At 38.9% G+C, this 144,179-nt stretch overlaps 3 protein-coding genes and 1 long non-coding RNA gene across 12 annotated transcripts in view; 1 reads left to right on the plus strand and 3 right to left on the minus strand.

Moving 5' to 3' along the window:
- LOC109411217 (uncharacterized) overlaps positions 1-8,350 on the minus strand; it is a 17,057-nt gene extending 8,707 nt beyond the window's left edge. Inside the window, exon 1 of the mRNA XM_019684715.3 lies at positions 7,892-8,350. Within this exon, the coding sequence (XP_019540260.3) occupies positions 7,892-7,937 (46 nt within the window). The 5' untranslated portion in view covers positions 7,938-8,350. The remainder of the gene's footprint in view (positions 1-7,891) is intronic.
- Positions 8,351-28,120: 19,770 nt separating this feature from the next.
- Positions 28,121-29,693, plus strand: LOC109411218 (protein Vhl). The gene is made up of 2 exons (XM_019684716.3): positions 28,121-28,368; positions 29,022-29,693. Exon 2 carries the CDS (start codon positions 29,082-29,084, stop codon positions 29,547-29,549), a length of 468 nt encoding a protein of 155 aa, XP_019540261.3. The 5' UTR covers positions 28,121-28,368; positions 29,022-29,081; the 3' UTR covers positions 29,550-29,693.
- LOC109411219 (gastrula zinc finger protein XlCGF26.1) lies at positions 29,681-111,302 on the minus strand. Of its 9 annotated transcripts, none has more exons than XM_062860701.1 (13): positions 111,150-111,302; positions 57,616-57,691; positions 56,778-56,863; positions 56,678-56,716; positions 56,577-56,618; positions 56,379-56,511; positions 56,242-56,319; positions 56,077-56,183; positions 55,764-56,011; positions 55,479-55,610; positions 54,859-55,300; positions 35,620-35,742; positions 29,681-35,129 (listed from the first exon to the last, which is right to left on the minus strand). In XM_062860701.1, exons 2-13 carry the CDS (start codon positions 57,662-57,664, stop codon positions 34,884-34,886), a joined length of 1,725 nt encoding a protein of 574 aa, XP_062716685.1. In that variant the 5' UTR covers positions 57,665-57,691; positions 111,150-111,302; the 3' UTR covers positions 29,681-34,883. The 9 variants fall into 9 exon arrangements, with proteins under 9 accessions (XP_062716685.1, XP_062716687.1, XP_062716683.1 ...); XM_062860703.1 differs by lacking the exon at positions 111,150-111,302 and adding an exon at positions 109,701-110,020 and having other exon boundaries at positions 55,965-56,011; XM_062860699.1 differs by lacking the exon at positions 111,150-111,302 and adding an exon at positions 109,701-110,014.
- Positions 38,900-42,667, minus strand: LOC134292041 (uncharacterized). Its single transcript, XR_009999421.1, has 2 exons — positions 39,162-42,667; positions 38,900-39,097 (listed from the first exon to the last, which is right to left on the minus strand). It is a non-coding gene; the product is annotated as an uncharacterized LOC134292041 (long non-coding RNA).
- Positions 111,303-144,179: the final 32,877 nt, after the last annotated feature.

Consider the following 144,179-nt stretch of genomic DNA (forward strand, 5'->3'; position numbering starts at 1 on the left):
ATATGGGATTCCCATATAACATGGGACAATTGGGCGTAGAACGGCAGTGTGGACATATACAACACAAAACACAGATTTTGCCCAGTTACCCTATTGGATAACAATTTCCGATGACAGGATGACGAGGTTTCATCAACGTTGATGGTCCATCAGTCTAATCCTATAATCGTATTTTATCTGGCAGGTTGCCTTTTGTTCGCAACATTAGTCGCTTTCATGGCTTGAGTTTGGTCTAGGAATTTCTAATCTTAAGGGGGCAACCCGATTCGGGTTTCATCACTAGAGTTCTAGAACTTGGAGTCTGTGCCAGGGAAAGGTTTACATCTCTAGTACTGAAATGGACTGAAATGGACTAAATGTTGGCAATCGAAATAGGATTGCGGGCCTCTATTCTGCCAGAGCCCTATAAATGTGCAATAATACTAGGGGAATATTTACAAGTTAAAATAGCACATTTAACACAAAAATAAAACCTGTAATAACACTAGTTTACAGCATTTTTGAACTCGGTAAGCTGATGAATTTTTTGAAGCACGGTTTCGAAATCAGCGCTAAATTATGCTTCAAAAATTTTGGTCGTTGACAGAAGTTCACGACTTTCGTTTTATTTTGTAAACTAGTGTAACCAGTGAACCGAATTGAATGTTTTTTTTAACGTTTAGCAACATTATATTAGTCCTTCAGACAACGTTACAAAATGTTGCATTTTCTAACTATGAATTAAGTTATACCAAGTTGAAATTTTTCCCAAGTAACACCGAAAACATAATTCGAAATAGCAAAATATGTATTTACTTTGTCCTACAGTAGTTGTTATGAAGTTTCTCGAAACATATTATGTCATGGATAAGTCGTTTTCATGATACCTAAAACATATACACAGTGATCTTCTATTTAGAAGTCTTATTAAAGAATATATTTTGTTTTCTCAAACAAACATTTCATGTTGTTTTCGATTATGTTGGGTATGTTCTATTTAAGTACACTTTGTTTGTTACCATACATGCTCAGTATGTTCTATATGTCATATTACAGTAACATTTGCAGTTTCTTGTTTAAGACTTGTTTCCAATCATATTTGGACAAAACATATTATGTTTCGTATGTTTATAATTAGTCGAATTTTGGTTTTCTGCAGTATGATAGAAAACATGTGTAACATAAACCTCATTCATTTTTTAACAGGGACATGCTACACTACCGATCATAGAAATGTAGAATCGATTTTTATTTCCTACGTAAAAAAATATACTCCTAACAGAATCTTAGCTATGAATACCTATAAAAAAATGACAGGAATATATGTTACCACAACATATATGATTATTTATAAGGGCCGATTTTACCGAGCATAATGCTCTTTGATCCGCTTCAATGTATAAACTGTGATAATTGAGGGGGTTAGAAGCAAAGGGGTGTAAGTGACAAAAACCTACTTTCGAGTAAATGAGGTTTAAAGTTTTTGATAAATTTTTCATCCCATACAAAATGTATGGAGTTTCAAAATCAACCCAATTTTCTCTGATTTATTGTAATTTTTCTAATAATCGTAGAACCAATCTTAAAAAAGTTCCTGAAAGCTTAAAAGCTGAAGAATTTTATGATGAGCTCAGCTCAAAATCGACAAAAGGGTCACTTCTTCTTCTTTTTCTTGGCGTAACGTCCTCACTGGAACAAAGCCTGCTTCTCAGTTATTAACTGAGAGCTTCCTCTGCCAATGACTATTTTGCATGTGTATATCGTGGGCAGGCACGAAGATACTCTATGCCCAAGGAAGTCAAGGAAATTTCCTTTACGAAAAGATCCTGGACCAACCGGGAATCGAACCCGTCACCCTCAGCATGGTCATGCTGAATACCCGTGCGTTTACCGCCTCGGCTATATGGGCCCTCATAAGGGTCACTTACACCCCTTTGATTCTGGACCCCTCAATTATTTGATACTTGATATTTGTTGTCTTTCAAAATCGTTACAGATATCAAACCGTTCAAATACCAAATCATGAGAACCAACAACAACCACAACAAAATTATCCACAAAAACAATATCAAGCCAATTTTGAATCATATCCCAAAACATGTATCATGTCATGTCACAGAGTGCCTTTTAATTTTATTTCTAAATTATTAAATATTTATCAAATATTCTATTATGTTTCAATAATTTGTTATATGTACGTATAAACTTGACAAATTCTTGAGAAAAATAAAACATGTTTGAGTTTTTGTGTTAAAATAATATGAATACTATATATTTATTTTGATGCAAATTCTTCAAAAATACTGATTTATAAGGCGCATAAATTTTATCGGGGTACAATAGTCGATTTCACCGTAAAAAATGATTGGCATTAAAATTTATGACCACAGTAAGGCAATTAGGCGTTAAAGTGGGTTGGTAGAATTATTGATGCATGTCGATTTTCGCAGTTGTCGATTTTTATCATTGACATTTTGAAACTTAATTATTTACAGTAATAAAACATCTTGATTGGCACTGTTTTCTAGAATTTGTTGAAAAGATATAATGGAAAACATACTAAGATACATAATCAAGTATATTCAGATTCATATAGAACATGAATATGACATCACAAAGATGTTGCGCAGGCTCCACCTTCTGCGCTTTTTCAGTCGTATAGCAGTCTGCAAATTGGTTTTATTGCTTCACACCAAAACTTCGTAACTGGTCATATTGGAGTCAAAATAATTTCTATAAGACATGTTGTGTTACAAGAACGAAACAAGTTCGAAACGAAACTTTTCAAGTTGTTGGAATATGTCCAACTGAACTTTATTTGAGCTCTAGAGGCACGCAAAAGTTCAACATAAGTTCGGTTAAATTTGAATTGAACTCTGCTCAAAAGTTCAAAGTAAGTTTTTTCTGGACCTCTTTTCTACTTTAATGTCGTTTTGAAGAGAAGTCAAAAGCTCGTACATGTACTTCCAAGTTCATAAACAATACATGAGTAACTTTTTGGAGAATTAAGTTCAACAAAAACGGAATTGAACCAAACTTGAACTTCTGAGTTCGTTCTTCAAGTGGAATCCGAACTTTTGGTTGCTTGGGCCGCTCTTCTGGGTCAAATAGACATCAATGTCCAACCTCGTGCTCTTCGCAACAACAGGCAACAACTATATGATGCGGCTGCCTTTAAACCAGGCGAACTACATCATGTTCGGGAGTGTCAATGAGCTGCAGCGTAATTTCAACAGAGTTTCGTCGGAGATTCAGTTCGTTTTCTTCAAAGCCTGCTTAGTGTTTATCCCGTATGCTGCTTATTGTTTTTATTCGTGATTTTTATTACAATCTATGTTGAATTAATTGACTATCCAATTTAGGGTGGCCCACTCTTATATGAAAAACAAAAATTTCCAAAAATGCCAAGTCTTACCTCCTCAATCAGTTGTTTTGGACTCCCAGAATCTACGTTCAAAATTTGATCAAAATCGATTAAGCCTAAGGGAGCGCTCAAAACGCTTGAAGTTTATATGGGCAAACTTGGCCATATGTATGCAGAAATTTTAAGTTTTGAATTTAACTTTTTTCACAGACGTTGGATCACTGTGCGGTCTTCATCAAAGTTGTTCGGCATAAAATCACCTATAATAATACCAATGCGTTTGATTATTGAACGCTTACAGCGCCAAATTTTTCCATACAATCTTCAAGTATTTTGAGCGCCCCCTTAGGCTTAATCGATTTTGCTCAAATTTTGAATGTAGATTCTGGGAGTCCAAAACAACTGACTTAGGAGGTAAGACTTGGCATTAGTTTTGGCTCCGTTTCTATATTTTTCCTGTAAAATATGAGAGCTATTCAATCTCTTGATATATCGACGACATTCGTCAATCTTCTTCTTATTTTTGTAGAAGTACACAGCAAAAAGAAAGTAAATTTCAATGACATGTAAATCATTTCCATTTTAAATTTACATAACTTGAAACAACAATTTTGTTTAATATTGAGTTAAAATCAATGCACAAACTTGGAGCATGAAAATACATTCAGTATTACACTAATAAACCCGTGATACTACTGTGAATTGTACATTTCATGCCTTTCACAAAAGTGAGTCGATATACGTTGAGTATTCAATTGAGAAACGTTTAAATTTCAATCGACATGTAGATTATTGACTACACACCAGCACCGATAGTAGTATGGCCGTCACGTTCAATTTGGAAGCGATGCACGCGACTTTTTGCGGAGAAATTTGCTGATTTTGTGCTGCTGAAAAGTTTTGTTTTTGCCTACAACATCAATACTAAAGCTGGTTTTTATCTGCAGGTAAGTGAGAGATAACTGTGAATTATGATCGAATGCTGTGATTGTGAACTCAACAATAAACTGTTTTCAGAAAGTGGGTGTATTTCCCTGCATCACCAGTCAGCACCGCGCACGGCAGCCGAAGTAGCTCGGAGACGGCACGCCGTAAATGCTTACCATAGACAAGAATATGGCTATATAATTATAATTTAACAATTATGGAAGTTATATATTGAATAAATCATGAAAAATCATTCCTGAGAGGTGCCGTTTTATTTCATTTTTCTACCTCCAGCTCGGAGAGCAAAGCAGCATCCATGGGAACAAAGTGGGAAATGGAACAAAACACCAGGCGAGCCACCAGCAGTATTTCGGATAAAATTCAACGACGTTTAAATTTCAACGCAACCTTTTCGTCTTTTAGGTCGTGTAATTTTAAATCGTTGTTTAAATTTGTATTTATTTTCATGCTCCAAATATGTGCATGTAAATAAACTCAAAATTACATTTCTTTTTTAACTGTGTAGTTTTCTTTAGGTAGTGCGATAACTGATACATGCACACATGATACATGATTCAGCAAGAATATCTCAAGAAATTCGGACCAAGATTCTTTTAAAACCAATCTGTCTGTTCAAGCAATAGGATACGATCGTTGTAGTACTCGATTTATAATAGTAAGCGGAATTTTTGTATGGTTAAAAGGTACATTCTCCGTTTCTGCGTGGAGATCGTGCAAAAATCGTGGGTATTATGATTTCTTGTTTAATTTGATGCTGAGCAAAACTTTGAAAAACTGTGTTGTTGTTTTCTCCATTTTTTGTCTTTTCAACAGTACATTTTTCCAAAGTTTTGCTCAAACAGCATCAAATTAGACAAATAATTGTAATACCCACGCTTTTTGTACCATTTCCTTGCAGAAACCGAGAATTCTCCTTCTCGCCATACAAAAATTCATTTCATTACTACAAATCTAGTTCTTCACCGACCATGCGCTATAGTTTTTCTTTGAAAGGCCCCAATAATTCCAAGGCTGAAAACAAGTCGTAAGTTTTCTATGTCAAACCAACAGAGCCGTAGCGTGGCATCATGGCGCCCTTGGCAAGCATCCAGGTTGGTACCCCGCGACATTGTTAATTTGCTAAGTTTGTAGTTATTCATTTTTTTTTAAGTTTCTTCGAAAGTAACATTTAGTATTTCTTAGGGCTTTCAGGAATCCCCAAATGATGTTTTTTATAAATTTTGAATGATAAGTTCAATAGTCTCCACCAAAATTTTCCAATAACTTCACCAAAGATGTGTTCTGAAGTTTTTTTCAAAGCATTTCTCAAAAGATCTGTAAAAAAAATGTTCAGTAATCATTGGACAAACCATAGACATAGTTGAATACCAGGAGGAATTTATAAAGGAATTTATACATCAGTTTTTGTTGAAATCTCTGGAAGAATTTCCACTGGAATCACAGGAATAAATTATGCTAGAATCTCTGGAGGAATTCCTACAACAATTTCCGGAGGAATACTTGATGAAAATTCGGAAGAAATTTTAGCAAGAATTTCAAAATTCTATAAATGAAGGAACCTTTGGTCGATTTTCTAAAAAAAATTCATAGAAGACTGGAAGAATTTTCAGAAAGAATTCTTATCCTAAATCCTTAAAGATATTTTTGCAGGAATCACTAAACGAATTCCAAAGAAAATTTTGAAACTCTGAAGAAATCATGGAAGATTATTCAATAAAATCCTTGGAAACATATCGGGAAGAATCCTTTGATTAATTTGTGAATAAACTTCTAGATAACTTCCTGAAAGCCTCCCTGGAGGAATTTCTGAAGGAATTTAGAAATTTCTTCAAGATATTTCAAGAAAAATCTTCAGAAGACTTTATGATTTGAAATATGTTTTAAAGAATTCCTGATGGAGTTTCTTAAAGAATTTCTAGATAAATTTCTGATATATTTTTTGAAAGATTTTCTGAAGAAAAAAAATCCAAACAAATACCTGGTGGAATTTATGAGGGTATTCCTAGAATATTAAATTTGTTTTGGGGAAATGAAAACTAAAAAAAATACTCACTGGTAGATTTTTGGGTAAAAAAGCTTGAAAATATTCTGCTAGATTTGCTAGTTTAAAAGTTTAAGCCCAAAAAAACATTTGCTGGAAATAAAAATAGGATGAACTTAAAGAGCATTAGAAATTTTTAGAAAGAAACATCCACTAGACTTTTGAAAGCTTATTGATTTTGTTTTGCTCATTAAAAAACTAAAATAGCTTCTCAAAACAAAAAAGCACATTCTTAAAATCGTCTAAAGAAATCAAAATTTTGGAGAATACGGAAGGACGTAAAACACATGATCAATCATAGATATTGTAAATGATAATTTTCAAGAAAACAACAGCATCATCCTGTTTCCTTCTAGCCTTAGGCCTTTTCGGCGCCCCTCTGAAGATGACGCCCTTGGCGGGGGCCAACCGCGCACTACGCCTCTGCAAACCAATTTCTCTAAATTATAAAATAGCTATTTTGCTCGGAAATTTATCCAATTCTTTCACAGATATTTTGGATATTTTGCTCAAAATATTTTCGAAAGGAACAAAATTGTGTAGCATACACTTGACGACTCTTCCTTCTCCAAAGTTTTGGATTCCGTAGTGAACAATTTAGAAAAAAAAAAAAAGAAAGTAAAGGTTTTGCATTTTTGTTTGAAAGTTGATAAGATCCTCGTGGATAATTTCAGTCTTTTCATTGAAACCCCAAACATTTCACACACATCGTGCTAGTTGACTGTTGTGTATTTCAATTTCCTATGCTAAAAATTAAACCACTTGTTGTTTCTAGCACTTTTTTTTTCTTTGTATCACATTTTTATTTATGAAGTGCAATTGAAAGAGCAAGAAATTGAATTGGATCATATAAATTTTCTGCATCAGCATTAGGGGCTGTTCATAAACCACGTAGACGAAAATTTAACCGTCTCAGACCCACCCTCCACCCTCGTAGACTTTCGTCCATGCAAAAAAAAAAAATTTTTGTATGGAGGGTAGACTTTGGCCAGACCCCCTTCCCTCCCTCGAAAAAGTCTACGTGGTTTATGAACGGCCCCTTAGATTAATATGTTATGCCATTCAGTATAATAATTCTTAAAATAGGAATTCATCTCGTATCATAATAGCCAACTTTTCCAAACTGGTTCATTATGAAACCAAAATGAGTTGTACAATGAAAAATAGTTGCATAATGTTCATTATGCAACTCATTTCAGTTGCATTTTGAAATATATGCAACTCAAATGAGTTATTTTTTTGTATTAAGTTATTGTTATTTTTTTTGTATTAAATGTATTAACGAGATTTTTAGCCCTGAGCTAGTTCATCTCGAACAAATGATTTGTACAAATAATGAAAAAATCATTGCATAAACTGTATATAACTCGTTGCAAAACTCGATTTTCCAGCACTCTTCGTATTTATCCACTTGTGCTAAAAAATCAGCTTTTTGCAACTCGTTACATAAATAATTGTTACTGTATCAAGAGATGATATTGCAGAAAATCTTATCATCCCGCGCGTCGTTTCGATTAAATCCCTGTTATCCGACCACCACTGTAACTTTCAATACCTACCACTCAAAAGTTCCATCCATTCAACGAGATTCGCCTTGATATCCATTTCCCCCGGAATGCCCGGTTAACTCTTTCGGCAACGAAACTCCAAACTCCGCACCGGCTGGCTGACGATCCTCCAAAATTCAATCCAATCGCCGCGGTAGGTTGTCCATTGAAGCACGGCACAGCACAGGAAAAATAAATATCCTTCCGATTGGACTAATCAATTCCTCTCGGAATTGCTCCCCTCCGAATCTGTCGGTAGGTTGAATCGCGATTGTCCCGATAAAATAAAAAACGACGACAAAATAATTACGGGAAAACACGTCTTGACCCGGCACTGGCACACGTTGGAGTACCGATCGTCCGACCGACCGACACCCAAGTCCAGAGACCGTCACCTTCGAGGCAAATGGGGAAAAATTAATTCAAGATAAAAATCACCCGCTGAGTGGGTTTTCCGAGAGTCTAATTTTGTTCCGTTCCATTTTTAAATAAACCATCTTTCGCCATTGTCGTCGCCGGCTGGTTGGCTGGCTGCTTCTGGTCGGCAGCAGTAGAGGTGCCTTGCGGAGTTGTCGTCGTCGTCGTTGTCGGTCGTTTTGTTGTATTATAGGAACCGTATGTGCTAGTTCGCTTGGGAGGTGTCGAGTCGAGCATTGAACGAGGCACGACTCAACCAGGTTCTTTCTTATGCGAAGCGGAAGAGGTGAAAAATGTATGGAGGAAAATGTATGCTTCGATGGGTGTGAGTGAATGAGTGAGTGAACGAAACGAGATTTGATGCAGCGCCTATACCAGGCTGACGGTGTAGTATAGGCGAGAACGACGACTCTGGAGATTCAAGTGTCGTATATTGTGTGAATAGTGGGGGCAGGCACAATCTGTCGTGTTAACCGCACAGGTAACTCGTCCCAGTTGAAAATATTCAAACTGTGGAAACACCGTTTTTCTTTAATTTTTGCACTTACATGATGTCCTCTTCTTTAGTTCGTGAATAAAATGAAAATTAGGGTTAGAAAATATTTTAATTCCATCTCTTTTTAATTCTTTAACCTTCATCCCAGCCATTGACATACGTTTCCATCTTCGAAATGGCACAAAATGCGTGTAACTCTTTTGTTTTTCAATGAATTTTGATAAAATTTTCACAACTTTACGAAACACTCTCCTAGTTTAAGGTTCCGGAGGGCACGTGTACCTGATCCACACATGGTCCCGGATTTATTCAGGATTGTCTTTGGGTATCGAAACTAGTCACATACGTTGTACAATGGATACCATTAGATCTCGACTGATTAGGAAAATGGTGTCCTCGGCAAAGTTATACAGCAGTATGAGAACTTGCTGGTAACGGAGCCTTAGTTCGCAATTCAACCTCAAGGTTTCGCTAGTATCAATAATGTTCAAGCTCTTGTATCTCCAAAACCTGAATAGCTAGAAGCATTTCGTCTTCGGTAAAGTTGTTCAGTGGATCAAGAACTAACTGGTTAGAAAAGGGTTCTGTCACATTCGCACATTCACCCAAAAATACCATTCGCCCAAAAAGACTATTCGCCCGAAAACTATAATAATCTTGAAAACACTTTTCTGAAATCAATTAGGCGTCGTCCATGCGTATGGCTGAACGACATTATCAACAAGAACTAACTGCAATCATTTTCGCCAGAGGTTTTTGCTTTCTTCGGCCACAATTTGATTTAAGACTTATACTGTTACAAACATTTTCGGCAATATAGCTGTGGAAGAATTTATTTGAATTGTCCCTCCCAGCATTGTTAATAGGCTTTTCTTTCTAGTTTCACCATCAAGGAAATTAAATTCAATATGATGTCGTTTTTTACCAGAAATTTGCCTTCTTTCAATCATGGGCTGTTCTTTGGTCTTTAATGGGAAACCTTGACGTTTTATATTTTTACAACTTCTGAATTCCAAACATAGTTTCAGAAGAACAGTTTGTTCCAACAAGCTGAATTCTCGCGGTTTTTGTGTTTTTTCTGCATCCGTTAGCTCACATGTTTTAATTTTTATCAATTATTATTACTTTTAAACGAAACGTAGTTATTCTGAGTATATCAGTCGTGAACACTATTAACTTACAAGTGTTCACTACTCTGTGCTAAAATTTTATCTTTATGCCTTCGATCAACAATGCAATACCAATTAATGACCTATCATGTAATATTTTCACAAGCAATTGACCCTTCTTCAAAACATAGGCCGTTCTTTCATACTAAGCTAATATGATTATTATTAGTGCTAGTCCAGCTGTTCTTGCGATTGATCGGATACACTTAGTTCACCATTAGACATGTTCACATTTCAGAAAATGTCTCAAATCCAACCGGTCAAGTAAGTATCATAATTCTCATGCCAAAATGAACTTCTGGTCAAATTTTCAGCATGATTGATAAAAATTTCGATGTGCTTCAAGTCGATTTGGTAATTTCGGGCTTTTCTACACTTTAAAAAATCATAACTATTGAACGAAAAGACATACAATATAATGATTATAGCTCGAAATCAAAGCTTATCATATTTCACAAAAATCGTCCATACATACTTGTAAAATTCTTGCAAGTTTTGTCGGTATAAAATTGAGTAATGTTCTAAGTGGTACCGAAAAATCTGTTATCTTGGAATCAAAATGGCCTGGGAAGCATGGATTAATGAAATTCTCTGAGATGATATATTGTGGAGATAGTCATGTCATACATCTCACGACGATCCCCGTTCGAGGTTCCCCTAAAGCTTTTTATAATAAATTATTAAAAATGCTGGAAGCCATGCCACCGAGAGGGGCAAAAAAGCACCACAAAGCGCCTATCGAATGGAAAAAATAAGCACGTCAGCATTGGTTTTTCATTGCTGATGACGATGACTGTTTTCAAATCGTTCTGATTCATCAGTGAAATGTTACCAAAACAATTATCGTTTGGCAGGAAAAATCAAGGCTGCTCATTTTTTGTAAATTTTGATGCCACTTGAAGCTTTTTTGTCCCCCACGATGGATGATGTAGCGTGGTTCAAAAAATCGTTTTTGCTCCACACCGCTTATTCGATTCCTAACCAGGTTATATGCCTTCTCCCAAAATTCGAGCTCATTTGGTTGAAAATTGAGACTGCACAAGCGCTTCAAAGTTTGTATGGGAATTACTATGGGAAAACGATGTTTTTTATTCAATCCACCGTAGCATTTCCCCAAGTGCCCTAGTGGGTTAGTCGACCCGTTCTAATCCTAGGCAACTCTATTAGCTACAACTTTTCCGAAGACCGCATTCAAATCGAACGCCTCATTAATTAGTTATCGATTTGTATCCAACTGGGCAAACTTTAACGGTGATCCTCCAGCTTCCCAGCAGGCAACATTGCTGCATATGGCGCCAAAGATAGCACACTGAAATCATGGCTACTACAGGGGATACTCAAAATAACTGGGATAGGTAAAATTTTCACTTTTCAAAAAATGTTCAACTCGCCGTAACTATTCGAAAAGGGCATCAAATATTCTCAAATTTTTACTGTAAGTTCATCAACTAGCTGTGTATCAGTGGTTCAAATTTGGAAAAGATCGGTCCATTCTACACGAAGTTATAATGATTCTAGAAAAAGGTATAATTATTCGATAGCCAACTTTGAGGTGTTATATCTCCGGATTCAATAAGCCGAATGCAATGAAATTTTAATCATTTATGACTTATATAATGAACTTAGAAAAACAGTTGACTTAATTTGAAATTATTAATAAGAAAAAAGTTATGACGATTTCATTTATTCAATGTTTTTTCGGTAAATTTGTCTATTTTTCATATGCGTCCCATTACTTTTTCAATTTAATGCCAGCTATTTGGTTGCTTTCCTTTGAAACATAAACATATTCAATTCAATAAGAGGGAATTTGAATGAACTATAATTACTATCTCGAATTTTGAAACGATGATGGAGTTTTGGATAAATTGATGTTATATTAGAAAAATAAACTAATCGAAATAATTTTCTTTCGTGTGAAGCATTTTAAGTTAAGTCAAATGTTTTAAATAGCTCATCATATAAGTAATAAATGATCAAAATTTCATTGGATTCGGATAATTGAATCCGGAGATATAACAGCTCAAAGTTCGCTATCGGATAATTATACCTTTTTCTAGAACTTTTATTACTTCGTGTAGAATGGACCGATCTTTTCCAAAATTGAACCACTGAAACACAACTAGTTGATGAACTTACAGTAAAAATTTGAGAATATTTGATGCCCTTTTCGAAAAGTTACAGCGAGTTGAACATTTTTTGAAAAGTGAAAATTTTACCTGTCCCAGTTATTTTGAGTATCCCCTGTATGTTACACTGCATAATGCAGTGATGCCCACCGAGTAGTTTAACCATCATGAGTGATGATTTCGATTCTGGATAAAAATCGGTAACTAATTAATGAGGCGTCCGATTTGAATGCGGTCTTCGGCAAAGTTGTAGCTAATAGAGTTGCCTAGGATTAGAAAGGGTCGACTAACCCACTAGGGCACTTGGGGAAATGCTACGGTGGATTGAATGAAAAACATCGTTTTTCCATAGTATGTAATTCCCATACAAACTTTGAAGCGCTTGTGCAGTCTCAATTTTCAACCAAATGAACTAAAATTTTGGGAGAAGTCATATAATCTGGTTAGGAATCGAATAAGCGGTGTGGAGCAAAAACGATTTTTTGAACCACGCTAATGATGGTGTGTGGCATGGCTTCCAACATTTTTAATAATTAATTCCAAAAATCTGTTGAATTATCTCGAACGGGGTTCGTCTTGAGAGATATGACATGACTATCTCCTGGGTATTTCAACTCCTAGAATTTCATCAATCCATGCTTCCCAGGCCATTTTGGCTACAAAATAACAGATTTTTCGGTATCACTTAGAACAAAACTCAATTTATTACTGACAAAACTTGCAATAATTGTACAAGTATGTATGGACGACTTTTGTGGAATATAATAAGCTTTGATTTCGAGCTATAATCCTTACTGTATGTCCTTTCGTTCAATAGTTATGATTTTTTAAAGTGCACAAAAGCCTGAAATTACCAAATCGACTTGAAGTACATCGAAATCTTTATCAATCAAGCTGAAAATTTGACCAGAAGTTCATTTTGGCATGAGAATTATGATTCTTACTTGACCAGTGGTATTCGACACATTTTCTAAAATGTGAACATATCTATTCACCATGCGTCTGTCCTTAACCCTCGAGCGATCGCGCTGTTGTATTTTGTACAACACGTTGAAAAAATCTCGCTTCTTGTACTCAGCATTAGCGCCCAAGTAACAAAATTAATTTTATAATGCTTTTTAAGAATTCTTCAACGCCTATTCTTTAAAACCAAGCATAAACCAAATCACCCTGCATAACTACGTCAAAACAATCATGAACCCGACATAAGACGAAGGCGAAAGTATTGGAGAACTGATTTTAAGATTCTCTTAACACCTGTTGAACTTCACAAGTTGTCCTCTAGATCAGGGGTTTTCAGACATTTCGGCTCGCGGTGCACTTTTTGGAAATAAATCACTCCGCGGTGCACATGTTCAATATTGTTAAAAAAAAACAATTCCAAGTTCGTCGTATTTTTCATAGCAATTGGGTTTTTAAATTAAGAAAAATGTTATGATTTTTTGATTTTATACGAAAGAGCACATTTTTCTGAACCACCATGATTTTTTTCAGATTTTTAGAACTTCATTTTGGTACCTAAAATCGCTTTCGAAGAGATTTTTCGAAATCACCTTTTAACAGCTGGCCAACTGCTTGACAGCTCCGCCCAGTACAAAATGCGACGAGGGGTGATTCGACAAATCGCTCCCATACAAACTTCAAACTGATTTTCAAATTGGTTCCCGGGCACCAAAATTCATGAAAATTTGGATTTCGGCTCAGTTTTGCATGCAGATTCTGAATATGGAATTATCTCAACACCGCTAAAGAAGCCAATTCCAAGGTGCATACACTCGTCATTAGTTTTTTTTTTCGCTAATTATTACACTGTCTTGCGTTTTTTCATCACTTATAGGAGCATGATGAAGTGACACTTAGAATATTTCTTGCTCAGAATGTTTCTGGAAACTTTCAGACAAGATCTTTATAAATGTTGAATGAAATCTTGAGCCGACTTAGTAGTGTTTTGTTTTTAAGAACCTCGGTGAAGTTCTTCCAAGACTACTGAATTATTTCTAGCAGTAGCATCTCGTAACCTTACTTTTTACGACTCAAAAACTGGAATTTGCGGAGAATTCAGGTTAGAATCACATTGAAAATGCACGGAAACGACAATTCCCGTGATTTTCTACAAATTACGACCTAATTTGATGACAAAGTTCAGGAATTAACGTTCGTTCGACAGGTAGGTTTGAGGTTAGGGAATCGCCACTAGAATTTTTTTTTGATAGACCAAGTGCACCGCGATGCACGATCTGATAACCGCTGCTCTAGGTGAATTGGTATCTTCTTGTAGAACTCTTCGAGTGTACCATAAAACGATAATGAAATTGACTGCTGCTGGCAGCTTCTGTTTCTACTGCAGCTTTTATGTTGTAGCAAAAACAAATTGGAAAAAAAACTTCATGAAAATCAATGACACAACATTATAATTGGGATAGTTTCCGACACAAAATGGGAATGGGAATATATATCTCCGTAATGTAACAAGATTGTAAACTGCCAAGCAAAATTTACCGTATATATGTTGCAAGATACTTCCAAAAATTGCAACGTGCTTCGATAATAATGCAATAAGAGAATCTTCGAAACTATAATTTCAAGTCACGAGATGAGTTTTCTCAACATGGGTTCTGACGAAATCCACGAAGACGTCATTATTTTTTGCTGGTTTTAATCAACATCAACTCAAACTTTATAACGTTCTCCATCAAAAACACCAAAAAACTTTTTTAAATTTATTTCAGCTTAACCAAGTGTAAGAAGTGTTACAAAGAGTACTTCGATTTATGACGTTCTTGATGCGGATTTATGCAAACTCCGCTGTGAACGTCATAAGCTTTGTAGAAAATTGTAAACAAACTAAATAACTCTATCGCACCGCGATGGCTTATATGAGCGGACAATGAAAACGTGGTTTACCCATCATCGGATGCATTACATCAGCAGCCCAGTACCGCTGCCAACCGGGAGCACATGTCCCGGGAACTAGTCATAACGCGGTGCAGTGCCAAGTTCCTCCGGTCAGCATTTCCAACAGGTAAGTAATTGTTGATTTTCAAAATGTTGTGTCTGCAGTCCGATGAATTAACCGATTGCACGAGAATCGACGTCCCACGACCAAATCTACTTCCTTTTGGATGCTAAAACCGAAGGAATTTGGCAATGCGCCGCCTCAGGGTCGGGTTTCGGGACGGATGCAATAGTGGATCGACGACAATCGGAATCTGATGCTGTTTTTCTTTTTTACCAAACTGTTCTCACTTGAGAACAGTTATTCTTGCTCAAGAAAGAATTAAAATTGAAGATAACTACAAGGGTTCCTTTAAACTGACGGTCAAGTCAATAGTTCTTATCGTGTCTGTGGATTTATGCAATGATTTTTAAGTATTCTTGGAGATAGTTTCAAAACACAGATTGATGAAGAACAGTTGTGCTCAGCAGAAACAATGATAAAATTAATTAGCATACGCAATGCTGTGATAAAACTATCATAAAAGCAAATAAAACCAAATAGAATCAAGATTGTTACTTGGCCGTGGTGCTGACGATGGTGGCCATCCGCGCGAGTTACAGAAGGTTAAACTTTCATCATGGCAAACCAGAAAAAAATACTTGTTCTAAGTAATTGCATGGAATCGGCGGATGACTTTCGGGCGAATGGTTTATTCGCGCAATTGGAATTCGGGCGTGTGTCATTCGGGCGAATGGTTTTCGGGCGAATGTGACAGAATCTTAGAAAAACCTTGGAATTTATCTGCGACGTAGCGTTTAGTTGAAAAAAATCATGCTTATAGGGTGCATGTACCAATTAAGGCACTACCTAAGGAAAACTATTTGTACAAAAATAACAAGAAGACCAACGAATGTCATCAATATTATCAATATGTTAGTTATCAATAGCTTAGTTTCTATACTTTACAGGAAAAATATAGAAATGTGTGTGTGTGTGTGTGTGTGTGTGTGTGTGTGTGTGTGTGTGTGTGTGTGTGTGTGTGTGTGTGTGTGTGTGTGTGTGTGTGTGTGTGTGTGTGTGTGTGTGTGTGTGTGTGTGTGTGTGTGTGTGTGTGTGTGTGTGTGTGTGTGTGTGTGTGTGTGTGTGTGTGTGTGTGTGTGTGTGTGTGTGTGTGTGTGTGTGTGTGTGTGTGTGTGTGTGTGTACAATCCATCGCCCACTGACCGGCAGTGCTTTTATGGAAGAAAAACGTCTGCGTCTTTTGTTGATATAGACGCAAATATTTTTAGTCCTGGAGATGGAAGGTGATAGCTCTACTGCACATCTAACGACCCATTTCGAGGTATGCCTTGACTCGCACGTGCATCCTGAGGTCGTTTTCTGCAACAGTAAGCCCCGCATTAATGGATCCAGGTATCAAATGGATATCTGCAATTCATTAACACTTCCTGAATCAAAAATTTGAATTTTTGTTTCTGGCACGCATTTAGTGTAGTAAATTTTATATATGAAAAAAGTGGCGCAAGGAAAGGTCTCACCGAATTTTGCATAGTCTGCCAGTACTCTCAATTTTCCAGCAACGATGGATCCAGCAATACAAAGGCTTGATCAGCGGCATCGAGACTCATAGGCACATCCGGAATATACAAACGGTATTGATTTCACTACACAAGAAACGACGTGGCGGGAACAATCGGGCTGGCTTTACAGTAACACGCGCATAAAAACTACTTTTTCGCACGCGGAACAGATCGGGTGGCGTAGACCCGGCCATTGTAGCGGAATTGTCGAATCAAATTCACCGGATGGCATAGCACCACATAATTCGACCAAAACCCCAATTAAACCCAACGCACAAAACTGGTTTAACTAAACTTCAAAAATTCAAAAGCAGCGGCACATTTTTCACTAAAATCACTTCACTTCAAATGTTTTTCAAGATGTTTTCAGCAATGCAAAACCTCACCGGCCATTTTAACTTTTCTTCGGCCGAATTGAATTCAATTTCACGAATAAGCGAAAAAAAAACGTGACACAAAGCAACGATGCAGCGACCCGCGCGCACGACCTGCTGCGATCCAACAGGGAAAATATAGAAATGGAGCCAAAACTACTTTTAGTATTCATTAGAGCGTGTGCCAATGATAGTAACCCTGTACCAGTTATGGCTACATTTTTTAACTTCGGTTCCTTTTCGCACTATTTGCATGCATTCCTTATGGGGTTAGCCATAACTGGTACACTATGGCGAAAAAGGGTGCAAGGAAGCCGAAATTTTAAAGAAAATGATTTATTTCTACCATAATTGAGCAACATGTGGAGTTTAAATGAGTGCAACCATCTTTTGTGAACGTGATCAGTTGTTCACATTTTTTTATTGTTGATTTATATCGTTAAAGGGTGAAAATCAACTATGACGAATAATTAGTACTATAGCCATATGTAATTGCTACACTTACCATATATCGGAACAAGAGTAGAGAATTGTTGGACAAAAGAGTGCGGGTTCAGCATCGTAGAGCTGCAGGAGGTGATATGCAGAGGCACGTGATCGGTTGGTGGCTGATCGACGAAAGAATGTGCAGGTTGAAGATCAAGGGCCGATTCTTCAACTTCAGCATAATAAACGTGCACAGTCCACACTCTGGAAGCACTGATGATGACAAGGACGCTTTTACGCGCAGCTCGAACACGAGTACGACTGCCCAAGCCACAACGTCATATGAGATTTATACGCTAAGTTAGGCCAGGATGAGGATTCAGACCGACGATTGGAAAGTTCAGAGTCCACCAGCAGACGAACGAAAACGGCCTACGACTCATTGACTTCGCCGCCTCCAAAAATATGGCCATACATAGCACCTTTTTCCAACACAGCCTCCCTTATCGTTACACCTGGAGATCACCACAGCAGACGGAATCTCCAATCGACCACGTTCTGATTGACGGACGGCACTTCTCCGACATTATCGACGTCAGCACCTATCGTGGCGCCAACATCGACTCCGACCACTATCTGGTGATGGTCAAACTGCGCCCAAAACTCTTCGTCATCAACAATGTACGGTACCGGCGACCGCCACGTTACAACCTAGAACGTAGAACCTAGAACGCGAAGAATCTCGAGGCCGCGTTGCCGTACGAGGGCGAGCTCGATGAGGCGTGCCGCGAGCCGAAATATGCAGGGATAAGGACGGAGGCCTCTTGACGGACGGACGTGAGGTGATCGAAAGGTGGAAGCAGCACTTCGATCAGCACCTAAACGGCGTGGAGAACGTGGGCACGGCAACGGAGGAAACGACAACGCCAGTGCAGCAGAGGACGGAAATGAACCAACTCCCACGCTGAGGGAAGTTAAGGATGCCATTCAACAGCTCAAAACCAACAAAGAAGCTGGTAAGGATGGTATCGCACCTGAACTCATCAAGATGGGCCCAGAAAAGTTGGCCACCTGTCTGCATCGGCTGATAGTCAGGATCTGGGAATCCGAACAGCTACCGGAGGAGTGGAAAGAAGGGGTAATCTGCCCCATTCACAAGAAAGGCGACCATTTGGAATGTGAGAACTTCAGGGCGATCACTATTTTGAATGCTGCCTACAAAGTGCTGCCCCAGATCATCTTCCGTCGTCTGTCACCTAAAACGAATGAGTTCTTCAAATGACACGATCATGAAACGATCATGTTTCAATAACGAACATTTTACATTTCTATTTGGAAAATAAGGGACTGCCTATTGTAGATGCTAAAGTGTGCCAGATACGTATCTGACAAATCCCTAGAAAGTGCCTGTCTCAATTTCCCTCCCACAAGTAACAAACGCCAGCTGAAAATATAATGCTCCTTCAGGATTCAGGATGTCTGTCTCGGGATGAATGGGTACGATGGATGGGTTATGCGAACTGAATGAACAAAAAAAACCAGAACAATTCAGCTAGCTAGGGACTGGTGCCTGAATTGCTATGTGTGACACATTTGCGGTGACAAACGGCTGCGGAGGAAGTTTATTTTCTCCTCAACATTTAGCATTTATTTATTGCCCTGGCATTGTTTGATTATCGCTGTGCTTCCTATTTCCCCCCCATGCCGGGCGATTTTCATTATCGCGTAGGTATAATTGTAACGTTAAATGCCACAACCGCGAAATGGGCTCGCGATTGGCAATTGGCGAACGGGCGGGATAACTGATTCGTTCGGTGGCAATCAGAGTCGAGGCGCAACCCGGCATCTCGGTGTCGCGCGTGGGAGACGCCCGTACCGAAATGGACTTTTGGCGGAAATGGGAAATCGTTATGTGGTTTCTCTTCGGAATCGGTGGAAAATTTTGATATCATTGTCGATTTTCAACAAGTAGGTAGGGAGGTGGATGTATAACACCCCCGCAGGAATCGATTGATTGTTTGTTGGAATAATATAAGTGATCTGTGCAATGCGGGAAAGTTTAATGTAAGTGATTTCAACCGCTCAGGGAAATTATTTCGGTACTACCGAAAATCGAGGAGGAGGCCACAATAATGAGCTGTATAATTATACTGATGATATATTTTTAGCAGTCAGAGAAATATTATTATTTTAAGGAGATATGTTCCAACATGTTTTTGTGTTTTTGTTAATTGCAAGGCTACAAGAGTGAAATTATGCTTTTCATTCTGAATCATGGCAATTGTTTCAGAGATCGCGGTAGGCGGCGCTCGCAGACGGTTGAGTTTTTGGTTTGCTGTAACGTTTTTATACTTCCGCGGATTTTAGAATCGGCCGAGAACTTGGTAACTTTTTTGTTAAAAAAATGTTGTGTGTGAATTTGTATTTGGATGGTGTTAACTTGGGTTGAAGGTGCAAGTAACATCCGGCGAAGTGGAAGAAGAGTTTTCGGGAAAATTGGCAATTCTCCGAAGAAATCAGTGATTGAACGGCTTGAAACACACCGAGAAGTGGCCACCGTTGGCAAGGGACTTTTTTTACGCGCAACAATGTTTCCGTCGGAATCGGTCGTCGTTTCGTTACTTTTCTCTTCGCCGCATCCCGTAGTGTTAAACTTTTCTCTGGCAGATGTGGAGCTAGTACTCGTAGGTCGTGCGTTTAGCCGTGAAGCTACTTTGGTCAGTTTAAGATTTACGGAATTGTAGCAAACGAAGAAAATCATCGGAAATTCAGTGAAAATGTGTGGAAAACTTGGTTTATGTGCCAAATAAATTATCTTATTCTGAACCGTTTGTGTGTGTAGGTCGGTGTATGGGGTTGTAAAATATAAATTCAATTCGTGTATACGTGTTGAAAAATTGGCTCTTAAGGAAATTGGCTGGTGGTGACAATCAGTCGCCAGTTCGTTTCCATTTTGTTCCCTAGGACGAAAAAAGTGTTTGAGGTGCCACTAGCAACAGAGCAATGGAGGGATGAACATCGAGATTGGTGAGTTCGTTTCATGCTGTTATTCTATTGTGAAAGCTTAGAAATGATAAATGTAATTTTGATGCGGTCGTCTTGGAGCTAGAATAGTTTTTGATCAATTTATGCGCTGTTTTTTTAATCTTTCCTTTTTATATTTGATGCTATGCTATTTTTTTCTAATAAAACAAACATTTTACTAAACGTAAATGGAGCTGTATTGGTTTCTGTTTTTATTATTTCATTATATCAGACAGGTAATAGTTTCGATTTACTTATATGTATACCTATCTTTGTATTATTCTTCCATCCATGTACAATTGTCACCATGAGTGTCGTCCTGAAGCATAACTTGCTGTAATCACCAGATTCAACTTAGGCTAAAGATTTTAGTAAATCATGACATGACTTTGCCTATCATTTCATGCTACTGTGATAGGCTAACATATTGAAGAGAAACACGTTTTACAATAGTGGTAGGGATACGGAAATCTTCCATCTCCTCGCTTCAGCTGCAGTTTGGGTTCTGCTGGAGTCTTGGCAGGATTGCAGTTTTCCATGCCAAAACGAGCAATAATCTTGTCGATACGTCCCGACTGGGACAGCTTCGTCACTCCTCGATCCAGATCCCGAGTGATCTTAATTCCCAGGAAATGGTGCAGCTCCTTCATGTCCGTCATTTCAAACTTCCGCATCAGCACATTCTTCACTCGCTCGATTTCGACTTCGTTCCTGGCAGAAATCAGAAGGTCATCCACGTATACTACGATGTACACCGTGTTGTCGCCACTAATCCGAACATACAGGCAATAGTCGTACCTCGATCGCGTAAATCCCAATATTGTCAGGAACTTGTTCAGATGGCTGTTGCAGCACCTCGGCGACTGTTTCAGACCATAAAGCGCTTGATGTAGTAGGCTGACTTCTCCAGGACGTAGGACCACCCCCTCTGGACACTGCATGTACACCTTCTCGTTGAGCCTCCCATTCAGAAAGGCAGTCTTGACATCTAGCTGGTGAATCTTCAGTCCATTCGTCGTTGCTACTGCCAGTAGAGATCGGATGGTAGCCAGCCACGCCACTGGTGCAAACGTCTCCTCGTAGTCGATGTGCTGCTTCTGTGCGTAGCCCTTAGCTACCAGCCGCGCCTTGTAGCGCATACCCACTTGCACGGTACGGGCTGTACCTCGGTGGGACATCGAACCACGGTCCATGTGCGGTTTTTCTGCAACGCTGCCAGCTCTTCATCGATCGCTTGCCTCCACTCAGGCTCGTGCGGATGACCATCGACATCGGAATAACGTTCGGGAACCTGTATGGAATTTACACCAGCAGAAAGCGCTCTATACGGAATAAAATCAGAAAACCAACCTTGTCTCCTGCACTCCCGACCACTGGACCTCGGAACATCATCACGTGGTGCGTTCCTTTCTGATTGCGGCGGGAGCGCGGTTGCGCCTTCCTCGTTGCCGTCCTCCTCTCCAGCAGTGGAATAACCACCGGAGACATGGTCATCATCCTGAGCATTGTCGTCTGGTCCAGCATCTTCATTTTCCCCCTCCTGCTCGGGGGCCGGTGATATTTCCTCCGGAATAACCAGTCGACGATCGATGTCTTCACTTCGTGACTTGAATGGAAATGCTGCCTCATTGCAGCGGACATCACGGGCCACGAACATGTTCCGGGAATCTTGATCCCAGAGGCGGTACCCAGCCGGTGCGTACCCGACAAATACACATTTCCGTCCGGTTGGATCCAGTTTACCTCTCTTCTGTTTCAGTATCCAGGAAAACGCTTGGCATCCGAACACTCTCAGCTTGGTGACATCTTCTCTCCGTGCCATCGTTCCGCAGGGTTTCCCTTGATTTCTTCAATCGGACTTCTGTTGGTAACGTAGACAGCATTCAGGATCGCTTCTCCCCAAAGGTACATCGGTGCACCCGACTCCGTCAGCATTGCTCGCATTTTCTCCACTATGGCGTTCCGCCACATCATTATGCTGCGGGGTGTACCCGACCGTTGACTCCACTTGGATCCCTTTTTCCTCGTAGTAGGCTAGTTGCTGTTTTGAAAAATACTCACGTCCAAGATCACAACGGAAGCTTGCTATTTTTGTCCCGAATTTAGCCGTCGCCATCGCCTCGTAGACCTTGAAACAATCGAACACCTGATCCTTCTTTTCAACAAGTAAACGATTCCGAAGTGCGTGTAATCGTCCACGAACGATAGGAAATAGCGGTAACCATATGCCGTCGTCGGTGTGGTTTGTCCACACACGTCCGTGTGCACACGCTCCAATGGCCTTCGAGTCTGCGGTCTGGTTCCGTTGAATGGCAGCCTCACCTTTCGCTCTCGCCACACCGATAGTATCGCCGTCCTTTGTCAGAACGGCACAATCCGGCTTGAATTCGACGTGCACACCCACTTTCAGTAGCCGCGCCAAAGACAGCAGGTTATACTTCAGCTGCTTGACAAGCAACACGTGGCTGAATGACAACGTGTATCGGTGCTCTCCAACGAGTGACTTGCCTTTCACGGATGCTACCAGAACCTCACCATCCTTCCGCGCTGTCGATGTGAAGTGGTTCCCATAGCACATGGATCTCTTGGAAATATCCTTCGTCGATGACCATGTGGCAACTTGTACCCGAGTCCAGCACCCACTCGATTTCGTCCTGATCGAGCGATACCGTCGCTCCGGAAACAAGGCCTCGCTACCTGCGCCCGATTCGATTCATGTTTCACCTTCGGACAGGCAAACTTCTTATGCCCCACTTCTCCGCAATGGTAACATTTTCCTGGGAATTTCGTTGCCTTCCCACGCCGATTTCCGGATTTGGCCGCCAACACCACTCCATTTGAACCGCTCGCTGCACTCGTACCAGAACGCTTTTGCTCCTCCGCTAGAAGGCGTTCTTTGACAGTCCCGAGGTTTAATTGTTGATCGTCCAAATATTCCATCGCCGTGGTTACCACGTCGTAACTAGGTGGCAACGAAATAAACAGCTGGCTCACCATGTCGAGCTCCGTCACCGTGGCACCGGCATCTCTCAGCTGTCGTCCCAGCTCATCGTACCGACGGAAATGGTCCGCCAGTGGTGTTCCTTCCTCCTTTCGTAACAACGCCATCGACCGCCGGATGTACGTCTGGGCAGCAAAACCTTTTTTCGCGAAGGTGTTCACCAACGACATCCGCATCGCTTTCGCGGTTTGCTTGTCGCGAATATACTCCAGGTGGCTGTCCGCAATGTACGCCACCAGCAGCGCTTTCGCCTTCTCGTCCTTCTCCAGAAACGCCACCTTCGCTGCGCCTTCCTCCGGGGGCTCGTTCGTGATGGCTTCCTTTACTCCGCGCGCCGAGAGTTGAGTCTCCACTCGAAACTTCCACGTGTCGTAGCCTTCACTGGCAAACTGCACGATTCCTGCCTTCTTCGCACTGGACATCCTGGGTTCTGGAACGGGCTTGAGAATTTTCACACTTTTGCTCTTAGGTTGGCGTGACTGGGCCAACCTGAAGAGAAACACGTTTTACAATAGCACTATAACTGGTGGTTTATTGAGTTGAAAAAGAAAACTGAATTGCTCCCAGGGACCAGAGCGATATTTATACCCCATATACAGTTGTTATTTCTTATGTACATAGCAACCGACATTGACCTTATATACTATGATAGAATTCAAATGCATCATACGACTGCTATGATTTCCAACACATATTTAACTAATTCTTTATTTTGGTTGTACTTATTTTTTGAGATTATTTTTCTGTATATTCGTTTTCTTATATTCGTTGATTGTTGCTACATTTTGACGTCTTGGATTTTGGTATGGATTTGCTGTAACTTACCTCATGGAGAAAAAATATTAGCAAACACAAATGAATTTCAGTTTGCTTCAATTGAAATTTCGGGTTGAATTTGGCACAAACCAAATATTGGTTTGAATTTACTTACCGCGATAGTTGAAACTAACCAACACGGGTCGTTGTAGTTCTGGTTAATTTGTCGTTAATATTAACAAACTTTTGTTAATTCCACGATTTCCAATGAGAGCGAAATTGTGACACTGCGTTCACATTTGTGGGCATTTTCTGCACAAAAAATACGAATTGAAAATTTGCAAAAGTTCGTGTTGTATTTTAATTATTAGCTATTAACCCTCTAATACCCAAATTTTTGATTTTGATCTAAATACCATTTCTCGTCATCTAAAATCGATTTAAACATGTTTTGGAAGATGATTCTTTTCAATTCTCGATTTCGTGAATTTCAGTTTTTGATTTTTCTAATTTTTATTTTTGAACATCCCCACGTTTTAAAATTTTTCCTGGAAGCCAATTTGGGGAATGATTCTCTTTCGACTGGACAAATGGGTTGAATCGAATGGCATGTTGTCAGATACACAATTTGGTTTCCGCAGAGGCAAAGGAACGAACGACTGTCTTGCGATGCTTTCTTCAGAAATTCAACTTGCCTTTGCGCAAAAGCAGCAAATGGGCTCAGTGTTTTTGGATATCAAGGGGGCTTTTGATTCAGTTTGTGTCGATGTTCTTTCCGACAAACTGCACGAAAGAGGCTTTTCACCAATTATGAACAACTTTTTGTACAATTTGCTGTTTGAGAAGGAGATGAGCTTTGCTCATGGCGACTTGACAGTTTCACGAATTAGCTGACCCATGTGACCTCCCCCAGGGTTCATGTTTAAGCCCCCTTCTTTACAATTTTTATGTCAGAGACATTGATGATTGTCTCATGGAAAATTGCACGTTAAGACAGCTTGCGGATGACTGTGTTGTTTCTGTGACGGGATCAATAGCAGTCGATCTGCAAGGACCACTACAGGATACTTTGGACAGTTTGTCTACTTGGGCTCTGAAGCTGGGTATCGAATTCTCTCCGGAGAATCTCAGTTTTCTTTTCTAAAAAACACAAACCGGCTAAGTTTCCGCTCCATCTGATGGGTAAGACAATCACTCATAGCATGTCTTCACAATACCTCGGCATCTGGTTTGACTCCAAATGCACCTGGGGGAAGCACATTGTGTATCTGATACAGAAATGCCAAAAACGAATCAACTTTATGCGAACTATTACCGGAACATGGTGGGGAGCACACCCGGAAGATCTGATCAGGCTGTACCAAACAACCATTCTATCGGTTTTAGAATACGGTAGCTTCTGTTTTCAATCCGCGGCGAAAACACACTTGCTGAAGCTTCAACGGGTTCAGTACCGTTGCCTTCGGATCGCGTTAGGTTGCATGAACTCGACTCACACAATGAGTTTAGAGATACTTGCTGGTGTACAGCCTCTGACAGACCGCTTTGCGGAGTTGTCGTTCCGGTTCCTCATCCGATGCGAGGTTGTGAATCCGTTAGTCATAGAAAACTTCGAAAAGCTGCTCGAACAGAATCCCCAAACTCGTTTTATGAGTGTGTACTACTGGTACATGACGCTGGAGGTAAGCCCATCTCCGGTTAACACCAATCGTGACAACTTCTCAGACTTCAACAGCTCCTCTGTGGATTTTGATCTCTCTATGAAGGATGAGATCACCAGTATACCGGAATCTTATCGTTCCATAGGTATTCCACAAATTTTTGCAAGTAAGTTCGGGCATGTTAGCGGGGCCAGACAGTTCTTCACAGATGGTTCCAAAACCGATGATTCGACTGGATTCGGTGTCTACAACGAATTTCATAGCGCCACCTTCATGCTTCAAAAGCCATGTTCGGTATACATTGCTGAGCTAGCGGCTATATACTACACCTTAGAGTACATTCGCACTCTTCCACCTGAGCACTACTTCATTTTTACCGACAGTCTAAGCTCTCTGGAGGCTGTTCGGTCAATGAAACCGATGAAGCACTCAGCGTACTTCCTGAATGGAATACGCCAAGTCTTGAGTGCTTTGTCCAAACGCTCATACATCATCACCATAGCTTGGGTCCCTTCACATTGCTCAATCCCGGGCAATGAGAAAGCGGACTCTCTGGCTAAGGTGGGCGCTAGCGAAGGCGATATTTACGAGCGTCAAATCGCCTTCGACGATTTTTTTGCATTGGCCCGTCAGGAGACCTTGATCAGCTGGCAACACAAATGGAGAGATGGAGAGATGGGTAGATGGTTGCACTCCATCATTCCACAGGTGTCGAAGAAGCCATGGTTCAAAGGGTTGGATTTAGGCCGCGATTTCATTCGTGTGATGTGTCGGTTGATGTCCAACCACTATTTGTTGAACGCACATACCTTTCGTATTGGACTCTCAGAAAGCAATCTCTGTGTCTGTGGCGTGGCTTACCAGGATATCGAACATGTCGTGTGGGGATGCAATGAGTATCGTGAGGTCAGATCTGAGCTGCATGAAATTCTCCGGGTCCGAGGAAAACAACAGAAACCCGTTAGAGAAGTGTTGGCAGGACTTGATTTGGAATACATGAACCTGATTTACCAGTTTTTGAAACGTGTTGATGTCAGAGTTTGATGTAGTACGTTCCTTGTTTTCGTTGTCCGCCTTTTGGTTTTGTTGTTCGCCCCTGTCTGTCGTCACCCCCCTTCCGTTTGTCCTCTTCTTGTCGTTTTCTACCGATAAAGTCCTTTTTTTTGGTTCCGTTACAGATATGGACAATTTGACCCATCAATGTTTTAGTATAAGTTAGCAAATAATTTAGTTTTAAACCCTTAAATCCCTCCTTCCCAATTTAATTTAATTTTATTTTATTTTCTCAATCCTTAACCTCGAAACAGCCGCGAGTACTTCGGCTTCCCAAACTAACATAGTTTTAAGGCAGTAATAAATTGTAAAATGTAAAATCATTGTAAAAACAAAAGATTTCGGCTCAGTTATGCCCATGTGGCGCCCGAGCCTCCCAAATAAACGAACAAGTAAAAAAAAAAAAAAATTTGGGGAACGGATTTTTTGGGATGAAAACATTTTGAGATTTTATTATTATTGTTGACATATTATTATTTTAATTTTTTTCCACAGAAAAGTTTTATTTTCCGTGTGATTTTAGGGAAAATAATTTTAGAGTGTATTCGATTTCCTTAAACTATTAAACAAGGATAGAATGATTTGGGATAAAATTAAAATATGTTAATTGTAGCGATTTAATGCAAAATAAACAATGACTTCTAAAAGGTGACTAAAACATCGATTTTTCAATGATTTTTAAAAAATGTAAATATGCTTCAAAATACACCAAAAACCATTTTGAGATATGCAGAACAGTCCTAAATATTAGCCAAAAACATAAAAAGTTTGATTTTCCTCGAAACAAAAATTACAAAAATGCTCAAACTATACCCCGTCTAAAGGCGGGATTGGGTATTAGAGGGTTAAGGTTAATTAGCTGTAACGTTTTATTAAATGCAGAAATTTTGACCGTGTACGAATCTTAAGGTAGAAGAAGAAGCCATTCATACATATGGGGTCATTATTGAAAGAAGCAGTTTTCTCGTTCAAAACTGAAATGCTTGCATTGAAATCATATTCACTGTACTCTACTCTTCCCCTGCAACACAGTGAACAATTTTCAAACGAATCCCCAATACCTCTTGAAACATTTCAATCCTCTTTGACGCGCAACAAGCACGCGCGTCATAAAAACGTTGCACATTGACTACGTGATTTTCTCCCCGAACGAACGATGCATGCATACATACCTCGAGATACACTACTCACGTATATCGCACTAATCACCACCATCACCACACATCGCCACTTTGTTGACATTTTCACGCCGCTTGACATTGCTGTATTGTATAGTTTCTGCATTTGTTTTGACCATAAAACTTCGTATATTTGCTTTATCTGGAAGTGATTGTATTTGCCTGCTGTTTGGAGCTATAGGTAGTAAGAATGTGACGAAGTTTGATAAATCAGTGCTTTTATCAGTTTTGAACGAGTAGTACAGATAGAATTGTTGGGATCTAGCGGGCCACCAGTTATGTGCGAGGGTATGTATCATTTGACACGTATTATGGCTTTCCAGTTTGATATATAGTGATTGTTTTGCGGCAATAGTTGATAAATGGATATATCTTCCGCGAATGGTTCATTCGTTCAGTAACTCTTTTCGATTTAGAGAAGATTCCTCGATTTGAAAATCTCAAAAGGTTTCAGATCCATGTTTTAATTCGAGATCAGCAATGTTAAATTTCTAACTATTCTAACAAGTAATTTTAAAATTTCTTTTATTGGTGTTTCCAGCTGTAAATAAACGAATCGGATACACGACTACTTTCAATCGATTCACAAGTGCAAACGTAAATATTAAAAAATCAGATGCTTTTGTCGTGGAATAATGACCAGCTAAATATGTAGTCAAGAACATTGAACCACTAGCATTTGTGGCAAACAGCGATAGAATTGAACAGACGAGGAAACAACCATATTGAAAACGGAATATGGCAATCTCAATTTAACTTTAGTCTTAATACTAAAACTGTTTGATACTAAAGTAAAAAATACGTTGATTATTTTTTATTATGAAAACCTAGTGAAGAAAATCTTCATAACTAAAGAAACAAGAACTCTAAAGCTCATCAACTAGATCCCAAAAATGTTCCACGAGAGAAAAAATATTAAAACTAGTCTTTAACAATTGCAGATCGTTCAGCATGGAAGTGTTAACAATCTAACGTAGCCCTGGTCAAATCATCACCTCACCATGGAAGGTGATCCCAACCTGAAATCCGAGCATGCAGAGATACGTTCTTTTGTTCTCTTCAAAAACCACACCGAGCGGACGGTGGACATCTACTGGGTGAACTATTCGTCAAAGTTCATTCACTACTCGGCCCTAGCTCCGGCTGCTCAGGTGCCGGTCAATACCTACGTGACCCATCCGTGGGTATTCATCGACAAGATGACCGGCGAACGGATGCTGGTCAGCAGTAAGCCTGTCTACTACCCGGAACCATGGTACACGAACATTGACAGCAACGGAAAGCTGAACCGAATCGAAGTTCGAATACATTACCCTCTGCGAAGCTTGAAGGACATCTGCACGTGGAAAGTTTTCTCTTCACTGCAGCAGAAGCACAACTTTCTCGAACTGGAAATTCCAAGGACTCTGGTCGTCGATCTGAGGTCTTGCTATAATCTCTACCTAATGAGTAATAAGCTAGCTAAGTAAGGGACAAGTGATTTTGATTAAGATTTAGAATTAAGTAGGCCAACTTGGTGGGACAATTTTCCAGAATTTTTTATTCACTGGACAAGCAAATAAAGGACAATGTTCTTGAAGTAAAATAAAAGTCGTAAAAAAACTCAGACTAGACATTTTTTGTTTTATTTCTCATCTCAGATTCACAATATTTGCCTTAATAGAATAACATAATTTATAAATACAAAAATAGTCTTCGAGAGATTTCATCCGAAACAGTTGACTGGCAAAGTTGCCGTAACTTGCCAGTAATACCTTCTTTTTCTGCTCATTGTTTTACTTTTATTACGTTTCGAGTTTCCCATCGAGTAAATATATGGTAAATACCTAAAAACATTCATGAATTTACGTTTCGCTTTCCATCAAACGCGTGAATCACTTTCTTTAATTTCCAATAATAGACGATTTCGCTAAAAACACAGCTACTGAAGACGTTATAATAGATTTCGTTTCTCATCTAGTTTAAAAACGCACTCGATGTGTTCACGTGTGTGTGTGTTTGCTTTTGGAGGGTTCCCAAAGGTATGCTTTCCTCAGAGGGGCGTGCGCGATTTATTGCCACCTTGGGGAGGCATAGCTTTGGGAATAAAATTTTTTGTACTATTTTTTCTCTTTATTTTTTACATGTAAGGATCGCAACATTTTCGGAAATTGGTGTTTTCTTCCAGTGCGATTTTCTGTGGGGCATCCGAAGTTGACACAGTTCACACAAACAGTATTCTTGTACGCGTTTATAACGGATAATCACGGATATCTAGAAATGATATTCTACGGAATAGTCTAGAACAATAAGAAATACAACGATGCTTTTAGGGGTTCCTTCTGAAGTTCCCTCTGAGGTCCTGGCAGGAGTTTCTTCTGAGTTACTATACAGGTTCCATCTCAGTAACTCCTTTCAGGATTCCTTCTGACATTCCTTCTGGGACTCCAAAGGATTTCTTCTGGGATTCCTCATGGAGCTACGGAAATCCTCTAGGAATTCCATTCGAGATTCTCATAATAGCCTCCAAAGGAATTCCAGAAGGATCTTCAGGAATTCTAAACGGAACTCTTGGAGGAAACCAGAAAAGAGCACCTTGATGACTTTTGAAAACAGTTCCTGAAGAAATTACGGAAGCAGTTTCGGACTGAATTCTAGAAGAACTTCCCGAAATAAGTTCCAAGAGAAATCCCAGAAAGAGTTCCAAAAGGAACTCCGGAAGAAGTTTCCGAAGAAATCCACGATGGAGGTTCCTAAAGATATTCCAGAAGCAATTCCTGAAAGAAGTTAAGAAAAAAATCCGAAAGAATGGTCCCTGAAGAAGCTCCCGAATGAATTCCGGAAGAGGTTTTTGGAAGAATTCCGGAAGAAGTTCCTACACAGATCGAAAAAAGAGCGTAAAGTTCTGTGACATATGATGCACATGTTTGGAGCGTGGGATATCACAGAAATTTACATGACATGTCATATAAAAGTCATAAAATATCATGTAAACTTCCATTATATGTCATGTAATTCAGCATGACTCTGTGTGTTTACATGGGCAAAAGCTTATTGTAACAATAACAAATTGCAAATGCTCCATAGAAAATCAAAAAACGCTCCATAAAGAATGAACATATGTTCCATGAAAATGTGCAATGTTACCCGTAAATAATTGAAAACGTTCCATACTTTATAAAAAATGTACCGGTAAAACATAAAATTTTCTCATTAAAAGTGAAATTTTGCACCAATAAATAATACTGAAATGCTCCTTAATAAAATACAAATGCTCCATAGAAAAATGCAAACGTTCCATAAAAAATTAAAATTGTACCCATAGAAAATTGAATATTGCTCCATAGAAAAATTAAATTGCACCATAAAAAATTGAAATTGCACCATAGAAAATAGACAAATGCTCCATAAGTCTTATCAAACTGCACCACATAAAATACAATTTGCTCCATAAAAAATTGAAAATTCTCCATAACTTTAAACATTTGCACCACTAGAGCAGTGCAATGTAAAGCAATTCAGTTCTGTCGAATTAAATTACGAGAATATGCTATCTATGGAAGATTTTCAATTTTTCATGGAGCATTTCATGTTTTCTATGGTGCAGTTTGATAATACTTATGGAGAATTATTTTATTTTCTATGGTGCAATTTCAATTTTTATGGTGCAATTTAATGTTTCTATGGAGCAATATTCAAATTTCTATGGTTACAATTTTAAATATTTATGGAACATTTGCATTTTTCTATGGAGCATTTGTATTTTATTATGGAGCATTTCAGTTTTATTTACTGGTGCAAAATTTCACTTTTAATGAGAAAATTTTATGTTTTACCGGTACATTTTTTATAAAGTATGGAACGTTTCTAATAATTTATGGGTAATATTGCACATTTTCATGGAACATATGTTCATTCTTTATGGAGTGCTTTTTGATTTTCTATGGAGCGTTTCTATTTATTTATGGGTGCAATAAACAGGCTGCCGTTTACATGACATATAACACAAATTTACATGATATATCATGTAAACCATCATAACACTAAGTTTACATGACTAAACTGAAGTTTACATGACGTGTAAATATCATTATTTGTATCTGTGTAGTGTAACTACCGTAGGAATCCCGGAAGGAATTTTTGAAGCAATCTCAAAAGTTGTTCCTGAGAGAATTCCAAAAGGAGCTCCAGGAAAAATCTCGAAGAAGGTTTTGGAGGAATACTAAAAAAAGTTCTTGTAGAATTCCTGAAAGGATCTCCTAAAGAATTCCTGAAGAAATCCCAGCAGGTACTCCGGGAGGAATCTCGCATAGAATTCCTGGAAGGAATCCCTGTCAGAATTTTGGGAGGAGTTTCTGAAGGAATCTCGGAACGAATTCCTGAAGCAATCAAAGTGAGAACTCTTAGAGGAATCCCGAAAGAAATCCCGGGTAAACTGGCTGAAAGTCCCAGGAATACCTTCTGGAAGTCAAAAAAATAAACTTCTGAAAGCATACCGAGAGAAACTTTTAGGAGAATCAAGGATGGAATTCCTGGACGATGAAGGAATCTAGGAAATCCTGTAGTAATCTCAGAGGGTATTCCTTAAGAAATCTCAGAAAAAAAAACTCTGGAAGTATATCGGAAGTTCTTCCTGAAAGAATCCTGGCAAGAGCTCTTGAAAGAATCACAGACAGAATCTCATAAGAAATTCCTGGAAGAACCCCAGAGAATTATCAAAAACTCCCTGGGATTCCCATATTGAACTCCTGGAGAAGTCCTGGAACAAATTGGTGGGGAAACCACGATGGATTTCTTGGAGGAATCCCGGAGGGAATTCCTGTGGAGGGATCCCAGAAGGACCTCCAGGAGGAGTACCACAGTGCAGGCATCAAGTCGTGCCCAAATAGTCTACGAACTGCGATAGATTATAGTACATCCATTGAATAATAAGGAATTTCATACCGACGAGCGACAACTCATGGCACTATATTTCAGCATTACTGTCATGTACAGTCAGAGAGGAATGAGAATTCTAGATTTGTATCACTCTCTATCTGAAAATTTCGTTAAATCCCATCCATCGACATCAAGCTTTTCCTTGTATGACATACATAGTTCAATCAAACGTTCAAACCTGATTCTCATTCTTGAAATAAACTTTGCAAAATATCTTGAAAATCTGAATAAACTTCGAATATTCTTTCTAGCAATATGCGCATGTTGCAGATTTCACATTGCAGAATCGCATATTATCCAAAACTGAAAAAGCACTTCTAGATTGAGTTTAAATAAGGGCGAAAGTAACATAAGAAAGTTCTCTTCATCGACTCTCTCTTCTTCAAATTGAAGTGATAAGACGCAAATTCAATCGAACTTTTTTACACTTAGACACTAGATTGCATCGCAGCCTAGCGATTTATGACCAAAAAGTGCAACCATACTTGCATCTTGTCACTTTAATTTGCAGAAGAGAGAGTCGATGTAGAGAACTCGCTCATGTTACTTTCGCCCATATTGAAACTCAATTTAGACTTTTCTCCAGAATGACGAAGAGCGAACAAAATCAGCGTGTCCGATTGTCATGATACAATCGGAAATTTCTATTTTCTGATTTTGGGAAAAAGTACTTTTTTAGTTTTGGAATATTTGCCATTCTCGCTTTTAAACAAGCTTTTAAGTACAAATAAATATATAAGTCTAGATTGAGTTTAAATAAGGGCGAAAGTAACATGATCTTTTCCTCTCCATAGACTCCTCTTCTTCTGTTTTGAGGCGAACCAACCAAGGGTTGAAAACCTCATTAATAAAGACAATAATAATAATAATCCTCTTCTTCTTGTTTGGCTCTACGTCTCCACTGAGACTTGGCCTGCCTCTCTTCAACTTAGTGTTCTTTGAGCACTTCCACAGTTATTAATTGAAGGGCTTCCTTTGCCTGGCATTGCATGAATTTGTATATTGTGAGGCAAGGACAATGATACACTATGCCCAGGGAGTCGAGAAAATTTTCCCGACCGGAACGGGAATCGAACCCGCCGTCTCCGGATTGGCGACCCATAGCCTCAACCACTAGGCTAACTGGAGACCCCTCTCGACTCATCGACTCTCTCTTCTGCAAATTAAAGTGACAAGATGCAAATTCAATCAAACTTTTTTACACTTAGATGCTAGATTGCATCGCAACCTAGCGATTTAAGACCAGAAAGTGCAACCATACTTGCATCTTGTCACTTTAATTTGCAGAAGAGAGAGAGTCGATGAAGAGAACTCGCTCATGTTACTTTCGCCCTTATTTAAACTCAATCTATAAGTGAAGTTTATTCTCTTCTCATCTGCTGTCACTCTAAGCACAGCCTACTACCCTTCGTTGCCGTATGGATAGTGTTGATACCCTTGGTATGTACTATGAAACGCTGAAAAAAATCAAGTTTTACAACAAGCTCCATACAACATTTTATGCAATGATTTTTTTTATTTTTTCATTATACAACTCATTTGAGTTGCATAATGTTCATAATGCAACTTAAATTAGTTGCATAACGGACATTTATGATGCTGAATTGCATAAAAAGTAATATAAAACCGTTGAAAAGCTTAAGAGTAGAAGTCTGTGTTCCAATTATATGCCGCTTGACATCACTCACTGCTTACATTAAAACCTTCAAGCATTCAACCGAGTTCAATAATTGCATTGTTCGTGTAAACATGTCACCTTCGACGAAATGTCTTGCGACGATCTTTGTATTGCGACAAACACGTTTTCCCAAAAATGTTGCGATCCACTCCGAACGCCAAAAAAAAAAGAACGTCACAAGCCTACCGCGTGAAACCTGTCACGCAAATTAGCTGTGAAACTTTTCAATGTGCCTCGATAACGTCTGCGGCGTCTTGTAGACGTTGTAGCAAAAGCTGCAAACCAGCTTTATTGGGGCCACCACCGGATGCTGATTCTGGTGTTGCTGATTCTGTTGCTGCTGCTGATGATGATGATGCTGATGGAACGAATTGATGCCCATCGGGTTCGTCAGGCCAAAGAGATTTTGAATCTGTAGCTCGGTCTTGATGCGATTCAGATTGTTCACGCGGTCCTGAAAAAACGCAGAAAATTAGATCACGTTTTTTTGCCAACGAGAGGCAAATGGAATTGTGTTAGAAACAAACAGATAAAAAGCCGAAAATTATTACTTTAATGAAGCATATTTATTATTGACTTTATTCTTAATCAATCGAAAACAGTAAATAAAACTTCTATCCTCAATAAAACCATAATACTAAACGGAAGCAGTCCTTTCAAGTAATCGGTAAAATTGCATGCCACGAATATAAAGAGATTAATTAGTAAAGTTCTATCGACAGTTGAACCAATGATATGAATAGCGAGTGATGATATTAAGTTGCGATTAATGTTTAGCAGCGCAAATGTGGATGAGCAAAGAAATCACGAACGAAATATTTCATAAATGTGAAGTAAAAAACAACAAAGCAATCGAAACTCGAAATTTTCACACATTCTCATTCTATTACATCATACATAATAAGAGTATAACATCAGAAAATCTATTCGGGGTCTGGTTTTACTTCAATGTGCTGCTCGACATCGATCCGTTTCCCATTGTGGTGGCCGCGCTGCTGTTGTTGGTGTTGTTGAATCTGTTGGTGCTGTTGTTGCATCTCTTCGCTTATGCTCAGAAGGTCGGAAACCTGTAAAATGAGATAAACAAATGATGAATTATTTATTATGGCAAATGTTGATGATTAACAAAAATGTTTATTATAATTAACCATGATTAAGGTTTTAATTTCATTAATTAATGACTATAGCCATTTTCCTTGAGATTGCTTGATTACACTGGCTGTTTAAGTGCTGACCGCATACTGAATGTGGCTGTGTTGTGTGTTTCGCTGCACATTGAGCAAGTATTTCGTGGGTTGGAGAAATGGGCATCGGAATTTGGTTATGAAGAATTGATTATTGTGTTAGGGTAAATCGGGGTAGTTTGGCCACCCTAAGCAAAAGTCGTTTTAACATGCAGAAAACAACGACAAATCTCTCGTTTATCGTATAATCATAATGATTCTGATAATATTGCGCAAGATACATGAAAGTATCAAAGACAATTCGTGTTTATATGCCAAAAAAAGATTTTTGAAAAAAGTTTGATTTTTGCGTCGATTTTAAACCGTCGGGGTAATTTGAGCACTCTATTTTCAATGAAGATTTTTTTCGCCTAATGTAACACAAACTTAATATGCACCGATATACATTGAATTGTAGTGTGTCAACTTGATGTATACAGAAAACCCAAGTAACACAACTTGTTATAATAATGTATATATTACATGTTCCATACAAACGTCAAAGTTTTGTTCCGAATAAGAAAAACTTATTTTCATACACTTATAACACCGAAAAAGCGCAAAAATGGCGGCTTATAAAACATCTTTGATGTTTCTAAAGATGTTTTTACATACATTCTTATAACATAAATTAAAGTATTGAATACGTTCTCAGCAACATCGTAAAGACTTGTTGCTAGTAGCAAAATCCTAATTTATCAAACGCACGCTATGCAGATAAATGTGCTTCCTATTATGTGATATTTAGTGACGGCTTAAAAGATAGATGCCTCACATTTTGTTTGCAATCTATCCTCGATGTTTGGTCACCATGACTAAATATCATGTGCCATTCAAAATTTATGGTGAAACAAGCATGTTCACTCTTCATGAATTCATTCGCTTTCCATCGGATTGGAAATACGAAGAAAAGTTTTTGGCATATCTCTGGTTTGTGTAGGTTTTTCAAACAAATTTTCAGACATGCAACATGGTGGCTACTTGATACAGTGCCGGTATGAAGTTTTGGTAAGCTATTTTTTATTATGAAATCTGATGTGCTTATGACTGCATAATTTTTAATCGTTATGGACCAGAAAATTTTATAATTTTATCATATGTTCAAACTATCTCAGATAAATATTTATCGGGACAAAAACATAAAGAGTAGCAAACGACTATTAATAAAAACGTTGGTGTGACACTTTTTGGCAGGCACTGTAATTTATCTGGACTGGTAGGGAAAAATTAAAAACATTCATCATACGTTTAAATTACTTCAATTGTACATCTCAATAACATATTTGTTGAAAACCATTTGAATCGTTTCAAATACGTAAATAAAACATCATAGTAACGTATTCTGAACAAAAAGCAAACAACGGTGTAATTTTTGTTTTCAGATACTAGTTTTGAACATAGTTATAACAATAACAAAGCTAGAGTGCAGTTCATAGAACCAATAATAGAAAATAATTTCCTAACATTTGTCGGTGCCAATCTAGTGGTTTTAAGTGTGATTTAGCCTCTAGGTAAGTATCTAAAGTGATTATTAGGTGATTAGTAGCCTGGCGTATAAGTGAAATGCAAGGGTGGCTTGCTTCTTCCCAGCCACTCAGTCCTACAGTGACTTGTACAGCCACCAACTTTTTTTTAGATAATATTCATATAACATAACTGATTCGTTGATAACTATATATTGATAACTGATTCGTTCGGTGGCAATCAGAGTCGAGGCGCAACCCGGAATCTCGGTGTCGCGCGTGGGAGACACACGAGCCGAAATGGACTTTGGGCGGAAATGGGAAATCGTTATGTGGTTTCTCTTCGGAATCGGTGGAAAATTTTGATATCATTGTCGATTTTCAACAAGTAGGTAGGTAGGTGGATGTACAACACCTCCGCAGGAATCGATTGATTGTTTGTTGGAATAATATAAGTGATCTGTGCAATGCGGGAAAGTTTAATGTAAGTGATTTCAACCGCTCAGGGAAATTATTTCGGTACTACGGAAAATCGAGGAGGAGGCCACAATAATGAGCTGTATAATTATACTGATGATTTATTTTTAGCAGTCAGAGAAATATTATTATTTTGAGGAGATATGTTCCAACATGTTTTTGTGTTTTTGTTAATTGCAAGGCTACAAGAGTGAAATTATGCTTTTTATTCTGAATCATGGCAATTGTTTCAGGGATCGCGGTAGGCGGCGCTCGCGGACGGTTGAGTTTTTGGTTTGCTGTCACGTTTTTATACTTCCGTGGATTTTAGAATCGGCCGAGAACTTGCGTAACATTTTTGTTCAAAAAATGTTGTGTATGAATTTGTATTTGGATGGTGTTAACTTGGGTTGAAGGTGCAAGTAACATCCGGCGAAGTGGAAGGAGAGTTTTCGGGAAAATTGGCAATTCTCCGAAGAAATCAGTGATTGAACAGCTTGAAACACACCGACAAGTGGCCACCGTTGGCAAGTGATTTTTTTTACGCGTAACCTAGGGGCGGGACAGCTCTAATATTGATTAGCGGTATTAGCGGTATTAGGAAACATTAATCCTAAAGCCATACCATTTTTTAACCAAGTAAGCCACGCCAATTGAACTTGATTGATGACAACAACAAGAAATGACAAAAATAGTCGTTTTGCTTTAGAATATGAAAACGACTAGAACTAATTAGATCAAAACGGTTAGATATTGTTTTCACACCGGAAGCACAAACTACGGAACGTACTTTAGGACACACAGTTCATTGGCTGTCCAATATTCAATTTGATAGACGCAACAGTGCTTGTGCTGGTTGGTATTGGCATCCAAACGCAAAATGGAATTGTACTGAAGCACATCAACGACCTTTCTTGTGTTAATGACAATTTAGATACGAATTCCCTCCCAATCCAGATCTATTTTTGATTCAATCAGCTCGCGCTATCGCCTATGATATATAGTTTTCGAAAGAAAGGAGGATTGAGAAAATGGGAAAAGTAAGTTATGTGATGAAGGGAAGTTTATAGTACATAATATGGTTGAGTTTTCAAATTCATTTTATTTCACTGAACTTTGAAGTTAGCATACACCAGAAATAAATGTTTTTCCAGGAACATTGTGATAAGAACATGTACAGAAGCTTGTTTATCACATCCTATAAAGTCTTCTGTATCGATTCCTCAAAGCACAGCGCCATTAGTATCCGACAGCCACATCCGCGATTATGAAAGTTGAAGCTAAAATAATCAACAAATATTTAAGTTTCCAATTGAACAAGCTGAAGAAACACTACAGACAAACCTTATTTCCACCTCTCGTCTTTGTGACAGTTACTTGATGTATGAAAATTCATGACATACTACAAATAAAATGCTACGGTGGACGGTGAAGATTAGGAAACTAATATTTATTAGGCAGTATTAACGCCGATATTAGGAGCTGTCCCGCCCCTAGCGCGTAACAATGTTTCCGTCGGAATCGGTCGTCGTTTCGTTACTTTTCTCTTCGTCGCATCCCGTAGTGTTAAACTTTTCTCTGGCAGATCTGGAGCTAGTACTCGTCTGTCGTGCGTTTAGCTGTGAAACTACTTTGGTCAGCTTAAGATTTACGGAATTGAGCAAACGAAGAAAATCATCGGAAATTCAGTAAGAATGTCTGGAAAACTTGGTTTATGTACCAAATAAATTATCTTATTCTGAACCGTTCGTGTGTGTAGGTCGGTGAATGAGGTGGTAAAATATTAATTCATTTCGTGTAAGTAAAAAGAAAATCGTGTTAAGCACTGTTCCTTTGAATTCCACTAAGAATTTGCATCCTTTGACAGATACGTATTTCGACCTTAACTGTAAGGTCGTCTTCAGTGTCTTGTACCGTCAAGGCACCATTCACCGTGGATTTAAGAGGATTCCGGGCAAATAAGGGCTGTCATTTGAAGGGTGGCTTGCTTCTTCCCAGCCACTCAGTCCTACAGTGACTTGTACAGCCACCAACTTTTTTTTAGATAATATTCATATAACAATGTGTTTAGCTAGTTCATAGCGGCAACATCAAGAGCGAAAACTTTAAAAATAAAAGTATTGGATGCTGTCATAGTTGCTATCGTAATTGAATCACCTAATATTTTAAGGCAAAAGATTTTTCATAAATAATTTTCAAGTGCGAACTGGCAGAACAGCGAACTGATAAACTTGTACATTAACGTGTTTGATACGTAAAAATAACGTATTTGTAACATATGCGAGTTCAATTGTTATAACTATGTGCTGCTGATTTTCTACATAACATCTTCAATTGAAAGATGATGAGGATACAATATTTTTGTGTAATCAACGTTAAATTTACGTTACTCTAACTTGTTCTGAGGTTGATAACAATTTGCAGTGGATTGTAATTGCCAAACATAGATAAAACATGATTTCAACACAAGATGTGTATAAGTACGATTATAGTACTGCATTACAACATCTTTTTCAAATTTTATTTTCAAAGATGTTTTCTGTGTTACTTGGGAATGAACTAATTTTAAAGCTACCGTCGATGGGGGTGACAATGGGTCTGGGGGGTGAGATTGGGTCAAAACGGAGAAACATAAAATTTGAAATAGCTCATCAACTATCGCTAATTTATGTTGAAAACTTAATATTATTTCAAAAAGGAGATGTTTTTACACGTCATGATGCAGAATAAGATGTTTAGCAATAATGGTTTTTTGTTAAATTTTTGGCTAAACTTATATGATGAAACTACTAGTGAATCACTCTGAAAAAATTTCTCCATCGTAATGTTTCACACAAGTATCTAACCATAAATTTTCTTAGAAGTGATTAGCTGTAGGTATTACCTGGTTGATGCAATGAAAAACGCGGGCTGTCATTGCTCTTTTTATTTAAAAATTCAATATTTTTGACCCAATGTCTAAATAATAAGAATGGGGATGAGATTGGGTCAAGCAAATTATCGAGTGCACATAACCTTAACTGAAAATTCAAATTGTTATCCAGTCCCCATTTGACGTCAGAGTGGTGCCATGTTTACCGTATCTTCATAAAAGCATAGTTTTCTTTGAAAATGTGTCGCAGAAGTGGCAAGCGGGAGTGTTCATACGTTTAGTCCCTAAAATCATTTATAACAATAAACCCATGCGTTTGGACAGAAGAATAAGTCTACTAGAACTCATACAAAATTTATTAAAAAATCCTTTTTAATGTTGTTGCGCGAGGGGTTCTAATAATGTGAAATGGTGTGTAACATTATAATATATAGTCGACCCTCTATCCTGAGATGGAGTGATTTGCTTTGGCAGTATAGAGGCAAATGATCATAAGAGTTTATAGCGGGTTTGGTTAAACATGTCTTATGCAGTATACTAAAAATATCATTTTTTTTTCAATCAATCTTTCAATGCGCTCCTCCCTCGTTGTAATCGTCCCCCTCCTCTCATGGAGGTTGAAACATTAAATGAGGATGGTGGCTAAAAATGGCGATACAACATACAAACGTAATTTTATCAAATTTCAACCATTTTTTCGGTCGTATTAGCCCTTTTAAATGGATTAATCATTTTTTAAAATTACCTGAGTTTTTATTCGTCATGGTAACATTGTATTTTACGAAAGTTTGCTAGATATGATCAATAAAATTAACTTATATTCTTAGATAGGCGATTTCGAATACTTTGACCCATTCTCACCCCCTCTAAGGGGTGAGATTGGGTCAATTTTCAATCATTTGTAGTTTAGTAAGCAATTCATATAATGTGTTGCTTTTTTGCTAAACTGTCATTACCACATAGAAGAGTATACATGTCGAATAAAAAGTTATTCAGGCTTCGATTGTAATTGTTGTTTAACAAACTTTCATTGAGTATCCGTTTTTGACCCATTCTCACCCCCAACGACGATATCTAATGTATTTGAACAACAGGGGTCTTATGTGGTGGTTTTATTCAGCCCTCTTCGGGGTAATTTGGCCAACATTTTTTCAATTTTATTTTTCTAATTTACTGTGGGCTTAAACTTATTCGTTCTAACGTTTCAATGGCATCCATATCAGACCAGTAGTAGAGCTGTAAGGTCGGTTTGTTAAAAATATTAAATTTTAGGTGATTTTTATGAAGTGCTCAGATTGCCCCATTGGCCAAATTACCCCGACTACCCCTATTAGGTATGTGATCATGTGGGATTGTGATCGTAGCAGGCTGTGCGCGAGAGCGGCTGTGTTTTCTAAACATCCATGCGTTTTCTCGCTCCACGATTATGGCCGGCCAAAATGAAAAAGGGCTGGTAGTGCTATGCCTTCCGCAATTGTTGCCTCAGAAAGGGCTTACAAATTGAACTTCTGATAATTCGCGACTTTTGTGAGAGTTTGCCTTATCTCCATCGGGGTGCCGGAATTCGTCTTCATTTTCGCGTGATTCCCGTATAACTTATACCATCAAAAGCTGCTGGATGTCCGGGAGACTCTAATGGAAGTCAACAATTTCGTCTTGAAGTCCTGAAAAGAATGAATGGAGGAGTCCCAGGAAAAAAAATTCTCGATTAATTTCAGAAGGAAGTTCTCGAGGAATCTCAGAAGAATCCAGGAAGATATTCCTGAAGGATCCGAAAAAGAAATCCTGGAGGAACTTCAGAAGCAACTTCTGGAGGGGAACGAATGCCGGAAAGAATGCCTGCAAAGATCTCGGAACGCGAATATCTGAGTGAATTCCTGAAGAAAACCAAGAAGGAACTCCTGGAGGAATCCCGAAAGGAAATTCTTTGGGAAACCCAGAAAGAAGTTCTGATGAAATCTCAAAATAAATTCCTTTAGAAACCCCTGAAGAGATGTCCGAAGAAACTGCTGGTGGAAGAGAGGTGAAGAAAACCTTGAAAAAACTCCCGAAGGGAACCATGGATTAACTTTTAGAAGAACCTAAGGGGCCGTACACAAATTACGTCACGAGGGGGGGGGGGGGGGGCAGTTTGCAGAGCGTGACGACCCTTACAAAAAATATTGAGGTCCTATACAAAAAGTGTGACATAGGGGGCACGGTGCTCCCCAGACCGTTATTATAAAATAAAAATCTCCATCCAATCGGTGCCCACCATTCGTTTTCTATGGCTATCCTGCATGTCTGGACAAAATTTGAAAAAAATCGTAGGGCCCATTTTTGAGTTACGCCCTTTTAAAGGGCGTAAAGCCCAATATTCAAAGAAAAAATCAAAATATTTACTACCCAACCATTTTTTAACGATTTTGATAAAATATTTTCTTTAAGAATTGTATTGTATTGAGTATTAGATTTGTTTAGCATAGTTTTTGTTGAAATAATTGAAGAAAATATGACGTTTTTGTGAGTTGACATAAATAAAAGTGTATTTATATGAAAGTATTTCAATAATATTTGTAACTTCTCAGGTTCAAATACGGTAAGAAAAACGTGAATGTATGTAAACAAAAAAATAAAGTAAATGAAAGGAAAGCTTTTAAAAGAGAAATTTAGCATAACATGTGAAAAAGGGCCTAAGTGCTTTTTGTAAACAAACACGTTTCGATTGCTGTAGGGCCCAACTGTACCCACGAATATCTGAACCTTTACCGATAGCCCGAAGATTTCACTTTCTGAAACATGTTTGTTTACAAAAAGCATTTAGCCCTTTTAACATGTTATGCTAGAAACGACATTTTGTGTGTTTGAATAATTGGAAGAAGAGTTGTTGTTTTAAGCCCTTTACATACTAGTTTTATTCGCACAAGACAAAAAAAAACGAAAAAAATAATAATTTAATGATAATTACATCTAATCTTTATATTTTGTATAAGAATGTAGTGTTATATAAATAATACTACCTACACTGAATGCCGCTTTACGGTGATAAAGACCACAAACATGTGTTTAAATTTACTATTGGAAAACATGATTATCACACAACAATTGATTGATTGATTTGTCTTTATTAGAGAGACTTTCAGCCCTTGGCTGGTTCGTCTCTTATCACACAACAAACGCCTCCTGGCAGCGTGTTGTCTTATCTTTTAAAAACTATGTGGACATGAGATGTAATTGAAGAGACTTAGAAAAACGAGAATGCCGAAGCAAGTCTGTTTATATCTCATTTTTTTAAAGAAATATCTATATGTTTACGCTTTCAACTTAGGGGCTGTCCATAATCTACGTAAGGTATCAGTTCCCTTACTATGTATAAATGCTCCATTTTTCATACTACTTATAACCAACCTTGCTATTTTGTGAAAACATAGGCGAGTAGCCTTGAGTCGTTTTCAACAGTGAGCGAATAGTCTCTCTCCACCGCAGCACCTGTGCATTGTGCAACCGCCCGTACGAATAGCGCGGCACCGATAGCAAATTTAAACACATTTTTGTGGTCTTTATCACCGTAAAACGGCATTCAGTGTAGGTATTATTATTTATAATACACTACATTCTTAATCAAAATATTACGATTAGATGCAATTATCATAAAAAATTTATGAATCATCACATATTGGTGTTCATGATTTCATACAAAATTGATTCGTTTTTTTGTTTTGTGCGAATAAAACTAATTTGTTAAGGGCTTAAGGAGAAACTTCAGAGAACACAAACATGGCTGCCACAATGGCCGACTTGGTCCCCTACTCATGTTTTCAACAGTACCAATTTTGAAAATTCGTAAACAAATGCTCTCGATTTGGAAAAGCTGTCTCTTTTTGCAAGTGAGCAAAGCCAGAATAAACAAGTGCAGTTTGGTTCGTTGCTTCGTTCGTCAGATGTGTGCCTCTAAAGTTTGTATGGGAAAATTGCAATGGGATTTCTTGTTGTTTCACCTTAAAACAACAGCTCTTCTTCCATTTATTCAAACACACAAAATATCGTTTCTTGCATAACATGTGAAAAGGGCCTTAGTGCTTTTTGTAAACAAACATGTTTCAGAAAGTGAAATCTTCGGGCTATCGGTAAAGGGTGCAGATATTCGTGGGTACAGTTGGGCCCTACAGCAATCGAAACGTGTTTGTTTACAAAAAGCACTTAGGCCCTATTCACATGTTATGCTAAATTTCTCTTTTAAAAGCTTTCCTTTCATTTACTTTATTTTTTTGTTTACATACATTCACGTTTTTCTTACCGTATTTGAACCTGAGAAGTTACAAATATTATTGAAATACTTTCATATAAATACACTTTTATTTATGTCAACTCACAAAAACGTCATATTTTCTTCAATTATTTCAACAAATGCTATCAACTATGCTAAACAAATCTAATACTCAATGCAATACAATTCTTCAAGAAAATATTTCATCAAAATCGTTAAAAAATGGTTGAGTAGTAAATATTTTGATTTTTTCTTTGAATATTGGGCTTTACGCCCTTTAAAAGGGCGTAACTCAAAAATGGGCCCTACGATTTTTTTCAAATTTTGTCCAGACATGCAGGATAGCCATAGAAAACGAATGGTGGGCACCGATTGGATGGAGATTTTTATTTTATAATAACGGTCTGGGGAGCACCGTGGGGGGTTTGAAAATGGTCGATTTTTGCGTGACATAATTTGTGTATCACCCCTAAGAATAAAAAAACTCTTGGAAATATCTCAGAAGTAACTTTTGGAGGAATTCTTGGAGGGATCTCTGAAGGAATCCTTGAAAGAATACAAGAAGGAGGGATTCTCAAATGGAATCTTCTTCTTCTTCTTCTGCTTCTTCTTCTTCTTCTTCTTCTTCTTCTTCTTCTTCTTCTTCTTCTTCTTCTTCTTCTTCTTCTTCTTCTTCTTCTTCCTCTTCTTCTTCTTCTTCTTCTTCTTCTTCTTCTTCTTCTTCTTCTCTTCAACTTAGTGTTCTTTGAGCATTTCAAAAGCTCAAGAAAGAAGTGCTGTAGGATTAAAAAAACGAGGATTTCTCAAAAAATGGGAATCACAAACCGAACTCTTCGAGAAATTCCAGAACAAACTGCTGAAAGAGTCCTTCAAATGTCGTGATGAATTTTATTTAAATGAAACCAATTTGGTATCTTAACAGATTTACTGGTGAGCAAACTAATATCTTCGAAAAAGCTCCTAGATTAAAACTATATTGGAAACATCAACTTTCTGTTTTTGGCATCAAGCAAAACGATGGGTGGTTTATTGAGTCATTAGCTTTGGTGATAATCTCCACTGGGAGCACCTATGATCATGATGTCAGCGATCTGAACATGGCAGTCGGCAATATTTTCTTAGCTTTTGTTTTTGTTTCATAATATTCGTTAAACATACAAGTTAAAATTGAAATCAGGCTTTTTGGCATGAAAATTTTGTTGATGGGGAGGGTGGAGTTGTTTAAAAGGCTACAGGCTACGTCATTTATAGGGAGGGGTATCAGAATTTATGACGAATTGCTATGAGGGTGGATGGTGAGAGTATTCAAAATCGCTAAAAAGCTACGTCATTTATGGGCACTACCCAAATATGTCAGATTTTCATTTTTAAGTATCTTGTGAAGTTCAGTATGATTCCAGAGCTTTCGATGGGGGTTTAAGATATGCATCAGAGGCGTAACAAAGCTTTTTAGGGAATCTTAGGAGGATTCCGAAGAGATTTGCTTGGGAAGGGACGCGCCCGAGACTCCTGTAGATAGGGATTTTCATTGGACAATGATGCAAGAAACAGCAGCTTAAAACATTCATGGAACGCCCTTAAAACCTTCCGGAAACCACCTGAAACACCCTGTAATGCTTCTGAAATCTACTGGAATCCTCTGGAATCCTCCAAATCCCTGAAACCAAATGGAACATCCCTGGAACTCATCTGAAAGTGCTTGACAACCTTTGAAACGTCCTTGACCCGTCTGAATCTCTTTGAGTGCCCCTGGAACATTCTTGAAACGTCTTGAAACCACCGGAACACCCCTGTTGCAAATATGCATCTCATTCATTTGAATGGTAACCAAAAAATCATTTTAAACATTGTAGCTTTTGTTAAAAATTATTTCATTCAACCAGAGCACTCTTCAAATGAGAAGCGGCTCCTTGTCATTTGAACGAATTGTCACTCAGTTGTTCGTGCCATCACACGAAAAACCATGGAAAATTCCTGAAAAATTGTCGGTTGTTGGGTCATATTTGAAACATCTATGGCTTTATCGAAGATCAAGGGAGTAGAATGTGTAAAGTAGGCAATAAAATGAAAGATTTGATAGTAATCGCCAGGGTGCGAACAAGTGTGAAGCTTCTATTTAGAAGGCAAAAAATTAGACATGAAGACCATAATAGTTATTTATGCAACGAGTTGCAAAATGATGAATTTTACAGCACGAGTGGTATATTTATCCAACGAGGCTTGCCGAGTTTGATAAATACGAAGAGTGCTGTAAAAATCGAATTTTGCAACGAGTTGCATACAACATTTTTTGCGATGAACAAAAGAATTCACTAGAATGTAATCATTCCAGTCAGCACCATCATGTTTCGCGCAAGGGGCCAGACACGTATAATTCTTGGCTTAGTATATTAGGATGAAGGGGTAACCCCGTCACCTTAAGCATTGGGATTATTCAAAATTAATGTAAGAGGTAAGGGGCTGTCCATAAACCACGTGGTCATGGGGGGGGGGGGTTCAGCCAATGACCATTTTGTATGGACAAATAAAATTTTTTGTATGAACAAATGACCACGCGGGGGGGGGGGGGGGGTTTGAAAAGTCCCAAAAAATGACCACGTGGTTTATGGACAGCCCCTAATTTGATATTTTGACTACGCAGAATGTTTGATTCATTAGTATTTTATAAGATTTGTGCATTAAAATTTTCAAAATATGCTTATTCCATATGAACATAACACAAACATATTGAATATTGATATTATTAATACAGTGCGGGTAAGTCCGTCATACCTTTTTTCAAGATACTTTTGAAGATTTTAATTTGAAAATGCTTCCAATATATTGTTGATGATTTGTGGTGGTTTACCAATTTTTCTAATCAACCATTTGGTCAAAAGGGTCATTTTGCGGTTTGGCCGAATGCCAAATAAGGAAAAATCTACTTAAGCGATCATGCCGTTGTTCTCCATGTATATCAGTATAACTGGAAAAAACAACCTATGATTTAACCTTCCGCACCGTAGTAAAAAAGTCCATACTACCAAAACACCTCGCTCGTTCTCTTCTTCTTTTTCTTCTTGGCATTACGTTCCAACTGGAAAAAGCCTGTTGTTATGCTTGTTCTATGAGCCCTTCCACAGTTATTAACTGAGAGCTGCCTCTGCCAATGTCCATTTTGAATGTGTATATCGTGTGGCATGCACGAAGGTATTTTATAGTGTATGCCCAAGAAAGTCAAGGAAATTTTCTTTACGAAAAGATCCTGGACCGACTGGAAATCGAACCCATCACACACACGGTCATACCTCGATATATCGTAACTTTTAGCTTGATATAACGTTCGGCTCTGTAAAGCGTTGAACGTGATTGCGCCTCTATTAACTGAACTAGATAAAAATAATTATGATTCTATTTTGCCAGCCATCAGGTGATTCATTGAAGGAATACCCGGAAATCCCAAAAAGAGTTCCTGAACTAATCCTCGCCGATGAGTGACGGGCTTACCGAAAAGCCAACTTTTCCTAAATTGCACCGTAATTTCTGAAAAATTGTTGAAACTGACCGTTCGGTGAATCTTGGCACTAAAGAATAGTACAGATGAGAATACATGATTGATTAGAATATATTTCTGTACTTGTTTTGTAATCCAGAGGCTCAATTCTACCGACGAAAAATTACATCCACCGTTGGTGCAACAACGTGTGCGTTTGTTTTGTTTATTTTCTTTGCGTTTGACAGGTCAATGTTGGTATCAAGTGTTTCAAAAGAGTAAACATGGTAAAAACAAGTAAGGTGTGTAGCCAAAAAGCTTCTAAATAACTATTTTCTGGTAGAATCATTGGGGTGACGGGCTTACCCACCCTGACGGTGTTACCCGCTTTTCCCTTATAGTCACGCAGAAAAAAGCATGGTAAAATCAAAAATATTTCAGGTAAACTCAAATAAATTGTCAATTTGTTCTGGCAACAAAAATAAAACTGTTTGGAGCAAATCGAACGTCACATTTGAAGTAAATTCAATCCATTTTTGAAACAAACATGCATCTTCTGACAGGTTATGATAGAAACAAATGTAAAAATGTTTGTTTTTTTTTGTTGCATGTAGGCCCTACGGAAATATTTGTTTTCCAATTAATTTTACAAAGTCATTTCCTTCTCTAGGAAAACCCACCAGCCGCGTGGCACTTTCAATGCCAACATCATGTAGATAGCATACGCTCCCGAAATCAATGGGATTTCGTGGAAACTTTTGGTGAAACTTGACTTTTTTTGCAGGAGGAAATCTTGTTTGGTGCTGCAGCTAGAACTTGAGAGTTTTGTTTATGTTCTCGACGGCGGATTGGGGGGCTCTTCAATGGGTATTGCAGAAATCAATAGGTAATTGAGTTAGTTTTAAAAATTAATATTTTAGTTTTAAATATTTATCAGTTTACCGAATAAACATGAATATTTTTGTTTCAAACGAACGAAATTTGTCTCCGTGGTATACTGAAATAGATTAGTGCATCGTAGCAAACTGGCCGATTTTTTCGACAAACAATGTTTGTTTTTTTTTTTTGATTCATCTGTCACAGCCTTCATTTCAGTCAGTACGATTACTTTGATGGTCAAACATTAATATACATTAATACATTAACACAGACAAACAGACGTAACACTATTCAAAACAGCTTGGCACATGCATTTAACGATCAATTCAAATTTCATTTGATTTGCGCGATCGTTCCACCAGAGGCGCTAGTGTTCGATCGCTTTGCCGTTTGCCAGTGTACACGTTGCTGAATGATGCAAACGAAAATTACAGGCAATTTGTGTAGTAGTGTGCGTAGCAAAACGTCAAATCGAAATCCATCATGGCCGACAGAGTCGCGCGCGGTTCTACCAACAGGAGGCAGTGTGCTCATGAAAATGACACAGGGCAAAAGTTTTTGATGAATTTCCTCTAAGAGTTACGTCTGCTTGTCTGTGACATTAATATACCGCAAATATACTAATATACTTCTAATACACTGATTATGCTGATACGTGTCTAGCCCCTTGGTTTCGAGGTAGTTCAATGGGAACGACCACGTGCTTTACAATATTAGACCCAAAGTTTGGATCAAGCAAGCTGTGCTATAACCGTCACAGTTTTCCCATAATGGTCCACTGCACGAATTCATGCTGGCCTGCTTACTCTCACACGAAATTTGACGTTTGAGCGGTGTCGGCACCGCTCAAACGTCAAATTTCATGTGAGAGTAAGCAGGCCAGAATAAATTTGTGCAGTTGACCATGGGTAGTATGCAGATGGCAAGAAATTTCTTGGCCTATCTCGATGCGTGAAAAATTCAGGCAAGGATTCGCTCAAGAAATAATAAAGCGTCGCTTTATTCTGGATCCTAGTACGGAGCTGAAACGAAACGTCAAATCAAATGGGGCAAGCTGTGTTAAATTTCTTGACCATTCCGATCACGGAAAAATAATGCACTGAACGAAAATTACTTAAGCGATTCCGTTTGAGGTGCATACCTCGCATTACAGTGGAAACCGTGGCAAGTGGTGGCAATCAAGGTGAAAACTCAGATTGTTGATCAAACAATTGCATTATGGTTCATAATGCAACCGAAATGAGTTGCATTCTGAACCTTAATGCAACTGTTTGATATAGTGAGACAAACTATGCCCTTTCGGTGCCAAAACGGCAAGTGTAAAATAAGAATTTATAGTGCCGAGTTGCAAAAAGTTTTAAATATAAACCTCTTAGTCGATAAACTAGATAAATTGTTGGATCAAATTTTATCGGATGTGTATCAACTTTTGGACCCATATTGGGTCTATGTTGGGTTTGGTGGCCTTGATAGTGTTGATAGGGTTATATCGGTTATACGTCATCAAAGACGAACAAAGCTTAATGCCTCCAACACCACGATGTATACTTGATAATTGGGGCTCAATTGAAGAGTCAAGCCTTAACTGATGCTGGAATTGGTGTCAATTGGATTATCAGAAGCCAGTCAATTGATATCCCGATGGTAAATAGAAAAATGAGTGGTTACCTATCTCAATTTCTGCTTGAAATGTCGGGTAATATTGAAGCTTCACCACACTGCCTGGAACACTTCTGTAACCTCTTGAAAATCTCAAGAACAGTCCTGAAATCCACAGCAACACCACCTGAATCCCCATGGGAAAGCCTTAAAATCCCTTGAAATCCCTTGAGACCCCTTTAAATCCTCTGGAACGCCACTGAAACCCCTGTAACCCTATAACACCCCTGAAACCCCTGAAACGTCCCTGAAATCCCCGAGAACAACCGTCTAACGACCCTCCGCAACCCCCTGAAACTCCTTGTAATACCCTTGAAGCCCTCTTAAAATCCCAGGAACACTTCTGATATTTCTTGAAATATCCCTGGAACGTTCATTAAACTACCTGAAACTCCCTGGGAAGCCTCTGAAATGTTCTGGAACACACTTAGAGCACTCCTGAAAACCCTTGAAGCGCCCTGAGACCATCTGGAATGCCTTTGGAATTCCATGAAATGAATCAATGCAATATTGTGGCACTCATGTATAAATTTCTATATACCGTTTGAATTAAGCGAGCAATACCTAAGTTCAAATTTACAAACCGATTTTCAGAAACTGTTCAACATTTGGGCAGTGAGCTGTCTCAAGAGTAGCTTGAACAATACACCCAGGATTTTTCAACACGATTACATATACAGGGGGTGGCCAAAATGTTTGGGATAGGCAACATTTTTTTATCTCATAAAAAAGATCAACATGCAATAACTTTTCATACAGTACATCAATAAATCTCAAATTTTGACTGTTTGTCAACCTATTATATGTTCATCATTGGTACAAATTTGGGCTCGATTGATTAATGTTTCGCAAAGTTAGAACCGTTCGGGTAAAACACAATTTTTTAGACAACTCATTTTTGAGCTGTCATATCTCGGAAACCAGTGAACCGAATTGAATAAAATTTTTAACGTACACTAACAATATGTAAATGCTTCACAGCATATTATAACATAGGTTCTTTTTAAACGTTGAAAAAAGTTATCATGGATTGACACTTTTTGGATTTTTCTCGAAAAAATATAAATTTTTTACATCAATGTCAATAAATTTTAGTGTTGATATCCAAAGATTTTCCACTTCTGCTTTCAAGCTATCACTAATTAGATATATTAGAGCCTATTTAGATTGTAGGAAGAACCCTTTTAGTAATTTTTGTGTGGTATTGTAAATTTGACTTATTTTCCTCTATATGGGTAAAAATTTCAACCCGGTATAACTTAATTCGCCGTGAAAAAAATATTACATTTTATAACGTCGTATTAAGTATCAATATATTGTTGATGAACGTTAAAAAATTTATTAAATTCGGTTCACTGGTTTCCGAGATATGACAGTTCAAAAATTAGATGTCTAAAAAATAGTGTTTTACCTGAACTGTTCTAACTTCGTGAAAAATTAATCAATCGGGTCCAACTTTGTACCAATGATGCACATATAGTAGGTTGACAAACAGTCAAAATTTGAGATTTTTTGATGCACTATATGAAAAGTTACAGCATGTTGAATTTTTTTGTGGGAGAAAAAAAGTTGCCTATCCCAAACATTTTGGCCATCCCCTGTACATACACCCAGGAAATTTAAACACAGTTTTTACATTTTTTTTAAAGAAATATTGATGCAGAGACCAACATGTGAAAAGGGCGGAACAACCATTGCACGTTTAAACTTCTTCCGTCCCTCCTAGGCGTATTTCGAATTATTTATGCAAACTTATCCCGTTATCAGATTGAGGGGAGTCTGCTCTATCTGTTACCGATCAGAGATTACATGTATAATATGGAACATACGCCCAGGAGGAACGAGAGAAGCAGAAATTCGAAATGGCTGTTACGCCCTTATTAAATGTTATTCTTGCAGTTTCGGAATATCCTCCAAGGGGTCATTTGTATATGGCGGTCATCATTTAGAACGGGATCCGATTTTATTGAAACTGATACTGAAACTTCATCACGGATGACGATAAATGACGGATAAAACGATAAAATCATACAACGACAATTCCATCTCAGCTTAGTGTTCTATGAACACTTCCACAATTATCAACTCATAGTTTCCTCTGCCATTTTGCATGTGTATTTTGGAAACACTTATTAGGAACATTCAAAAGAAGCCAGATTAACAAACAATTTAAAAAACTAGATTTTTAAATCTAATTTCTCGCCGAAACTCTGGTTTTTAAATCTTCCAAACAAAATTCCAGCATTATTTCACGGAAGATTTTCTGGCAAAATTTAAGTAAACATTTCTATAAAAACAGTTTGATAAAAAAAATATGGAAAGTTTTTTGTAAAATTTCTCACAATTAAGTACTTGTTTCAATCTTCGAAGAAATTTTGCAGAATTACAAAAAACTCCAACCATATTTCCTTGAAAATTTTTGAACGAACTACTTTCAATTTTAAACAGGAATGCTATCGAAATGCCAGTATGTATTCTGATACGAGTAGATGGCGAGAACACATTTTTTTTCCGACTATATAGAGTTTTCGTCATAGGGGCTTTCTCTTGTTTTGATAAAACATTTTAGATCAGTTTTACCATTAGGTCTATGGTTTTACGACTGGAAACTTGATGGAAAGAGGGATGGTTTCGAAATAACCCAAAAACGATAGACGGTAGACACCACGACCCTTGAAAAAGGCCAAATCCCCAGGCTGAAACGTCGGAAATGTAGATAAAAATCGTTCTTGATTCGAAGGCTGAAAAAGCCATCTCCATTTCCTATCAGGAATGAGGTATGAGTCATTAGTATACACAGGATGGACCCAATGTGCCCATTCTCCTTTGAGTGCTTTTAAACTCAAATTAGGGTTCTCTTTCATTTCCCTTTTCATGCGATTTTTCAATTGCTGTCAGGAAGTGAAGAGCGAAGCAGTTGAATGGAACTTAATTTTGAGATCTTCTATTCCTCCGGCTAGGGGGTCTTGAGGATGGATGCAGAATTCCATGGGGTTTGATAGCGTTATAGAAGAGTTTTAGGGGTTTTCATGAAACTTAGAATGGTGTTCCATGAGGTTTCAGGGGGCTCAGGGTATTCCAAATGGGCTTTGAAAAAGTTCCAGGGGAATTTCAAGGATATTCCAGAGGCTTCAGAGGTTTCATTTCTATTTTTCAAGAAATTTCAAGGCATTTTAAAGGGTATCAGAGGGTTTAGGGGACGTTTGATTAAAATAAGAAGGTTTCTGAAGGACAAGGGTATTCCAGGAATGTTTCAGAGGGTTTCAGGGAATTTGCAGGGTCATTTGAAAACATTTCATAGGCATTCAGGGTTTTCTCAGGGGTATTTTAAAAGGTTGCAGGGGGTTTCAGGGTGTCTCAGAATGTTTCTGGGGGTTTCAAGGGATTCCAGGGAGTTTCAAATTACCTTAGGGACATTTCAGAGGGCCTCAGGGGGTTTTAGGGGTAATTCAGGGGGTCACAAGCAAACTTCAGGAGGTTTCAGGGGGACTCAACTCAGGCTGTCTCAGGGGAGTTTCAGTGAATCTCATGGATTTCAGGGGTTCCAGCGGGTTCCTGGAGAGCTTTAGAGATCCTCAAACGAAGTCAGGGAGGCACAAATCACCCCCCCCCCCTCCTCACCCCTATGTCACACTTTTTGTATGGGACCTCACCATTTTTTTGGTGGATTCAATGAAGCTAAGAAGTTTCAGGAGGTCTCAGGGGCGTTTCAGTGGATTTCAAGAGGATTTAGGCGAGTTTCAAGAGTGTTTCATGAGCAAGCTCATGAGGCCTCAAGGGGTTTTCAAGGGCTCTGCTCTTAGCTAAGCTTAATTAGCTGCTTTTTTAACTGAATCTTGAACCGGACCCATGATGATCCAATACAATTAGTATTTTTTATGAGTTTGAATATAACTGTAAAAAACCCACTCACCGTATAAGTCTTCTGCTTCTCCACAGCGGCAGCATGTTGCTGCGCTTCAATAATTTGCTGTTGATAGGACTGAAAGCTCGCTCCCAGCAGATGAGGCGGTGGATGTAGCGGAGAAGATATCTGCCCTTCTGAACCTGCTCCAGCGGCGGCAGCAGCTGCCACGTTGTTCACAATCTGCTGTTGCAGTTGTTTCTTATCGTCCTGCGATGGGATCGGTAAGCCGTGCGCAGACCTGAGATGATCACTCAACTCATCGGAAGTGTCGAACGACTCGCTACAGTTGAAATAATGGCAGCAATGTTTGGGAGATCGTGTCACCGCTCCCGCAGTGATGGGTCCCTTTTTGAGATCAATTGCCGGATGACGCATCTGCATGTGCTTGGTGAGGTGGTTTTTCATAGTGAACCCCTCATTGCATCCGAGCACCGGGCAGGTAAGGTACCTGTAACGTTTAATGGTATTATAATCAAAGTAGCCTTTACATATTTGCAAAGAAGATTACTGCGATCAGGAAAAAATAATGAAACGATTCTCCAGCCAGCTCGAACAGCGTTTCAAGAAATCAAACAAGAAAGTAAAATGGCAATTGATAACAAAGCAGACGGGTGGGATGTCCTTACCTTCCATCCAGATGCCTTTGGACATGTTTTTTCAGCAAAACTTCATCGTTGAATGTCATCGAGCACATGCTACACGCGTAATCACCGTGCTGGTGAGTCATGTGCAGTATTAGATGAGGTTCTTGAATAAACCTGGAATCATATGTATCGTTTGGTGTTAGATTTCGGTTACAGTTAAGTGTGTTAGTACAGTGAACGAAAATTAAAGAAATCCGAAATCAAAGAACGCAATTCAGAGAGAAATCAACTCTATAACGCAACGGTTGTAGTAGGCGGTGGCGTTACCTTTCGTCGCACTTCGGACACGGAAAGCCAAAGTTCGAGCCGTGTATTTTCAAATGGTGCTGAAAGAGGGACTGGGACTTGAAACGCTTATCGGGACACTGGGGACAGAAAAAGGTCTTCGCAGTGCTGTGCTCCGAGATTAGGTGGAGGTTCAACTGAGTGGCTTGGTAGAATCGTCTCGGACACTGGTTGCATACGTACTGTTGGGTCTTGTGGTGCGTTTTCATGTGGTTGTTCAAGTTGGTCACCTGGAATGGAAGGGACATTTGTAGATCTAGTCATCCGGTGGAAAGACGAAGAACAGTCGACTTACTTGAGCGAATGAGCGTCCGCAGTTTGCTTCGATGCAAACGTAAGGTCGTTCACCGGTGTGCAATCGTCTATGATTATTTAAGTTTGTGATTTGTGTAAATGCTTTACCTATAAACAAATTCAATAGTTTTTATTGGAATATTAATGAAAAAAATACCAAATTTACCGCAGTCAATGCAAACATAGGGACGCTCATTTGTGTGAATACGGACATGGTTACGCAGATTGGCTTGCTGCGAGAAACCTATAGAACGAGAAAGTTATTATTATAACAATCTAGTAAACCAATAAATTCTGACCTACCTTTTTGACAATATTCGCAAATATACTTCTTCTCAGCGGTATGATTGCGTATGTGATTGAGAAGAGATGTCTTACGGCTAAAAGTTTTATTGCAAATGGGACAGCTTCCCTCTTCTCCTTCCAGTACCTCGTTCTGAAAAATTTAAAAAAAAACATGAATTGTGGTCCATTTATATCTAGTTTTTTCTTGTAACTTACATCAACGGCTTGCAGCGTTGCTTCCAAGTCGAAAGGGATTTGCTGAAATAGATGTGTTTCATTAGTGCATAATCGTGTGATATAAAAATTCAATCACTTACAATTTGATGCTTTTTTGGAATTTGCTCCCCACCATTTGTCTGAAAATATGATATTTCATTATTAAACTTTTCAAACAATGTAATTCGCAGTATCACTTACAGAGGTTCCCATAATTGCAGAATTTGGGGGTACCATGGTGGGGCGCGAACTGTCGTAGAAATTCGGCATCATCCCTTTCGTTATACCTTTCAGAACATTGACGATAGAACGTTAGATACTACTGAAGTACCGATTTATCTATTTTGTTTTTACTGGAATGATAGAAGAAGGCAAACACGTACAATTAGATGTCACATCTCACCAGTCAGTCATTGAGGACTAAAAATAACATCCCGATCGTACTAAGGTCTTTTATTTCCTTTTTCTTTTTTTTCGTATGAATTGCATTGGTAGAGAAAAGAAAACAAAACCCAGCCTCACGCGTTGTTTTCTTTCTATCAACAAATGTTAATGTTCTGAATGAAAAGAAAACAACTGGAAAAAAGCCAAGAAGACGAAAAATGAACTCTAAACTGCATATGAGATTTGATTGAGTATTGAGTTTCGTTCACTTGAATCACAAAGTTTTAGTAAATTTTATAAAAATCGGTTCACTAAACTTACACGGAATCACCGAGATAATGAAACAGTTTTTGTTCCTTTTCAATTATAAATACAAACAAATTTATCCCGCAGTGAGAAAAAATTCTTCGATTCTAACATCCTCATCTGACAAACAAAGTAGGCCGCGGTTACTTCTCTGTGCGGCGGTGGCGCTGAGAGCAGCTAAACGATGCAACCGGCAAGAAAGCTGATACGTTCTTGCATGGAACATGCTTTCGATAGGGTTGGCGATACCTGGCAGATCGTTTTTTCGGTTTGTTTTTCAAGCATTGTCCTCAGAAGAAAAAAAAACAGGTGAAATCCGTTTGTCTAACGGTGGTGATACGTACCTTACCTTGTTTCAGCAGAAGCAAGAGTTGAAAGTATATTGCGTCAATGTCCATATAGGCACATTGATTTAGTCCGGCTTCCTGTAATGGTAGAAATAGAAAACGATTAATCATTGGATAAGGTGCGAACCGAATAAAAACTTAAGAATGTGTTTTCTCAATATGAGGGGATTGATTAATCGTCGAAAACGTGGTAACTTGCAACACTTTTGTAATTTAAAGCTTTACAAATGAAAACCGAAATATTCGATATAACAAGAGTAGAATATTGTTTATAAAAAAAATATTACGTCTTGATGAGGAGATACGGAATACATGCTCGTTGCAACTAATTCCGCTTAATAACTTATGATAATGTTGTGAAAGAGGAACACGAAATGCCGTAACCACGGTAACCAAAAATTCGCCGAAAACATTAACATGCAGTAAAATTTGAACATAAACAATCACTTGCGAGCGTTGTGTGAGTTCATTCAATGCTACTTTTGATTTTTTTAAATATATTTTGCTACTTCATTCAATGCTGCATTGGTACAAAAAATCTTACTGACGAAATTTTAGGAAAAGAGATCAGCATAACGCTGCCGTTCAACGTATAGTTGTCACAGTTACCTGTTTCAATCCAATAAAAGTAAAAGTCGCTTCCACGTTAAATATGACTGCAATGCACGTTGGACACATAACCCAATATTCATTTAACTTCTAACTAATGTTTTAGTTAGGAGGCTTTTGTTTTAGTCGTGAAGCATGACGAAGCCGATGCAATTTTCGTGCAAAATTGCGCTATCGGATGCGAAAAATCTCAGAGTATCAGCGAGTTGGTAAGAGTGTTAGTTAGGGAGTTGGTGAGTGTGTGTTTTACTTTTTTTTTATTTTTGTTGTGTGATTGGAATGCTTGATTGAGTTAGTAAGTCGGTAAGTGAGTGGCTTGATAATAACCTGCCTAATTTTCGACATATCAAAGAAGCCATTTGCAGCTTTCAGATACGACAAAATTTTAAATGAACACTTCCTCGCATAGAACATCTGGAACAGGTTCCGCGGGGGCCTTTCAAACACAATAACACACGAAATAATCACTTTTAAACAATTTTAGCAACCTCATGACCACAGCACAATCCGGAATATCCTTGGAATGGTTCCGGATATTGTATGACCACTTCATCATAATAAACTAGCACCAATTTATGATCGATTGAGGGTGACTTCAAAAAAATCGGATGAAAATTGACGAAATGCCATCATTTTGAAAATAAGTTGTCGGATGTCGGGTACGTGAACATTAATTAAGTGAGTTGATGAATGAGTTTTTCTGTGAGTGGGATGAGTTAGTGAGTCGATCTCTAGGTTGATAAATGTGTGAGTTTTCGAGTGAATTGTTATGTAAGTGAATTGGTGGATGAGAGTTGAGTTGGTGAGTGAATGAATTGATGAGTGAGTGATTTGGAGAGTGAGATTTTGTGAATGAGGAGGTTGATGAGTGTAGGTTGATAAGCGAGTGAATTGATAAGTGTGATATGTAAATTGTAAGTTAGCGGTAATTTTGGTGAGTAAATGAACCAAGGTAAAGTGAGTTGATTTGTGAACAGGTTGATGATAAAGTGAGTTGGTGAGTAAGTTTTTGAATGAGTGTGTTAGTGAGTTGGTAAATAAATTAACGAATTAGTGAATAAAACACCAAGTGACTTGATGAGTGAATGAGTGAATTTTGCCAAATGAGCTTGTGAGTGAATAAATGAATTGGCGAGTAAGTAAAAGGGAATCAAAAGTGATTGAGTTCGTAAGTAAGTGATGTCGTTATTAAGCAGCTTGCTGAAAATATAAAAAATTTTAGCCTGCAACATTTCAAATGAAGTCAATTTTTCACAACGAAACAAAAAAAATGTGTAACATAACGTGTATGATATAACATCTCAGCCTACTGCTCAACCTCAGTTACTACAACAGCCAGGGATCAAACAAGTAGCGTTCTTTATATATACAGTAAAGAAGCGGTGCCACATGAAAATCCAATGTACTGAGAATCTTTGACACTTGACAGTTTGGATGACATGTGTTTGAACCAATGAAATGTTATCTCCATGCCAATGAGCACAATTTTGTCATTGCCAGCAACTGTGGTCATTGCGTTTGAACGGATGGGTTCCACGCTGTCAAGCGATCTCAGCAGACATTGTTTCTATGCTGCACCGTTTCATTACTGTCTACGGAAAACAAAACACTCACTACTCGTTTACTAACACATTCACTAACTCACTCGCTCACCGGTCCACTCATTAATCACTCACTCACTCACTACATCACTCAGTACCTCACTCACACATTCGTTTACTAACACGCCCACATAGTCACTAACTTTATAACTTACTGACTCACCACTCACTCATTTACTTGTCAACTAATCAACTTGCCAACTAAGTGACTAATCAATACTTCAACTCACTACTATACTTATTAACAGGCTCTTTCACAAACTATCTCACGCACTTACCAACTCACCCACTAATCTAATTATTACCTCACTACATCACTCACTAACTCACTCAATCACTCATTTTTTACCCACTCGTTCACTCACTAGCAGAGTCACTCAGTCACTAGCTCACCCATTCGCTCACTCACTGATTCACTTAGCAACTCACTGCATTATTCACCAACGCACTATAAAACATGCATATTTACAAATTAAAACTGTACATAATTCTTTATTACACCAACAAAGCTAGCCATGAAAATGTTTGACTTTTCTCAGCGATAACAGATATTGCCGTCTTGTATGTGAGTGTAACGTCATCTGGATGATAACCTGGTTGTCATCAGTGAGCCCACTGTAAAAACGATGTGCAATGTGTATTTTCATTGATCCCAACACTCACTCATTAACTCCCTCATTTATCAATCCACTCATTCACTCACTCACTCAGTAACTTCCTCATTTACAAACTCGTTCATTACGTGAAGCGTGAGCCAACCTCCCATTCACTCTCATTGTTGCAATCAATGTTCACTTAAATATTTTGATGTTCTGTTCTGAAAACTGAAAGTCTAAGAGCTTTCTTATCTTTGTAATTGTAATCGATGCTTGCTAACATAGATTGATTGCCTAACGCGATTTAATGACAAAAGTAAATATAAATGTCGCTATTTTTTTTTCAACTTCAAATGAAAGGTCACACTTTCCCGTCATAGAATTGTAAAGTTTTGAACATGTTACAGCATGAAATTTCGAAATATCACGCGATTAATTAGGTGAAATTTGATGAAAAATCTTTATTTTTGTCACCTTGGCTAGAGATCATCAATTTAACCTAATCAAATTAGTTTTCATCCTTTTTATTATATTCTAGCGAATAAGCAAGAAAAAATTGAAATCCTAGACTGTAAATGGCGGCCTGGATCAGCGAGAATTACCCTAACACACTTACTCCCACAGAACAGATCTCACATATACATTTTAACTCTCCGACTAACTGATTCTCTAACTCATTTACTCACGAATTCACTTATTCTCTTTGTTATCCCCTCAAATTCACGGAACACCTTTCTGTCTTAAGCTATATAACTTAACTAGTCAGTAACTGACTCACTTGCTCAATCTTGGGGCAGCTTTCACCCACTCACTTACCAATTCATGAGCCTTCTTAGCTTCTTACTCAATCACCAACTCCTTCACTCACCTGGTTTCTATTGCAACATTTGTACTAATCTAGACCCGGCCAAAATTCATTACTATCACAGTCGAATTTCGCACACGACTTCGCAGCGCCTGTACGTTAGACAAGTTCGCTGGAGTTCATTGCAGAGTCGTCTGCTGCACAACAATGTAACGAAATAAATTTGATTTGTGTGAAATATTGCTGCATTTTCAAGTTATCACAAGAGTCGAAACATTGATGATAACCCCAATACTTATCCGAATATGAAGATTGTGTTAAAGTATGCAGGCTCTAAAATGTTGTCTTTTGGCTCTGTTTTGTTTTAAGACATTTGAGCCTTTTATATGACAGACATGGAAGAAGCTTAGTTTTTTATTTTTGTTATTTGAAAATATTGAACAAAACCGTGCAGATCAGCCGAGCACATCAAGCGAGTAAAAAGATGAGTATTTTTTGTGGGACTGATGTGTATAAATTTCGCCCACAGGACCACATAGCTGTCCTACTAAATATTTTTTTACCGAAAAATCGGTTTAGGTAACCTCTCATAATATTATGAAAATTCAAATTCAATTTGTTACACCATTTTGACCAAAAAGAACAAAAACCTGTTGAAAATTTATTTGCGTTTTTCTCAGTTTCAAGTTTTTTAACATGGGACAACTATACGTAAAACGGCAGCACTAGTTAACAACTAGATACAATAGAAACACTTGTGCACATGCTTGTGTATAACTAAAAACGTTAACAAAACAAAAACGCTTGAATTTTAGGGTGCGACGATCTTTAATTTTGTTTTGGTTTCAAATGCATCAACTCACAGCATCCTTCGATTCTGTGAACCCGACCAAACTCAACTTGCATACAAGTTGCATATCTTTTTCATTCCATACATCAACACATCTACACATACTGCCTCGAATAGCCTGTCGGCTCTTCTCGTATGTATTATTGCATTCATTCACACGCACCCGTGTCCTGCAATATTGTCGGTTTCGCGACTGTATGTGTTGAATGTGTTACTCTGAACCCATATGACAAAGGCGCGCGACAAACCGCTACGACCCCGAAAGTCGTCGTGTGTCGAATTCTGAATTGAAATAACATAAACAAGCAACCCGTGGTTCCATCGTCGACGTGGTCGGCGAAGGCGGTGGGCGACAATGTCGTATCCGTATGTGATGTAAACGCGGCACGCGTGTCGTCCTATGTACATAACGTGCACATCACATAGATCTATGTATACTGCGTGCGACCCGCCAATACCGCCGCACGACACATGAATGAATGTCCTACCTCGTGGCACCTACGGCTACGAGGATGCACTTTGCATCGTTTATGTATTACTTACAAACTGCACAGTCAGTGTTGTGTTTTGATACACACAAACATTTGGCATGACGCGGCTCCCCACCACGTTGCGTTGTGGGGGAGTACGTTACGTCGCCGAGTCGAGTCAAGAAGACTGCAGTTTGTGTGATAAAGTTCGTCCGTCACATTGAACGGCCCATTTCACGTGAAAGGAAAATGGCATAAAGTTTCTAATTTATGCTTAAGGAGCCAGGGCTTTCCCGCCCGCCTGATCCTTACGGTGGAGCTGCGGTGGCGTGGCCGATTCGATTCCATCGCCGTCGCTGTCGCCGATTTTAGGGGGGTGAAAGCGTGATGATGTGTGTGATATGGAAGACGGTGGCGATAGAAGCGAAGGTGGTGGCGCACTCGTTGCTTTGTCAGCTGAGGGTTGTTTAAGGAAGAGTTGTTTAAACATTTTTTGGTGTTGTTTAAAAAATTCTCGCGATCGTCGGTTTTGGGGGCGAAGAAGTTGTAGATGTTTTTGTGTTTGACTATACGTTCTACTATTTGAAACTCTGCAATACATGTGGTCGGCGTTAAGTCAGAGAGACACATGGTTTTACTTAATTTCTAGAAAAATGACTTTAAAGTTTGCAACTCTATGAGTTTTAATTTTTTCAACAAATGTTCTTGATTTTTTGCCATATATCTTAAGAACTATTCATCGCAGCATCGCTCTGTATTGATCGCAAAAAAACGTAAAATAAAGCTTGAAACCGATAAATTGCTAAGTAATTGATTGTACTTACTCCACTCTGGCTGAACTAAAATCTTGCTCATATTATACACTACTCCTATTAACTGTTGTCCTACTTGTGAATTATTTTTCATCAAATATGTAAAAACTTGAGTGTGAACTGTAGACACTCAAGTTTTTACATATTTGATGAAAAAATAATTCATAAGTAGGACAACAGTTAATAGGAGTACCGTATGCGCGATAATGTTTGCACCATCGTCAAATAAAATTCCAGTTTGACTTGTGAAGACAATGTATTGGTTTTTTTTTCAGGCATTTAAGCTATTACTCATATCCTAGTAGGCTGTGAATAAAAGTGTTGATTTTCTTAGTTTTACACTTGCATAATGACTAAGTGGCAACCTAGCTCGTGATTTGACCACGCGCAAATGTCGAAAAGTATCCGTGGCAGTGTCAAAGTCAAGATTAACAATTTTTGAATTATTTTTTTTATTTTGACATTGCATAATGGTGTAGACATTGGCACACAAACTAAAGTTATAATAACTATTGATTCTGGAATTTGGTACGGATCGATAGTTTTTCGAAAAAAACGGAGGTTGCGTTCGGGCAAATTCAAGACTTTCTTATATGGCGCTACTCGTAGCTCCTGGATGCCATTGGTAATAATGTAAGTTTTTTTCTATGGTCGAAGGATCATAAAGGCCACCGTAATTTTCCTATTCGATATGCCATGCCGTTAAGTCGCTGATTTCGCGTTTCTTTGCCATTTTTCTTATTAAGCGCATATAATTCACCCAAATCTTATTTTTGGTGGCAGCGATAGCTTTCTTAATCCATGTTAACCTTGGACGACCAGTGGACACCTTCGGGAATAGTTGCCCTTGCTTTTTTTTCGGTCTAAGACTGTTTTACGGTTCTCCTGAGCACTCCTGAAATGTCTCTTTTAACGTTTGCGCGTGGACAAGTCCGGACTACCGCTGCTACCCCTACATGGTGCAAATTTTAAACTTAAGAAATCGGATTTTTTTTTACCCGCAACCTACTGTGATATGAGTTAGAGCTTACGTACATGCAATAAAAACCAAGATATTGTGTGTACAGGTGATATGGGTACCTTATCTGTACGATGGTGCAAACATTATCACGCATACGGTAGTGTATAATGTGAGCAGGAAGTTTGAAATTTGATATTTTTGTTATTACACTGTTGATTATCATTTTCAATTTTTATGTTCAGTCAGAGTGGACCAAGTACAACAGTTCAATATCACATAAAGGGTAGTCAATTAATAAGCTATTTCAGTAACAAATTTTGAAAACGACGTATAATCAATGGTGTAGCAGATTCTTAACTTGAACATTCAATAGCTAACAACTTTTGAATGTATTTTCATATTTAGGTACGTTTTTGAAATATTGTAGTTACACAGTTCATAATAATGTATTCAGAGGACTGGCATTTTTCAAAAATTCGTTCAGACAGAGTGAACCAAGTACACAATTCTTAAATAATCTGTAAAATCAATTTCTTCATGAAACGGGTATTGGTACATTTCAATATGATGCCCAACAGCTACTAAACAAACATATTTTGATTTGGAAAGGATTACGAAGAATAAGGTAATTTCAACTATTTGTCTTAGAGACACATGGTCCACTCTGTCTGCATGCGAAATGCTACAATATGCTTCAACACGATGATCTGTAAAATGTGACCATAAAAATGGAATTTCACGTGCTTTCTTAATCGATATTCATCAGAAAATACGTTAAGGAGTCATACGATTTGGAAACGTATCACATTTTGATGATAAACTATTTCATTTATTGGATTTTAACCAATACACATTTTTTCAACTCTCTTGACAACAAGCATATGGCCCACTTTGACTGCACACTATTATCGATTTTTGCAGTCCAATCAAAGGAAAATTGTGCTGTAACTCTCGTTAATTGTTACATTAAGAAAATTGGGTGAATGTTCCAAGTAGCTTAAGTTGTTCTTAATCAAATGCCCTAAAAATCTAATTTTCGTCAATTCTGTTACTTGGTCAGCTCTGACTTAACGAGGACCATGTATTCATATGGTACAGGCTGTTTTTATAATTCGTAGCTAGAACTCACAATCGAGTCGCCTATTAGACGCTACCACCCATTTTTCGCCCACCAAAATTTCTCAGCTGTCTTGCATCCTATCCAGCTGATTTTTTGAATGCAGATAGTACTTACTATAGACTCATCACATACAAAAAATGAACTTAATTGGTTAGAATTCAGCCTGGAAAACGTGGTGGGCGTAAAGTGGGTGGCAGCGTCTTATAAGAGACCCGACTTTTCAATAAAAAAATATCCAAGATGCTTTTGGCACTATCAACGATGATAATTATATTCTCTAAAACATATCGTGAGAGTTAAGTAACATGTAAAAACATGAAAATACGTTTGAGAAACTGACTTCTTTCTCGGGAAATTCCTGCATTCAGTCAGAAATAGCGTTGATTTAATTATCTCTTCGTCTACGTTTCGTTTCAGATGTTTGAATCTTCTTCGGGGCTCGAAATTTTTCTGACCTCGTGTACATCTCACGGTTGATTGTCGTTTATTTTTTTTTGCTCTGCACAAATCTCATTTACTGCCAGTACTCTTGGGCAGGTGGTACAAAATGGGAGATCTAAACCACTTGTCAACACTGCCACTGCTAACAGCTGTTTGAACATTACTTGGTGGCTAAAAATCTCTATAATAAAGAAACTAAAAAAAATACTTCAATAATGCAGTCACGAAGTAGGGCAATAATGTCAAACTAATTGACTGATTTCGAGGCTAGAAGAAGATCCCAACATCTGGAGCGAAACGTAGGCGATGGGATTAAAAAGTAAACTATTTTTATCAATAGTCGAAATCTCCCTTTACTAGAAATAATGATTAGCATTTGCATTGAGTCCCAAACCGCTCTTATGAGAATTGCCTCCCACCCGTTCGTTACCAAAGCTCAGAGATTTTGGCCAAATCACTGACTCTAAAGCCGTTAGTACACAGGGTCAAATATTTGTCTAAAAAGAAACCAATGTTTAAAAACATCTTGTTCGACTCGATCGAATTTTCATTAATACTAAACTGAGTTGAGTTCTTTCCTTGTCAAATATTTAACCCAGGCCTAAGTCTATATTGACGCATTCCTTCAACGATCGAAAGTTGTCCTGGCCACGTCCTTGCCACAGCTGAGGTATGGAAAAGGAAGATTAGTTGGACACCTAAGATAGGTATGACTGGCAGCTAAGGGCTGAAAGTCTCTATAATATAGCTTAATCAATCAATCAAAGGTCCTACGTCCTCTCAAGCCTAGGTGTCACGGGAATTTGGGTGTTGTTAGTGCAAAGGTTATCAGTAGGTCAGCTCTGGACCTACTCTGGACGTTAAGTGGAAGGGTTAAGTCCAAAGGATACGATTGGTCAACGTTAAGCTTAGATTGACCGTACATGTCAATAGTTGCTCCTCCGTGATTATACTGAACTGGTATGAGTTACACAGAGAACTGAATAAGGGATACTCCACTTATTCTCAAAGTGCAATTTAAGCAGATCATACATTTTGAATTAATACTTGCAACGGCCAAATCCTTAGGGCCCATATAGCCGAGGCGGTAAACGCACGGGTATTCGGCATGACCATGCTGAGGGTGACGGGTTCGATTCCCGGTCGGTCCAGGATCTTTTCGTAAAGGAAATTTCCTTGACTTCCTTGGGCATAGAGTATCTTCGTGCCTGCCACACGATATACGCATGCAAAATGGTCATTGGCAGAGGAAGATCTCAGTTAATAACTGTGGAAGTGCTCATAGAACAAGCTGAGAAGCAGGCTTTGTCCCAATGAGGACGTTACGCCAAGAAGAGAGAGAGAGGCCAAATCCTTACAGTCAGTTGGGAAGGGAAAATCAGGTTAAAGTGTGATGGTTATTGCTACTAGAGATCGAGAACACTCTGCGTCCTCACAACCAGAACTCAAGGGCTATTAGACTATCCCCACCAGTGCGTAGTAAGTCGGTGAGTAGTAGAGGTGTGCAAATCGGTTCTATTTCAGATACCCACCCGTTTTCGCACCGTGCGTTCACATCATCGTTGGTAAAATACTACGTCATCTCCCCACCGGTGGTTGGTAGTTGTAGGGTCTTGTACCATTTGGGCAGGTGTACCTATTTTAAGCACTTTCCGCTATAACCAAGTCAATTTCAAACCGATTGATTTGGAATATTGTATATAGTTAGGTACGTACAGTGTCTAACTCTGTACAAAAATTCAAATCAATCGGTTTGAAATTGACTTAGTTATAGCAGAAAGTGCCCAAAATAGGTACACCAGCCCAAATGGTGCAATACCCTACTTTATATCGTAAACAAAGTACTGAGAAGCAAATAATTGACAACACATTTTTTTGTTCCTCCTATTATCCATATTCGATTCTACGAAAGTTCTAGAATGTGTATAATTAATTCCTCAAGTGTTTCGTTCAAATTTTTAAATCCTTGGAGAAATTTCTAGCGTAATCCATGACGAAATTCTTTGAAGAATCTCTGATGGAATTCCAGGAGGGATCTTTGAAGGAATCCCTGAAGAAACGCCTGGAAGAATCCATGATAGAACTCCTTGAAGGAACTCATTGATGAATCCCTGAAAGAACTTCTGGAGAAATCCCGGAATGCATTTCTGAAGATATCTCTGAAGAAACTTTCGGGGGAGTCCCAGAAAGAATTCCCATAGCAATCCCGGAAGAAATTTCCGGGAAATCCCAGAAGAAATTCCCGGGCGGAAATGCTAGTGGAATTCTGGACGGAATTGCCGTGGCAATCCGGGAAGAAAATCACGGGGCAATCCCGCAAGGGAAAATCCCGGGGGAATCTCGGAAGGGACTCCCGGGGAAAACTCGGAAGAAATTCCCCTAGGCATCTCGGAAGGAATTCCCGGGGAATCTCGGAAGGAATTTCCGAGGAATCTCGGAAGGAATTCCCGGGGAATCTCGAAAGGAATTCCCGGGGAATCTCGGAAGGAATTCCCGGGGAATCTCGGAAGGAATTCCCGGGGAATCTCGGAAGGAATTCCCGGGGAATCTCGGAAGGAATTCCCGGGGAATCTCGGAAGGAATTCCCGGGGAATCTCGGAAGGAATTCCCGGGGAATCTCGGAAGGAATTCCCGGGGAATCTCGGAAGGAATTCCCGGGGAATCTCGGAAGGAATTCCCGGGGAATCTCGGAAGGAATTCCCGGGGAATCTCGGAAGGAATTCCCGGGGAATCTCGGAAGGAATTCCCGGGGAATCTCGGAAGGAATTCCCGGGGAATCTCGGAAGGAATTCCCGGGGAATCTCGGAAGGAATTCCCGGGGAATCTCGGAAGAAGTTCCCGGGGAATCTCGGAAGAAATTCCCGGGGAACCTCGGAAGAAATTCCCGGGGAATCTCGGAAGAAATTCCCGGGGAATCTCGGAAGAAATTCGGGGGAATCTCGGAAGAAATTCCCGGGGAATCTCGGAAGAAATTCCCGGGGAATCTCGGAAGAAATTCCCGGGGAATCTCGGAAGAAATTCCCGGGGAATCTCGGAAGAAATTCCCGGGGAATCTCGGAAGAAATTCCCGGGGAATCTCGGAAGAAATTCCCGGGGAATCTCGGAAGAAATTCCCGGGGAATCTCGGAAGAAATTCCCGGGGAATCTCGGAAGAAATTCCCGGGGAATCTCGGAAGAAATTCCCGGGGAATCTCGGAAGAAATTCCCGGGGAATCTCGGAAGAAATTCCCGGGGAATCTCGGAAGAAATTCCCGGGGAATCTCGGAAGAAATTCCCGGGGAATCTCGGAAGAAATTCCCGGGGAATCTCGGAAGAAATTCCCGGGGAATCTCGGAAGAAATTCCCGGGGAATCTCGGAAGAAATTCCCGGGGAATCTCGGAAGAAATTCCCGGGGAATCTCGGAAGAAATTCCCGGGGAAACTCGGAAGAAGTTCCCGGGGAATCTCGGAAGAAATTCCCGGGGAATCTCGGAAGAAATTCCCGGGGAATCTCGGAAGAAATTCATGGGGAATCTCGGAAGAAATTCCCGGGGAATCTCGGAAGAAATTCCCGGGGAATCTCGGAAGAAATTCCCGGGGGATCTCGGAAGAAATTCCCGGGGAATCTCGGAAGAAATTCCCGGGGAATCTCGGAAGAAATTCCCGGGGAATCTCGGAAGAAATTCCCGGGGAATCTCGGAAGAAATTCCCGGGGAATCTCGGAAGAAATTCCCGGGGAATCTCGGAAGAAATTCCCGGGGAATCTCGGAAGAAATTCCCGGGGAATCTCGGAAGAAATTCTCGGGGAATCTCGGAAGAAATTCCCGGGGAATCTCGGAAGAAATTCCCGGGGAATCTCGGAAGAAATTCCCGGGGAATCTCGGAAGAAATTCCCGGGGAATCTCGGAAAAAATTCCCGGGGAATCTCGGAAGAAATTCCCGGGGAATCTCGGAAGAAATTCCCGGAGAATCTCGGAAGGAATTCCCGGGGAATCTCGGAAGGAATTCCCGGGGAATCTCGGAAGGAATTCCCGGGGAATCTCGGAAGGAATTCCCGGGGAATCTCGGAAGGAATTCCCGGGGAATCTCGGAAGGAATTCCCGGGGAATCTCGGAAGGAATTCCCGGGGAATCTCGGAAGGAATTCCCGGGGAATCTCGGAAGGAATTCCCGGGGAATCTCGGAAGGAATTCCCGGGGAATCTCGGAAGGAATTCCCGGGGAATCTCGGAAGGAATTCCCGGGGAATCTCGGAAGGAATTCCCGGGGAATCTCGGAAGGAATTCCCGGGGAATCTCGGAAGGAATTCCCGGGGAATCTCGGAAGGAATTCCCGGGGAATCTCGGAAGGAATTCCCGGGGAATCTCGGAAGGAATTCCCGGGGAATCTCGGAAGGAATTCCCGGGGAATCTCGGAAGGAATTCCCGGGGAATCTCGGAAGGAATTCCCGGGGAATCTCGGAAGGAATTCCCGGGGAATCTCGGAAGGAATTCCCGGGGAATCTCGGAAGGAATTCCCGGGGAATCTCGGAAGGAATTCCCGGGGAATCTCGGAAGGAATTCCCGGGGAATCTTGGAAGGAATTCCCGGGGAATCTCGGAAGAAATTCCCGGGGAATCTCGGAAGGAATTCCCGGGGAATCTCGGAAGGAATTCCCGGGGAATCTCGGAAGAAATTCCCGGGGAATCTCGGAAGGAATTCCCGGGGAATCTCGGAAGGAATTCCCGGGGAATCTCGGAAGGAATTCCCGGGGAATCTCGGAAGGAATTCCCGGGGAATCTCGGAAGGAATTCCCGGGGAATCTCGGAAGGAATTCCCGGGGAATCTCGGAAGGAATTCCCGGGGAATCTCGGAAGGAATTCCCGGGGAATCTCGGAAGGAATTCCCGGGGAATCTCGGAAGGAATTCCCGGGGAATCTCGGAAGGAATTCCCGGGGAATCTCGGAAGGAATTCCCGGGGAATCTCGGTAGGAATTCCCGAGGAATCTCGGAAGAAATTCCCAGGGAATCTCGGACGGAATTCCCGGGGAATCACATATGAGTTGCATTATGAACATCATACAACTATTTTTCATTATGCAACTTTTTTCAGTTGTATAATGAATCAGTTCAAAAATATGAGCATTATGATACTGAAATGAGTTATATAAAATATAAATTATGATACTGAATTACATAAAAGTTATTATTCTTTTTGGAGTTTATCACCCCAATATCTAAACTAATTAAAACACGTTTAAACTGTCCAGAACAAACTTCCAAAGTCCAATGATAACATTTTAAAAGTTTCCTTAAAACCTAGAACTTACAGGAGGTGGCCAAAATGTTAGGGATGGGCAAAACAGATCAACATGCTGTAACATGCCTTCATAGAGTGCATCAAAAAATCTCAAATTTATATATTTATATATGTGCATTATTGGTACAAATTTGAGCTCGATGGGTTAATCTTTCGCGCAGTTTGAAGCGTTCTAGTAAAACACTATTTTTTAGGCAACTGATTTTTGAACTGTCATATCTCAGAAACCATTGAACCGAATTGAATAAAATTTTGAACGTTTATCAACGATATAATTATACTTGATACAACTTATAAAATATATTTATGCAATTCAGTAACATAATTTATATTTTATGTAACTAATTTCGGTATCATAATGGCCAATTTTTTCGAACTGGTTCATTATGCAACTGAAATGAGTTGCATAATGAAAACTAGTTGTATAATGCTCATAATGCAACTCATTTGAGTTGCATTATGAACATTATGCAACTCAAATGGGTAGCATTATGAAAAAAATCATTGCATAAAATTTTGTATGGGACTCGTTGCAAAACTCGATTTTTCAGCACTCTTCGTATTTATTCAACTCGGCAAGCCTCGTTGAATAAATGTACGACTCGTGCTGAAAAAATCAACTTTTTGCAACTCGTTACATAAATAACTATTATTCACGACGAATAACGTTATACAGGTTTGACATTTTCACCAATATGGAGGAAAATGATTAATATTTACGATATCACACAAAAATTACTAAATTTGTTTTTCTGTTAATCGAAATAGTCTAGAATAGAATAGAAGTACGAAATCTTTAGATATCAAAACTAAAATTTAATGACATTGATGTAAAAAATACACTTTTTCGAGAAAACCCAAAAAAAAAGTGAGAGAAAAAAAAAGTTGCCTATCCCAAACATCCCATTCCCTGTATGTTACATACACACTATGAAAACATGAACTTTACATGAGCCGTAATTTTCATTACTCTGACGTAATCATCAGAACAACACAAATTTACAAGCATAACGCTAAAAACCACATCTTTATGTGAGATTAAGTTATTCTTCTTCTTTGTGACTCAACGTTTGCATTGGAACTTGGTTCTTAGAGCACTTCCACAGTTATTAATTGAAGGGCTTTCTTTGCTCCTCACCTGTTATCGTAATCTGGGTCAAATTGATCACTTTAAATCAACTTTTGCATATAATATTTTAAACAGTTCAAATATTGGCAAATTAATTTCTGCAAAACCAGTACCGGGTGGATCTTAATGAAACTAAGAGACAGAATTTTGTTCAACAAATTTAAAATTGAAGTTTAATAACTTCAAAAATCAAAAAAATTCAAAATACAACTTTAGAGTGAAATAGATTAGCATACAATTGAATATCGGTAAGTATAGAAAATTGCCTTCTCCACTAAATATTGATCTTCCGATCACGAATAACGTATCAAAACACTTACTAATAATAAATTTGGATGTAAAATAGCACATTTAAATCTTGAAATTGTTCATTAAATGCCTGAAGGTAAGCAATTTTCGTTAAAATTAACGAGCTCAACCACATAAAATCACTTTTTTAACTAAAACTTTTAAAACAGATTCATAATAAGAATAGCATCACATAACAATCAAAATTCCACAGAAATAAGAATACTGCTAGTAGCAATCGATTGCTTAGTACCAATGATTCCGGTAAAGTAAGAAACACATTGAAAACTCCTTAGAAATGTAATACAAGTCTAGCTTTTGCTAATATGGAATGACAGTTCAAGCCGCAAATGATCAATTTCACCCCGCTGATCAATTTGACCCCGCTTTACGGTACATTTTTAGTTTAATGTTCTACACGTTTATGCCCACTTCTTCGTTATTTGTTATTTCAAAGGTATTTCACACTGTCTAATCTCATGTATGCAAAAAGCGGAACCACATTTGTAATTCTAGACAAGAACTAAGATTCACTAAACTAGTAGGCAACTGTGCATCTCACTGTTCCACAAATGACATATTATTCCATATAGGGTTAGAGCAGAAGTCAGAAGCCATTGCAGGATTGTCTATTGTTAAGTCCCATTAACAACAAACAACAATTAAACACAGATCGTAACTCAAAAATAGTCAAAATTGTCACTTGCACAAAATGTACACAATAAAGGCTATATAATATGATCAAGAATAATACTATTCCAGGTTAATATGAACATACTTTACATTAAAACAATCCATATGATATGATTTCTATAAAGAAACTGTAGGATATCCAAGACCACTTATCACCCTGCTAAATTCAGATACATTCAAACAATTTTGAATTTCACTCAACCGATTATTTACCACAAAAAAGTTATCCTCCACTCTGGATCGCACACTTCACGCTTCGAAGCAGCAGGTAGTTCCAACTATTCCAGCCCCAACGGCAGCCACTAGCACTCTAATCGGGATAATCGCACTTCACTTAAAAATTAATGTCAAGATAATCAAGAACATTAACACCTCCAAACGTTTTAATTGAAAAACTTTTCCTTTGAGAGCAATTCAACTGGCTCCACACTCCTCGACACAGCAGATAAAAGTCCCGGCCAGCAGCGACCAAGAAACGCGTAAGATGCTGGCAAATTGAATAATAAGACTGAGAATTCATCAAATTTTTAAAATCTCCAAACCTTCGGAAAGTGAAAAAGTAAGACGCTGTACATAACAAAAGGCGCTCCAGTATATATCACCATCATCGGCGTCTTCTTATTTACCCAAGGCGCACACCAAAAAATCTCCCGGTTTTCTTACCCCGCACGGCGACCATTTTCCGTTCTTTTTTTCCTTGTATTTATTTTTCGTCATTTGGTCGGGTCGAAGTGGGCGGCGGCGTGGGATGGGGCGGCGAAATCTTTTCCTTATTCGCCCTCCACCGCGCACGCCATCAAAGCAACCCTGCAGGACCAACAGAAGAGACACAGAAAGACAAATGTATCAGAAATCATACCCCGAAATGGCCAAGTTTGTGTACCCGAGATGCGTTAAAAGGCGTAATAAAAATATATACATGCACCGCATTCCACCTTCACCCCCATTTCGGAGGGTTTTTTCCTTTTTCCGACCAACCCACACTCCGCTGAGCCACTCACCACTAAACAACAAAAATTTTACCAACACACAGACGCAATTTTAACACCCGCCGCCGCCATCGCCAACTGCGACCGAACAACCGACTGATGCGAGGAGCGAGCGATTCTGCTGCTTGCTGGGCTGAGGCTGAAGAAGACGCGCCACTTCCACTCTTTATCATCGCGCTGCTGGCTGGCATGGCATGGCGCTTAGTACTGAGTTGCTCTTCTTTTTCGTTCAGACGACAAACCGACTACTCTTCTCCGGCGAAGGCGAACCCTTCTTTATCTCGGCCGGGAAAAACAAAAACCCCTCGTGGAAAATGTGCAACCAAGGAGGCTGATGAGGGTTTTTTTCCTCTCTTATCCTCCGTGTCTTCCGTTATTAAACAACTGACGGCGACTTTTTAAAAACCTGTAATACTCGCTTGAACCGATGATGCGATGGTGGTGTATCCTAATACTGTGTGGCAGCCACAGTAGTGCCGTGTAGGTATTACATTTCGCGCCAATTTTTTTAAGGTATAGGAAGCAATCAGTGAAGTACTAGATTGAAAGTAGTGAGCTGGATTTTTGTATGGTGAGATGATCAATTCTCCATTTCTGCAATGAAATGGTGCAAACAGCGTGGGTTATATGATTTCTTGCCTAATTTGATGCTGTTTGAGCAAAAGTTTGGGTAACTGTGTTGTTGTATTATTTATTTCTTGCAACTTCAACATCACAGTTACCCAAACTTTTGCTCAGACAGCATCAAATTAGGCAAGAAATCATATAACCCACGCTGTTTGCACCATTTCATTGCAGAAATTGAGAATTGATCATCTCACCATACAAAAATCCAGCTCATTACTTTCAATCTAGTACTTCACTGATTGCTTCCTATTGATAAGCGATTGTGGGGGATGTTGTCATTAAAGGAATAAGCAGTGAGCAGAGGATTGATTCCAAAGATGTAACAAATTTCAAAAGTTTATTGCAGTATTTACTGTAAACTTTTACTTGTAAGTATAGTTGTTTCTTTTATAACGGCGTGCCACCCACTATTTCTCGGCTGAATTTCTTCCGATTGAGCTGATTTTAGAGTGCGCCTTAGGGGAGCGTCCATAAATTACGTCACGCTTTAAGGGGGGAGGGGGGGGTTCAGCAAAGTGTGACGACTCATACAAATATTTCAGACGTCCCATACAAAAAGTGTGACATAGGGGGGAGGGGGGTTGAAAATGATCAATTTTTGCGTGACGTAATTTATGGACGTTTCCTAGCGTGGGTTACTTTGGAGTCGGAGGGGTCATATATGACCCCAACTTAGAAACGGATGTATAAATTCACCCATTCGATAAACCAGAATACTGTCTTCGGCAAATTTGTTGCAAATTGAGTCCTCTATTAGGGAAAATAGGAATATTTGTATATGGGACTTCATTGATAACCTAGAACATCCTGAATACAATGAAATGTGGAAAAACAAAATAATTGACATACCAGTTGTTATAAAAGCTGAACTTTGATGTGGGTTACGTTTATATAAATAAAAAGAAAATCGGGTTAAGTACGGTTCCTTTGAATTCCACTAAGAATTTGCATCCTTTGACAGATACGTATTTCGACCTCAACTGTAAGGTCGTCTTCAGTGTCTTGTACTTGACTCGACTAAGTACGTTTATATGTATTCATTAAGCCTTCGTCAAGAATTTTAAAAGATGTTTTATATTCTGGGATGATCTAGGTGTTCAAAACTGTCCTATAGTTAAGTCCTTCAAATCTACAAGAACAATGTTATGTATTTATGTAACCTACTGGGGTCCGTGAAGCTCTTGACATCTACAATGTCATTCATGGATACTATAGGGATATTCCAGGTCAGCCAAACTACCCTGGAGTTCTGAACTTCAGGTCCACACTCGTAACAGTTGCCATACATGTTATACTGAGTAACGTTTCATATTCAAACGCAGTTACTGGAGCAATCTGAAGTCTACTAGCTTATTATAAACCTTTGGGACATTCAGGGTCGTCCAAACTGTTCTATAATAAAGTCCTTCAAATCTACAAGGATAACTTTATGTGTTTTCACCAAAAAATAATAGTATTGCATAATCTGCCGGGATCCGCGAAGCTCTTGAAATCTCAAATGTAATTTATAGACACTACAGGTATATTCCAGGTCAGCCAAACTACCTTAGAGTTCAGGACTTCAGGTCTACACTCGTAACAACAGCCATATCTGCTATACTGAGTAACATTGCATATTTATCCGTAGTTACTGGACCAATCTGAAGCCTACCTTTTTAATATGAACCTTTGGGACATTCAGGTTTGTCCAAACTGTTCTATAATGAAGTCCTGCAAATCTGCAAGAAAAAAAAATATGTGTTTTCACCATAAACAATAGCATAACATAATCTGCTGAGATCCGTGAAGCGCTTGAAATCTCAAATGTCATTTAGAGACACTTGTTTCAGGCCAGCCAAACTATCTTTGAGTTTAGAACTTCAGGTCTACACTCGTAACATCAGCTATATCTGACATACTCAGTGGTCGGCTGTTCGAGTCCGTATGAAGTTGATCATCAATATTAACTTCTTTTCTCGATCAGCCTAGATAGCTGTGTAGTGTCGGTAGCGATTGTCTCAATTGGCTAAGAATAACACTACGGACCGCCTGTTCCGGTGGTAAGAATCCACCAACAGGTGACCCCTAATTCATGGTGTGATGCGGCTTTATGCTTACCGTGCCTAGGAATGAATGGCTAGGGGGGTCTAATAAAAACCTAACCGCTAACGGAGCCTGTGGAGTACCAGGGCGCCCTCCACAGTATGTAGCCCTTACTGCGCTAACCGGAGCAATGGTGCAGTGGACCTTGTGTTTCTCCGAGACAATCAGCTGCCCTTCTTTAGTCTCACTTGAGGCTAAATAAGGGCGGGATTATGAAGATGTTGTTAATTAGTTTAAATTTTCACCTATATGGTTTCGCATTATGCGATTTACACAGTGTATTTTGTGTATCCTCGCCTTTGGCGTTTTCCAATCGATACCGATTTGGTTTTATTGTTGCTGTTCTTTGTTGTGCTGCTGTTGCGAAGAGTTTAATCTTACCTAGTTTGGGTAGTGGCTACGGTTAGGATAGCTCAGATCAATCTTCAGCATAAAAGAACAGCAACGATCAATCTTTGCAGACTTATGCAAAATGGTACAGCCCAAGTGGCCTTGGTACAAGAACCTTACTTTCGTAAGGGAAATTTCTATCTAGGAAACCTTGTGAACCCGGTGTTTGCCACTTTCAGTAAACATGAAATGGCAAACTCGCGTGTCATGCCTCGAGCCTGTGTGCTTGTCAACAACGCAATAGTTGCTACACTCATCTCTGAACTAACCACCAGAGATGTATGTGCTATCACAATTGATGTATCTGTTGGAAACCTCAACAGGAAATACGTCTATTGTTCTGTGTATTTACCACATGATGAACCATCCCCTACGGATGCTTTCAAACAAGTCATCGCATACTGCACTTCAAAAGGCCTTCCGCTAATTGTTGGCAGTGATGCTAATGCTCACCATATCATCTGGGGCAGCTCAGACATTAACTTGAGAGGCTCCAGTTTGATGGAGTACTTAAGTAGTACAGATCTTGCATTACTTAACATAGGCAACCGCCCAACCTTCATGGTATCTGCTAGAGAGGAAGTGTTAGATATAACGCTTTGCTCTAGCAGAATTAGTCACGAGCTGACCAATTGGCATGTGTCAGATGAAGAATCTTTATCTGACCATCGCTATATCTTTTTTGAACATTTAAATGTTACTTCGCAAACATTGCGTTTCAGGAATCCTCGGTCAACAAACTGGGATCTCTATACTGATTTGGTTGCAGCCAAATTTCATGGATATTCACCATCCATTGACACTCCAAGTGATTTAGATGATGCCGTTAAACGATCGAGGAGGTGAAGTTGACTACCGACCACTCGATCAAGGTTGTGGAGGCGTGGATGCGGTCCAGAAAACTGGAGCTGGCTCACCACAAGACAGAGGTGACGGTTGTGAACAACATGCAGTCGGCGCAGCAGACGGAGATCAGTGTAGGAGAGTGCACTATCCTGTCGAAGCGCTCTGTCAAGCACTTGGGCGTGATGATCGACGACAAGCTTACCTTCGGTAGCCACGTCGATTATGCCTGTAAAAGAGCCTCCACAGCTATTGCGGCACTGTCCCGGATGATGTCCAATAGCTCAGCGGTGTACGCCAGTAAGCGCAAGCTTCTGGCTAGTGTTGCTACGTCCATACTTAGGTATGGCGGCCCGGCGTGGGGTACCGCGCTAAGTACTGAATGCTACCGACGGAAGCTGGAAAGTACTTACAGGCTTATGTGTCTGAGGGTTGCAAGCGCGTACCGTACCGTGTCACACGACGCTCTCTGTGTCATTACTGGTATGGTGCCCATCAGCATTCTTATCAGTGAGGATATGGAGTGCTTCGAAATGCGCGGCACAAGAGGCATACGCAAGACTGTCAGGATGGCCTCTATGGTCAAATGGCAGCGCGCGTGGGACAGTTCCACCAAAGGAAGGTGGACCCATAGGTTGATACCGAGGGTAGATAGTTGGATTAATAGGCGCCATGGGGAAGTTTCATTCCACCTGACACAGGTCCTTACAGGTCATGGTTGCTTCCGACAGTATCTACACCGTTTCGGGCATGCGGATTCTCCCGAATGCCCAGTGTGCAATGGTTTAGAGGAAACGGCGGAACACGTTTTGTTCGTGTGCCCGCGTTTTCGCACAATGCGTGACCGCATGCTTGCCACATGCGGGGAGGACACAACTCCGGACAACTTGGTCCAGAGAATGTGTAGGGATGAGATTAGCTGGAATGCCGTTTCAACGGCTATCACCCATATCGTCTGGGAGCTACAAAGGAGGTGGCGCGTGGACTCGGAGAATGGCTAGTCCAGATGCAGTACAAGAGGTGGTCCAGGGGTTCGAAGTCGGCTTCGTAGGTCATACCGGTGCCCTGCGGTCGAGATCGACCCTTACAGCGATTAAGTGGCCGCGGAGAGGAAGTCCCGGTAGCGGTGCTGTCGTGGCGTCGGTCTACTGGGTTGGATCTGAGCCCGCGGTTGGAAAGGGGTCCCCGGCAAGGGTCGGGGTAGGTGAGACCCTGCTGTCTGCAACCTACGGATGCAGCTGATAAGGCCTGAAGGGTAGTGATACCCTTGCCTTCAGCAGGTCAGATCGGGTTGCATGTGGGCATCAGTTCTTGATGTCCGCTCAGCAGTAGGGCGCGGGCGGGGTTGACCCTGCCCGCCTTCCGTGGACAAAGGGAGTGGCGAGGACCACTCGGGAAACTGGCTAAGCGCCAGCATGCTATCGTGATGGACTCTCCAGTGCGAGTCATCGATGTTCGTTGCTGCTAGGCTACGGCAGCTAACCTTGAGGGTGCGATATGCACTAGCCCCTCTCTGAAGCAATACCTTCTTGGTGGTTCCGGAGAGACGTAGGGTTTGGCGACCATAGGAATGTGTTTTAGTGGGTCGAGGAGAGAGTAGTCCTGGCTTCTACCGGCATTGTAGAAGACGGCCTCATCCCCACACTACCCTAACCTTCCTGTTAGGGTGTCTGATGAGCAGATTTATCCCCCTATGGTTTAGAAGGAAAAAAAAAAAAAAAAAAGATGATGCCGTTGATACTACAACGACCTTCATCATGGAAGCTTTTGAAGAAGCATGCCCTCTACGGTCTGTGAAGATCACAAGAGGAACCCCTTGGTGGAACTCTGATCTGGCGAAACTCAGGAAACAATGTAGAAAGAGTTGGAACAGACGACGTTCGGCTGGTTCGGAGGCTTTCAGGTCGGCTCGCAAGGCCTACAGGAAAGCTCTCCGGTCTGCTGAACGATCCGGCTGGAAAAACCTTTGTACAAATGTTTCCAGCTTGAGTGAAGTCAGTCGGTTAAACAAAATCCTTGCGAAATCTAAGGATTTCCGGGTGAACGAACTTCGTTTGCCAAATGGCGATCTGACTTCCTCTGATGAGGAAGTTCTGGAATGCTTATTCAGCACACACTTCCCTGGATGTGTGGATATTACATCTTCGGATGATCCTGATGTCTTTTCTTGTAGTTATGATTCTTTAGCTTCGGCTCGGAGTATTGTAACTATAGAATCGATTGAGTGGGCTCTTAATAGCTTTGCTCCTTTCAAATCTCCTGGGGCAGATGGGATTTATCCTATTTTGCTTCAGAAGGGATTTGATTATTTCAAACATGTTTTGAAAAAACTACTTGTTTGCAGTTTTGCTACAGGGTATATTCCCAAATCCTGGAGGGATATTACTGTAAAGTTTATTCCGAAAGTGGGTCGTGCGTCGTATGAAGAAGCAAAGAGTTTCAGACCTATCAGTTTGACCTCTTTTCTTCTGAAATGCTTAGAACGCATTGTGGATCATCATATCCGTGATGTTCATCTGGCCAACGTGCCTCTTCATGTGAACCAACATGCCTACCAATCTGGTAAGTCCACTGTGACTCTTTTACACAAGGTTGTTTACGATATCGAGAAAGCATTCGCTCAAAAGCAATCTTGTTTGGGTGTTTTCTTAGATATCGAGGGTGCCTTTGACAACGTGCCTTTCGATGCCATATTGGAAGCCGCACGGAGTCATGGTATATCTCCAATGATTTCCAATTGGATTCACCAAATGCTCAAAAACCGATATCTCTTCTCGACATTGCGTCTAGCAGGGATTAGGAAATTGAGTGTTTGTGGATGCCCCCAAGGGGGAGTCTTATCACCACTTTTATGGAATCTCGTAGCAGATACGCTATTGAGGCAACTCAATAATAGCGGTTTTCCTACTTATGGTTTTGCCGACGACTACCTAACATTGTTAGTCGGTATGTGCATCAGCACCCTTTTCGACCTGATGCAAAACGCCCTTCAGGTAGTTGAGGGTTGGTGTCGCCAATATGGCCTTTCGGTTAATCCGAGTAAAACATCTATTGTTCTTTTCACGGAAAGGCGAAACCGTAATGGCGTTCGACCTTTGCGTCTCTTTGATTCTGAAATCGATGTGACTGAACAGGTAAAGTACGTTGGAGTCATTCTTGATTCCAAGCTCTCCTGGACACCTCACATTGAGTTCAGAATCAAGAAAGCTTGTATGGCCTTCGGGCAATGCCGGCGTACTTTTGGTACAACTTGGGGTCTAAAACCCAAGTATATCAAATGGATTTACACAACTGTGGTTCGGCCAATATTGGCTTATGGATGTCTTGTGTGGTGGCAAAAGGGTGAAGTGAGAACGGTCCAATCAAAATTAGGCCATCTCCAAAGGATGTGCTTAATGGCGATGTCTGGGGCGTTCTCTTCAACTCCTACGGCAGCGCTAGAAGTTCTCTTTGACGTTGCCCCACTACACATTCATCTCAAACAAGAAGCCCTTTCTTGCACTTACCGGTTACGGGTACTCGGTCTACTAGAGGAAACTCCTGTGAACCGCAGTTCAACACACACCTCGTTGTTTCCACTTTTGGTGAATTGGGACAAAATTGTCCTTGCTCCAAGTGATCTTACAATTGCTTGTAATTTTCCATATAGGACATTTTCCACGAAATTCCCTTCCCGGGAAGAGTGGACATCTGGTTATCTGGAAAGAAGTATTTCAGACGGCATCGTATGTTACACTGATGGCTCCCTTCTCGAAGGTCGAGCAGGTGCTGGTGTTTATTCTCGTGAGCTAAGGCTGTATCAGTCTTATTCACTTGGTAGACACTGTACCGTTTTTCAGGCCGAAATCTTTGCTCTTATGTGCGGAGTGCAATCAGCACTTCAGCAGCACGTAATGGGCAATGTAATATACTTCTGTTCAGATAGCCAGGCTGCTATTAAAGCACTTGCTTCGGCCAACTCCAGGTCGAAGATAGTTATCGCTTGTCGAACTCAAATCGAGGAGCTGAATTCAGCAAACGCTGTTCACCTTCTATGGGTACCTGGTCATTCTTCCATCGCTGGAAATGAATTGGCTGATGAGTTAGCTCGCTCTGGAGCATCACATGACTTCATTGGCCCTGAGCCAGCTATTCCGATATTGAAGTGTTGGATTAAGCTTCAGATTGACACCTGGGCTGCCACTCAGCACAAACAATACTGGAATAGTTTGGAGTCATGTCGTCAAACAAAATTGTATTGTACTGAGCCATCTCTAGGGGTGGCAAAGTATCTAACAAATCTGTCAAAGCAGAATTGCAGCATGCTGGTCAAAGCATTGACTGGCCACTGCCGACTCAGTTATCACATGGCGAATATTCAGCAAGCTGATTCATTTGCCTGTGATAGCTGTGAATCCGATTATGGAACTTCGTATCATTTGATATGTAACTGTCCAGTTTTCGCGCAACTGCGTTTCCGAGTATTCGGTAAACACTTATTAAGTGAAACTGACTTCAGAAACCTGAATCTTCAGGATATTCTGTTGTTCTTAACCCGCTGTGGTAAAGAGCTATAGGCTCTCTTTCGCTTTATGCGTAATTACAGTGCCCTTTTCAGGGCGCTGTTTGAACCCATTGTGGTACGCTTGTGCGTTAGTACCCTCTTCCAGGGTATTTTTCCTATTTCCCTACCTGTCCCTATCCCCATCCACATCCTTTTTCCTTCCTTTTCCCTCAGGTAGATGATGAAATAGGCTGTTATTTTGGCGATGGCACAAATGTCCCAAATGGAGGATAACGTGCCTCTGGAGCCGGCCTTCTGATACCTGATAACATAATCTGCTGAGATCCGTGAAGCGCTTGAAATCTCAAATGTCATTTAGAGACACTTGTTTCAGGCCAGCCAAACTATCTTTGAGTTTAGAACTTCAGGTCTACACTCGTAACATCAGCTATATCTGACATACTCAGTAAAGTTCCATAATCAATCGCGGTGGCTATATATTATTCTGATCCTTTGGGACATGAGGGTCGTCCAAACTATCCTGAAGCTTAGCTCTTGATAGTAACAGTAGTTAATCTCATAATGAACTTTAAACTGTAATCTGTAATCCCTCTGGCATATCATGAGTAATTTCAAGATAGTTTTGAGATATTCCATATCAACAAGATAACTCCTGAAACCATAGCTTCAGGTCTACACTTGTGATAATAGCTTTTGCCGCCATGTTAAGTAGTGTTACATAATCCACTGTACTTACTAAAGCAGTTACAGGAACAATAGGCGTTGTACCTATTATTTTTTTTGGGATATTACTTTTATGAAAGTTGATATAAAAAAAACACTGTAACTTTCAAAAGATATACTGGACATAATAGATTACAAATCGTAGCTTTGAATAATAAAAGAAGTAACCGTTACTCCCGTAGACTTTAGGATCTAAATTCAAGAACAGTTTGGATGACCTAGGATATCCCGACTGAGCTGACACTGTCTATTAACCTTTCAGAAGACTTACTGGGTATGATAGATTACACATCGTAGCTTTGTATAATGAAAAGAAGTTATCGTTACACCCGTATAGACTTTAGGATCTAATCTCAAGAACAGTTTGGATGACCTAGAATATCCAGAAAAAATATTCTGCATAATATTCTACCATTTTTATGCTATTGATCATCAAAACTACAGAAAAATGTAGAAAAAAAACTCCATAATAACGCTTGTAAAAATTCCGGCTTCAAAGGGTTAAACTAAGTTTCCAAGTATATGGACTAGCTGAATAATAGTTCCCTAACCTAAAGCTTGCTTAAGAGTGGTATGTTCCCCTCTCGTACAGCAAATATGTTTATTGGTTTATTCGATTGAAAAGCAATTGAAAAAATGCCATTAGCGTCAAAGCGGCAAAGTGTTATAAGAGACTTAGTGTAGAATAAGAAAGGAAGTTGAAGCAATCATAAGTGCAGCCCTCAAATTAACAGTTAATTAACACATCTTTTGTCTTCAGAAAACACTACTTTGTGTCATACTGAATGGTTTTACCCAATCATAAACTCATGAACCCCTTGAAGTATAAGACTCATTAGCATAAAACTTCCCCATAATAATGATAATAATAAAGACTTAGATGCGTAGCCGTATCCACTGCCAGCGAACCGTTATTGTCTAACTCCGAAAAAGTACCTGATGATTTCCGAAAAGTAAGAGCAATGATGAATAAAGAGTGGAGACACTTCCAATGGGAAAAAAAAACAAGTCTTTCAGTGCGGGGAAGGAAACCTCAACTGATATGACTGATATTCTGCTGTTTTGCCATCAGAACAATAATATATGTATTTACAACAGAAATCTCGATAAAATGAATTAATAGAAATTATGAAATATGTTTTTATAATTTCTGTTAGAGATTCTTTTACTGCAGAACATTGAAGATCCTCGCTTTTTTAACAATAAGCGAGTCTCTTTTGTAAACCTTAATGAATTTATCAACAATGTTCTTGGCAGTATTCTCATGAGGTCCACAAACACATTCTCCTGCAATTTCTTGGCATATCTCTTGAAAAATGTTTATGACAATTCACTAATGACATTCTTGAAGGCATACGTTCCATTAAATTTTCTTCAGAAATTTCTGTAGATTACCCTCCAGAAATTTCACCAAGAATTCTTATAGAAAACCTACCATGCATAAGTAATTTCTCCGGGTGTTTCCTTCAGATTCCACAGATTCCAGATATTCTAACAGCGAAGTCCAGAATTCCTTCAGAAATTTCTCCAAAGAATTTTTCAATTTTTTCGAAAATATTTGTTCAAGTATGACCTAAGTTCCTCCAAAAACTTTTCCGAAGAATTTCTGTAGAGAACCTCCTAAAATGACTCCATTGAACCCCCTCCCTCCTATAGCACACTTTTTGTATCAGACCTACTCTGAAATTTGTGTTTCAATCATTACACCCTTGTGCATCCCACCCCTTCTCAACGTGTGGTGTAATTAATTAACGTTCTCCTTTCAGAAATAACTCCAGGAATTATTTTTGCAAAGTAATCCGATGGTTCTTTCATTTATCCATCGGTTACTTCAAAAATTCTTTCAGGACTTCTTCAATATTTTTTTCCATGAAGTGTCTCCAGAAAATATTCCAAAAGTTCTTTCATGATTTTGTTTAGTGATCCCAGTAGATATTCTTCCAGAGATATCTGAAATTATAGAGAATCCTTCATGAGTTCCTTCGGATATTCCTCCATGTATTTAATCAGAAATTTCTCCTGGATTCCTTCCAAAGATACCTTTAGAAATTTTTACTCAGATTCTTCAAGAAATTCAGATTTTTTTTCAGAAACAATTTCTAGGAAGTTTTGCATTAATTACTTCAGAAATTTCTAATGAGATTTTTCTAGAATTTTTTACAGAAGTTTAAGTGTTTCTCCAGAAATTGTTTCAGGGATTCATTTACGATTATGTTCACGATTTCTTCCGGGCATTCTTCCAGAAAATCCTCCATGAATTTTGGCAAGAGATTTTCCTAAGATTTTTTCTTATTCTTTAATAAATTCTTATAGGACTTCCACCAAGGGTTTCTGATGGAGTTTCCAGAAACTTTTTTAAAAACTCTTTCAAGAATTTCTTCAGAAAATTCCCTGGAATTCTTTTACATAATCCTCCAGGGATTCATTTGAGAATATGTCCAGAAACTACTACAGGAATCAGATAGACAATTTATTCCAAAACTCTTCTATGGCATTCACGAAACACGACGCGAGACATCTTTTCGAGAATGTCGTGATTGTTCTTACGTTAGCACTAAATACACCAATTGATAGTGACTCTTCTATGGATTTATATGTTTTAACTCAGGAATTGCTACAGAAATATTACTAAAGACTCCTTCAGTAGTTTAAGGATTTTTTTTTCGTGAATGTCATCAAGAGATTACCTCATAAATTTCTCCATGGATTTTTTTTTTTAATTTTCATAGAAATTTTAGTGATTCTTTCGGAAATTCTTCCAAGGGTTCCTTGAGGAATTCCGTCCCTTGGAAAATTTCATCAAGGGTTACCGAAGAAATATCAAGAAAGTTTTTTTTTTGGAATTCGTCCTACAGTTTTTTTTTTAATTTCTTTTTATTCGTGATTTTTAACTGAGGTTAATTCAATTCCTCCTATGGTTTCTTCTGAAATATTTTCGGAATTGCTTTGAAGATTCTTCTAGGTATTCTTTCAGATATTCTTTCACAGATATTTACAAGAGCACACTTAGGAAAAATCTTCGACTTCGGTAATGTTTTACCGAAATCTCAACCGATAAGTTTGTTTAAAAGGAAAACTTTGGTAAAGTTAGAAACTTTTTCCGAACTTCGCTAGAATTTACCAGTTAAGCGATAACATTGTACCGGAATTTGGTATTTTTTTACAGAATTTCGGTTAAAACCCGTTACCGAACGCTCAGCGGTTGAGATTTCGGAAAAAGTTACCGAACGCGACTAGCTGTGAGTATTTTATAAAATTATATAAATTATATTGAAGTACAAAATTCTTCAAGGGATACCCGAAGGCATTTCTAAAGGAATCTTCGAAAATTTCCTAAAAAGATTCCTGTAACAACTGGAAACAACTAGAGGAACTACTAAGATAGCTTTGGAGGAATTTCTAGAAGAATTTGAGGAAAAACTTTTGGAGAAATTTAAGGAAAAAACCAGAAGAAGTTTTCAGAAAGTTCCTGAAAGGATTTCTAAAGGAATTCCTTGGGATATTTCTGAATTAAATCTCGCAGAAACTTCTGAAGGAATGCTTGGATAAATGTCTTCGGGAATCCGTGCGGAAATTGCAGGATGGAGGAATTCTTGAAAAAATCTCTTAATAAATTTCTTAACAGACTCCCGGAGGATGAGTTGGAACAAACGCTAAAAGAGCTTCTGGAGATAATTCTGGAGGAATTCTTGAAGAAAATTCTTCCAAAATGTCTGAAAGATATTAATGGATAAAAATCCCCAAAAGAATTTCCCAAGAAGAAGTTTCGGAGCAAATTTAAGTCAAATGGAAATTTTCTTGAAGGAATCACAAGAAATAAATTAAAAGAATGATTTTTTGCAAAGAATCTCTGAAGCAATTCTCATAAAACTGGTTAATGCTATGCAGTTATTTCAAGAAGTTTTTCTTGAGATATTCCCGGAGAAATGCCAAGAAATAAATCCTGAAGTGATTACTAAAGGAGCTCCGGGCAGAATCTCTAATAGAATTCCTAAAGAGAACCCTGGAAAAAAAATTGAAAGAATTCCCCTTTGGGAATTTTATAAATTCCAAGAGAAGTTTACGATCTAACTCCTGGAGGAAAATCTGAGGATATTCTAAGAAGCCTCTTTCCAGATGAACCTCTTGAGAATTTTCTGGAGAAATTCCTGAAGAAACGCCTGCCCGGAGCAATTCCTGAAAAGAAACCTAAGGAAATAGATATAGAGAGAAATGTATTAAGGAACCTCTCGAGGAACTCCAACAAAAATTCCTGCATAAAATTCAACTTTCTCGAGAAATTAAAGAAATTCTTTTCAAAAATTTGTAAAAAAAATCTAAAAATTTGCCCATATGTGCAGAATGATCTGAACTTGGTGTTGATGGACATTTTAATTCCATAACAACGGTCTGTGTCATTTATGATTCCGTTATTTTTAGGAAAATGACAAGTTGAGTCATCGGGCTAGACGCATATTGTCGAGTGACTTCGTAACATGAAGGATTAGAAGCGCCTGTCAAGCGAATTGGGAGTCGTGAGTTCGAGTCTCACCGGAGTACGTGGATTCCTTTTCATAATTCAAATCTCAATTTGTTCATAGAGCACATGTTTCTGTTGTGCACATGGTGTCAAAGCATTTTCAACAGTGTAATTTTCACATGGCTTGGTCAGCTAAAGCAAAATCAAGAAATTGACATGAATTGGTGGATTTTTTTCTATCGCGAATACCTTCAGACGGCTATGATTGAGGATGACTGACAAGCACTTGGATTATCGAACATAGGGTTTCGTAGGACTATCTTTGACAGAGTACAAGAGAAAAACTCTAATTAATCCATAACGGTGATGGCGCCTTTCTCGTGTCTTAGAAAACCTATTTCAACAAAACTTAAGTGACATGTTGAGCAATATCGCACTTTCATACGTTTAATAATAATCCATTTCATGGAACCACAAATCATATCGTTTATATGTTTTAGTTTTTATTTCTGTGTATTTCAATCTAGGCCAATTCTACACATCATTGTTTATCTGGCTTTTAATTTTTGAGCCTCACATTTTTAAGAGACAGCCGCTATCTTGAACCGCCATTTTGGATCTGAGTCCGCAATCTCTGTTATCCTGGTCGTCGGACATCTTCCTCATACCAAATATACCTACATTGCATGATTTTAGGGCCTAAAACTCCATTAAACAGCGACCATATTGAATTTGGAGCCGCCATGTTGGATTTCATGCTGTCATTTTTGAACTCCAGATATTTTCTCCTTACCAGTATACCCATATTGCATGATTTCAGAGCCTTAAATCCCATTAAACAGCTGCCATCTTGAATTGTGAGCCACCATCTTAGATTTTAGGCGGCCATCATGGATACTCTGGTTGCCATTTTTTAACTCCGGACATCTTTCCCAAGCTATATTGAATGGTTTTAAGGCCCTAAACTCCATTAAACAGCCGCCATCTTGGATTTTCGACTGGCATTTTAGATATTATGGTCGCCATTTTTGGACTCCGGACATCCTCCCTATACCAAATATACCCAGTTTTATGTGTCGCATGATGGAGCTTCTCTCTCTCTCTCTTCTTGGCGTAACGTCCTCACTGGGACAAAGCCTGCATCTCAGCTTAGTATTCTATGAGCACTTCCACAGTTATTAACTGGAGAGCTTCCTCTGCCAATGACCATTTTGCATGTGTATATCGTGTGGCAGGCACGAAGATACTCTATGCTCAAGGAAGTCAAGGAAATTTCCTTTACGAAAAGATCCTGGACCGACCGGGAATCGAACCCGTCACCCTCAGCATGGTCATGCTGAATACCCGTGCGTTTACCGCCTCGGCTATATGGGCCCTATGGAGCTTGGTTCAGTTTAATATACGGCCAGTTCTACTGGTGCTGATCCGGATCACTGAAATGGCCATAACTCCGAAACGACTTGACCGTTCCTGATTATTTTTAATAACAAACAATGCGGTAAAATTCCGGTTCGATTCGAGCTATAATCCGGAAATCGGCCAATGGGAGTGAGTGAACTTTTTGCCTTTCTCGTACACCAAGGTGTACCGAAAGGCTATATGTTCACTCCAAAAATAAAATTTCGATAGAGCCCCCAGAAGGGCAAGTTTCATATACCAATCGACTCAGCTCGACGAGTTGAGATGATGTCTGTGTGTGTGTATGTGTGTGTGTGTGTGTGTATGTATGTGTGTGTATGTGTACAAAAAAAGGTCACCTCACTTTTAGATAGTAAATATCAACCGATTTTAACGACTGATGGCTCATTCGACGCGGCATCTGGTCCCATTGTTTCCTATTGAAAATGGTTCGGATCGGTCCAGCCGTTCCGGAGTTATGGCCATTTAGGTGCTCCGGAACCGGTACCCCTGGAAGGGGCCAGACATGAAAATGCACCAAACCCATGCATGCGACCCATCAAGCCACGGCATTTACGATTATCTGATGAACGGTAAGCAGGAAAATAGTCTCAGGCCATATCTGAACCGGTAGTGTTCCGGAACCGGTGCTGGGTGTCCCGCCGGAAGTGGCCAAATATCAAATTGAACATAACTCATGCATGCGACACATCAAACAGCGGCTTTTTCGATAATCCGATGAACGGTTAGCAGGAAAACAGTATCAGACTACATCTGAACCGGTAGTGTTCCGGAACCGGTTCCGAATGTCCCACCGGAAGTGGCTAAATATAAAAGAGTACCAAACCCATGCATGCGACACATCAGCGGCGTCATGGTCGCATTTTTTTCCGCAGTCAAGTTCGCAGATTGTGAACAATCCTCGGTACTCACTTTACGTAATTTATGTTTAGTCCCTTACTGTCAGAGCTGTCAGATCAGTGTAACACGCTAAATAAAATTTACACAAAAGGCAATTTACACGGAAAAAAATACACGGTTATGAATATTTATTGGGTACCGGACTGGTCACCAAAAATTTGATCGTTTTCTTTGGTACATCGAGGTCTTGAAATTAGTCTATGGACACATCAAACAACGGCATTTCCGATAACCTGATGAACGGTAAGCAGGAAAACAGTATCAGACCATATCTGAACCGGTAGTGTTCCGGAACCGGTTCTGGATGTTCCGCCGGATGTAGCCAAATATAAACGAGTACCAAACCGATGCGTGCGACACATCAAACAGAGGCATTTTCGACAATCTTACGAACGGTAAGCAGGAAAACAAAATCAGACCATATCTGAATCGGTAGTGTTCCGGAACCGGTTCCGGATGTCCCACCGGAAGTGGCCAAATATAAAAGAGTACCAAACCCATGCATGCGACTCATCAAACAGCGGTATTTTTGATAACCTGATGAACGGTCAGCAGGAAAACATTATCAGACCATATCTGAACCAAACTCGTGCATGCGATACAACAAATAATGGCTTTCCTGATAACCTGATGACTGGTTATTATATTATATTTGGTATGGGGAAGACTTCCAGAGTTCAAAATGGCGATCAGGATATCCAAAATGCCGATCTAAAATTTAAGATGGCGGCTCCGAATTCAATATCGCGGCTGTTTAATTGAGTTTTAGGGCCTGAAACAATGCATTATTGGTATATTTGGTATGGAGATGATGTCTGGATTCCAAAAATGGCGACCAGAACATCCAGATGACAATCTTTAATCTTAAATGGCGGCTTCAAATTCAAGATAGCGTCTTTTTCTTAAGAGTTTGAGGCTCAAACATCGAAAGCCAGATAAACGATATGATTTCTGGTATGATGAAATGGATTTCTGTTAATTGTATGAAAGTGCGATATACATAAACATTTCGCTTGAGTTTTATTGAAATGGGGTTTCGAAGGCACGAGAAAGGCGCCATCACCGCTAGGTGGATTAATTTGGGTTTTTTTTGCTCACAGACATACATACATACACACATACACACATCATCTCAATTCGTCGAACTGAGTTGATTGGTATATGTGACTTGACCCTCCTAGGCTTTTAACGAAAATTCGTTTTTTAAGTGAACATATAGCCTTTCAGTACACTTGGGTGTATGAGAAAGGCAAAAAATGGAAAACAATCTTTTTTGATAAGCATCAGAAAGACCTCTTTTTCAAGAACACCTCTCAATGCCATTTTCGAAAGTTGCTGATATTCCAAAGGTTGTTTCTAATCCCCTAAAACAAGTGATTTGGAGGTGAAGCCCCCAAAATATTGAACTCACTATTGCAGGTCGATTCAACCTCAGCACCATCTTACCAATAATTCTCCCCTTCAACAATTCCCACCGAATTCGCTTCATTAAAATTCTAGAACAAAGAAAAAGATTTTACTCTCCGAGATAAAAAAAAAAATCATTGCAATCGAAAGAACAGGTCCCATTTACCGGCAAAGGATTCCTACTAAGTCATAAATTGCCGATGGAAATCTCTTAGGTACAGCATTAAAATGAAAAAGAAAATTATATTCCCCAGCGAAAAAGCACAAAAGTAAAAGGAGATTGCGTAGAGGTTTCCTTTTTCAGATGTCCTGCTCTGACAGTACCACCACCCACCGACCCATCCACCCTAAGACGACGATCAAATTGAACCCAAAAAAACAGCAATCAAAAAAGGACGACGACGAGCGACGCCGGGCAGGACGCCAAGGACGATATAAAACTGAAAGTGTAGTGGTTATCACAGATATTATCGTAAAATGTTTAGAAAAGAAAATCCCAAAGAGCGCGTTCGTTGCTGGCAACAACAACGGTTTAAAAATAAATCACTCTCGATAAAAACGGGGGAATGGGAATTGGTGGCAGTAGTGGTTGGTGGTGGTGGTGAGGCTGAAGGGGACCGCTACATTTTTGGGATGTATTTTTCATTTGCAGCACCTCTGCGTTTTGTAGGGGCCATTCCAAAGGGAGGACGAGGAAATAATAAAGAATTGTTTTATATAAGGATGAGATGGCTACAGGCCAATTAAGGCTTCGCATTTGTTTTTCAAGGCGGGAAAAAATAACAATGGATGTTCATCAAGAAGTAAGGGTTTGCTTTTCACAAAACGCCAACGCAGAAAATGAATAAAAATAAAACATTAAGATAGCACCAATGCGCAATGCTTGTTCTTTTGAAACGGTAAAGTTAAAGTTCGCCGTAACACGAAGTTAACCATCTACAAAACGCTGATTAGACCGGTGGTCCTCTATGGGCACGAAACATGGACCCTACGTGCAGAGGACCAACGCGCCCTTGGAGTTTTCGAACGGAAGGTGTTGCGTACCATCTACGGCGGAGTGCAGATGGTAGACGGGACTTGGAGAAGGCGAATGAACCACGAGCTGCATCAGCTGCTGAGAGAACCAACCATCGTCCATACCGCGAAAATCGGGAGGCTACGGTGGGCGGGTCACGTCATCAGGATGTCGGATAGCAACCCGACTAAAATGGTTCTCGAGAGTCATCCGACCGGTACAAGAAGACGTGGAGCGCAGCGAGCTAGGTGGGTCGACCAAGTGGAGGACGATTTGCGGACCCTACGCAGAGTGCGGAACTGGAGACATACAGCCATGGACCGAGTGGAATGGAGGCGGCTACTATGTACAGCAGAGACCACCCCGGCCTTAGCCTGACCGGTAAGGTAAGACGGTAAAATTACAAAGTTCGAGAATGATGACCAGAAAATTTCAAGATGGCGGGCCTAAATTCAACAGGAGGTTTATATCTAAAATCATACGATATGGGGATATATCCGGAATCCAAGAATGATGTATTTGTAATCCAAGATCATTTACCAGAGAAACAGCAATATTATAGACCATATATTTTGTGATTGGAATGCATACATATAGGGAAACCAACATATTTTGGACACAGCGACGCGTCAATATTTTTTGGACACTTACGGCAAAAACAAATGGAAATGTCCAAAATATATTGGCGTAAGGCTGTGTCCAAAATACGTTGGTTTCCATATTGTTTGCATTCTGTAAGGAGCTGTCCATAAAGCACGTGGTCATGAGGGGGGGGGGGGGGGGGTTCGGCCAATGACCATTTTGTATGGACAAATAAAATTTTTTGTATGGACTAATGACCACGGGGGGTTGAAAAGTCCCAAAAAAATGACCACGTGGTTTATGGACAGCCCCAAATAAGGCTGATACAAATTTTATTTTGACTTTTTGTCTCCACCCCCCCCCCCCCCCTCTTCAAAAATTCTTGGCTGGATTTTGCATTTTGAGGGGGCAGATAAAAAAATATTTATCAAAATTTCGGGTCTTGCTCAAAATTCTTTAACAAATCCAACGAGTTTTTAATTTTTTTTCAAAATAAATGCTTTATTATTTTCATCCCCCCTCGACCAGTCAAAGAGTGGTGGGACAAAAAGTGAAATAAATATTTGTAACGGCCTAATACAAATTTAAAAAAAAAATGAATCATTTCTGCAAAGTTCAAGAATAAAAAAATCCCGCATTTCCACAAAAGCCAATTTGAGCTTTTTAAATAAGCTCATTTATAATCAATCTCTACCTATCAGTAGGTCGGCTCTAGAGGCACGTTCTCCTCCATTCGGGAAATTTGTGCCATCGCCATGAACACGAGCCTATTCATCATTTACCTGACGGAGAAGGGAAGGAAAAAGGATAGGACATGGGAAAGGACAGGTAAGGGAATAGGGTCGTCATACTCGCAAAAGCGTACTACAATGGGTTCACATAGCGTCCTGAAAAGGACACTGTAATAACGCATAAGCGTGCCACAATGGGTTCAAACAGCGCCCTGAGAAGGGCACTGTGATAATGCATAAAGCGTAAAGAGAGCCTATAGCTCTTTACCACAGCTGGTCAAGAACAACAGAACATCCTGAAGATTCAGGTTTCTGAAGTCAGTTTCACTTAATAAGTGTTTCCCGAGTACTCGGAAACGCAATTGCGCAAAAGCAGGACAGTTACATATTAAATGATACGAAGTTCCATAATCGGATTCACAGCTATCACATGCAAATGAATCAGCTTGTTGAATATTCGCCATGTGATAACTGAGTCGGCAGTGGCCAGTCAATGCTTTGACCAGCATGCTGCAATTCTGCTTTGACAGATTTGTTAGATACTTTGCCACCCCTAGAGATGGCTCAGTACAATACAATTTTGTTTGACGACATGACTCCAAACTATTCCAGTAATGTTTGTGTTGAGTGGCAGCCCAGGTGTCAATCTGAAGCTTCACCCAACACTTGGATACCGGAATAGCTGGCTCAGGGCCAATGAAGTCATGTGATGCTCCAGTGCGAGCTAACTCATCAGCCAATTCATTTCCAGCGATGGAAGAATGGCCAGGTACCCATACAAGGTGAACAGCGTTTGCTGAATTCAGCTCCTCAATTTGAGTTCGACAAGCGATAACTATCTTCGACCTGGAGTTGGCCGAAGCAAGTGCTTTAATAGCAGCCTGGCTATCTGAACAGAAGTATATTACTTTGCCCATTACGTGCTGCTGAAGTGCTGATTGCACTCCGCACATAAGAGCAAAGATTTCGGCCTGAAAAACGGTGCAGTGTCTGTCAAGTGAATAAGACTGATACAGCCTTAGCTCACGAGAATAAACACCAGCACCTGCTCGACCTTCGAGAAGGGAGCCATCAGTGTAACATACGATGCCGTCTGAAATACTTCTTTCCAGATATCCAGATGTCCACTCTTCCCGGGAAGGGAATTTCGTGGGAAATGTCCTATATGGAAAATTACAAGCAATTGTAAGATCACTTGGAGCAAGGACAACTTTGTCCCAATTCACCAAGAGTGGAAACAACGAGGTGTGTGTTGAACTGCGGTTCACAGGAGTTTCCTCTAGTAAACCGAGTACCCATAGGCGGTAAGTGCAAGAAAGTGCTTCTTGTTTGAGATGAATGTGTAGTGGGGCAACGTCAAAGAGAACTTCGAGCGCTGCCGTGGGAGTTGAAGAGAACGCTCCAGACATCGCCATTAAGCACATCCTTTGGAGATGGCCTAACTTTGATTGGACCGTTCTCACTTCGCCCTTTTGCCACCACACAAGACATCCATAGGCCAATATTGGCCGAACAACAGTTGTGTAGATCCATTTCATATCCATTTAGACCCCAAGTTGTACCAAAGGTTCGCCGGCATTGCCCGAAGGCCATACAAGCTTTCTTGATTCTGAACTCAACATGAGGTGTCCAGGAAAGCTTGGAATCAAGAATGACTCCAACGTACTTTACCTGTTCAGTCACATTGATTTCAGAATCAAAGAGACGCAAAGGTCGAACGCCATTACGGTTTCGCCTTTCCGTGAAAAGAACAATAGATGTTTTACTCGGATTAACCGAAAGGCCATATTGGCGACACCAACCCTCAACTACCTGAAGGGCGTTTTGCATCAGGTCGAAAAGGGTGCTGATGCACATACCGACTAACAATGTTAGGTAGTCGTCGGCAAAACCATAAGTAGGAAAACCGCTATTATTGAGTTGCCTCAATAGCGTATCTGCTACGAGATTCCATAAAAGTGGTGATAAGACTCCCCCTTGGGGGCATCCACAAACACTCAATTTCCTAATCGCCGCTTGACGCAATGTCGAGAAGAGATGTCGGTTTTTGAGCATTTGGTGAATCCAATTGGAAATCATTGGAGATATACCATGACCCCGTGCGGCTTCCAATATGGCATCGAAAGGCACGTTGTCAAAGGCACCCTCGATATCTAAGAAAACACCCAAACAAGATTGCTTTTGAGCGAATGCCTTCTCGATATCGTAAACAACTTTGTGTAAAAGAGTCACAGTGGACTTTCCAGATTGGTAAGCATGTTGGTTCACATGAAGAGGCACATTGGCCAGATGAACATCACGGATGTGATGATCGACTATGCGTTCTAAGCATTTCAGAAGAAAAGAGGTCAAACTGATAGGTCTGAAACTCTTTGCTTCTTCATACGACGCGCGACCCACTTTCGGAATAAACTTCACAGTAATATCCCGCCAGGATTTGGGAATATACCCTGTAGCAAAACTGCAAACAAGTAGTTGTTTCAAAACATGTTTGAAATGATCAAATCCCTTCTGAAGCAAAATAGGATAAATCCCATCTGCCCCAGGAGATTTGAAAGGAGCAAAGCTATTAAGTGCCCATTCAATCGATTCTAAAGTTATGATACTCCGAGCCGAAGCTAAAGAATCATAACTACAAGAAAAGACATCAGGTTCATCCGAAGATGTAATATCCACACATCCGGGGAAGTGTGTACTGAATAAACATTCTAAAACTTCCTCATCAGAGGAAGTGAAATCACCATTTGGCAAACGAAGTTCGTTCACTTGAAAATCCTTAGATTTTGCAAGGATTTTGTTCAATCGACTGGCTTCACTCAGACTGGAAACATTTGTACAAAGGTTTTTCCAGCCGGATCGTTCAGCAGACCGAAGAGCTTTCTGGTAGGCCTTGCGAGCCGACCTGAAAGCCTCCGATCCAGCCGAACGTCGTCTGTTCCAACTCTTTCTACATTGTTTCCTGAGCTTCGCCAGATCGGAGTTCCACCAAGGGGTTCCTCTTGTGGTCTTCACAGACCGCAAAGGGCAGGCTTCTTCAAAAGCTTCCATGATGAAGGCCGTTGTAGTATCAACGGCATCATCTAAATCACTTGGAGTGTCAATTGATGGTGAGTATCCATGAAATTTGGCTGCAACCAAATCGGTAAAGAGATCCCAGTTGGTTGACCGGGGATTCCTGAAACGCAAAGTTTGCGAAGTAACATTCACATGTTCAAACAAGATGTAACGATGGTCAGATAAAGATTCTTCATCTGACACATGCCAATTGGTCAGCTCATGACTAATTCTGCTAGAGCAAAGCGTTATGTCTAACACTTCCTCTCTACCAGATACACTAAAACCTCCATTTAGGTAATGAGTCGGGACTGCCTAAATAGAATTTTTACCTAAATGGATTCATTACCTAAATGGATTCAGTTTATTACCTAAATGGATTACAAGGTCGCAAAGACGTTCAACAAGGGAGAGTTACTAGGAGATTTAAAGGAGATCATGCGGAGTTTCAGATGGCTTTCAATGAGTTTCAGGAGGGGATGGGTTTCAGGAGGGGAGGGGCTTCAGGGGCGTTTTCGGGGGTTTTGGAGGGTCTTAGATCAGAGTTGCCATTCAAATGACTAGCTGGGCACGAAACACGAAAAACCTTGCGAAAAACCCTGCAAAATTCCGCCAGACAGAAAAATGATTGAATGTCGGGTCAAAGTCGGGTCAATTTTTATCGTATGTTGGGCCATTGTTGGACCAACATCGAACAACTGTTGAGTCTATATTGGGTTTGGTGGCCAAAATAAAAACAGGTGAATGATAGGTTGATGTCGGGTTTGACGTCATCAATGCTGGAGCTGATATCAATGGAATGATGGAAGGATGGTTGATACTGGCTGGATACTGGCACTTCTCAACACTGCATGGGGGGGGGGTGTTTAGGGGGCAACATTGCACCCCCCCCCCTCCCCCATACCCACCCCCTAACACCACTCACTACTTCTTTCCCATAAACCAGTCTTATATCTAATCTTAAGTACTGCAACTGATTTGAACACAATCAAATTCCATTTAGGTAACGTTACCTAAATGGAGGGACCTAAATAGATTTTACCTAAATGGATCCTACCTAAATGGAGGTTTGAGTGTACCATAAAGGTTGGGCGGTTGCCTATGTTAAGTAATCCAAGATCTGTACTACTCAAGTATTCCATCAAACTGGAGCCTCTCAAATTGATGTCTGAGCTGCCCCAGATTATATGGTGAGCATTAGCATCACTACCAACAATTAGCGGAAGGCCTTTTGAAGTGCAGTATGCAATGACTTGCTTGAAAGCATCCGTAGGGGATGGTTCATCATGCGGTAAATAAACCGAACAATAAACGTATTTCCTGTTGAGGTTTCCAACAGATACATCTATTGTGATAGCACATACATCTCTGGTAGTTAGTTCAGGGATGAGTGTAGCAACGATTGCGTTGTTGACAAGCACACATGCTCGAGGCATGACACGTGAGTTTGCCATTTCATTTTTACTGAAAGTAGCAAACACCGGATTCACAAGGTTTCCTAAATAGAAATTCCCCTTACGAAAGTAAGGTTCTTGGACTAACGCCACTTGGGCTGTACCATTTTGCATAAGTCTACAAAGATTGATCGTTGCTGTTCTTTTGTGCTGAAGATTGATCTGAGCTATCCTAACCGTAGCCACTACCCAAACTAGGCAAGATTAAACTCTTAACAATCACAGCACAAAAAAGAACAGCAACAATAAAGCCAGATCGGTATCGATTTGAGTGCGCCAAAGGCGAGGATGCACAGAATACACTGTGTAAAACGCATAATGCGAAACCTTATAGGTGAAAATTTAAACTAATTAATAACATCTTCATAATCCCGCCCTTATTCAGCCTCAAGTATGAGATTGAAGAAGGGCAGCTAACTGTCTCGGAGAAACACAAGGTCCACCGCGCTATTGCTCCGGTTAGCACAGTAAGGGCAAATACTGTGGAGGGTGCCCTGGTACTCCACAGGCTCCGTTTGCGGTTAGGTTTTTATTAGACCCCCCTAGCCATTCATTCCTAGGCACGGTAAGCGTAAAGCCGCATAACACCATGAATTAGGGGTCACCTGATTAGTGGATTTCTACCACTGGAACAGGCGGTCCGTAGTGCTATTCTTAGCCAGTTGAACTAACCGCTACTGACACTACACAGCTATCTAGGCTGATCGGGAAAAGAAGTTAATATTGGTGATCAACTTCATACGGGCCCGAAAAGCCGATCTCTACCTAAGGTGAAGCATTAAGAAATCCCATTGCAATTTTGCAAACAAACTTTAGCAGCACAAATATGTCGAACGAATCATCGAACCAAGTCGCACTTGTTTATCCTGGCTTTGCTCACTTGCATAAAAAAGCAGCTTTTCCAAATCGAGAGCATTTGTTTAGGAATTTTTTAAGATTGGTGCTCTTGAAAATATTAGTAACGGATGATGATGGACCTGGGCGTGTTAGTGGATTATCTGTAAGTAAAAAGAAAATCGGGTTAAGTACTGTTCCTTTTAATTCCACTAAGAATTTGCATCCTTTGACAGATACGTATTTCGACCTTAACTATCAGGACGTCTTCAGTGTCTTATCGGATCGAGTCGAGTCAAGTACAAGACACTGAAGACGACCTTACAGTTAAGGTCGAAATATGTATCTGTCAAATGATGCAAATTCGTAGTGGAATCTAAAGGAACATTACTTAACCCGATTTTCTTTTTACTTATTAGTAAGGGACCAAGGGGCCATTGTGGCAGCCATATTTGTATTCTCTGATGTTTCTCCTTAATTAGGTTTTATATTGATTTCATCTCAATAATATAATCGCTGATTGGAATAATTGTTACTACTTCAGTATAAGTAACATCTGTATTTTTCTCTATTGTGATGCTTGTGATCAGTATTTTCGATAATTATCGTCATTTCTTGAGTCATAGTGTTGAATTATCCTCACTTTTGAGCAAAATAATCGCCCAGAGAGTTTTCAATTTTCTGCCGATTTTTTTTTTCACTTCAAACAAAACAATAACAAAAACAAACGCGAGTAGAGGCTAATATTTCATAATGGTGAAAACAGAACACTGATTTTATAATGACAATTATCAATCTAATATGTTGAATATAACATCCTCTATGCCTGAATCACATACTGACTTGTTTTAAGCATGATAAAATGGTATTAAAACCAATTTTGCAAACGAAAATTTAAATTTTCTTATTTGGCAGTTACGTATTTCTACTGGTTCTATAACTAACATGATAGAGGGTAGGCGAAATTTGTTTCCGGTTGACAGTCAACCTACATCCCTGTTTCCCCCGCATTGAAATAGGCCAAGAAATTTCTTACGATCTGCGTACTACCCATTAACAAAAAAAAGACCGCAGTAGTCGGAGATTCCACGAAATAATCTCGAACCTTATGCGTTGCTACATCCTAAGTTGCTACCAGTAGTAACTACACTCATTATTGTTGTAGTTATTCACAAGAAAGCTCTTCGTGAATCTACTGCAAACTTGAAAAAGAAAGACACTTGCCCTCTCGTTTATCTCGCTCGCCCCTCCCCATGCTTATCAAAGTGAGTGAGTAAGAAGAAAGAAAAAGCTGCACACTTTCCACTTGTAACTTTGTCATTTTAATACTCATTGATTTGAAGTTTTTCACACGGTGAAATACGTATAGAATCTAGGGCGTATATAAACATTCAATTCAATTAGTATCAAACTAACTGAGTAACCTTACAAATACCGTGCAAAGAGTAATCCGTGCTCTAATACATAAGTTGGTATTGGTCTTGCTATATTATTCTATTATGAGAACATCACAATAACAATTGGAGGTATTTGAGCAGAATTAATGTGGTGTTTGTTGATTTAGCTGTAATAATAACTGAAGAATTATCGAGTCTTGTGACGTGATTATACGTCCTCTTGTAAGCATATGCTCCAACGGACCCGGAAACTTGGATATCGGCTAAACGGCAGCTTATAATGAACCCCCAATCGGACTGGACAATGAACAACAGCCACACATCAAACATCCTCGTGCTCATCATTCTACCATGGGCAGGGTAGAAAAGCAGCGCAAATGCAACCAGTTCGATATAGTAGAATTAAAATAGAGTACATTTGGGCGTTGTACAAAGTGTAAGTGCAACTGCCAATTGGAATCGCTCACGCAGTGCTCTAGTGGACAAAAGAGCAGTAAATTAGGTTAAGTGGATGAAAAATTTAAAAAAAAAATACTGAAGAACAAATTTTGCTGTCGAAAAAAGTTCAATTTAATAGCTAGAAGTTTTTTTATTTTGTTATTCCATAGCTTCTGGATAAAAAATAAAGTACTTGAAATTTAAAGTTTGCGTTCATTTTAGAAATGACAAAATATTTTTTTTTCAGATGTTATTTATACAAAATTATAGTTTTCGTTTTTGTTATTTTATTTCTTATTACCACGTAGTGCAGGGCATATTAAGGTATAATGGTATTTAAGATTCGGGATACAGTATATAAATATAGGATCCACTGCTAAAACGGTTCCACTCCCTACGTGATTACTCAGATTTGAACCATGTTTAATGAAACGCCTCTACTTTTTGCCTTTCTCGTACACCAAGGTGTACCGAAAGGCTATATGTTCACTAGTACGGGACAAACATCAAATTCTCGCTCCAGTCGACTTTTTTGATTCCATTTAGGTTCCATATGAACTGTGCAAAATTTCAGCACAATCGGTGAAACTATAATTTAGCGCAAGCGGTTCAAAGTTTTCATAGGATTTACTATGAGAAAAGTGACACTTTCAGATAAAAAATCCCAGAGGTCGTCTCTTGTCTCCTTAATTCAAACCGATCAATGCTTCTTGTAGAAAAATCATTTATGAAACTTTCCTTCGAAGACCGCAAAACGATTGGATGCTTGTGTAAAAAGTTATTGATTTATTACCGATTAGTGATCCAACGAACGGCTTTTTGTTTTGTTTTATTAGCAGCACTGTAGCTGCTGCCTTGGCTGTTGCTGTTTCTGGGGGTGGTGATGCCTCCCGCCACCCCATGCAACAACGGCAGCAGCAGTGCTGCTGATAAAATAAAACAAAAAGCCGTTCGTTGGATCACTAACACTAGTCGACAAAATTGAAACTTTTTTCACGCACTTTGACCACTTGTTCCATTTCCGATGGATTTTGACTCGCTGATTCCGAATCTGACTTCGGAATTGCTGTAACACGTACAGTTTTTGAGAAAAATAAGATTTTATTCACAAAATTTCATATTTTCATAGAATATAAACTATTTTCTTTATAATTTTAATATTTTTTATCTGCTCATCATATCCAATATTTATATTCAATAGATTTTGATCCACTGATTCAGAATCTGACCTAAGAATTTCTGTAACACGTAAAATTTTTGAGAAAAGTACGGTTTTATTCACAAAATTTCATATTTTTATAGAAAATAAACTGTTTTCTTTATAATTTTAATATTTTTATCTGCTCATCATATCCAATATTTATATTCAATAGATTTTGATCCACTGACTCAGAATCTGACCTAAGAATTTCCGTAACACCTAAAGTTTTTGAGAAAAGTACGGTTTCATTCACAAAGTTTCATATTTTCATAGAAAATAAACTATTTTCTTTGTAATTTTGATTTTTTATCTGCTCATCACAACCAATATTTTTGTACAACTAATTCCGATCCACTGACTTGAAATCTGTCCTGAGAATTTCTGTAACACGTACAATTTTTTAGAAGAGTAGGGTTTTATTCACAAAATTTCAAATTTTCATAGAAAATAAACTATTTTCTTTATAATTTTCATATTTTTTATCTGCTCATCATAACCAACATTTATGTACAACAAATTTTGATCCACTGAATCGAAATCTGGCCTGAGAATTTCCGTAACACGTACAGTTGTTTTTGGAAAAGTAGGGTTTTATTCTCAAAATTTCATATTTTCATAGAAAATTAACTTCTTTATAATTTCAATATTTTTTATCTGCTCATTATAGCCAATATTTATGTTCCATAGATTTAGATCCACTGATTTAGAATCTGACCAAAGAATTTCAGTGATAGGTACAGTTTTTGAGAAAAAGTAGGGTTTTATTTACAAAATTTCATATTTTCATAGAAAATAAACTATTTCTTTGTATTTTTAATTTTTTTTATCTGCTCATCATAACCAATAATTATGTACAACAAATTTCGTTCCACTGAATCGAAATCTGGCCTGAGAATTTCTGTAACACGTACAATTTCTTAGAAAAGTAGGGTTTTATTCACAAAATTTCATATTTTCATATGAAAAATATTGTCCCTCTAATTTTATTTTTTTATCTGCTCATCGTCATGAATATTTATATTCAATAGATTTTGAGCCACTGAATCAGAATCTTACCTAAGCATTTCTGTAACAAGTAACTCGTGAATAGAGAGTCCGACTTGGAACGTTAAAAAACGCATTAGGCAAGACAATGTTGGCCGAGGAATAATATGAATTCTTGTCTTTGTGTCTGTCCCTTATAGATTCAGAAACTACTGAACCGATTGACATGAAAATTTGAATACATAAGTTGTTAGGTCGGGGAAGGTTCTAAGCATGGGATGAAATCCCTCATCTTCGCAGATGTGAAATTTACAACAAGAAAGAAAAGAGTTTATTTCCTTAAAATATGGAAAATCGTGAATAGTTTCTTTAAACTGTACGTTTAAGAAGATGCAAAATTTCAACTCGCAGATGATATATCTAATTTGATTTGTTTATATTTTGTTCTGTTAATTTTAACCCAAAACAATACAAATTCAGATAGTAGAGATTTTTAAAATTTGGGTTTCCATCCATTTTGGAACGCAAAAAATCGTGGTAGGCAAGACAATGTTTACCGGGGAACAACCAAACTTCCGCAAAAATGTGGCTTCAGCGTATAAAAAATCATTATATATGTTAAATTAAAAAAAAAATCGGTAAAAAATTGTATTTTACACGAATATATGGAAAATTGTGAAAAAAAATCTGCTTTTCTCAAAAATAACGTGGTACAGAAGTTATGAGGCTATTTCTTGACTCAGCAAATTAAAATCTTTTGAATAATAATATTTGTTTTGATGAAAGGATTTAAAATTTAAAAAAAATGAAGGAAATATTTTATTTTCATATGAAAATATGAAATTTTGTAAATAAAACCCATTTTTCTCAAAAACTGTGCGTGTGACAGAATTTTTTAAGGTCAGATTTTGAATCCGTGGATCAAAATCTATTGAATACATATAAGAATTGGTTATGATGAACAGATTAAAAACTTGAAATTATAAAGAAAATAGTGTATTTTCTATGAAAATATGAAACTTTGTGAATTAAACCATACTTTTCCCAAAAACTGTATTTCTTAGGTCAGATTCTAAATCAGTGGATCAAAATCTATTGAATATAAATATTGGTTATAATGAGCAGATAGAAAAAATAAATTTATAAAAACAACATTAAATTTTCTACGAAAATATGAAATTTTGTGAATGAAACCATAATTCTCTCAAAAACTGTATGTGTTACAGTAATTATTAGGTCAGAATCTGAATCAGTGGATCAAAATCTAGTGAATATAAATATTGGTTAAGATGAGCAGATAAAAAATTTAAAAATATAAAGAAAATAATTTGTTCTCTATGGAAATATGACATTTTGTGAATAAAACCCTACTTTTCTCAAAAAATGTACGTCTTCCAGCAATTCCGAGGTTAAATTCGGAATCAGGGGATCAAAATCCATCGGAAATGGAACAAGTGGTGAAAGTGCGTGATCCACTGTCGACCAGTGTAATCGGTAATAAATCTATAACTTTTCCACAAGCATCCAATCGTTTTGCGGTCTTCGAAGCAAAGTTTCATAAATGATTTTTCTACAAGAAGCATTGATCGATTTGAATTAAAGAGACAAAGGGCGACCTCTAGGATTTTTTGTTTGAAAGTGTAACTTTTTCCATAGTAAATCCTATGCAAACTTTGAACCGCTTACGCTAAATTATAGTTTCACCTATTGCGCTGAAATTTTGTACAGTTCATATTGGACCTGAATGGGATCTAAAAAGTCGACTGGAGCGAGGATTGATTTTTTCCATATAAGCGAGTCCCGTACTAATGTTCACTCCAAAAACGAAAATTTGATAGAGCCTCCGGAGGGATCAAGTGTTATATACCAATCGACTCAGCTCGATGAGTTGAGATGATGTCTATGTGTGTGTATGTGTGTGTGTATGTATGTGTGTGCGTATGTGTGTGTGTGTGTGTGTGTATAAAAAAGATCACCTAACTTTTAGATAGTAAACATCAACCGATTTTAACGACCGAGGGTTCATTCGACGCGGAATCTGGTCCCATTGTTTTCTATTGAAAATGGTTCGGACCGGTCCAGCCGTTCCCGAGTTATGGCCATTTAGATGTTCCGGATCGGTACCCCAGGGAGGGGCCAGATATGAAAATGCAACAAACCCATGCATGCGACCCATCAAACCACGGCATTTTCGATTATCTGATGAACGGGATGTAGGAAAATAGTCTCAGACTATATCTGAACCGGTAGTGCTCCGGAACCGGTTTCGGGTGTCCTGACGGAAGTGGCCAAATATAAAACTGAAGATAACCCATTATTGCAACACATCAAAGAGCGCCTTTTTCGATAACCAGTTGAATGGTAAGCAGGAAAGTAGTTTCAGACCATATTTGAACCGGTAGTGTTCCGGAGCCGGTTCCGGGTGTCCTGCCGGAAGTGGCCAAATATAAAACTGAACATAACCCATGCATGCATCACATCAGAGAGCGGCTTTTTCGATAACTAGATGAACGGTAAGCAGGAAAATAGTTTCAGACCATATCTGAACCGGTTGTGTTCCGGAACCGGTTCCAGGTGTCCAACCGGAAGTGGCCAAATAAAAAAGTGAACCAAACCCATGCATGCGACACACCAAATAGCGGCTTTATTGAAAACCACGGCATTTTCGATTATCTGATGAACGGGATGTAGGAAAATAGTCTCAGACTATATCTGAACCGGTAGTGCTCCGGAACCGGTTTCGGGTGTCCTGACGGAAGTGGCCAAATATAAAACTGAAGATAACCCATTATTGCAACACATCAAAGAGCGCCTTTTTCGATAACCAGTTGAATGGTAAGCAGGAAAGTAGTTTCAGACCATATTTGAACCGGTAGTGTTCCGGAACCGGTTCCGGGTGTCCTGCCGGAAGTGGCCAAATATAAAACTGAACATAACCCATGCATGCATCACATCAGAGAGCGGCTTTTTCGATAACTAGATGAACGGTAAGCAGGAAAATAGTTTCAGACCATATCTGAACCGGTTGTGTTCCGGAACCGGTTCCAGGTGTCCAACCGGAAGTGGCCAAATAAAAAAGTGAACCAAACCCATGCATGCGACACACCAAATAGCGGCTTTATTGAAAACCAGATGAACAATAAGCAGGAAAATAGTTTCAGACCAAATCTGAACCGCTTATTTATAAAGCTGTCGAAGTTGAAGGAACGCATCCAGGTAAAAGCGTCTGATGATGATCGAAGAATACTAGATCGAAACGCGTCACGCTAAACAAGCTGTTTACGATATTTGTCACCGATAATTACCAATCAGTCCACAAATAACATATTTGAACAGGTTGTGCTCCGGAAGCGGTTCCAGGTGTCCCGTCGGAAGTGGCAAATTAAAAAAGTTAACTAAACCCATACATGCGAAACATCAAATCATCAAAAATGTTCGATAACCAGATAAACGGGCAGCAAGAAAATAGTCTCTGACCACACCTAAGATACCGGCAGTGTTGCAGAAAATAGGATTTCATGCATCGCTGAAATTACGAAGGTAAAAAAATGGTGCAAGCGATAAATATGCGAAAAAGAACAAAATCTTGATAAAAATTTAAGCGATCTTGTCTAATCAAACCGTTTTAGATTCCTGTGGCATAATTATACAGTAGGATGGATCAACGTTGTATGGTAAAATTTTTGATTTTGTTGCATCAATCCCCTTTTGCGTCTAAAATTACTGCGCACAATTTCGATGAAACTGGTTGAGCCCCCGCGCTCTGTAACATGGTTGCAATTTTAATGGGTTTTATCATGGAAAATTTCACTTGTTTGCACTTTTTTTGTCAAATTTTGCATGAATCGTATAACCAATGATAATAAAATAAAGGCTAAAGTGTGCAGATTTTTTTTTTGCCGAAATGTCTTGATAATGATCGGCATCGAGTGTGCTAAAGAAGGTGGTCAAGCAGTCAACTGAGAGGTTTGATATTTTTCAGCTCTGCCTATACGTTTACATAACGTCGTAATCTGAGCCACCAATAAGCTTCCAAATTCAATTATGGCTTTGATAATTTCTTGCTTTTCTGCATAAGGCTGACACAAATTTCGATTATCTCTTAAGTCAAGAGACACCATGCTCCATATAAAAATTAAATTGCACCATAAACAATTGAAGTTACACCATAGAAAATAGATAAATGCTCCATAAGTAATATAATCTTGCATGATATAAAATATGATTTGCTCCATATAAAAAATTAAAATTCTTCATAACTTGAAACATCTGCACCCCAAAGGGGTGCTATGTAAAGCAATTCAACAGTGCCGAAATTAAATAATGACAATATGATATCTATGGAGAATTTTCAATTTTTCATGGAGCAATTCATATTTTATATGGAGCAATTCGATAATATTTATGGAGCATTATTTATTTTCTATGGTGCATTTTTTTTATTTTTTATGGTGTAATTTAATTTTTCATGGAGCAATATTCAATTTACTATGGGTTAACTTTCAATTTTTTATGGAGCATTTGCATTTTATTACGGAGCATTTCTGTTTTATAATGGAGCATTTCAGTATTATTTATTGGTACAAAATTGAACTTTATTGAGAAAATTTTATGTTTTACCGGTACATTTTTTATAAAGTACTAGCAGTACCCGGCAAACTTTGTCTTGCCTACTGCGTTTTTTGACGTTTCAAGTCCCTAGCCAAGCCCAAATTCCCGTTCAAAGTGTATGGAAACCCGATTTTCAAAAACTTTCAATTTTCCCATGTTTTATGCCTCATAAACCTTCCTTGGGTGAAAACTAAGAGAACAAAACTTAGACGACCCAAATCGGACCACCCGTTCGCAAGTTATGCGCGGTCCCACGTATGCCACTGCATTTTTATATATATAGATAGAATGTTTTCAATTATTTATTGGTAACTTTGCACATTTTCATGGAACATATGTTCATTCTTTATGGAGTGCTTTTTGATTTTCTATGGAGTGTTTCTATTTGTTTATGGGTGCAATAAATAGGCTGCCTTTATTATTAATCAACTCTACCCCCCCACCTCCTCATTGACGAGTCAACGAGCACTGTGACCAAAGAAGAAAATGAGATTTGTTCCGTTCAAGAGTTCAGTTCTCAGATTCAGGAACACTTCGGCTTATAGCGACGGAAAATTCTTGAGTACATATTCGACGAGAAAGGCACTATCACCACTAGGTGGATTAATCTGGGTTTTTATAAGCCTTAGATGTATCTAAAGTTTGTTAGCTCCGGCACGCTGGAATAATTTTCGAAAAGTTGCTCATGCTACAGAATTCCAAAACGTTGCTTTTGAGTTTACATCTCACTATACTAAATTAAAATAACAAAATTAATAGACAAAAGTTTTACACTGCTGATTCAGTGATGATATGGCGATAAGTTTGCAAGTTTAGTCAAAATGTGCTTAAATCTATGAAAAAGGCATAAATACATTATATAATGCCAATTTTGGTTAAAATTTGCCACAATAGGGGTATGATCAAGTTTTGGAAAAGATAATTATGGGTTAAACTGAGATATAACGCAGCCTTGTTAAAAAAAAAACAAAAATCATTAAAACAGGTACAGCGATAATTTTAGTAATTTTAAATTTCAAGATAGAATGACTCCGTACTTCGCCCAATCTAAATCTTACAGATTATTTCGTATGGTCATAGTTGCTACCACTAATGCTGAGGACAACAACCTGATTTGATTTTAACTTAACACCACTTATTGAACACCGTGTGTAAGACGAGAGACAATTTTGTGGGCAGAAGGTCCAATTGTAAGCACATTCGACTTATAACTCAGTCCATTTAATACCAATTTATTTAAATTTTTTGAACATGGTGAATTACGTTCAATGCCGTGTACAAACATTCAAATCCTCTGCTCAAACGGTCACGCATCCTTCGTGATTACTCAGATTCAAAACATTTAAAAAAAACGCCTACTCGAAGCTTCCAGTGAGCTTTCTCGCTCTTTGTAGGAAGCATGACATTAGACAACGAACTAGCATGCGACACCCAGTAGTTGAAAATGACTCGCGCTTGAATAGCGGTGCTTTGTTATGTTATTATGCAAGGTTACAGTATTTCCTAACTCGATAAGCTCATGATCGTTTTAATAAACACTTATTGTAGCCGGAGAAAAAACACCATGAAATTCAAAAACCAACATCCAATGAACAAAAAAAAACAAAAACTCGTTTCACAGTTAGAAAACAAATATTACTTGAAAGCAACAATACAAAACAGTAGATACTAAAGAATACCAATTAGACATGACATATTGAAATTTTTAATTAGTTTATTCATAAGATGCTGAAACACATAAAATTTCGGACAAAGGTCTTCATAAAGTTTCGAACAAAGGTCTTCTTACTTACCTCAAATGTCCTTTTATATTTCATGATGAAACCTTTATTAGGTGTTGATCCAATGTTTATTATCTTCAGTAAACTGCACTGCCTTGATTAAAAATCAATTACATCATTGCACATTACTCTGGCGATACAACACTTTCTCTTTTCATACTTAAACAAAAAAAATACATATTGCACAACATAAAACTGGAATCCTTAAAACCCGCAACTGTTACATTTTCTCTTCACTACGGTCAAACTGCACCGACTCGTTTGTTGTCATTATGTGAAGGTCACTCGGCATCAACTGACTGGCCTAACTGACCAGCTTTACGCTGCCACTGACCAGCGCGAGATGCATCCCTTATGTGTGGAAACTGTTTATGTACGTGTACATGTAGGAATGTATGACGACAGCTGCACGGAAAAACGGGAACACCGGGGTCGGTCGGTCAGACGTACATAACTAGGTACGACGACGTGTGTGATATGCGTCTGATTATTATGTAAATAAACAACCCCTGCCTTGATTTGGGCACACTTTCGGCAGCCGGTATGCGTCTGTGATGCGAATACGGCGCGCTACACGTCGTCGGCACGGTCTACTACGATTACAGACAAACACGTGTGTGTCTAGCGAGGAAAGGATGTTTCATCGAGGAAGTCTACCAGGAGGATGGATGAGAACTAGTTTTCCGGAAGTGCATCTTTGATTCGTTACCCATGTGTGTGAAGAGTTAGCTATAGGTAAAATTTTTAAATAATAAGAAATGTAAAAAGTTTGTGATTTTTTTATAACAATTTGTTTTTTTTTTTATCAATTTTATAACTCAATTTATTGAACTTCAAAAAGCATGCAAACAACATTTCAGTTTGAAAAGTTTCAAACCCATTACCAGCGTCCAATGTTCTGTACTGAATAGGGTGGAATAATTATTTTTAATTTCAATATTTCTCTCCAAATCTCCCCATCAACAGCAGAAGCGAAACGCGCGGTCCCCGGTTCTGTTCTTTTCTTTGCTTCAATTATTTTTTCGCCGTCCATAATTTTTCATTCAACCCCCGTGTTTCTTGGAAAATTTCCAACGCCTTGCGCTTTTTTTTCGCCCCCTTTTTCGTCTCATTAATTCATTTTCTTATATTTTCCCGATACGTACATAACGGACCTTGTTTTATATACTTTGGGCACATTGTACACCACCAACACCAGGGCGTCTCGTTACTTCAGGAAGGATTCCCTCATCTCCCTGTTCCACCCACCACACCGCCACGCCATTGTCGTTCCGTTCGGTCGTTCGCGGGCTTCAGTTTCTTTTGTTTTTTCTCCATCGTTGTTGGCTCTCTCTCCGTCCAAGTTTCGTGTTTTTTGTTCGTCCCCGGCTCAAGAAAGATGACTTTGAAATGGTGAAGGAGCAACGAGTTGGAAAAAAAAAATCCAAGACAATAAATAGAAAGGAAAGGGACGGTACCTACCTACGCGTTTTCTACGCGGATTTCTGCGGGACATCACGACGACCGAAGACGGTTGCCCGGTGGACGAAAGCGATGATGACTTTTTAGGAGTGATGGTAACGACGATGACTATGAAGCGAGGAAATTTTGTTTGTCGTAACTCACAGCAGCAGCGTCTTCCGGCTATCTGAAAGGATGGATATTTACCATTTCGAATAAAAGTAAGCTGGAAATCAAATTTATCATATAGCAACAAGGAAAACAAAATATCTTCATTTATTTGATTTAAATTAAATAGTCAAAATAGTTTCTTAGACTACTAATCTGAGCTGTACATCCACTGCACAATGGTCCACGAACCAGATTTACGAGGAAAGCTGCATGCAGCGCCTTCAAATGATTTTTTAGACAAATACGGTCTTTTACAAAGTTGTTCCTAATAATAAGGCCCTCTTTTCAATATACATGAAAATTAGGGTGGTCCATATTTTCAAAGAAATTGGCAACCAAACTTTTTTATTTGCAAGAATAACTATATACATTCTTTGGAATAATTGTAGATCTATCAATTTTGAGCAAATTTGCTGAAGACACTTTTTATATAGCTTTAAAATTGGTCGATCTAGAGGTATTTTTCTGGATAAGCTTAGGGTGGTTCAAGAAAAACCGGTTTTCTGGCGTTAACTTTTTCAGTTTCAATTTTTAATCAAAGTCGCCCAAGAAACACTTGTAGAGTATTTGAAGACGCGTCGTTTCGTGTTTCGTTTCGTTTCGTTTCGTTTGTTTCAAATTTCTCGTCAAAGTCGCATAAGAACCACTTTTAGAGCTTCCAAAAACACGCATTTTCGTGCGCTGAGAATGTTGCTACGTCATTCCGTTCAAAAGATATTGACGATTTTCTAGAAAAAATAGGCACTTTTCAAGTATTTTTTACTCGAGTTACAAAAACAACATCCCTCTAATTTTTTGATATGTTTCATAACAACATTCCTTCTTTTGAATGTGGGCAAAAGATATTTTTATGTTTGCCCCAACCCGACGTAACACCTTTTGAAAAAACTATGATTTTTTTAGAAAAATGCCTGTAACTTTTGAACCAAAAGAGATAACGACCATCTCAGCGCACGAAACGACGCGTCTTCAAATGCTCTACAAGTGTTTTTGGGCGATTTTGATATAAAATCGAAACTGAAAAAGTAAACGCCAGAAAAACGGTTTTTCTTGAACCACCCTAAGCTTATTTAGAAAAATACCTCTAGATCGGTCAATTTTAAAGCTACATAAAAAGTGTCTTCGGAAAACTTGCTCAAAATTGATAGATCTACAACATTCCCGAAGAATGTATACATTTATTCTTGCAAATAAAAAAGTTTGATTACCGATTTCTTAGAAAATATGGACCACCCCAATTTTCATGCACATTTTATTAGGGAAACTTTGTAGAAGACCATATTTGCCTATGTGTTTTTAGGCGTTGAATGCATCTTTCCTCGTAAATCTGGTTCGTGGACCACTGTGCACTGTCAATGATCATTCGAATAGACTTTTTCAGAAATTATAAATTCATTTTGTTTATTGAATAAAAACGAACTATTTTGATGGTCTTCACTATTTTCTTTCACAATATGTACAAGTTATCAAATTCCACAGTTTCTGATTTTATTTTGACTGCCATGTTATTTTAAAGAACAGTTGAGTTCTTTGATTATTTTCTCAGGCTGTATTTTTTTCTTTACACAAAGGTGTTTTTTTACTTATTTAATCTTTATTTATCACTAACTCCTAAAAGTTATCCAACTATTCATATTATTCATCGTATATTTTTCAGTAAGTTGTCTAAAAATACCTAGTCTAATCTACATATACAAAGTCATGAATTGAAAGAATCTTTTTCTGTCATTTATAATGCTTGCAGCACATCTGAAATGTATTACAATCATTAAAGCGGCTAGGCCTACTGTGTGTTATAAATCCTGTAGATTCACATCAATGCATAACTTGATCCTACATTGAATTCTGAGATATCTCATACCAACCAGGGATGGGACACAGGTATATACCAATGAGGTGACACAGCTGTCAAAATCGGTAAATCGCCGCTCTTGGTACGGCGTCATCGTTTGGTACGGCGCGATGCTTTGTTCTTGAGTTATGATTTTTCAAATAAAAGGCTTAGGGGGATTAGGGGCATAATGGACAACCTAAGCAAATGGGTACGTTAGACCTGTATAATGAAGAAAAACTTAACATATCATCAGTTGGCTTACAACTTTTACTTGTTTCCTACGTATTTCAGTCATTTACAGCAGGTAGAATGTCTTTATTGTGAAGAAATAACGATTTTTAAATCGTGTGTTTTTTAGGGCTGGCAGGAAAGGTACGGGGCGAAATGGACACCCATCGGGGCATAATGGACACCCCTACATATTGTATGCTAATTCTTTGATTACATCGATAAGTTAAGTCATATGCCTACGGAGATCAATGCCACAGATATAATACTCCATCTTAGACGAGTTTTCATATCATCAAAGTTAATAAAATAAATATTAGGCAAAAATAATCGGAATGATTTTTTCCAAACATTCTAAAACGCCTAACAGTATGCCATGCTCGTACATCAATTCGTAATACCGTCTACCCTCGTTGGTTTGACCGCATCTAATCTGAACACTTTTTAATTTGACCCCCTCTAATCTGCACATCGTTCAAACTAAAAATGGTTCAAACGTCATACTGCTCATGGAACGGGGTGAAACGGAACGCAGAATCAAAACAAAACAGCAAAAACGGTTACCAACAGTGTGTCATTCAATGCCCACAGGGTTACTAGAAGTTCAAATTAAAAATGAACCCCGTTGGTTTGCATGAGGTGTCGTTCAAACCAACGGGGGTAGACGGTAGCCGGTGTTCATTTCGCCCCGAATCGACTACAACATTAAAATTGCTATTTTTAGTAAATTCTGATCAAAAATAAAATACTTCATCCATTGCCAAATCTACGTGTACATGTAGATTAGGTAACAAATCAATTGTTTTTATGGTGGACACACTCCAACACTCATAATACCTTATTTGCTGCTGCTACGAAATTATAAGAATTTCACCATATGAAAAACATATTTTAATTTCAATGATATTTTGGTTATTTTAGAGCAAAATAAATGGTACTTTTGAAAAATAGAACCATGATTTGTTCCTTTACACTTATGCATTAAAAGTTTAACATAAAAGTCAACGGTTTCGCCAGAAACAGGGGGGTCCATTTCGCCCCGGGTGTCCATTATGCCCCTAATCCCCCTATATGGCACATTTGGACATTTTCCAACAAAATTGGCCATAACTCAAAAACGAAGAAAAAGTGCATTCCAAAGATTTCAGCGATTGAAGCTTATAAAATTACCTTCTCAAAAGTATATTTTTGAAAATTTTCTACGAGTTCGGGCATAGTTTTCCGGCTTTTCTTTACTGTGGAAAATTTTGTAGAAAACTTTTTCCAGTTCATACTTTTTTTTTTGGATTTCTGAGGGAATTTGCTTTCATTTCCTAAAAAAAACTTTGTTTCTACGATGCTTCGTTCTTGAGTTATGATTTTTGAAAGTAAGTAGTGTGAGGGGAAAACAAACCATTTCTACCTGAGTTTTCCGGTAAAACAGGTGACCCTGATTTTTAACATTTTTTTTTTTGTTCATATATCCATGAACCCTGCTTGTGGAAACAGTTTCATGAAAATCTGAGACCCTTCGGCCCAAACCCGAACGGTAATAAAAAAATGCCCATGGTCAAATAAGATTTTTTGACCAGCCTTTGTGCCATAGTATCACACAGAAGATGTGACGGGAATTGGATTCATATTGTGTCCGAAATAGACGTGGACAAAATGGGAATAGATTTCGAGGGACAACTATTCAATCTAATTATTTTTAGAAAGTGGTAGTTTTTACATGTTCTTACTTGATATGAAAGCTTATTTATGAAATGGTCATTGATGCTATTGGGCGAGGTGCAAAAACAAACTCGATCATTATTGGTCGACGGGAATTAGATAAAAGTCATAAGCTTTTAATGGTAAACACAGTGCTTCCCTAACATTTCGCTGGTGCGCCGCAGGCTCTTGAGCCAAACAAATAAAAAAATCAATATGGGAATGTTTCTTTTTGTTTGATGGAACTTGGAAGTGTTGCTTCAAGGATTTTTTTCCAAAATTAATCCCAACCTTCGAATATTCTATGAAATTTCTGGTATCCTCTTAAAACTTTTTGATATTTACCCAATTTTTCGGAGTTTTGAGAAATTTTCGTAACCCTCTGAAATAGATTATTGGATTTCCAATGCTTCATTTGAGTTTACGATTCGTCCTATTCTTATATATGAAAATGCAGTGGCATACGTGGGACCGCGCATAACTTGCGAATGGATGGTCCGATTTGGGTCGTTCAAGTTTTGTTCTGTTAGTTCTCACCCAAGGAAGGTTTATGAGGCAAAAAACATGGGAAAATTTAAAGTTTTGGAAAATCGGGTTTTCATACATTTTGAGCGGGGAATTGGGCTTGGCTAGGGACTGGAAACGTCAAAAATCGCAGTAGGCAAGACAAAGTTTGCCGGGGACAGCTAGTAGTAAATATTATTAAAGTTTTTTCCCGAACAATTTCCGCCAGTCTCTCGGTTTTTATGTTGTCTTATGCTTTTCGGCACGACATTTTTACCAACATCACTATCATAGAATACTTCTGCAAATCGTCGGTTTCGTGCAAAGACGTCACATCTCAAAATTGATTATTTTTGAGATGTTGATAGAAAATTATGAAAAACTTTGAAACTTTTGGTCTCATTAAGATCCGTTCCGAAATTCTTTATCCGACTTTTTTTTTAAATCTGTGCACCATAGGCACTCCTCAAAGTTAATCAACGTGGGTAGATCACCTTGGAATGGTGCGTAACGGTGTAAGATCTACCATATCAAGTTTTGATCTTGCTATTTTCCGGCCTGGTTTATTTAAATGCAGGAACATTCCAGGATCAAGATTTGGTGTACTTTTTTACACTATTCCTTTATTTATTTTTTTAATCTATTCATTTTTCTCTGCTAATATACCGTTTGTTTCAGAGGGATGGAGGTAAATTTAACCTATATATAAATAACAATTTACAAAAATATAACAGTGGAGAACGTATCACAATCTAATACTATTTTCAATTTCAGATTTACAAGCAGGCAATCAACGATCAAATCGACGAGTTATTATTATTTTCTTTATAAAGGTCAAGATTACCGTACGATACAGTGACAAGTAGACCGCGTCGATTTATTCGTGCCGAGTTCCATAATTTTGGTTTCTTTTTCGAACACTTACGATAATGTATTTTTTTTCATCACATCTTCAACTTATATTACGCGTTGCGAACATTCGCGGATAATAAATATGTACAACGGTTTTATTATAAGCAATCTTATTAACACGGGAACGCGAAAAAAAAGTAATGCAAGAACATAGGTGAAACTCAACGATTTTAGTTGTTTAGTTGTCCAGTTTTCTGGTAAAGCTACGGCGCGGGTTTCAGTTTTTCAGCATTGGCAGTAACACTAAACGAAATTGCATACAGTTTATTTTCTCACAGAGAAACGATAAGCTTAAAACGTGCGTTATTACGAGTTGATCCGACATAAGCATGGTTTAAAAATGATTCATACCCGGTATATAATTAAATTTAATACACAAGCATACAATAACATTATTGTATTCTTCCGACAGCCGGCTGGCGGAAGACTAAATCATATCAAGGGTTGCATAGCTCACATCACTTACCAATGTGAATCCAGATCTACGTAACTTTCTATCCCTTCCCTTCCCACTAACAAACTTCCTTCCTGTGACAACCGTGGGGGTACAGCTAGTATATATACAGGGGATAGACAAAATGATCGGGACAGGCAAAATTTCCACTTTTCAAAAAATGTTCAATTAGCTGTAACTTTTCGATTAGTGCATCAAATATTCTAAAATTTTCACTGTAAGTTGATCAACTAGTTGTGTATTAGTGGACAAAATTTGGAAAAGATCGAAGTTATAAGCATTTTAGAAAAAGGTAGAATTATCCGATAACCAACTATCTCCGGATTCAATGAACCGAATGCAATGAAATTTTGTCCATTTATGACTCATATAATGAGCTCTGAAAAACGTTTGAAACAACTTGAAGTTATTAACGAGAGAAAAAGTTATAGCGATTTCATTAATTTTATGATTTTTTAGTAAATTGGTCTATTTGTAATATGCATCCCATTACTTTTTCAATGAATTGCCGCCTATGTTGTTACTTTTTTTCAAAACATATCTGTATTCAAGAGAATCAGAGGGAATTTAAATGAACTATAATTAGCATCTTGAATTTTTAAACGATGTTGAAATTTAAGAAAATTTGGTGTTTTATAAGAAAAATAATCAAATTGTTATAATTTTCTTCCGTGTTAAGAATTTTAAGTTATGTCAAAAGTTTTCCGAAGCTCATTATATAAGTCATAAATGGTCAAAATTTCATTACATTCGGTTCATTAAATCCGGAGATATAGCAGCTCAAAGTTGGCTATCGGATAATTTTACCTTTTTTTAGAATCTTTATAACTTCGTCCAGAATCGTTCGACCTTTTCCGAATTTTGTTCACTGATACACAAATAGTTGATCAACTTACAGTGAAAATTTGAGAATATTTGATGCACTTATCGAAAAGTTACAGCTATTTGAAAATTTTTGAGAAGGGAAAATTTTGCTGTCCCGATCATTTTGTCTATCCCCTGTATATATAAATGCAGTGGCATACGTGGGAACGCGCATAACTTGCGAACGGAAGGTCCGATTTTGGACGTCTAAGTTTTGTTCTGTTAGTTTTCACCCAAGTAAGGTTTATGAGGACATGGACAAATTGAGAGTTTTCAAAAATCGATTTTCTACACCTTTCTCACCGGGGACTTGGGCTTGGCTAGGGACTTGAAACGTCAAAAAACGCAGTAGGCAAGACAAAGTTTGCTGAGATTTTTCACACTATATTCATAACTATTCATCTTTTTAAGTTTTGTTACTCCCGCAGAATTTCATAAAACTCTGTAAAATCATTTCATTACCCCGGAATTATCGAAGTATTGCAATAGTTTCACTGTTCTTGGTTAAATTATTCGGAATCAGCATTTAGATGTAGAAGTTATTGGATTGTATGATAAACTAGCTGTACCCGGCAAACTTTGTCTTGCCTACTGCGTTTTTGACGTTTCAAGCCCCTAGCCAAGCGCCCAAGTCCCCATTCAAAATGTATGAAAACCCGATTTTTAAAAACTCAATTTTCCCATGTTTTTGGCCTCATAAACCTTCCTTGAATGAAAACTAACAGAACAAAACTTAGACGACCCAAATCGGACCATCCGTTCGCAAGTTATGCGCGGTCCCACGTATGCCACTGCATTTATATATATATAGATATATATATATAAATAAATATAATATTTGAAAAATAACAAATATTTATGAAAATTAAGCAATTTTTCTTTAAAAAAAAAACTTTGAGAAATTTAATTTTATTTGAATTATGAGAAAACATGGTACTGAAAATTCTTCAAAATGTTGTGAACGAGCCGGGACTCGTAATTTGCCGGGATTGAAGGTGTTACTTCCCGTTCGATGCACGAACGGCGCACAGGAATCACTGGACACAGATTAGCACTAATTCACTCTTTCTGAATCTTCTCCTTCTTCACCGAAGGCAGAACGATTTCACTACTGATCACTTACCCCGTTCTTCGCTGTGATCAATTAACACAGTTGTGAGGCTCACTCACGCACGACACCGACCGACCGACGGATAAGGTTTTATTGCCGTGCTTGTTGTCCCGATTTGCCACCACGGAGTATCCCACACGTTTTCGGATACAGAGGAATTCGTTTGTGCTTCACTTTTTCGCACCACTTTATTTCGCGATACTGTGAGGAGTTAAACACAAAGAACGATCGACCGCACCGATGCGTTTGCTGTGGGGATATATTTCGAACTAACTGCTACAGATTTGTGTGCTGTGCACAGTGGTCAGCTTGGTGATTCCAATTGGGGACTACGAAGCAAATTACCACAGTTGATCATGTGCGTGAAGCGCCGTTTTTTTAACATGGGGAAGCATAGGAAGTCAATTTTAAAATGCTTCTAAAAAATTCAAAACATTATTTAATTAAAAACGGATTAATGTACGGGTTTAGAATCTTCGTTTTCTACACATTTAGTACCTGATCTGGGAAAAAACTTTTTAATAAAAATTATATGCTTAAAAGTTTGCTAATTGAATTTCTCATTACGTACACCAACACGCTTTTAATTAGATATTGTTATGAATTTTTTAGAAGCATTTGAAAACTGACTTCCTATGCTTCCCCATGTTAAAAAATCGGTCCTTCACGCATACAGTAAACTTTTTCCAGGTGGCAGCAGCGTACCTTCGAACTCTCGAATTGAGATGATTTGCTCTCATTGCGTCTCTCAAGAGAGTATCATTCTACATAAGGCTAGTTCAAAACGTTAATCTATATATATAAAAATGCAGTGGCATACGTGGGACCGCGCATAACTTGCGAACGGGTTGGTCGATTTGGGTCGTCTAAGTTTTGTTCTGTTAGTTTCCACCCAAGGAAGGTTTATGAGGCCTAAAACATGGGAAAATTGAGAGTTTTTGAAAATCGGGTTTTCATACATTTTGAACGGGGACTTGGGCGCTTGGCTAGGGACTTGAAACGTCAAAAAACGCAGTAGGCAAGACAAAGTTTGCCGGGACAGCTAGTAGGGTTATATGAATTCAATTAATTTCATACTAAGACTAAGGTTAGATTATTTACAATATTTACAAACTAGTTAAGGATTAATTCATTTACGGTGATACCGAACATGTTGCATTTAAATTATTGAACTGAAAAATTTGTTCTCTAAAATAATGGAAATTTTCTGTTACAAGATGTTGGTGCGCCACGACATTTTCAAATTTCCAAAAGGCGCCGCAATACAAAAAAAAATTGGGAACCTCTGGTAAACACTATTCTGATTTACAATCAGATCGGAACGGGCCGACGCATTATTTTTCGGACGCTCACGTTCATTTCCACGCACTATTTTTTAGACACTTTACGAAAACTCACCGGATGGCGTAGCACCATCAGCCTATTTCACACCAGCCGGTTGAAGCGCACATGGAGCCGAAAAAACGCATGACAAAAAATACGAAAGCAGCCACTCACGCGCACCGCTTTCATTCATTTCATTTATTTAGTATTACATCAAATTCAAGATAAAACTGAATCAACAATATTTCTCCATAATAGGGTAAGAAATCAAACTTTGAACTAGTCGAATTGTAATCTTAATTTGAACCATTTCAAAATTCATTAAAACGACGTACTTTTCAGGCAAATATTGTCCCGAAAAAGATGGTAAACAGCTTTTCGTAATATAACCTGATAACATGGACTTTAAAAGCATTGAAAAATGCGTTTTTGTCATGGAAAACAGGCAATTGAAAAATCACTGAGATTCCATCCATTTCCCCCCAGATAAAGCACATTTTCGGTGCACTCGTACAGCTCATGCATTGTATCACACGCAATAAGTGAACACGTCAAATGAAAGCTTATTTATCGTAGAATCGACCAACCGAATAATATTCTGCATTATTTGTCATAAAATTATCAAATTTAAGCAATTCTTACTTGGAGAATCTTATCTAGAATTGAACCATTTGAAATCTAGATTTGAACTAGTGAATGGGGGCGAGCTTCCAGTGTTGGCCTGCAGACTGCGCTAGTGGTTGCTTTGTTTACTCTTGGGCGATGGAAAATTCCAAATTTAGTTTTCGAATTCCTGAAGGATTCCGAACATTCTGAGCTGAAATTCCACTGCCTAATGAAAAAGAGTTATGAGAATTAGCAGATCCGTGTGATTTTTAGTTGTTTAGCATGAAATTGGCTGTTGCGGGAATTGCTCGAGCTGCTGCCGCCACTAGTTCAAATCTAGATTAAAATTGGTTCAAATTATGATTAAAATCACTATTGACAAATAATTGAATTTCTCAATGAAATTTGGTGCAAATGTTAACTTTTTGCCACTTTACGGAAAGCTAATACCCGTGGCTTTCATATACGTGAGACCGTACCGTAGTAAATTATTTCCATGTAGATGAAAAAATCGATCAAAAGTGCCGCTGCTTCAGAAAGCCGCAATTTGGTTCAATTCATGATTACCTACCTACACGGTTCGTGGCTGCCGTTCTCCATCCTCGGTCGCACCCAATGCTCGCCAAGTCACGCTCCACCTGGTCCGCCCATCGTGCTCTCTGCGCTCCATGCCTTCTTGCGCCAACCGGATCAGTTGCAAACACCAGCTTTGCAGGGTTGTTGTCCGGCATTCTTGCAACATGTCCTGCCCACCGTATCCTTCCGGCTTTGGCCACCTTCTGGATGCTGGGTTCGCCGTAAAGTGCATTGAGCTCGTGGTTCATCCTTCTCCGCCACACACCGTTCTCCTGCATACCGCGAAAGATCGTCCTTAGCACGCGTCGCTCGAAAACACCGAGTGCTTGCTGGTTCTCCTCGAGCATGGTCCATGTCTACTGCCCGTAGAGGACTACCGGTCTTATTGGCGTTTTGTACATGGTGCATTTGGTGCGTGAGTGAATCTTTTTCGACCGCAGCCTTCTGGAGCCCGTAGTAGGCGCGACTTCCGCTGATAATGCGCCGCACCACATCACCTTGTCGCAGTCCCCGGCGAGATTCGAATAAACTAGATAGTTCACCCGAAACCCTTACGCAATTTTGCACACCGTCCATCGTTGCTTTAATTAGTCTAGTCAGCTTCCCAGGAAAGCCGTTTTCGTCCATGATTCTCCATAGCTCTGCGCGGTCGATGCTGTCGTATGCCGCTTTGAAGTCGATGTACAGGTGATGCATTGGGACCTGATATTCACGGCATTTCTGGAGGATTTGCCGTAGGTAAAGATCTGGTCCGTCGATGAAGCCAGCTTGATAACTTCCCACGAACTCATTTGTTTTAGGTGACAGACGACGGAAGATGATCTGGGATAGCACTTTATAGGCAGCATTCAAAATAGTGATCGCCCTGAAGTTCTCACATTCCAAATGGTCGCCTTTCTTGTGAATGGGGCAGATTACCCCTTCCTTCCACTCCTCCGGTAGCTGTTCGGTTTCCCAGATCCTGACTATCTGCCGATGCAGACAGGTGGCCAACTTTTCTGGGCCCATCTTGATGAGTTCAGCTGCGATACCATCCTTACCAGCTGCTTTGTTGGTTTTGAGCTGGTGAATGGCATCCTTAACTTCCCTCAGCGTGGGAGTTGGTTCATTTCCGTCCTCCGCTGCACTGGCGTCGTCGATTCCTCCGTTGCCGTGGGCTCCGGTGCCTACGTTCTCCACGCCGTTCAGGTGCTGATCGAAGTGCTGCTTCCACCTTTCGATCACCTCACGTCCGTCCGTCAAGAGGCCTCCGTCTTTATCCCTGCATATTTCGGCTCGCGGCACGAAGCCGTTGTGGGATGCGTTGAGCTTCTGATAGAACTTTCGTGTTTCTTGGGAACGGCACAGCAGTTCCATTTCTTCACACTCTGCTTCTTCCAGGCGGCGCTTTTTCTCCCGAAAGAGGCGGGTCTGCTGTTTCCGCTTCTGTTTATAACGTTCCACGCGTTCTGTCGAGTCCCTTGCTGCAGCATTACCGCCCTCGCTGCATTCTTCTCCTCCAGAACCGTTATGGACTCTTCGTCGAACCATTCGTTCCGTCGATTCCGTTCCACGTACCTGATGGTGCTCTCGGCTGCATCGTTGATGGCTGCTTTCACTGTACTCCAGCAGTCCTCTAGAGGGGCCTTATCGAGCTCGCCCTCGTCTGGCAACGCGGCCTCGAGATTCTGCGTGTATGCTCAGGCGACATCCGGTTGCTTCAGTCGCTCTAGGTTGTACCGTGGCGGTCGCCGGTACCGTACATTGTTGATGACGGAGAGTTTTGGGCGCAGTTTGACCATCATCAGATAGTGGTCGGAGTCGATGTTGGCGCCACGATAGGTCCTGACGTCGATAATGTCGGAGAAGCGTTCAAATCACCTATGATGATCTTGACGTCGTGGCTTGGGCAGCGGTCGTACTCGCGTTCGAGCTGCGCGTAAGATGCGTCCTTGTCATCATCAGTGCTTCCGGAGTGTGGGCTGTACACGTTTATTATGCTGAAGTTGAAGAATCGGCCTTTGATCCTCAACCTGCACATTCTTTCGTCGATCGGCCACCAACCGATCACGCGCCTCTGCATATCACCCATCACGATGAAAGCTGTTCCCAGCTCGCGTGTGTTGCCGCAGCTCTGGTAGGTGGTATGATTACCTCTAAACGTTCGCACCATGGATCCTGTCCAACACACTTCCTGCAGCGCTACGATGCCGAACCCGCGGTCCTTCAGTAGATCGGCGAGTATGCGGGTGCTCCCAATGAAGTTGAGAGATCGGCAGTTCCACGTACCGAGTTTCCAATCGCAAATCCTTTTTGTTCGCTGGGGTCGTTGCCGTTGGTCTGTCAGCCTACGACCAAAGTTCCCACCGGGGTTGGTTACCCGATCTTCCCTAAGGTTGCTCATAGTTTCCGGCCGGCACCTCGTGGAGGTAGGGATAAGAGTTGCTGGACAGAGGCTAGTGGATCACAATGGGATCTGAATTGTGCAGCATACCCAGCCTTTACCGTGCCTTATTATTGTCCTACATGTAAATGAAGAATTTATCAAAGCAATAGGAGATTGCAAAAGTTGTTGTCAAAAACATTTAAAAGTACATAACTTTTTACAAAGTTCTATGTGTTGAAACACCTTGAAATTGCACCTCAGAGTTCCGGATTATAACTTTACATCACTCTTCGTAATGGAAGCTATTCGCTCACCTCTTTGTGAAAATCCTTATCTATTCTCGACTGGAGTGCCAAACAAATGATTTATTTAACTCGTATTCGTCCAAAATCTTCAATAGTATCGAATGGAGCTGGTTTGCCTCACCGTTTGTCTCTAATAATTGAAGTATCTACAAACAACCCCGATATCCCCTATTTCATTAAAATTCTCTGTAACCGATAAGAACAGGACCAGTCTTATGTGTAATTACCCTGAGTATCAATACAAGCTTTCTGAACCATTGCACAGCTCTCAAAACTGAGATATAGCTGTTTTACCCCAATATCCCCTACTTGTTGGAATATTTCTCATGTATGTCTGCATGATACAGCAGAAAATCCCTAAGTTAAATTGCTCGAAAAACAGAATGAAGAGTGATTTAGATCGCCGCAAGGTAATACTACCAATTTTGCCCCAAATTACCTTAAATGTTTGCATATTTCACTCATTTCTGCTCGAATATGTGTAGAAAAGAAATATTCGAAGATCTATGGGAAATTGGGGTGAAATCGGCAGTACACCAGTTTAACAAGTCTCATTCGATTCTCTAGGTAATTTACCAACTTTTTTGTTTGTGCTGCCAATTTTTGTGGTATTTTAGTTTTGTTTTTAAAATCAGCATGCAACATGTTGGTCGCTTGTAGATGGTCATAATATTCGTTTTATTTTATTTAATATTGTAATCGAATCCAGCAGTATTATTAATTGAAAAGTTGTATTATGCCTGAACATATAAATTATCATCATTTTATTAAATACAAAATAAGATTTTTATATGCGAAATCAGTCAAACTTTTGATAGTTTTTGAAAATTGAAAATAAGGAACTGAAAATTTAGCATATTAAATTTATTGCTGCCATTGGCGGGGTTGCTTCTCTACCGAATTCCAAATTAAAAAACGCTTCATAATGTATTTTGAAAATCCATAGTGGGGGCTCATTATTTCCAAGGACAGTCTTAACCAAGGGAGGATTTACGCTAGTGACTTTCAAATAAGTGTTTCAGATATCAATCTTCACATTAAACGTTTTTTTTGGCGCCAATTTTTGCACCTAGCTCGGCAAATTTAGGAAAACATAGTTTGAGAGTTGACGGGAGGTGAAGAAATCAGCCCTTGCTTCCAAAAGAAATTCTTTTGCTTAATTTTTTTCCCTAAATCTGTATATCAATGATTGCTATTTCCGATAGGATAAGAAATTTCCTGGCCTGCGTTGGTTTTTTTTTCCCTATCCCCATCTCTGTCCCTCGGAACCAAAGTAGGTGCCCACGGTGTGGTAGTGGGCGGTGGTTAACACATTCCTTGCGCTCTGCCCGGTTTCGATAATGATGATGGCTGGCGGCAGCAGCACCAAGTAGGCATTGGTAGAAGGGGGAGTACAAATACCACCATCCAGCAACGCAGCAGGCCACGACGACGACGACGTCGATGAGGGTGGGAAACAAAAGTGAAAGCCCAAGAGAAAACGCAAAAAAAGTGTATATACCTACACATAAAAGTAAATGCATGAAGATTTGAATGAGCGCTACGCGGCGACTTGCTATAAGACGGAAACATCGTGGGCCAGCATGGGGTGGAACGGAAAACCTTTTTCGCTGAAAAGTATCCCCTCTGAAGGGGGCAAAAAGACGGTGCAAAAAGGAAAAATGTTCCTAATGACTAGGGAAAATGATTGAAGGAATACCCGCGCAAGCAGTGGCGGAGGGTGGTGCAAGGGGTAAGACAGGGTTGACGTGACGGCGAGGCGTCCAAAGGAAAGGGACAAGGAAATCATCTGTATTGCTTGGGTGGGCAATTATTCGATCTCGCTGTTCACGCTCTTTTCCTTGCGCCATTCTGGAACACGTGGCCCTCCTGAGTCGAAGTCCTTTGCCCCACTCGGATAATTTTCAAAAGATCTACATTGAACCATGGCGCAACAGCCAGCGGTTCAATTTTTTATCCTTCCATCACGACATGAAAGTGTGGGTAAAAAATAAATTTACATTTCACGAAATTAATGCTTCTTGTAGATACAGCATCCATTTCAAGAAAAATCTCCTGGTACATAAGCGGAGAGGCCAAGCGACCGTTGTTGCGTTGAAGAACGAGTAAATATGTATCCCCCCAAGAGTGTAAGCCAAAAAAGTGACTCGACAATTTCGCATCGGACATTTGGTTCGGTGAAATTGAATTTTGTTGTAAATAATTTATTCGGAATTTCAGGGATTTTTTCTTCTGCCCTAGGGAAGACGGAAGGCTATTGTTTCTTCGAAGGATAATTATCAATTTGTAAAATGTGCTGGGACGTATGATGGTTGATCAGCATCTTGAAATCAAAGCATTCTGTTGGTTGCTAGGTTACTTTGATGGAGAGTTGATGACAGTTAGATGGAAATTTTATTTTTCTTTATCAATTAACCGTTATGTGTCCGACAAAATTTTTGCTTTTTTCTACACCGTGCTTTTAAATGGGCGCTGGGTACCCGGGTACCCTGTTGGCCACATAAGGGTTAATCAGTGTTCACCTCAGTGTATTGATTTTATGACTCAAGCCCTGTAAATTCTCTTATCTTTGTATTGTTTCGCCTGGAGTTTCGGCAGAGCGTAAATGATTAATCATAAATCTAATCATTAGAAATCATTTTGCTTCAATATTCAATTATTAATCCTAACTCTAGTTTGGTTTCTCATAATCATAGTAATCATAATTATCAATTATCAATCTTAATAATAGGGGGATCCACTTAACAGCGTAAACTGATTAAACTGATTAAACGTGATTAAATCATAAAACATTTCAAATAAGCAGAAAATCATGGCTTACGCAGCAATTTAATCTGTTTTGTGAGTACCCCTAATAATAATGGATATATTAGCTTATAGCATTCTTAAACCCGGTGAGTTGATTATTTTTTGCCTTTCTCGTACACCAAGGTGTACCGAAAGGCTATATGTTCTCTCCAAAAATGAAATTTTGATAGAACCCCCGGAGGGCCAAGTCTTATATACCAATCGACTCAGCTCGACGAGTTGAGATGATGTCTGTGTGTATGTATGTGTGTGTTTATGTATGTGTGTGCGTGTGTATGTGTGTATGTGTACAAAAATGTCACCTCACTTTTGGATAGTAAATAACATCCGATTTCAACGCTTTTGTTTTCAATCGACGCGGAATATTGTCCCATTGTTTCCTATTGAAAGTGGTTTGAATCGGTCCAGCCGTTCCGGAGTTATGGCCATATAGGTGTTCCGGACCGGTACCCCAGGAAGGGGCCAGATATGAAATTGCAACAAACCCATGCATGCGACCCATCTAACCATGGCATTTTCGATTATCTGACGAACGGTAAGCAGCAAAATAGTCGCAGATTATATCTGAACCGGAAGTGTTCCGGAACCGGTTCTGGGTGTCCCGCCGGAAGTGGCCAAATATAAAAGTGAACCAAACCCATGCATGCGACACATCAAATTGCAGCTTTTTGTATAACCTGATGAACGGTAGACAGGAAAATAGTCTCGAACCATATCTAAATCGGTAGCATACCGGAACCGGTTCCGGGTGTCCCACTGTAAGTGGCCAAATGTAAAAGTGAAACAATCCCATGCATACGACACATCAAATCACCGCTTTTTATATAACCTGATGAATGGTAAACAGGAAAATAGTCTCAGACCATATCTGATCCGGTAGTGTTCCGGAACTGGTTCCGGGTATCCCGTCGGAAGTGACCAAATATAAAAGTGAACCAAACCCATGCATGCGACACATAAAATCGCAGCCTTTTCTATAACCTGATGAACGTTAAATAGGAACATATTTGCAGACTATATCTGTACCGGTAGTGTTGCAGAACCGGTTCCGGGTGTCTCACCGGAAGTGGCCAAATATAAAAGTGAAACAAACCCATGCATGCGACACATCAAATCACCGCTTTTTCTGTAACCTGATGAATGGTAAACAGGAAAATAGCCGCAGACCATATCTGATCCGGTAGAGTTCCGGAACTGGTTCCGGGTATCCCGCCGGAAGTGGCCAAATATAAAAGTGAACCAAACCCATGCATGCGACACATCAAATCGCCGCTTTTTCTATAACCTGAGGAACGGTAAGCAGGAAAATAGTCTCAGATCATATCTGAACCGGTAGCATCCCGGAACCGGTTCCTGGTGTCCCGCCCGAAGTGGCCTAATTCATACATGCGACACATCAAATCATGGCCTTTTCGATAACTTGTACGATCAGCAAGAAAATAAGCTATGCCCACATTAGAAACTACTGATAGTGTTCCGGAATTGATTTGAGGTATCTCGCTGAAAGTAGCCGAATGTAAAAGAGAACCAAAAAAATATTCGCGACACATCAAATGGCCTTTAAGGTATCCTGATGAACGGTTACCAAGAAAAAATATCTCAGATCATGCTTGGGAAAACTAGTAGTGTCCCGGAATCGGTTCCCGGTGTCCCTCTGGATGTGGTCAAATGTCATGCTTGCGCTTCATCAAACAGCGGTTTTTTCGATAAGCTGATGAAAGGTTTTCAAGAAAACCAGCTCAGATTACGTTAGAGACCACCGATAGTATTCCACAACCGGATTCAGGTGTCCCGCCGGAATTGGTCAAATGTAAAAATGAACCATGTAAATTTTCCGGAACCGGTTAAGGGTGTCCCACTGGAAGTGGGCATACATAAAAGTGAATCAAACCCATGCTTGCGGTACATCAAATCGCTTTTTTGTCATGATTTGTCGCTTTTTGGATGATAAGAAAATAGGCACAGTCCACAGAAGTTACTACCGGTAGTGTTTTTAGTTCCGGGTAACCTGATTAACAGTTTTCATAAACTCAGATCACATTTGAATATACCGGTAGTGTTACGGAATCATTTCCGGGGGTCTCGTAAGCAATACAAAATATACTCAGATTACATAAGAGGCTACCGGTGGTGTTGCAGAAGCAGCGTTGGGTGCTTTAGCGAAATTACGAAAGTGAACTAAATTAATGCAAGCGATAGATATGTGTAAGAGAACCAAAAACCTAAAAAAACTAAATCGATCTCATCAAATCACACCATTTTAAATTCCTGAGACGTAAATTTACAGTAGGATGGATCAACGTTGTATGGAAAAATTAAAATTTAAGCGCATCAGCCCGGAACATTCTTTTAAATCTTTATTTGCGTCTAAAATTACTACGCAAAATTTTGATGCGGCTGGAGGGCGAGCTCTGTAATGTGGTTGATATTTGAATGTGATATAGCATTGGCAATTCAAATTGCTACATTACAAATTCTACATGAATTTTGCAACCAATGATAATAAAATATAGCATAAAATGTGCAGATAAAACTTTGTCAAAGTGTTCTGTGGAAAAAGTTTAATCCTGGCTAGTAATTGTCATCTTGGTATGAATCAGCCTCCAGTGAAGGTGGCCAAGCAGTCAACTGAAAGGACTGATACTTTCAGCACTGCCCATACGTTGAATATAACGTCGGAATAAGTGCCCCAATTCGATGATGACCTTGATAAAATTCTTGATTTTCAGAAATTCAGAAATTCGTAAGTGGTACAGTCCCAGATCGCTGTTATGAGCATTTCCCCCTTCTCGTCCATTACCAAAGCACAGAGATTTGGGGCTGATCACTGACTCTAAGGCAAGATTGATTGCGTCGACGGAAAGATCATGAGTACATATTCGACGAGAAAGGCACTATCACCACTAGGTGGATAAATCTGGGTTTTTTTAGTGTTGAATCATGCCCTGAGTTTGAAAACGCGAAGGAGTAATGGATCACTAAAATAACAAAAATGGCCGCTATGAAATCAACAGATTGCGCTACCGTAGCCCTGTGTGTTTGACATAACTCCACTGCTGTCACAATGTTAATGTCCAGGGTTCGTAATTTTCGTTTCAGCGATACGAAATAAGCTATTCTCACGGCAGCGGGAGAGCTAATTTTCATCATTTTGCTTGAGAACCATTTTTCCCCTGCAGCACTTCTTTCAAGAGTAGCGAATAATAATAACTGAAAATCGCTTCGACCTGCGGATAATTTCATTTCGTTCTGCCAAATTCCACTCACCAAATTTTCATGAAAATCTTTTAAAAGCAAATTTGTTATTATCGCAGTCGAATTTCGCACACGACTTCGCAGCGGCTAATGTACACAAGTTCGCTTGAGTCCATGACAGGGACGTTGGATACACAACAAGTCAATGAAATAAGTTTGATTACTGTAAAATCGAGTGTAAAATGTGGCTGAGAAATGATAATTCAGTAGGTTTTTAAATTATTGTAGTAGTAGATCTACGTTTTCTTATGGTGGAAAGAGGATATGTTAGCAGAATTTTCTATTGCACGGGTAATAAAGTTTCAATTTAATGGCTTTTCATGCAAAATAATGGTATTAGTTGTTAGTTCAACTGCGGAAGTAATTAGAAAAGTTCGTTTATATGTTTCCTCAAATGCTTCAGCTTTGATTCAAACATTTATGTCTGTCGGTTGAGCCTCTGGCTGAGAAATTATCAATAGTTGTGAGAAATCAATATTATTTCCACTAAGAATTTGCATCCTTTGACAGATACGTATTTCGACCTCAACTGTAAGGTCGTCTTCAGTGTCTTGTACTTGACTCGAGTCAAGTACAAGACACTGAAGACGACCTTACAGTTGAGGTCGAAATACGTATCTGTCAAAGGATCCAAATTCTTAGTGGAATTCAAAGGAACCGTACTTAACCCGATTTTCTTTTTATTTACAGATATTCCCCTAACAAGCCCTGGTTAATCATCATCAATATTATTTCGTTACTCGTTAGACTGCGTAAATACTATTGATTTTTTTATAGAGAACCACAATGCAAAACGAATTCCCTTGAGAGGGTAAGCCGCATCAAAAAAGCTAATTCCCCCGAGAGGGTAAGCTAAAGGCGAATTCCCCCGAGAGGGTAAGCCGCATCGAAAGAGCGAATTCCCCCGAGAGGGTAAGTTAAAAGCGAATTCCCCCGAGAGTGTAAGCTAAAGGCGAATTCCCCCGAGAGGAAAAGCCGCATCTAAAGAGCTAATTCCCCAGAGTGGGTAATCTAAAAGTGAATTTCCCCGACAGGGTGAGCTAAAAGCGAATTCCTCCGAGAGGGTAAGCTAAAGGCGAATTACCCCGAGAGGGTAAGCCGCATCGAAAAAGCGAATTCCCCCGAGAGGGTAAGCCAAAAGCGAATTCCCCCGAGAGGGTAAGCTAAAGGCGAATTCCCCCGAGAGGATAAGCCGCATCGAAAGAGCTAATTCCCCAGAGTGGGTAATCTTAAAGTGAATTTCCCCGAGAGGGTAAGCTAAAAGCGACTTCCTCCGAGAGGGTAAGCTAAAGGTGAATTCCCCCGAGAGGGTAAGACCCAACAGAAAGCGAAGGCGAATTCCCCGAGAGGGTAAGCGGAAACAAAAGTAAATTTCTCAGTGTGCCTCGTAGTGCCACTGCTTGGTGATTTAGTTCGTGATTTAGATTCTGCTTGGCAATCACCAAGACTGTTTGTTTTCATTTGCAGGTCACATGCATACAGTTGCCTAGTTTTTTCACCCAAATTAAGGTACCAAAAGTGTGCCACACAGCGTGTAGAACAGTGTTTTTGGCACCTTTTGGCACGCTGTTCCAAGCAACTAGCCCCTTGGATAAAGTATGAAGAATATTCACATATGTATGATGAAGGATAAAATATGAAGGATAAAAGATGAAGAATGTAGGATTTAGGATGAAGGATAAAGGATGAATGATGTAGACTAAATGATGAATAAATAATAGAGGATGAAGTATGAAGAAAGAAGATTATGAGATGTAGGAAGAATAATGTAGGATCAAAAATGAAGGATTAGGATGTAGGATAGCGGTTGATGGTTGTGATGATTATTATGATGATAGACGATGAAGGATAAAGGTTGAAGAAGAAAGGATGTAGGATGGAGCATGCAGAAAGTAGGATGAAGTATGTAGGATGAAGGATGATTATGATGATAAGTATGATGAATGTACGATAAACAATGGAGGATGTAGGATAAAGAATGAAGGATTAAGGATGCAGGAAAAAAAGATGAAGGACAAAGTATATACGATGAAGGGTGTGGGATAACGGACAAAAGAGTAGAAGGTCAAGAATGTAGATGAAGGAAAAAGTATCAACGATATAGGATAAATGATAAAGGATAATATGGATGTAGGATGAAGAATGAAGAATAAATTATGGAAGATTATGGATAAAGAATGGAGGATGTAGGATGACGTCCTCCTCTCCTCTTCTTGGCGTAACGTCCTCCTGGGACAAAGCCTGCTTCTCAGCTTAGTGTTCTATGAGCACTTCCACAGTTATTAACTGAGAGCTTCCTCTGCCAATGACCGTTTTGCATGTGTATATCGTGTGGCAGGCACGAAGATACGAAATTTCCTTTACGAAAAGATCCTGGACCGACCGGGAATCGAACCCGTCACCCACAGCATGGTCATGCTGAATACCCGTGCGTTTACCGCCTCGGCTATATGGGCCCGGATATACGTATGACGTATGACGGATGACGGATGACGTATAACGGAGGAAAAATATAAGATAAAAAGAAAATGATGTAGGATGGAGAATGAAGGATAAAGGGTGGTACGGTCAAAATTTGGTCAGACAATTTTTTTCATAACTTTAGACTGCGTACACCAAAACAGCTGATTTTTGGACCAGTAATGCTACATTATATGTAGTTTATACCATAAAATTTTCATCAAAATCGATTGAGTATTGGTTGATATATAGACAAAACCATCGACCCACCTTTTTAAAATTTTGTACAAAGGCGCTCCATAGTAGATTTTCGGAAATTTAAAGCCAATAAAGCACAATTTTGACCATAAAACTACCAATACTGCTCCGATTTTTATCAAAATTTTACAGTATAATACTATTATGAAAATACGTTCTTAGTAAAATTTTGAGCCATTTTGTATGAATACTTTCAAAGTTGAAGCAGTTTGAATATGAAAAAAAACTGATCGGGTGCCACTTAAGCAAATATAACTTTGTAACGGCTGGATCAAATTGAATGAAATTTTTACACAATATTTTGATATGCATACTTCACATACAGAAAAATTTTCATTGAAATCGGTTAAGTATTTCTGGCTCTATAAATAAAACAGTAAAAATATGTTCTTATTTGTGAAAAAAAAAATTAAAATTGCAGATCTCAGGGTTCAACAATATCTCCGCAAATACTAGACCGATTTTGATGAAAATTTTATGGTACAAGCTACATATAATGTACCATTACTGATCCAAAAATCAGCTGTTTTGGTGTACGCAATCTAAAGTTATGAAAAAATTTGTGTGACCAAAATTTGACTTGACTTGACAAAATTTGACAAAATTTGACCACCTAAACAAATATAACTTTGTAACGGCTGGATCAAATTGAATGAAATTTTTACACAACATTTTGATATGTATACTTTACACACAGAAAAATTTTCATTGAAGTTGATTCAGTATTTCTGGCTCTATAAAAAAAAGAGTAAAAATGTGTTCTTATTTTTTAATCCTCTTTGTACAAAATTTTAAAATTGCAGTTTTCAGGATTCACAATATCTCCGCAAATACTAAACCGATTTTGATGAAAATTTTATGGTATAAGCTGCATATAATGTACCAATACTGGTACAAAAATCAGCTGTTTTGGTGAACGCAGTCTCAAGTTATGAAACAAATTGTGTGACCAAATTTTGACCGTATCACCCTTTATAGGATGTAGGATAATGTAGGAAGGATTAATGATGAAGAAATATTAATGATATAGGACGAAGAATAAAGTAAAAAGGATGTATGATGAAGAATAAAGGATGAAGTATGTAGAATAAATAATGAAAGATGATGGACAATGGATGATGTAGGGAGAAGAATATAAGATAAAGGAAGAATGATGTACGATAAACAATGAAGGATTAAGGATAAATAATGTATGATAAAGGATGAGGGAAGAAAGATGAATAAAGGATACAGCATGTAAAAAAATGAAGGATAAAGAATGAAGGATGACGGACAAGAATGTAAGATAAAGAAAAAGGATAAAGGATAAATGATAAAAGCTAATGTATATTGGATGAAGGATGAAATATAAAGGATGAAGGATGATGGATATGGGATGAAAAATGACAAAGGATATAGGATAAAGGATAAAGTATGAAGGATAAAAGCTAGAGGTTAAGAATGTAGTATGAAGGATGACTGATAAAGAACAAGATGAAGGAAGTAGAATGAATGGTGAAAGATTATGGATAAAGAATGAAGAAAGTGGGATAAAGGATAATGATGATGATGAAGGATGAAGTATGTTCGATAAAGAATGAATGGATGTACGACGAATGATAAAGGATGAGGATTCTAGGATTATGAATGAAGGATAAAGAATGAAGGATATAGAATGAAATATATAGAATGAAGGATGATAGATGATGGATAAAGAATCAAGGATGTAGGATGCAGTACGAAGGAGGAAGAATGTAGGATGAAGGATGAAGAATTAAGGTAAAAGATAAAAGATGAATGAAAAAAGATGAAGGATGAAGAATAAAGGATAAAACATAAATGGTAAAAGCTACAGGATAAAAGTTAAAAGAGAATGGATTAATGATTTATGATAAAGGGTAAAGGGCAAAGTATAAAGGATATAGGATGTAAGTGAAGGATTAGGGGATGAAGGATGATGATGATGAGTAAATATCCGAGATAAAACACTACGGTTTGAAAATACAGGAATAAAATTTTGATATTATTTTTAAATTTTTTATTTCTTATATCAATCAAACCAATATCACTTTTTAATCTCCATATCAAAATATGCTATTACTGAGTTTTTTCTCTGCTCGGGGAGCCATATTCCACCAGGAAAAAAAATCAGAAGATTCCTTGATCTATACTCAACATGTGTACAAAAACCGATTTTGAAAATATTGCTTCATTATTTGATAAAAACAAAAATAAAAATATGTAGAAACGATTTCAGTTTCGCCTTAACACCAGACAATGGCGTAGCCGGAAATTTACTGTGGAAGGGGTTCTCGACGATCAATGATTTAGCATCCCGATTCTTTTTTTTGCACGGATCTGGCTTTTGCAATAACTCAGTCAACTTTGAACCGATTCTCATGAAATTTTGTACACATGTAGGCACTATTAGTATTACCGATGTTCAAAAAATCAGGTTATCAGTGTTATAGTAAAAATCGACTCATGCAAAAATGAATCGGGTTAGTTTTTGAATAAGCATTAAGTTTAAATACCAAAACTTAAATGTAAATGAGCACAAAAATGATGATCCTAATGCAAAATAATAAAAATAAACTCTCCCGATTATTTGATAATAGCAAATTTTGTATCAATGAAACGAAAACTATGAGCTTCGGTAAGCTCTAATGTATAATATACCCATATATATTCAATTTGAGTCGTAGTTAAAACAGCGATATGATTCAAAATTTGTTTAAATCGATTGAGGTTACCTTAAAAAACTGCCTAGATTTTTGAAAATTTGCTAAAATTCTTAAAATTTCTGAAAAATCTTGAAAAAAAAAATAAAATGTTTTCCTGCGATTTTTTTTTTCTCAATCAAGCACAGACTACACATTTGGCTACTCAAAGTCTACATCAGCCATTGGAAATTGTGTTCTGATTTAATCCATGTTTATGAGAACAGCCTTCACCCTAGCCATCACCCTTTAGTATTCTTTGCACCATTGTACAGCATCAACTGCTAAAGAAAATCACCCCACTTTCTAACAACCGGGTCCTTTCTTCCTTGAACCTTCAGCACATTTGATGCGCGCATTTGCCACGACACGTGCCAAAGAAAATGCATCCCATGTGGAACAAACTAGACAGTCAGGTAGACAACCATCGAAAGCCCGTTCGGAAAGCCGCTACCTGACCCGGATAACGGGCAAGATTCCCGTTTGTGCATACAAATTAGGAGCACAGTGACCTTTCTTCAATAATGGTATTTTTTTTTTACTCGCCAGGACTAGCTGCGAGGTCCGCTAGTCAGCTGACCCAACTCGAATGTGCCACATAATGAGAGTGCCGTTGCTAATCAAACGAATCGTGCGAAAGGGTTGAAACTGGTTTTGAAGATTTTTCATATGCAAATTGTTTTGTCCCTTTTCCGGGTAAGGAACTGGTTCCGATGGATGGACCCTAGGAGTATTGTGCACGTCTCGTTCGACACAGGACACTATCCAGTTATGGTCATGTTTGGGACGGCTGGAGAAAAAAAATATACAATAATCAGAAACCGGTTCCCACGAGTGATGGATTGTACCGTGGACATTTGTGTATCGAGTAACGGTCCATGTGGAATTAATTCGATTTTTCATACACACGTTGCGTGCACTGCACTATGCAAAGTACAAGTAAAAAAAAATAAAATAGTAAAAAAGCACGAAAAATAAAAAAAATAATACCTAGTGAAATTTTTTACAAATTTTACAAATTTTACAAATTTTACAAATTTTACAAATTTTACAAATTTTACAAATTTTACAAATTTTACAAATTTTACAAATTTTACAAATTTTACAAATTTTACAAATTTTACAAATTTTACAAATTTTACAAATTTTACAAATTTTACAAATTTTACAAATTTTACACATTTTACAAATTTTACAAATTTTACAAATTTTACAAATTTTACAAATTTTACAAATTTTACAAATTTTACAAATTTTACAAATTTTACAAATTTTACAAATTTTACAAATTTTACAAATTTTACAAATTTTACAAATTTTACAAATTTTACAAATTTTACAAATTTTACAAATTTTACAAATTTTACAAATTTTACAAATTTTACAAATTTTACAAATTTTACAAATTTTACAAATTTTACAAATTTTACAAATTTTACAAATTTTACAAATTTTACAAATTTTACAAATTTTACAAATTTTACAAATTTTACAAATTTTACAAATTTTACAAATTTTACAAATTTTACAAATTTTACAAATTTTACAAATTTTACAAATTTTACAAATTTTACAAATTTTACAAATTTTACAAATTTTACAAATTTTACAAATTTTACAAATTTTACAAATTTTACAAATTTTACAAATTTTACAAATTTTACAAATTTTACAAATTTTACAAATTTTACAAATTTTACAAATTTTACAAATTTTACAAATTTTACAAATTTTACAAATTTTACAAATTTTACAAATTTTACAAATTTTACAAATTTTACAAATTTTACAAATTTTACAAATTTTACAAATTTTACAAATTTTACAAATTTTACAAATTTTACAAATTTTACAAATTTTACAAATTTTACAAATTTTACAAATTTTACAAATTTTACAAATTTTACAAATTTTACAAATTTTACAAATTTTACAAATTTTACAAATTTTACAAATTTTACAAATTTTACAAATTTTACAAATTTTACAAATTTTACAAATTTTACAAATTTTACAAATTTTACAAATTTTACAAATTTTACAAATTTTACAAATTTTACAAATTTTACAAATTTTACAAATTTTACAAATTTTACAAATTTTACAAATTTTACAAATTTTACAAATTTTACAAATTATACAAATTTTACAAACTATCAGTTTTTCTCACTCTACTTACTTCTATATGTGTACATTATAGCAAATTATATTCCCAAAGTTTCAGAACACTTTATCCCAATGTGCTGTTGTTTCATATTGCCAGTAAAAATCATCCCTATGCGCTGTCCCGTCTCCCATAAAAAAAAGCAATTGATAGCATCATCAAAACGTCCGGTCATCAAATTGCATCAATGTACCTTCCTTCCACGTTCGCTACCTAATACCCACCATATGCCGAATAAACCTATTCAGGCAACCCGGAAGAATTAGATAGGAGGCCGGGGGTCCGGTCCGACAATGCACCCAACCGAAAGGGTGAAAACTGGTTTCGGCAACGGCCAGTTTTTCCAACGGACACTCGGTCGGTCGGTAGTCAGATTTTTCTACCTGTATCCAGAATCATCCAGAGGAGCAGGGATAATACGCGAGCGAGGACCGTGAGAACCGGTTTTCTTGGAAGTTATTGTTGACACATTTGCTAGCCCTAAAAAGGGGTAACTGTTAGGCATAGACCATGTCCGCTCTGCCGGTCGCCGTTATGATGTTAGTAATGTCCCTTAGAATGGACCAAGCTGTGATACGGGTACATTGCGGTAATGATATGCAAGGGTAATTGCTTCGCGATCTTTGAAGATGGGTCAGTCGCTGCTACTAGCGTTGTTCAGTACAGGTAAATGCGTGACATCGAACAGATCAGTAATCAGAAGTTTAGAGACTTTACGATAAAGATCACAAGTGCAAAATATAAATAATAATAATGAAATTGGAACGCGTGAAAAATGCAATTGTTGTGCCGCTTACGACGAGTTGCCTAGTAGAGTTGCACTTGTGTGTGCATCAATTTTTGTAAGAGTTTAGTTTCAAGAAAATTTTATCGATTTTTTGGATTTAGTGTAAAACAACACAAAATGAAGTTAAATCATCGTTGGAGAAGACTTCATTCGTTTGTTCGAGATAAATGGGCGACTGTTAGCTGGATTACGCAGAGGAACAATAAGTCGTGTAATTTTCAATATCTTCCGGGATCTTCTTTGCAGAAGAAGGTAAGTTAATCTCTAATCAAATCGTTATTGGTGTAGCAAATTTGTTTTTAATGATAATGTAAGGTCATAGAAAACATAGTTTTGATTTTCAGACCACTTTAGCGCTATAATTTTTTGACAGTATTCCTAAACCTGATTATTAGGCGAAATCCATAAAAATATATTATTTCGTGGTCAAACTCCCGAAGAAATCTAAAAAGAAATATTTCAAAACAATCTTCAGAGGAAATAAAACAAAAAATCTCGAGACAGTTCCTTGAGAATGAAAATATGTACTGCTGGAATAATATTCTTGGAAGCATTTCCCATTTCGAAAATTCTAAGTAAATAATTGTAGTGTTCTTGAAAATCAAGAATTGCATTATCCTGTAAAAGATCATGGCAAATTGTATGATATTCAAACGAAATTTTTGGAAAATAATATATTTGCCTAACTTACAGGTAAATTTAGAGGTTGATTCTTGAAAAGTGATTTGCAGCAATCTGAGAAAAGCTATACAAAGATTTCAAAATTTCATGATTTTTCGAATGATATTCTACCAGAAACAGTTTTTAGAATCCCAAAACTGATCTAATTGAAAAATTCTTTGAAAATTAAAAAAAAATGGAATAAAGCAGTAGGCTAAAAAGTCTCAGACAAAATTGTTTTTTTTTTTACATATTGTGAATTTAATATTTAGGCGAACCAGGATGTATTTCCAAATGTTTATCAAACAACGGAGCAATTCTTTTAAAATCGCTTTCTATACACTTTTAGAAAAGGGGTCCAGATATCTGCTGAAGTTTTCCCTGGTGGAAAATGTGTTTCAGTTTTATAGAATTCATTTTTGAACTGATCATTTTCCACCAGGGAAAAAACTGGAGATTCCTAACTGTGACAGAAAATTACGTCACATGGGCGATTAAATTTACGTCATATGTGCCGCTTGCATATGTGCATCCAAGTGACGCAAATTTACATATTTTTTCCTAAGTGTGTAGGTTACTTACAGTTTTGAGTTTGAACATTTTCATCACAAACACAAGCAACGGTTCATTTTGTAATTAATTTTATTCATGCTTTAACGGAAGTATTTCTTACTTTATTGTTTTTGCCTTTCTCGTACACCAAGGTGCACCGAAAGGCTATATTTTCACTCCAAAAACGAAAATTTGATAGAGCCTCCGGAGGGGTCAAGTTTTATATACCAATCGACTCAGCTCGACGAATTGAGGTGATGTCTGTGTGTGTATGTGTGTGTGTATGTGTGTATGTGTGTATTTGTACAAAAAAACTCACATCACTTTTTGGCAGTAAACCTCAACCGATTTTAATGACCGACGGTTCATTCGACGCGGAATCTGGTCCCATTGTTTCCTATTGCAAATGGTTCAGATCGGTCCAGCCGTTCCGGAGTTATGGCCATTTAGGTGTTCCAGACCGGTACCCCAGGAAGGGGGCAGATATGAGAACGCTACAAACCCATCCATGCGGCCTCTCAAACTACGACATTTTTGATAACTTGATGAATGGTAAGCAGAAAAATAGTCTCAGACCATATCTGAACCGGTAGTGTCCCAGAACCGGTTCCGGGTGTCCCGCCGAAAGTGACCAAACATAAAAATGAACTAAACCCATGCATGCGACATATCAAACCGAGTTTTTTTCGATAACGTGATGAACAGGAAAACATTCTCGGACTATATCGGAACCGGTAGTGATCATATCGGAACCGGTTCCAGATGTTCCGCCGTTGGTGGCAAAGTATAAAAGTTAATTAAACCCATGCAAGCGACACATCAAATAGTGGGTTTTTTGATACCCTCTGATGAACAGTAAGCAGGAAAATATTTTCAGAACATATCTGAATTGGTTGTGATCCGGAACTGGTTCCGGGTGTTCCACCGGAAATGGCCAAATATAAAAGGGAACCAAACCCATGTGTCGCTTACATCAAATCGCGGATTTTTAGGCATCTTGATTTGCCAAAAAAAAGTTTCCGGCCATATTGGGGACAACCGGTAGTGTTCCGAAACCGATTACGGTTGCCCCATTGGAGCTGGTCAAATGTAAAGGAGAACCAAACCCATAAATTCGACACATTAAGGCGAAACTGGAAGCATTTTCTCATTTTTTCGGTTTTTGATTTTTTATTAAATAACGAAGCAATATTTTCAAAATCGGTTTTCGTGCACATGTAGAGCATGGATCAACGTATTTTCTGAATTTTTCAGAGGTGGAAAATGTTTTCCATTTTTGCAGAAACCATTTTTTTGTTAAATTTTGTTCAAAATGGTTTCTGCAAAAACGAAAACCATTTTCCACTACAAAAAAAAATCAGAAGATACCTTGATTCATACTCTACATGTGCACGAAAACCGATTTTGAAAATATTGCTTCGTTATTTAATAAAAAATCAAAAACCAAAAAGTGAGAGAATGCTTCCAGTTTCGCCTTAAATGGCTTTTTAGGTAAGCTGATGAACGGTTAACAAGAAAAAAAATCATAGATCATACTTTGGAAAACCAATAGTGTCCCGAAACCGATTCCAGGTGCCCCGACGGAAGTGGTCAAATGCACAAATGAACCAAACCCATACATGCATTACATCAATTTGCGACTTTTTAGGAAAACCGATTATTAATTTGCATGAGCACATCAGGGACAATCGGTAAGTGGTAAAATGTGAACCGAAAGTGGTAAATGTGAAATTGGATCAAACCCATGCGTGTCGTACCATAAAACCACGCTAATTCGACAATGAGTGCTGTCAAATTACCTGGGTAAACTTTTAATTCGATAAACTAACTCTATTTAAGTTTTGTTCAGATTGTATAATTTGTTTTTGAACACAAATCTTACAGATATTGTGGTGGTACGAATTGATAGCTTGTTCATTTTACGATTGTTGGCTTTCGAGGTTCACTGCGGTTGATCACCAAACGGATCAGATGTCAGAAAGATTAGAACTTTCGGAAGTAACAACTACACTAGGAGCCGCTGCGGGTGTGAGTAACATCACAATATCGTATCATTCGTATTTGCAGTGTATTACACTGTGACATTTGATCAACATTTAATTCAACAAATTTCGAATGAGCGGGGTACAAATTAAAAAGTGTCGTATTAAAGAGTGATGAATACGCGGGGTTTGACAGTACATCAAATAGTAGGTTTTTTGATAACTGCTTCTTCTTTATGGCTCGACGTTCGCATTGGAACTTGGCCCGGCTCTCTTCTACTTAGTGTTCTTTAGAGCACTTCCACAGTTTTTAATTAAGGGTTTTCTTTGCCTGCCATTGCATAAATTTGTATATTGTGAGGCAAGTACAGTGATACACTATGCCTAGGAAGTCGAGAAAATGTTCCCGACCGGAACGGGAATCAAACCCGCCGTTTCCGGATTGGCGATTCATAGCCTTACCCACTAGGCCAACTGGAGACCCTTTTTTGATAACACGATGATCGATTCGTAAGAACATAGCCTCAGACCGTGTTTTAGACAACCGGTAGTGTCCCGAAACTAGTTCTGGGTGTCCCACTGGAAGTGGTCAAATGTAAATGCAAGCGATAAATATGTGTAAGAGAACAAAATCTTGACATATTAAATTCACATACAAACAGACGTCTCACTATACTCACTACGTTCTTGTTTTCAACTGCCAGTAAAATATAACCTAGAAAGTGTAGAAAAAACTTGTAGCCTCTTAGCTGCTCATAAAGGGAATAATGACAGGAATTTTGTCAAGCACTAGGTCGTTAATTGAAATTAGCACCGCCGTACACACTTCTTACACCCTCACTTACCTTGGTGGAAACATCAACGGTTTTCTGTATTTTGCAGGTAACCAACCAGTTCGAGTAACCAAGGTGGACCAAAATTCAAAAGAAGAATTGTAGCTTTCCGACTGAGTGTCAAGCCAAAGCAAAATTGCTTGCAAAATCAAAGGCAACGCAGGTGTATATAAAACGAGGGATTGAGCACTTGAAATAATCTGACTACAGAGTAGTTACATTACATGATCTTAGGTTTATTTGCCCATTTGGGCATAGAATTTCACAGCGAGAGACGACACATTATATGGGTACTTGCCCTTTACCGATGACTTCGCTGACGCTCCGCAATGTTTCGTTGACGGGATCGAGCATGGGCCGGGGGGGCTGGAGTTGCGGTAGTCGGCCGACAGGGTGGCACTCTGGTTGTTCCGGAATTCCGTGGTATACCGGCCGTGGACCCACAGCGTTGCTCTCCGGACCTTGACCGATGGTAGAAAGTGGGATGAACGTTGGTACGTCGGCAATGGGCCGACCGGGTGACTCGCCGGAGTTTGATCGATGGCCGAACTCCTGATGCTCGTGGTACGCCGGCAGTGGGCCGACGGGATATCTCACAGGTCTTCGCCCGGACGTAAGCTCTTCAGATGTACCGGGATCAAAAAAAGGCTGGTCGAAGGGTGGCGTGTACCGGTTCCGGACCGATATGGAAGGTACGAGCTTGTCAACCGGAATGGCTAAGGCCCACCAGTGAGGTTGGAGTGAAGGAGCTGATGATTGGCTCGGCGTCCCAGGCAAGACTAAGGTCCACCAAGGCGCCCGGCTGTTCCTCAACTTGACGACAAATCCGGATGAAGCGGGTGGCCTTTCTCGCGTGACCGCGTGGCCGGGATCCAAGATGGCGGATGACAACGACGCGACTAGTCGCTTTCCTTCTCGTAGGCGAGATTCACGCGGTTCCGAAGGTTTTGTCCAGCTTTCTTGGAGTTTGTCTGGTCTGAGGGTGCACTGGGGGCGAAACAATCCACTCCGGGGATGATACCCGAATTGGGAAAGGGAAAAAAAGAAAAGGTCCGCAAGCACTCACGGACCTAATCCAGTGCAATTAGTACCCTGTATCGCTCTCGTGCTGTGATTGCATACTACCACTTTTGTCCTATTCTTTTAGAGTATTCTAACAATTACCTTTTCTCATGCAATTGAATGCACCGAACAATGGTGATTCGTTTTTGGCTTAACTTCTTCTTTAGTTCACTAGGCCTGGGTCATTAGACCCGCACTAACTCTTCTGGCTAAACAAGCACTCTTCTTTTCGTACTATATACACCGCATGCAGGAATATTGAAATTTATATCTGTTCACTTTGGAAGTCACAGCGAGAGAGACCGTGATCGTTCGAACAGAATTTAGTCTACCCCAAAAATCGGTCCAACAAGGTTGCATCGAAAAGCCGAAGTTTGACACTTCGCCCTTCTTGACAGTTGGCACCCCTTCCATACAAGGAATGGAAATTAGGTCAACTCCGTTTTAGTAACGGGTTGGAAACTTAGCTCCACCAAGGTGTATCTAGTTTGGTGGGAAAGCATAAAATGAGTGATAATTTAATTTGCTTTTTAGTGTGGATCTTTTCAATAGACAACGGGTTTACGGCCACCAGTAAGGTTGTCTA

This window comes from Aedes albopictus, chromosome 3, assembly GCF_035046485.1.
Source record: "Aedes albopictus strain Foshan chromosome 3, AalbF5, whole genome shotgun sequence".
Classification (NCBI taxonomy): domain Eukaryota; kingdom Metazoa; phylum Arthropoda; class Insecta; order Diptera; family Culicidae; genus Aedes; species Aedes albopictus.

Excerpts from the sequence above, each read along its gene's own strand:
- LOC109411218 (XM_019684716.3), top strand. The coding sequence starts at position 29,082 with ATGGAAGGTGATCCCAACCTGAAATCCGAGCATGCAGAGATACGTTCT.
- LOC109411219 (XM_062860699.1), bottom strand. The coding sequence starts at position 109,724 with ATGAAATATAAAAGGACATTTGAG. Across the intron at positions 57,692-109,700 it reads AATATAAAAGGACATTTGAG|GAAGCCGGACTAAATCAATG; the intron begins GTAAGTAAGAAG and ends CTACCATTACAG. Across the intron at positions 56,512-56,576 it reads CAACGCTGCAAGCCGTTGAT|AACGAGGTACTGGAAGGAGA; the intron begins GTAAGTTACAAG and ends TAAATTTTTCAG.